The sequence below is a fragment of the Pinus tabuliformis genome, chromosome 4_2 (assembly GCF_031772625.1).
Source record: "Pinus tabuliformis cultivar Carrire ecotype Pingquan chromosome 4_2, CPIR1, whole genome shotgun sequence".
NCBI lineage: Eukaryota > Viridiplantae > Streptophyta > Pinopsida > Pinales > Pinaceae > Pinus > Pinus tabuliformis.
This window is the reverse complement of record NC_142304.1, coordinates 891,944,743-892,073,291: the sequence shown is the minus strand read 5'-3', so window position 1 is coordinate 892,073,291 and position 128,549 is coordinate 891,944,743. Positions and strand designations below refer to the sequence as shown.

The 128,549-nt window shown below is 39.6% G+C and overlaps 1 protein-coding gene across 1 annotated transcript; it reads right to left on the bottom strand.

Moving 5' to 3' along the window:
* Positions 1 to 9,704: 9,704 nt before the first annotated feature.
* On the bottom strand, positions 9,705 to 76,691 carry LOC149172569 (uncharacterized). The gene is made up of 6 exons (XM_089426375.1): positions 76,460 to 76,691; positions 13,482 to 13,560; positions 13,243 to 13,304; positions 11,610 to 13,053; positions 10,169 to 11,163; positions 9,705 to 10,048 (listed from the first exon to the last, which is right to left on the bottom strand). Exons 1-6 carry the CDS (start codon positions 76,689 to 76,691, stop codon positions 9,705 to 9,707), a joined length of 3,156 nt encoding a protein of 1,051 aa, XP_089282501.1.
* Between the last annotated feature and the right edge of the window lie 51,858 nt (positions 76,692 to 128,549).

The following is a 128,549-nucleotide window of genomic DNA, read 5'->3' as shown; positions in this document are numbered from 1 at the left end:
TAACACTGCATTGACGACCAAGAGATTTGGGCAAAGAACAATCACACATTTTGGGGTTGGGTACTTCTTTAATGTGTGGAGAGTGGTGAGTCTCCAAATTTAAATGAATTCTCTCCCTTGGATAAGTCCATGCATTAATTTAGGGTTCACTAGTAGCCCACGAAGGCAAAGTGGTTAATTTATAAATTATTTTTATGGAATGGTTGACTTCTCCTATAGGGCATTATCAGTGGCCATCCATGGCAGAAATTGCACCTCAGAATGAAATGTTTTTAATCTCTCCATTTCGGATTAGAAGCTAGCAAGTGAAATTGAGCATACACAATTAATTTTATCACCAAAGGTTTCTGACGGCGACGAACAACCTTCTCTTTTTATTCTCAATTCTCCTACAGGGTTTTGTCGGTGGCCATCCATGGCAGAAAGTTGTTTTGCAATCAAAATTTTGTATTTGTGATATTTTTTCATTCCTTGCCTGAGTCAGTGTCTATATTCTTATGCTTATTGCTAACGAATGACATTGGTGGATAAAATCTCCTCTTCACATTGAGAAGATGAGCCACCCACATAAAATGAGGTCACATCATTATTATTTTGAGAAGAATCTTCGGCGAAAATCACATAGAAATATTTTTGCCGACGCGTTTCGAACCAACCAGTGTGGTTCATCGTCAGGACAAGTTGAATGAGCAGATCTTGCTATGCATTATAAATAGATCGGGCAGAATGTCCAATGACCAAATTTCCAGATTAGGTAACGGTTAAAATGATAACAGCTAGATTGACCAGGGAACGACTAGTTAGACCATGAAGGGCATAATTTATTTAATTAAGAAAGTTCAATTATTAATTTCTTAATAAATGGACCATTTTTATAATTGCAAATATATGTTGGAATAAGCGAGTTAATATATTATAATTATAAAATAAATCAAGTCATATATTTTAAATAAAATATAAGTTAAGGGACATTTAAAACTTAAATTAAGAAAATAAATGAATAAATTAATTAGTTATCAAAGATGTTTATAAATATTAGTTAGTTGAATAAGTTAAAAATAGAATAATCTAAAAATAGCTATTTCTATTTTAAAATAAAAGCTAGAGGACCTATATTAAAATAAATAGATTAGTATCATATTTGAAGTCAAAGAGTATCCCTATAAAAATATTAGAGAGATTACAATATAGATTATTAAGGGTAAAAAAAAAAGAAAAATAAAGAAAAATAAAACGAAAAAGAAAAGGAAAAAAGAAAATAATAATAATAAATAAAATAAAATAAAAATAAAAATAAAAATAAAAATAAAATAAAATAAATAAAAAATAAAAACTAACAATAATAATAATAAATAAATAAATCAAATCAAATCAAATCAAATCAAATTATTAATATTAGTTTAAAAGTCAAAGGGATTTAAATATTAGAGAAATCAAGAATTCGAAGAAAATAATAATAATAATAATAATAATAATAAAGGGAGAAAGCGACTAGGAGGAGAGGGCTGGGACCCAGCAACTACTGATCTTCCAGACATCCTCTCTATTGATATTGTTCGGCCTTTTTTCAATCTCAAGGGCTTCCCTAAATTTCCGATGATGGAATTGCGACACTCTAACAATCACACTAGCTTCTTCGATGCAAACATGATGATTGGTTTTCTCCACATGCTCTGCTAAAGTGGAAGACTTGGTTCTCATATGCTTGAGGTCAGCTGCGTGCTCACTAATCCTTTGGTTAATGGAGCGACCAGTCTCACCAATATAGGGGGTCCCACAAGAACAAGGAATAATATAAACCCCTTTCATGTCCTTGGGGTCGACAGGGTCCTTCACAGATTTGAGGGACTTACGAATGGTGTTAAGAGGTCTAAAGGTTGCAGGGACATTATGCTTCTTAAGAACCCTCGCAATCCTATCCGTGGTCCCTTGGACATAAGGAACATGAACACCAGGAATCTGATCCTTAGGTTCTTTTCTGGATAACGAATTCTTAGTAGCTTTGAGGAAAGCCTTTTGTCCCAAATGTCTGTTATAACCGTTCTCAACAAAGACATTAATTGCTTTGATAGTAACAAAAATAATAATGACATTAGAAATAAGAATATTGATAGAAGTAAAACTTCTATCATTTATTTATTTGTTTATGTCACTTCTGAAACAAATATATTTCTCTCACAGCGCGCCTTCTCATTTGCTATTTCTCTCTCACACCAAGTCTCCTCGCTTCCTTTCCTTTCCTCGTATTGAATCACTACTCGTCTTTAATTAGGCTTTCAATCTAACTTCCTTTCCTGGTGTATTGCTTGCAAAACCTTGAACTGGAGAAATTTTATACACATGAGATTTATACAAAGAGGTTGCTCTGCATTGGATAAATAATAGGGCTCATCACTGTGAAATAATTGTTAAAATTGTGAAGAAGTCAAAAAAAAAATATATTGGAAATTTTGGATGATTAATTATTATGGTCGCAATAAATCAAATAATATTAGAAAAAAATAATTGCTTAATGTCCTAAGCTTGATAAACTTTGTTAATGGCATGTCTTCCATTCCTCGATAAGCGTTCACTCCCAGCTAAATCAACAAGGTAAAGCACTCCATGAACATGTTGTTGAGTCTTCTCATTTACACCAGCATTCAAAGTGTGAAAACACAATGACTTATTTTTTTTTTGTTGAAATGGTTTTGACATTGTCGGTGTTCTGCCTTCTTTAACTACTTATAACGCCGATGATTTGGATGTGCAAGGTCTTGAAGCCTCACTGTCTCGCGGTGGATAAAAAAATGGAGGTTGTTAAAATAGTAGATTTTGGTTTCGAAAGGGCATTTACAATTCCCATTAAGAAATATACACATGAGATGAGTATTTTAACGGAATTTTCATTTACATTTTCTTTCAGGTTTTGCAGAAATTCAATAATGGTTTCTTCTCGATTGTGTAGAAATTCAAAAATGGTTTGCTTGGAAACATTGAGAGAAATTGATTGAATTAAAACCCTTGGTGGTTGGGTTTACTTCGGGAAGTTATTTGTAGACATTTGATATCTATCTTATCTTTAAATCTGTATATGATTATATTAATCTTACTAGAATAGACCTGTTTATATTACCAATATAAAGTTTATCCATGAATACTAAATTGAATAGATTACACTCCTCTATTTAAATATAGTTTAAGATTAAGAAAATATTTTGTTGAATCAATCATTCTGCTAGTTGTATGGGGATGAAGGGAATACCTATATTTACTTCTATTTTATTTCTACATTTGACACTTTGCATAATATGTCTAGTATGATTCGATGTGTTTCAATATAGACATATAATTTTTTTTTGGCATTCACAGGTGATTAGATTAACAAATTTTTTGGCATTCAGGAACGCTAATATGAATATTCACTCATCAAAGTTTAAATATCTTGTCATTCGATACTTACAGCTACCATTATTAACTAAAGGAACGCTAATGTGAATATTCACTCATCAAAGTTTAAATATCTTGTCATTCGATACTTACAGCTACCATTATTAACTAAAGGAGATTCTTTGATGTTTTATTATTCTAGTCATCTCTCAGCAAAACGATTACAATGGCCACAAAATAGATGGTAAGACGAAGTGTTCTAGCCTATTGACTTTGGGGAAAGAGTGTAGACCATGAGGTCAACAATATACTGGTAAAACTATTGGAAAACATTAATTCCAACCATCGCGTGCATCTAGCCTATTGACTTTGGGGAAAGAGTGTAGATCATGAGGTCAACAATATACTGGTAAAACTATTGGAAAACATTAATTCCAACCATCGCGTGCATTCAATGCGTTGTCTAGTTTCTTCTGGAGAGTTTAGGAAAGGGTTTCGAGAGTTCAGTTAGCTTCCTGAGGAATCCATCACCACCGACATTCGAGAACCTTCATTACCGTGTATAAAATCATTATTTGGCAATGTGAAATCTAAGCTTGTGTGTTTGTGTTCAATTTTGTGTGTGTGTTCTCTGTTATGGTATTAGAGCTCAGATGAGTTGTGAGGAGAAGCGGACTGGTAAATCGTTACATGAGACCGATTGTGGTGTTGAGTGTTTGATTGCAGTGAGCATTGAGCTACCTGGAGCTATGTTAAAAGAAGAGTTGTGTGTTGAGTGTGAAGAGAGCATGAGTATCGTTGTTGTGGGTAAGCATCATAATGAAAAGGTTTTATGGTCTGCCACTGTGTTAGAGAGTCACACAATTGAGAGAGAGAGTGTTGCTGAGTTGTGAGAAAGTGTGATAATGTTAGAGCATGGAGGAGCCTAGAGAGTCGAGGAGAGCCGAGGAAGGGTGTCGAGGAGCGCCGAGGGCTGTAGATGTAAGGCCTCCGAGTTGCGGTGCGACGGGTGCCGGGCGGGCGATCGTGCACGAGGGCGAGGGCGGGCACACGGGCGCGTGGGGAAACGGGAGTGCGACGAGCTGCGACGTTGGTGCGACGATCATATGCGTTAAATGTGACGAAATGCGACGATAAGGAGCGTAGGCAAAAATGGCTAAGTGTTTATAGGCATTGTCAAAAGGAGTAAAGCCGATGTGTCATTATGTATATTGCGGGCGTATGTGGTGAAGCCTTAAGGCTAGACACCCCTTCCATAAACCCACAATGGAGTACGTACAAACATAAAAGCTTGGGCTCATTTGGAGCAACGAATAAACACATAAGCATATTATATGGAGGCATATATAAATATATGTGGGTAATTAAAATAATAAGAATATAATAATAATATATACGTGGGCTTATATGTGTAATGGTGGGGTCGGCCATGAGTGGTGCACCCCCCTTAAAACACATGGAGAAGAGCGTATATATTATGGAGGATGGAGCTTCATTTATCCATCGAACTTCACTTGCTTTCCTTCGCATAAGAACAAGGAAAAAGTGCGAGGACTTGAGATATGCGCATATCTCATGCGCATAAGGGTTAAGGAAGGTCTCGCATGTTTTAGGTTGGGTTATGTGAAAGGTTGTCACGGTGGAGGAGTTTTGTACTCGGTTTTTATGCAGGACTTAAAGGAGGAGGTCTTGTGCCCCGGTTGAGCACCCTCCTACCTTAAGGAGTTAGCATATGTATTGTAAGGCCGTCTTTGCCTTGTTGTAAATATTGCTAAGTGTTGGCCTTGGATTTTGCCAAGCACACTTGTTGATGTAATATTGAAGATTATCATAATATATTATTATCGGGCGAACTTGTTCGGGAGTTGCCCCTCCCTCTATTACTTGTGTGCAATTGTTATGTTCTCGGTTTAATTGCATATTGGTTAATGAACGTGTATGAAGATTTATGCATTATACTTGGTTGGGAAAGATAAATTAAGTATGTTAATGTGGAAAGGCGTAGTCCATGTGCATAAGTATTGTTAAAAAGAAAGTGCACGGTGGTGCCGCACCTCGCCGGGCACGGTTGGAAGACTACCGTAGACCTGGGGGCGTGACAGTAGATGTCGTGAGAAAGTATTGTTGTTGGTGAAAGTATCTCGTTAATTTTGCTAGTTGCAATTTTTTCTTTGTGCCCAAAAAACTGACTGTTACGGGTTATGTGAGCACTAGTCGCTGGTGACCAAGTCATGGCACTCTCATGGTGAGTATTATGTTGTCAAAAATAGAACTACTGCGTCACTGAGGAAGACGTAAGCTTGGGAATTTACTGGGCTTTTGAATAGTCGTGAATGTGTGGTCCTTTGAAGCATGAAGCTGCTCACTGCTATGTGGAGTAAAAGTTGTGTGACCCTTTAAAGTTTCCAACTGCTATGTGGAAGTGTATTGGACTTCCAGAAGTGCCTGTTGTGTGTTGCCTATGACGAACTGAAGTCAGGTTACACATTGAAGACAGGAGGTAAGTGTGTGAAGACCTGGTGTCTTGTTGCTGACTGTGTGAGAGCACTGTGCTGCCTGCTAAGGAGACGCGTGGTGTGAAAGATTGTGCAAGCTATTTGGGTTTCGTTGTTGTGCATTGGGCGATTGATCCAAGTTGAGGGATTCAGCGAATAGGCTGAGGGAGAAATACCTGTGCATTGTTCGATGTTTGGAGCTGCAGAGTTATGGACGAGGTCCAGCATTGTTGAGGAGTCTTCTTTGAGGAGCAGTGTTGTCGATCTGGGTGTGAAGCAGGCAGTGAGTGATACTCGATGCAGCATTCGGGAAAAAGATAGATGGCAGCCCTGAAGTACGTGTTCAGACTGAAGTTGTGGTAGGCGAAGGTCACGACATAAGTGAAGTAGAGCTTGTCGAAGGCAACAAGTGTGAGAGAGTTGGCTAGTACCGGTGGTCCTCGGGTGTTCAAGCAAGTGGAAAAGGGCCGATCAGAGTTGGAGGTCGAAAGCACTATGGAGGTGCTAATGGAAAAGTGAAAGTCCATTTGAAGCTATGTGCTTGTCTGTTAGGTATTGTTGAGGTTGAGCGTGTTTTTGACCACTTAGTTGTGAGTGAGTTGCACGATGTAGTAAGAGTAGAGGTGTTGTGAGAGTGTGGACACTAGTTCGAGTGGCCAATGGCAGTGGTGTGAGCGGTCAACTTTTGTTGTGGCTCGAGGAGGTTGTGTTTGGTGCATCTGTCGGGATCTGAACCCGAGCTTATTGTTGGGAGGCTTAAGCATTGTGTGAAAGCGATAAGTGTAGTGGCACAAGAGCTAAGTGCATGGGTGTTGCTGCTGATTGGATGCCTCTGTGAGGATATCATCCTTGAAGGATTCCACTAATTTGGTTGGTCTCTGCTGATCCACAGTTGGTCTCAAAATTTTATGTGGTGTTGTTGAGTTCTAAGTGGCATTTACTTGTGTTGCAAATCTCTGTTGGCCGACACGAATTTGAGGTCTCTGGTGTGAATCATAGGGTAGAAAGTCATCCGTCTTATTGGAAGACAATGAATGCGATAATATTTGATAGGAATCTTTTCGATGATGTTTTTTCAGAGAGTCCATTTGGAAGTATTTTTGGGCCAGGTAATTTTTTTTATTCCGGTAGTATTTTTTAGTCTAAAGAATTATTTGATAAACATAATGGTTTTATTGTTGAGTAGTCTATTTCACATGATCCTGCAATCACTCAGACAAAAACTTGCTTTTCCCAAAACCCAACTGTTAGAAATTTGATTGGATTTACTTCTAAGATGGCTGCCACATTAGAGGATACAACCATGGATGTTGTTCATAGGTCGCTCATGTTCGAAGATGACTGCATTTTGGTGGCTCCTCATGTAAAGTGGGGAGAGCATGAATTGGATTATCTTGTTTTCATTGTTCGGGATCTTGCCTTGCATTCCAATCTAGAAGAGGTTGTTAATTACATAAGAAAAGAGCACTTGAAGGAGCTCATAAGGGAAGCAAGAAAGGTGAAGATGACACTGCATCAACAAATGAACAAGCATGGACCCTTTAGCAAGAAGGCAAAAATGAAAGATGTGTTATTAAATCGTGTGTTGTAGAAAATCCAAATTATGTTGTAAGCTTAGCTGAGACTTAGACCAACAAGCATGTCAATTAAGAGTATGCTTACAGTGTCTCATGTATTGTGCTATAGTGTATTTTTTGTGTTTTTCATATGGTTGGAATCAAGGGGGAATGTTGGAAAACATTAATTCCAATCACCGTGTGCATTCAATGTGTTGCCTAGTTTTTGTCTAGTTTCTTCTGGTTTCTCTTGGAGAGTTCAAGAAAGGGTTTCAAGAGTTCAGTTAGCTTCCTGAGGAAGCCATCACCACCGGCATTCAAGAACCTTCATCACCATATATAAAATCATTATTTAGCAATATGAAATCTAAGCTTGTGTGTTTGTGTTCAATTTTGTGTCTACGTTCTCTGTTAAAAACAACTCTTACTCCGAGAGCACCACATCATGCAATCGTGGATGTTTGGTATAGTGGCACTGTCATAGGTTTTCTCTACATTGCATCTTCAACCACACGTCAGTGCTTTTGAGGTGCAATCCATGATCATTTTTTACAATCATGGTTAGTTCTCAAATTTTCTCATATCTAAAATTAATTGTTTTAGGGTTGACAAATTTAGTCCATGAAAATGTGTAGGAAAGAGGACTATACACGTTAAAATGCCATGCTTAAAGTAAACATGGGAGGTGAAGCCTTATGAGATAATAAGGTAAGATTATGTTATTATTTAGGTTTGTTTTTAACAAAAACATGTTTGTGTATTTTTTTAATATAAAATTTAAACATAATTAGATTGATAATTAATTAGATAGTTGTGATTTATTTTGGAATACGGATTTTAGGTTAATAAATAAATATATAAAATAATTAATTGTATTTTATAATTACTTATGCTTTAGCTTGTTTATCTATGTTGGATAACAAGTTTATTATCTTGCTATTTTTTTTATCAATTTGTGTTGGAGCTTGAGCACATGTGTGAATCTTAGAAACTTCTTTTACCACAATTTTGGATGTGGGGTACAAGCCTCCAAGATTTACATGCTTTCTAGTTGTTTAACCAAGCTCCAAAAGGTTTAGTTCCTGAAGGCCACAATCTAAGCCACTTTTGGTACCAATTCAACAAACTTGTGGATTTTTACAAGTAGTGAAGAAGTTTTTGACAGAAAAACACTAAGCAAAAAGAACTTTAAAAAGTTATTTAATTGCATTGATAATTATAATATAGATAACATGTTTTATATTTATAATTCTTATTATGATTTGTATATGAAATAAATAAATGTGAATTATCACTAAAAAAAAATCAACAACATTGTGCATATTTCTTCTGTGTTATTATTTCCTGGGCGACTGCTTTAATGGGTTCCCATTACAATCTGCCTTACATTCCCATTACATGTGTTGCAATTACTAATAACAAACAAATAACACAAAGTGCAACGAGCATGTCACAGGTGGTTTTTATTATTTGCTTCGGCAAAGGGTGGTTTTTATTATTTGCTTCGACAGAGGGAGGATGCCGACCTTTGATTTGCTGGGTGAGATGGAAAATGATGTTTTACATATTTTTCCTTCCTCATACTGGAACGTCAAATTTTTACAAAGCTGTCAAATACAGTTCAAAATTTTACAAAACTATCGATATTAAGAAACTGGCCAAGAAAGTGTGAAAACTGTTGATTTTGACGAGTAACTTTGTTTTGAAATTCCAACCTTGATAATAGGTAAAACTATATGAGATATATGAGATAATAAAGTAAGATTATGTTATTATTTAAATTTGTTTTAAGAAAAATATGTTCCCATATTTTTTAATATAAAATTTAAACATAATAAAATAGATAATTAGTTAAATAGTTGTGGTTTATTTTGAAATAAGATTTTTAAGTTAATAAATAAATTATATAAAATAATTAATTGTATTTTATAATTATTTATATTTTAACTTGTTTATTTATGTTGGATAACAAGTTTATTATATTGTTTTTTTCTTTTATTAATTTATATTAGAGCTTGAGCAATATGTGTGAATTTTAGAAACTTCTTTTACCATACTTTTGGATGTGGGGTACAAGCCTCCAAGATTTACATGCTTTCTCATTGTTATTATTTCCTAGGCTACTGTTTTACTGGTTCCTATTACAAAATAACTTACCGTGTTGCCATTACAACATGTGATGCAATTACCAGGCCGGGCGACGAGCATCTCAGACAGAGGGAGGATGCCGACCTTTGATTTGCTAGGTGAGATGGACAATGACATCTTGCATTTCTTTCCCTCCTCATACCGGAATGTCAAACTTCTCGCCTGGTTTAAAGTATGTGAGCATATACACTATCTCCCGCATGCTGGGTCTGTGTGCAGGGTGCTCCTGTACGCAGAGTAGAGCCACCAACAACATATGCATCGCCTCCTCCTTGGGAACGCTGTGGAGCCTGGGATCTATGATCTTCATAACTTCTTCTCTTTTCCAACTGGTTGTCTTCTTCACCCACCCTGTGATGTTCATGCCCTCTTCATATTCCCTTTCATCCACTGATTTCTTGCCACTAAGCAGCTCAAGCAGGACGACTCCGAAGCTGTACACATCGCTTTTTTGGTCCACGTTCAGTGTGTACCCGTACTCTGTGTAAATTCAATGCTTAAAGTTTCGTTGAGTATTAAATGAGATTGAAAGTTGCATAACTGCTATGCACAGTAAAAACTTCAGACGACCCTTTACTAAAATTGGAAACAGCAATTTACCTGGAGCTATGTAGCCAAAGGTACCTGCCACTGAAGACATGCAATCTGAGGCAGCCGAATGACACAAGATCTTGGCGAGTCCGAAATCTGCAACATGGGCTTCAAAGTTCGAGTCAAGAAGAATATTGTTGGATTTCACGTCGCGATGAAGAATAGGCGGACTGGAATCATGGTGAAGATGGCACAAACCCTTAGCAGCTTCCAGTGCGATTTTGTATCTAGTTTGCCAATAGAGATGTCCGCCATTGTTTCCATGAAGCAGCTCCCCCAGGCTTCCATTAGTCATGTATTCATACACCAGAAGATTAGTGTCGTGGTTGGAGATAATGGCCAACAATCTGACTATGTGCCGATGGCGGATTTTTCCCAGTGTCTTGATCTCTGCAGAGAAACCACGATCATTTGAAGAGGCTGTAGTACCCATTAATTTCTTCACCGCAATTTGTTGGCCATCGGGCAAGATACCTCTATACACAACTCCGGCTCCTCCTTTGCCGATGATGTTCTCTTCTTTGATGCATTCCAACACATCACCACTCCCAAAGTTGAGATCGTGGAAGGCGGTCATACTCCAGGACCTGGCGTCGTTTTCTTTCTTGATGGCTGTTGCCTTGGATTTGACTGCCCAAAAAATTAACACTAGAGAGCAGAAGAGTAAAAATACCATAGCTGAGAGACCTGAAAAAAGTCCAACCTCGAGGTGTGCTAACCCACAACGGCCCAATTGCGATCCGCATAAGTAGGGGTTCCCTGCAAACAAGCTTTTATTGAAATGTGAAAACAGGTTGCCCTCGAGAACATGGCCGGAAAAATTGTTATAAGAAAAATCCACATAGGTCAAACTACGCATGTTCTGCAATTCTTTGGGAATGCTTCCGTTCAAGCGATTTCTGGATAGGTTCAGATAGTACAGATTCATTGCGGTGATTTCCAATGGGATGGGACCGTTGAATTTGTTCTGGCTAAGATCAATGTGATGGAGAAAAGTACAGTTGCTAATCTCCCCAGGAATCATACCAGAAAGCATGGAAAATTTTAGGGGCTAATCTTTGCCCAGTGGGCTAATTTTCCATGATTTTTCCAAAAAAATATTCGCCAATTTCCAATTTTTATAAAAGACGATTCGCCCAAATTTTAGAATATAAAATTATTTTACCTAAAAAATCGCCAACATTATATAGAGACTATATATAAATCATTAAAAATTTGAATAATTTTACAAATATATCAATAAACATTTTATAATTTGTATATTAGGATTAGGGAGATTCGCCAATGTTTTTAAACTTCAATAAAATTTTCCATCCTTAAAATTTTCCTGCCAGAAAGCCAATTTTTGCTGAAATCAATCTTCTCGATCTTCCCCAATCGACCAATCTCCTGCGGCACATTGCCTGTTAATTTATTTCCATTTACGAGAAGCTGCCGCAAATCTGATAACTTACTAATCTCCTTAGGAATCTTGCCAGAAAGCCTATTTTTGCTGATATCGATATGTTCAATCTTCTCCAATTGCCCAATCTCTGGCGGAACATTACCTGTTAATTGATTTCCATCGATTAGAAGAAATCCCAAATCAAATAATTTACCAATGGACGAAGGAAGAAAGCCACTAAGACGATTATTGGAAATACTCAGCCACCATAGCCTGGAGGATACATTATTTTTTTTCTCAGGTATACTCCCACTCAGATAATTGTTCTGCAATTGGATTGAAAACAACATGGGTAAGTATAGCAAGCCAGCAGGAATTGAACCATTCAAATAATTTTGCCCCATGAGGATTGTATTCAGGGATTTGCATGCGCCCAGAGACTCAGGAATCGGGCCGGAGAATAAATTGTTTTCTATAATTAACTTCGCGAGCCTTCCACCCTTGCAGAGATTTGGAGGGATGGGACCAGTTAGTTTGTTGCAAGAAACATTCACTTCCAGTAGCTTTCCACTAATGCCGAGTTGCTGAGGGAGGGAACCTGTGAAATTGTTTTTCAAAAGACACAAATTCTCCAAATTTGGCAAGTCTCCAACGAAAGATGGAATCCCGCCATCTAGTCTGTTTACGGACAGAGACAGCGTTCTCAATTCTTTTAGCTCCGAGAATTCCACGGGTATTCCGCCAGAGAGATTATTATAGGTTAGATCCATGACTTTTAATCTCGAAAGATTCCCCAGCTGAGGAGGAATAGGACCAGTGAGGCCACTGGAGATCAAATACATCGTTTCCAGATTTTTCAGACCACCAAGCTGAGAGGGAATTGCACCGCTAAGATCACCACAATGGGACATATCGAGATGTACAAGCTGCTTGCTCAAATTCCCAATCTCGGGAGGAATCTGACCATCAAATGCATTGAATCCCAAATAAAGCTCTTTCAAATTTGCCAGTTTTCCAAGCTCTACTGGCAATCTACCACCTAGATTATTTCTATCCAATCCAAGATATTCTACATTTTTCAGTTTCCCATACTCACCAGGTATGCTGCCCGAAAAGTAATTATCTCCAAGATCAAGATAGCTCAAGTCCAGTAGCAATGGCCCGGAGAAATTGTTGACAGAGACGTCGAGGACCTCTAAGTTCCTCAATTTCGTTAGGTTGGAGGGGAGGCTTCCATTGAGAATGTTTCCGGAGACGTCTAGTGAAAGGAGGGCTCGCAGATTTGTGACCTGAGTGGGGAATGGGCCTGAAATACCCATGGAAGAGAGAGTTAGATTCACCACTTGACCCGTACGGTCACATTGGACGCCACTCCATGAACAATGAGTGGTGTAATTGGAGGGTCTCCAGCTGTCTAATGCATGATGAGGATCAATTATTTCTTCTTTCATTGAAATAAGCACTGCAGCATCTCCATGGAATGAAGAATTGGGGAAAGCAGATGATGGGTCTAGAAACAAGGCAAGGAGGAAAACAGACAAGTGCAACGCAAGTTTTGGGAGTCTCATCTTCTAATGGATGAATGAGCTACTATATTGACAATGCCGTTATTGTCACTGCAACAGAAAACAGGTCCAACAACTAGAATCTAAAATCATGAAATTAAGACAGGGAAAAACCAAGATGGTGTAAACCTAACCAATAGTTTCTGTAATGAAATGAAGAGGCGTGGTAAGAACAAAACGAGAAGGAGATGCTGACCTGCAGTCGAAAGAGAACCATCTGAGAACAGTAAACGTGAGTTCACCGGAGATACCCGAAATCAATGTCCAGATACGCGTATATATATATGTATGTGGTGGGCATAAAACAACAAAGCCGTCGAGGGCTAAGAAAAACACAAGTCAATAATATGAAGCGATTTTTCAACAGAAATACCGTCCATCGCAGGTTTTGGAATTTCGTTTTCTTGCCGTCCTTCCCAGGGTTTCTGAATTGCAAAACACCTTCACAGGTCCTGGAATTTAAAAACGAAAACATGAGCAAAGTTAAATTTGACGATTCTCACATTTTTTTTTATAATTTTAATGAACGATGTTAACCGTCGTAAAGAATTTGTAACTATGTTACGGGCAAATCGTCACTCGCAAATTTTTCCGAGTATTTCTCGCCTTCAAAGTCCATCTCCGAGTATTTCTCGCTTTTCAAAGTCCATCTCCGAGTTTTCCTCTCTTTTCGGCGGAGCGTGACGCGACCATGACCAGTAAGTTTCTAAGACCATTAATTAGAGTATGAAGACAAATAATTACAAGTAAAGACCTGAGTTATTTGTTTTTTCAGGAGAAAAATACGCTATATTTTATATATAAAGATATATAAAAAAGAGAGTATATACATGGATTTTAGTAAAGAGAGTACATATAAATGGATTTTAGTTTTTCTGATTTTTTATTTTTCATATGAACAGATATTTTATCACTATCACTTGTAGTGGCAAGTTGGAACTAAAAACTAAAAAAAACCTACGACTCACATTATGTTAATTAGATCTTTTCAAAAGAAATATCCTAATTATAGTAATAAACACTTCTTCAAAGAAGCATATTATCTATATCATGTCAAAATCTAAAATCAGAGAAATGAGAAAATATGAAAACTCTTAGAGTCGGCCCTATGGTCTTGAATGCATAAGCCATAGTAGATGATTTCAGTTGTTCCCGGTTATAGAGTCGGCCTTATGGTCTTGAATGCATAAGGCGTAGTAGATGATCTCAGTTGTTCTAGTTATAGAGTTGACCCTATGGTCTTGAATGCATAAGGCATAGTAGATGATCTCAATTGTTCCAGTTATACCTCTTTTGGAAAGCATATATGTAGTGTTCTTTCGCTCTCATAAAATGTGTGCATAAGAGATATGAGGAAAAGAGCACTTTAAATAATGAATGTGCTTCATCTAGTATGACATTATTGGAAGCTGAAAACAATTGAGCCCTTTGATCCAATCAATGCAGCCTTTTGAATCCCCAAATATATGTATGTTTTTGATGTTAAGCCATTGAGCCGAGTATAGGAGACCCCAAAGTGCAATGATTTATGTCTGATTATTGGTACCCATGCCACTTTCCCACCAAAAATGAAAAAATTGTCCAGGTTCCCTAACAATGAGGGCTCCGCATCCACAATGAGTATTGTGCATGCGCCATCAAAGAAACCAATCGGAAACTTTTGCCAAACATCCTGTGTAATAATCTGTCTTGGTTTGTAAACATGCTTCATGTGACCTATCTCAGAAAAATATGTCGCGATCGCCAATACAAATTGTCTAATGTCCACCTTCAAAGAGCTTGTTGTTCTTGCAACTCCATATGCCCGAGATGATGTAAAAAGGTAAGGAACATAACTCATGTTGAGTAGTAAACCATAATTTGAAACAAGCCTCCAAGTTGAGATGTGTCCAATGCCCATCAAACTAAAATATATTAAGTACACAATGCCAGATTTCTGCAATGATAGGACAGTTGATAAGGAGATTAGAAACATCCTTTGAATTAAGCATACAAAATAGGCAGATGTCTAGACCATAGTAGCCTCTAAGAGAGAGATTACTCCAGGTGAGCATTTTTTCATGTAGTGCCAGCGATCCAAAGCATTTTAGTTTTAATGGAAACTCCCACTTCCATATCTTATGCAACTAGTTAGGTGCCTCAATAGTTGAAAGTGAATTGGTGATCTGTTTATAAACATCATAGATCGCAATTTGGCTCTGGTGAGTATTATCAACCCCGGTCATCCTGTCTAACTCTTCAATGAGATAAATCCCAGTAGTCTCAACCTGTCTAATGTATAGATCCCATTTTGTAGCCAAAAACAACGAAAGTTCAATGTCTTTTGCCCAAAACCAAGATTGAATATGTAGAGATGAAACCCTATTTGAGACAATATGAGAGAAAAGGAACATCCCTCTATTGTGCAGATGTTGGAGTAGAGGAGTAGATAAGGTATGAGAACCCAGAAGACCTTTTATGAGATCTAAGCCAACCTTTGTCTTGTTGTCATTGCCCACCTCCTAACAAAGATCCGCAAGTGTTGTTTCCTCATCAAACTTCACAAGATGTTCCTCATCATACTTCATTATACTTCACAAGTTATTTATTAATGCATATTTTAAAAAGTTATATTTGATGTGTTTTATGTTTTGGATAGTTTTTTTATAATTTCTATTATAATTTGTTGAAAAGCTGGTGGGGATTTTTTTATGATAGTAAGTTTGAGTTCTAAATTATCCACAATTCAAATGCTCAAAATTCTTGAGATGACTGAATATATATATATATATATATATATATATATATATATATATATAACAACAAAAATTAAGATTTGAGTGAAAAAAAATATGCTAGATTTCCACCAAAAACTTCAAAATATAATATGTGTTTAGACAACATTTTTAAAAACATCTAATTTCTCCTATGTAAACAATAATCATTGTTTATATTATATTAAAAAAATTACTTCTTATAAGTTGTATATTTTAAATTTTCTATGTTTAGGAAGATTTTTGCATAATTTCTACTATAATTTGTCTAAAATTTGGTAGAGATTTCTTCAAATCATAAATTGGAATTGTGAATTCTCCAGAATTCAAATGATCAAAAAATTTCAAGGTATTGAATATATATATATATATATATATATATATATATATATATATATATATATATAATCAAAAACTCCTTTTAAACAACAAAATTAAAATTTCACTGAAAACTAATTGGTACACTCCTACCGAAAACTCCAAAATATAACATGCATTTAAACAACACTTTTAAAAACCTCTCATTTCTCTTATATAAACAATAATCAATATTTATATTATATCTTTTCATTTAAATATATCTTTTAGCTAATAAAAAATTATAATATCACCACAATTATATCATCAAATTTTAATAAAAAAACCAAAATTTATTAGATTGAAATTTTATCATTGTTCATATAGAATTTATATTAAATTGAAGAAAATGATTTTAATAATAATATTATTAAAAATATATATTTAAAAAAAATTAATAAAAATAATTGAATTAATATATATATATATATCTATATATATATATATATATATATATATATATATATATATATATATAAAAGTTGTTTGAGATGAAATTAGTAAATATTTATTTTATAATTTTTTTAAATGTATTTGATTTTAATTTTTCTAAAATATGGTATAATATTAATTTAATTATTTTTTATGAAGAAATAGAAAATATTAATATTTTATTAAAATAATTTTATTTTAAAATAATATAATTTTCAAAAGTTTAATGTTTTAAGTCTAGAAATACTAAATTCTAGTAGGGATAAAATTTCAACGGATTTTATCACTTTAGATGTTTGGTAGATTTGGAGTTAAGATGGATATAGGTTGAATTAATTATTAATTATAATTATAATTATATTTTTAGTGTATTTAAATCTAGTTGAAATGTTAAATAGGACATTACAATATCTCTACCATACTTGATTTGAGAATTTTATGTTTTTTTTTAATGTTTAACAACACATTACATGTTTTTTATGTTTCTATTTTATTTTTTTAACAAGTAATTACATGTTTAAGACAACATCTCTACCATGAACCCTCTTAGCTCAATTATTTTCATTATTGTTTTCGGTAAGGTTAGACACTTTATATTAATTTTCAAGAAAAAAAAATATGTTTGTCTTTCACAAACCACTTAGGAAAACCTCCACCTATAGATGAGTGTTCTTTTGAAGAGTGTTTCACGGTTAAATAAGAACTCTTCCCATAAGATTTTTCATATGCTAATAAAGGTTGATTGCCTCCATAGAGTAGGTTTGGTAACACCAAGTTGAAGTAGTAATTTCCAGGATCAATTGCCTGGTTTCCCTTTCAACATGGTGGTCATGGATAAATCAATGGTCATGACATCCTTCCTCTTCAACCTTAGTGACTTGGAATCACTTCTGCATAATGAGCCACAGCTCATCGAGCCACCATCTAAGCTCAGGGTTGCTAAGAAGATAGAGGATGGGAATCCAAACTCATAGAGGGGGGAGCTCTATTGTTTCTCCCTCATTTTTATCCCACAAATATTCCACACTAAACTATAGAATGAGGGGAGAGAGAGTAGATAAGACAAGAACCATAACAAATAGGATCAACCTAAAGGAAGGATGAGGGAGCGATACAAGAAATAAAAGGGAAAATCAAGTTCTCGAAGAAAAAGACTTTGAGCCAAAAAAAAGGTACGATAATTCAATTGGAAATGGAGGAATAGGAGAAGAAAAAGAGGACTAAGCCAAACGCTCTCAAGTGACCAAGAGATTGGAATGAGAGCCAACAAACTACAAAGAAAGTTTTAAGACTTGGAATAGAGGAAAAACTTGATAAGTAAAATCCAATAATCAATCAAATTAAGTGAAACCAAACCTTTGAATCTCTTGAAGTCCAAGCTTCGAACAAAAAATACTAAATCCAAAATCTCCACTTTTAACCCACATACCCGAATTAAGCCATTAAACCTAAAAATAGGGACATTACTTCATGAGAAAATGCTTTGAATTAGCCACCCAAAGCACTGTGACCACTAGGACCCCAAGAAAAGAGGATCCAATTAAAGCACCTTAAAAAGTAAAGAGTAAGCCGTAAGTAAACCACAAAAAATTAAATAACTCACAAAATATCTTCTATGTCACAACTTCCACCAAATAATAAACCAATTTAAACCATCCTCCCAAGACTTCCTTCACCATTCTAAGTGAATGATAATTCCACCATTTTGCCATCAAAATCCATCATAATTATGCTATTTTGAAAATTGAAAACAACATTCAAATCAAATTATCCTCCCATAATTTCTTTCATACTAAACTCAATTATAAGACAAATCTTTCACATCAGATACTACCTCCATCATTTAATGCCATGGCTCTCTCTCCTATCCATGCAAAGATTCAAATCACAATCCTAAACATTATTTTATCATTAATATTAATATTAATAAAATAAAAATAAAATAATTTTTTTTATTAGTCTTATTATTAAAATAAAAAATTATTACTAAATATTTAGCCCGCGCCTGAAAAACGGGGACAAAGAAGATAATAAATGGTTTTTATAAGAGACTTCGCGAAAACTACCAATGCGGAGACTTTACATCGAATTACAGAGTCCGTGGAATAAAACGCGAAATGGTGTCACTTTAACCGGGCTGTGAAAAAATTAAGTTCATGGTATTTTCACGTTGCGTGGGTCAAAATGTAATTTGAATGGAAATTATAATAAGGTTGTTTAAATGAATTTATAAAATTTATTATAAATATATTCAAAACAGTTTAAGAAAAAGTATTTTTAAGCTATTAATCAAAACTTTAAAATACTTTTAATTATATATAATAAGAAATAGATTGTAATACTCTCATTGATTGTAAATACATGTTAAGTTATTTTTAATTACTTTTAATGTTTAAGCGTAGCGAAAAGCCTAATTGAAATTGAAATTTTGATGATTAAAGTTTTATATTTATTTTTAAGAAAAAGAAAATTAAGGGAATTTTGGAACTCATTGGAAAAAAATTTAGATAATAAAAAAATTACTAGATGGTTAGAAGTTAGTTACCTTTTTCTATGAGATAAAAGATTATGTCAAAAAGAAAAGAGTCACGGAAGGGAGAAGGAATTGAAACTTGTACAGGACATTGTGAGGGTGAGGCAGGACATTGCATATTAGGTGTTTTTGAGCCGGATAGAGAGCTAGTGGAAGCGTAAAGACTCATATAAGTCTATGAGTTCTGGGTTGGACCTTGGGGTCTTTTTGCCTATGAAGTAATCTTATTGGGGTTACACAGAAAGAACATATTAGGTGTTAGGCCGGAATGGTCGTTATTATATATATATAGATATAATAACGACCATTCTGACCTAACACCTAAGATGTTCTTTCTGTGTAACCCACACACACACACATATAAAGTGTACATTAACTCAGAATTGTTACCCCTAAGAAGAGTATCCAAAGAAGTTCCATTATTTACAAAATAATTAACAATATGAACAAGTTTTAACAAAAAAACCCTTGTAATTCTAAGGGGTCGTGTCGTAAAACCCTATGGGATATCAGGGACAGAGGTAACAAAACTATTAAAAAGAAATTGGAGTCATAGTCACTATAAGTCCAGAAAAAAGTCCTTGATGAGGATAGAGGAAAAATTTGTGCACCTGAGAAATAAATCCATGTGTAAGGTTGACATGTTGAGGTGACCAATTCTCCCACCTCAAAGAAAAGATTCAGTAACCCAACAAGAAGCGGAACGAATATTCTACCTGTGTATAACCCTGGATTGAGAGAAGGAGAAAATTAAATACTCTAAAGGTGAGTACCATAAAATAAAAACTCAAGCACAAAAGTAAAATCCTCTAGTTAATACATGATGATAACCTGACGCCAAGCTAGAAAACTGCACTCTAAAAGGGAAACTAGGAAGAATTGTTAGGAAACAAATCCATCTAACCTTACCTGTTCTTTAAAGCATAGTGAAATTGTAAGACAAGAGGGATTTTTACCTGGAAACAAAAGTGGAATCATGTGACCTAAGGGCCTGAGGAACCTTACCCATCTTCATCATCGCTAAACCTACAAATCTAAAACAAAAAGGAGAAACTCAATTCCACAAGAAAACCCTGAAGGAACAAATGAAATACAATGAGAAGACTCATTGTAACTCACCTAAGAGCAAGGATTGAAGAAAACGTGCTCGAAATAGGGTTTGTTGCAGAGGCCTCCCGACAAGTTGTGACATGCAAATGATCCGAGCAAGGGAGAAAACCAAGTAGTTTCTCCTTAATCATCTAAGAGGCAGCAGAGTCGTCAGATTGAAAACCTGCCAGATCAACATCAGGACTTTCTCCATATGAGTGATCATTGGTGTTCGAGAAAATTCAAAAGGTCGTATAAACCTCAAACCTATATCTTTCCCTAATGACATAACGCTTGACATGATGGAGTCATATATCAAATTAATGATACATCAAATCATCCTTCAATATAGAAAATTGAATTCTTAATTTCAGCATATGTATATTGTATATAATTGAAAACCATAAACTAAGGTAATAATTCCAAGACGTAGTGCATAGGTCGTGACCCCATGTATTTTCATAATGATTTAAGTGTTGTTATGTAATAACTCATCTAATATTAGAATGCAATGTTCTTTTATTCAACAACCATGTAAGTGGGGAAATTTCCATGATGTTGGTCATTATCATGTACAGTAAATAAATATAAAAAAATTATGCCACTGATGGATGTTACTGGTGGTAGTAGAGCCACAGTTTCAACATTGTGGCCTATTTGGGAAACTGGAGTAATAAAAAAGTGTGTTAATATGCACATAGGGGAGAAACAAGATGAGGAGGGGAGCTGGAAGTTTACCCCCAATGAGGCCAATCGTGGGATCAAGTCCTATACCATTCACTGAGGTGAACCCTGAAATGTGGGTACAATTGGGTGAAGAACACAAAAACCTGACAACTATGATGTTGGAAACTTTTCAACGTCTAAAGTATGAAATGGATCAATTGAGAACTAATAATGAAAGGTTGATGTGAGACCAAGAATGAATTATGAAGAGTCTCTTAGAAAGGAAGAATCATAAGAATGCTATACCCAGCCATGATAATGGAACCAGGAATTATGAACCTAAATAGAGAAACGATAACATGTCAAAAAGAAGTCATACATAGAGAGTCGAAGGAGATAGGGATGACAACGAGAAGGAATTTGGCAATGTCTCTAACCAAAGGAAACAAAAAAAACAGAAAACTAAATTTCAAGGGCAGTTTCAAAAGATCAAACCCCTGAGATTTGATGGACAGGCGGAGGAAATTGTTGAAGCTTAGATTATCAATATGAAAAAACTTTCAAATATATGAGTATGACAATAACCTTAAGGCTAAGTTGGCCATTTATCAGCTTCAAGGAAATACTACCTTATGGTGGGAAGAAATAAAGATAATGCAAGGAATTGAAGAGAAGGAAGTGACTTGGGACAATTTCCAAAAGCATTTTAAAAACAAATATCTGACAGAACGGTTTTATGATGAAAAGTCAAAAGAGTTTCATGACTTGAAGCTGGGACAGATTAATATGGATGAATTTGTGTCCAAGTTTACATCCTTGTTATGATACATTTTGTATATATGTGAGGAAAAAGCTATATGTCAACGCTTTCTTAGTAGTTTTTCTACATTTATGAAAGAGAGGTTAGAATTTGATAACCCCAGAATAATGGATGAGACAATTCGAAATGCCCATATTTGTTAGTAGCAAATGAGGCAAAAAGGAAAAGGTATTAAGAATTGGCCAAATAAGAAGGGGCATAAAAATTTTCAAAATACCAAAAATATAAAGACTGCTAACTTTAAAGGTGCATACAAAGGTCGGGAAAATAGATATTCTGGGAAATATCAAAAGAAAATCAGATTACAAAATGAGCCCAAACAAGCAGAAGTATCAAGCAAGCAAGAACCCGACGAATCACAAAAACCTCCCTTATAGTGTTGGGGCGATGGGGAACCCCATTATTATAAAAAATGCCCCCATTTGACCATACCAGAGTGTTGACAGTGTTGGACCTGCCAACATGTCAGGGGATCTCCCTGATAAGAAGTCCCAACTAAACCTCAGATCGTTTGGTGTAGGAGTCCTAGCAGTGGGTCGTACAGTATCGCCTTGACCACGGTTGCGAGTAGAGGCAAGCAGGATGTCCTTGTTGGTAGCAAGGCTCTGACCAGCACAGAAAGCCAAGGAAGGTGCATGAAGGGTTCTAACAGACGGAAAGTGGAATAAGTGCACCCTTTGGAAACCTGTGGAAACACGTGGCTTGGAAGGGAGCCCACGAGTAAAGATACATCGCAAGCTAGAAGGCAGGTGAACCAATGATCCAAAGTAATGGTTAAACCAACATCACATCTCAACAAGATTCATACATACATATATAGAAAGATTCCATACATACATGCATAAGCAAACAACTACATATATCATTAGAGTAACCAAGATAACTGAAATACAATAATAACATATGCATGAAACGTTTTGGCTTTATTATATTAAGAAAGTAAAAGTTCCAATCATACATGCAACAATGACCAACCACTAGTTCCAACAATTTAATGTTATAGTCATTTCCGCCTACTCCTCCAAAGAAATGTACTAGCTCTACACTGTGGAGAAGCCAAGGCTCATTATAATACACTCCAAGCTTTCTCTAAGATACACCTATAGGAAGCTTGGCTCCTAAAAGCTTGTACAATGAGTTATGAGGTTCTATAAATAGCAAAGGGTGGGGTGACCCTTGGCATTCCCCTTTGTGACTCTTCACCTACTGTCATGACTCTTCAACTACTACATGACTGTTACATTTGACCATTGACACTTGGTCTTTCACTTTTACAAGATGTTACATTACAATCTGCACATGTACCCATGTGAGACAAAATAGGCTTGAGCAAGCCATGCAAGACACTACTAAGACTCAGAAAACTATGGCAAGACCAACTCTTTGACATCTTCATGATGATCGATGGTGGCGAGCTGATGCCAAGCTTGGTAGTCCATGATGGTGTCCGCGTGCTCAATGGTGACATCTTGCTGAAAGCGAAATGTTGTCGTCGTTGCATCTGGGTACACTAATCTGGAACCTTTGTCCAACTCGTTTGATAACATGTGCATCATAGTCTTGAGTGCAACCAGACCATCAACATACTGATGCATAGTGTCTACTCTAATTTCCAAGTATATGTTGGTGGCTACATGCATCAACTCGTCAAAGTACATGTCTAGCTCCGTTCGGACTTTCTTTGACTTTGCCTCAGTGAGTGAGCCAATATATGGTATCACGTGCATGCACACAATGACATCCATGCTTTTGAACACCCAAGCATGTGAAGCCTGCAAACTGGTGATGAGCTGCAGGAGTTCATCATAGTTCCAGATCGGACTCTGGATGTGTGCCTTGAAATCTACCGCCTTGGGCTTCATCATCTTTTGAAAGTGAAATGGGGCTCCTTTGTAACTCATTGTCCATGTCTGCATGCGGTCAATAGCAGTGTGCAAACTTGACAAGATGTGTGCTCTCCTAGCACAACACTGCTCCCAACCGTTGAGATGGACAATAGCTTTATGCACGGTGCCAAATCTGGAATACAATATTCGCATCACTGTTACGAGGGATGATACTTCATCTAGTATCTCTCTCTTCAACTCTACTCTGGTGGATGATCTAACCTATTCTCCTCCCTGCTTGGCCCCTTGTAACTCCTTGGTCATGCGCTCGTTCTCTGCTATCAAAAATCAAACACTCGAGGTGGTGGCCTCGGCATATGCTCTGGTAGCATCAGCCAATGTTGTTGGATGTTTGCGCATTTCATATATGATCACTAGTTCTTCAAACTGCACAGGAGATGTGTGAACATTCGGACTAGGCACTATACGTGACTACAAAACTCTGTGTTGCGACTTGTTGAAATATATGTTATGCATCTCTGCTTTTGGATTGTCTTCAAGGATCTCTATGTCTCCTAGATCACTTGGGACTTTCTCTACTTCCGGATCTGGTGAATCCGGTGGGGTAACCTCTCGGTTATGAGGCATGAGGTCAATATCCTGTTCGGGCTCTGGCTACACCACATATGTATCCATCTTCTCTAGCATCTGTTTAATCTCTTGAGCTAAGTCCTGCTCCTGCGACTGCTCACCCTGTCTGCTCTGTGCCAGCTGCTCAGATGAGTTTATAACTTGTATGGGCACAGTTTCATCAATCTATGCATGTTGCGACTCCTATTGTGTCTGTCCCTGCTGCATTTCCTTCTCTCTTTTATGTAGCTCCTGTTCTTCCCAGAGTTGTTGCTTCAATGCTTGCAACTCCTTTTCAGTTTCCTCCATCCTCTATTTATCTCTTTTCCTTTGCACGTTCCTCTTGTCGCATTGTCACCCCTTAGCTTCAATCTCCAAAGCTACTTTCATGACGAGTGGATCTGCTTTGAACTTGCGTCTTTGTTCTACCTCTATGCTGTCGGCAACCTTTCTCTTGCCTTTATCATGCGCAGGTCTGTTACACTCTTCTACTGCTAATGATGGTGCTCTCTGAGATGTTGCTTCGTGCTGCTTCGCTAACCATTCCATAACTATTCCAACTGGTTCATTGAGCCTGGAGAAGTTGTGATAGTATCTCCATGGGTCTTCCTCAGGCCAATGACATGCCCCATGGAGTCACAAAAATTTCACTCTCGCACAGTGGTCCTTTACAAAGCAATGCGGGTCATATGGGTTGAAACTTATGGTGTCGAAAGTGAATCTTTTGAACTCTTCCGTCTTGGCATCAGCATGCTTGAGATTCTGTATCTCGTATAACTTGATCCGCAAAGGAAAAGCGGGCCAAGGCACCTTATTCTTCTTGTGTAGTCTACCTGACGACCCTGTCGAGATGTGATACGACACTTCTTGCATGATGATCTTGTCCATGGAAAACTCGTTAAAACATGTGGAGGCTTCTCCGTGTTTTACATATGTATGAAGGTGCCAAGGGGCGAAGCATACCAATCTGCTATGTCAATTAATGACTCAATTGCTTCCTACAACATGCAAGGTGGATCCTTCTCAAATATCAATTTGTACACTGGGGTGACAAAATGGTTTGAAAATTGTGTGATGACTTCGTGGAAGCTACATTTGGAGAACAATCTGCAATAAGTGTGCACAAAGGTTTCCAAAGGTGTCCATGCCCACTTCAAACATGGGAACTGCTGATAGGCATAAATTGCATCTAGAATATAAAATGACATGTATATCTCTGCTTGCTGACCTTTGGGCGGATGTCAGGCTTCTTTTACTTGTTCCTTCAACCTGAGAGCCAACATGTCAGACCAATTACATGGCCTTCCTTCATTTCCTAGTTGGTCCAACACAATCACCCAACTTTGCGGGAAGGTCTCTGTGCTATCTTGGTCGTATAAACAGCATGCAAAGATGACCAAGTACTGATATACCTTTCGCAGTATCTTTGTCTTGTAAAACAGACTAGGTGTTGTCTTGAACTTGGCTGGATCTTTCACCCAACTCTTCAAGATATCTCTGGAGTTTGTGTTGCTGCGTGTGCTGAAGGGATTCTCCATTATGATCACCGGATGTGGCAAGTGATACATCTCCTGATAGTCCTTCGCCCTAAATGTAGCAAGCTCTGTCCCGCTAACATTGCTCAACATCATCATCTTAGGATAAGTGTGTGAGAAAATCCAATGTATCATGTCTGCGCATGGAAATGTGGGATACCTGCATGAAATTCAGTACAAGCCAGATTTGTGGATGTTGACATAGACCGTGTGGTCTTCTAGATCTTCCTCAAATGTGCTTGAGATTGTATCGTTGATGTCCTGCCATTTCATCTTGATATCTCTATCTATGACACTCATCTTGCTATACCTGGAGACGTAGTGGCACTCATGGAAAGAAATTTGTCATTTTAAATCCAAAACAAATTTTAGGACTGACATGCAACATACCTGGGTCACTGTTAGTAAAGATTGCACAATTTTCACCGGGAGGCTAGGAGATTGACTGCCAAAACTGTGCAAAGAATAGTCTGGGTTATCAGGAGGCTGACTGATTGCTAGAACTGCTCAATAAATAGTCCAGCCTGCCTATTGAGGGTTGAAACTGCGCAATACGCAGTTTCATTCAGCAAGGGAATGCATGCCCAAAGATTACATTGCGCAATTTTCTCGGTCAGCAGGACACTGGCTTCCAAAATTGCGCAATGCAAGCCTGGAAGTCATTGCTAGCTAGGTTTGCACAATTTCTGGATGGAGGGAAAAGTCTTCACTTCCAGAAATGTGCATTTCGTTTTTAGGCAAGGCAAAGTCCGGGCCAAGGCAACCTAGACCCGCCAACGGGCAACTGGAAACATGAAAAGGTTTGAATGCATGTCAATACTGAATGTAAGAAAGAGTGAATGATCATGCATGCAAACAGTGAATGCAGGATTCAGAAAATGGGAACACATGCATGTGTGTTAAATGAGTCACTGCAATGACGACCGTCAGTGAAAAACAGTGTCATGCATGCGACAACAGTGAGATGCAAATAAAAATTGAAATGGTGCTTCTACAAGGTAATATACTTTAAAACAACAACAGGCATTCAAAAAAACCAAGAAAACAACATTCATACAAAGAGAAATACGAAAAGTGACAGAAAAGTAGCAAATGACATGAAAAGTAGACATACCCGGAAAAAACTGAGTCGAATGTGTCTAAGACTCCTAGATGTGATGTCGAATGTTAGAGCTCCAAGATCGATGTGAGGAATGAGCTCTGTAGCATTGAATAAATAAGTTTGAGGCTTATGATGTGCATGCCACAAATATGGGAAAAAGCGACACTTGGAGGGAAGTTTCTAAAACGATCTTTGCATGTAACCTCCAACTGCTAAAAATAGATCCCTAAAATTTAGGGATGCTTTTTTCATGTTTCTTTTTGTTATTTAGGGAAAAGCATCCCATGCAGCAAATCAGGATTGCTTAGTTCCAGAGGGAACTAGTTAACCTGAAGGCACATGCAGCGGTCTGCAAGCCTAGGAAAGGGATTTACGGAGTTTCTGCACTGAGCAGGGTCGGTTGTCCCTCAGGCATTGCACAATTTCTGGGGTCAGTGGGTCACTACCTCCCATAATTGTGAAATTTTTGGGTTGAAGCCCAATGTCGGGCTAGATTGTGCAATTTTCTGAGGGAGGGCTGCCTGGTTGGATTGCACAATTCTGGAGCCCAACAAGTAGCCAAACAAGTTTGCGCAATTTCTGGAGGGAAGGCTAGTTCCCCTCTAGAATTGCATAATTTTCTGAGTGAACATCTCCGCCAAAAAATTACCTAAGTCTGAAATGGTAGACTGTGATGGGAGACATGCAAGTTTACCTGCATAGGCTGGAAAGCCACTACAACTCAACTGAAGCCTATGTACTCAAGAGTGCAAGACATGCTGCTAAGGATGGTTGGTAAGGAGGCTCTAAACAGAAGCTAAGGAAAAATTTTGGAAAGTGTTTTAGTCACTACAACACTTTACAACACACTGATATAACTCTAACTCTATGAATGGACCTTGTTTCGTAAAAGTCAAGTCTAACTGCTCCGGAAGTATTGTTCAGTTCTCAGATCATCTTGGTGTCCATACTAGCTTGATTAAAATATGTAGCATCTTCCATGCTCTTGGTCGGTCGGCACACATTCGAAGCCAAGTCAACACAGTTGTTTCGATTGGGATGAGGGCTATATTAGTACACAAACAATATGATAGTCAGAGTTTAAGTTTCATCCCTGGTGTTGCTCCGCTACTAGTAGGCTTGGACAGTGCCCCGACGGAGTCATGTAGGAACACAAGCATCACTCCGCTGCTAGTGAGCCTGGACAATACCCTGGCAGAGTTACTTATATCACCTCTCTGTGCAGGAAGCCTTTCTCTTCTTTCACCTTATTCATTTTTCAGTTTTTCAAAATTTTTTATGTTTTCATTTTTCATCTTTTTCATTTTCATAACTGTGTATAGCACTTATTCATTTCACTGGTGGAAGAGGGATCCCAAATTATTGAGAACAAAAGAGGTTGCTCGTTCATAGAATTATTTTGTATATACCTCTGACATACTTGTTAAGGTGTTCCCCCTCACCTTACTCTACTTGGCCGAGCTGACAAGGGTTAACCTAAAACAACCGACTAGAGTAGGTGATACTAGTTAGCGTGCAAGCATTGTGTTTTCATCAAGGTTCACTTCGAACATCACACATTTTCCACTGTTGTATCATGGATTGAAGATAACAAGTTCTACATATAGAGGTAGGACGATACATAACCAAGTATTGATAATTGCATAAGTCCTCTTGCATTTTACCCTCGCTTTTTTCAAGAGTCATACATGGTTTCATGTGAAACTAACCTACAAATGTAAACAAGCAAACAAATAACTACAGAGTGAAGAGTAGAAGCAAAATGTGAAAGCAAAGTGAGTAAGAAAACAAGAAAGCAAGCAAACAAACAAACAAGAAAGAAAGCAAACATGCATGCATGCAAACAAGGTAAAGCAAACACGCATGCATGCAAACAAGGTAAAGCAAACACTACTCATACTCCTAAGCTAACGATGCATGGGCCTGATCATGTCAAGTGATATGTTATGAAACTACCTCACAAAAAGATAGAAAAGATAGTTGAATGCCTTAGAATTCAGCCTCTTCGAGGGGGCAACCTCCTTTACATTACACAAATGAATAATTCTTGGATGATACAAATGACAAAACCTCATTTCTATATATAGGAGTCTAAGGGGTCACAATATAACCAAGCCAACCTAACAATAATAATATAAAGGCACAAAAATAACAATAGAGGGATTCTATGGGGCACAATAATAACAATATGGGGACAATAGGGGCACAACAATATTAATAAGGGATACAACTACAATAGTAATGGGGCATCACTAATATTATAGGGACCTAACATGCCCCTCTCCAAAAAAGTGTTTCCCTCAATGCTTGAGTAGTTCTAGATGCTTCTGTATAAAATTCTCATCCTCCTATGTGGAATCTTCAGTGGATAAGTTCTTCCACTTGATGAGATACTCTGAAATGGATCGATTTCATAGCTATCGAGTTCTTGTTTCTATGACTGCTTTCGGTTCCAATATGATTTTTCCTTCCTCGTCAAGTTCTGGAAATATTGTTTGAACTGGGAGCTTGTCGCCTATAACCTTATTTAAACATGAAACATGGAAAACTGGGTGCACTCGAGAAGCTGTAGGAAGCTCCAATTTGTATGCCATAGTACCAATCTTTTGTAACACCTTGTACGGACCATAATACTTTGGTGACAATTTATTATCCTTCTTAGCTTGCTTGAGGGACATTTGTTTATATGGTTGTAGCCGTAGGAATACCCAGTCACCTACATCAAAACTTCTTTTGCTGTGATGTTGATCTTCCTATTGTTTCATTCTATTTTGCGCCAACATGAGGTTATCCTTTAAGAGTTGGAGAACTTGTTGTTGATGCTCGATGTGATGTTCCACTACTCGAACCTTAGAATTTTCTCTTAAATATGATGTGATGGATGGTGGCTGATATCCATAAAGTGCCATAAATGGTGTCATTTTTGCTGCAGTATGGAAGGAAGTGTTATACCACCATTCAGCCAGAGGAAACCATTTGACCCATTGTGTCTGTTTATCAGATACAAAGCAACGAAGATATCCTTCCAAACATTTGTTTACTATCTCAGTTTGCCCATCAGATTGAGGATGATAAGATGAGCTATGAGCTAACTGAGTACCAAGACAAGAAAATAGTTCAATCCAAAAATTTCCAGTAAAAATGGGATCTCTATCACTTACAATAATCTTTGGGTTTCCATGTAGCTTTTGAATTGTTTCCATAAATGCCGTAGAAACTGTACTGGCTTTAAATGGAAGTGATAATGCACAAAAGTGTGCATACTTGGCAAGTCTGTCAACTACCACCATGATGACACTATTTCCCTTAGAATTGGGTAAACCTATGATAAAATCCATTGAAACCTCCTCCCAATGTTGGCTTGGAATGGATAAAGGTTGTAATAGACCTGGTGTCTTAATTGTTTCAGCTTTATTTTGTTGGCAAACCAAACATTCCACCACAAACTTTTGAATATCTGATTTAAGGCCATCCCAAAAAAATTCCTTCTTAACCCTGTGGTAAGTTTTTAACAATCCCGAGTGCCCTCCTAAGGGAGAAGCGTGCAATTCCAGAAGAATCTTTTGTTTGAGTTGGGAATTCTTACAGAGGTATAAGCGATCTTTGTACCATAACGAATAATTTTTCCAGCTAAATGTATCAAATGTACTGGAATCTTGTTGTAACTTTCGAATAAGTTCCCACACTTTCTCATCATTCTTCCATTCCTCCCTTGCTTCGTTTATCCAATCTGGTTGGATAATAGAATGGCGCACAATAATGCTTCCACATCCTCATCCTTTCTTGAGAGTGCATCTGCGACAACATTTTGCTTCCTTTTTTTGTAGATGATTTCAAAGTCATAACCAAATATCTTTGTGACCCATTTTTGTTGTTCTTCAGAGGATAATCTTTGTTCTAAAAAGTATTTAAGGCTATCATGATCCATTTTTACCTTGAAGTGTCTTTCCATTAGGTAGGGTCACCATTTCTTAAGTGCATGTAGTATTGCCAACATTTCCTTCTCATAAATAGCTTTGTGTAAATACTTTCCCTTGACTGGACGACTTTCAAAAGTAATGTGTCTTTCATCTTGCATTAAAACAACACAAATTCCATTTCCTGAAGCATCACATTCCACAATAAAGGTTTTTGTGAAGTCTGGTGTAGCTAAGACCGGTGCTTGGCACATTGCCTCTTTAAGATGTTCAAAGGCCTTTGTTGCTTCTGGAGTCCATGAAAATGCATATTTCTTCAACAATGTTGTTAGAGGTGCTTCTATTTTCCCATAATTCTTAACAAACTTGCGATAATACCCTGTCAACCCGAGAAATCCTTGCAAATGCTTTATGGATGTGTGGATTTTCCATTCCTTAATGGCTTTAATTTTGCTAGGGTCTACCTTAACTCCTTCATGATATACAATATGACCCAGATATTCCACCTCTTGTACTCCAAAGGAACATTTGAATCTTTTTTCATATAATTGTTTCTCCTCCAATAGTTGGAGCACCCTGTCAACATGTTCAACATGATCCTTCCAAGACTAGCTGTAGATTAGTATATCATCAAAAAATACTAACACAAATTTTCTAAGGAAGGGTTTGAAAATGGAATTCATCAAACCTTGAAATGTAGAAGGTGCATTGGTAAGGCCAAAGGGCATGACCAAAAACTCATAGTGCCCCTCATGAGTTCTAAATGTTGTTTTCAGAATGTCTTCAGTCTTCATTATGATTTTATGATATCTTGAACGGAGATCTAACTTGGTGAATTAAATTTATCAATGCAATTCATCCAATAATTCATCAGTGACATGAATGGGAAACTTATCTTTAATAGTGAGCTTTTTGAGCTCCATATAATCCGGACACATGCGCCATGATCCATCCTTCTTGTGCACCAATACTACTGGAGCATAGAAAGAACATTGGCTAGGTTTAATTATACCAACCTCAAGCATTTGTGTAACCATACGTTCAATTTCACTCTTTTGGGCATAGGGATATTTGTACAGCCTGATGTTTGGAGGAACACTTCCTGGAATCAAATGAATAGCATGATCCTGATCACGAATAGGTGGGATACCTTTGGGAGTCTCAAATACCTTGGAATGATTGTTCAAGACTTTTTGGAGATCTAGAGAAATAAATGATTTCGATGTGGAAACATCTAGCGAACATAATTCTGCAATTACACCTCGTTGTTCATTTTTTAGAAGCTTTGCCATACTGTTAGAGCTGATTATCTTTCCCGGTTTTACTGCAATACCCCTTAATTCAACTTCCTTTCCTTCCACATAAAATTTCATGAAAAGTTCTTGAAAGTTAAAAGCTATTGTACCCAAGGATTGTAGCCAGTGGACTCCTAGTACAACATCAGCACCTCCCATTGGAATGGAAAGAATTGGGCTATTCAATACATATTCTCCCATGGATAGCTTGATATTATGGCACTTTCCAGAGCAATTTATCGTTTCTCCATTTGCAACCATCACTTGACACTCTGGTGCTAGATATAGGAAGCAATTCAATTCTTTTGTTATTTTACAATGAATAAAATTGTGGGTAATTCCTGAATCAATCAACGCTATTACCTTTTTCTTCTTGATTTGTCCTTCTATCTTGATGGTTTGAGGAGTGGTAATTCCAACCAATGCATTACAAGATATGGTAGGATTCATTTCTTCCTTATCTAGGCTTTATTCCTGGAGTATATCCTCTTCTTTTGACCTTTCTTGTTCCTTTTCTTCTTCCTCTTCACAATATATGTAGAATAATTTCTTCTCAGCACACTTATGACCTTTAGTGTATTTGCTATCACAACTGTAACAAAGCCCTTTTGCTATTTTTTCTTCCAATTTTTGTGGTGTCAACCTTATAGGTTATGGAAGGCTAGGGGCAATGACACTCCCATCTTTATAGTTGTGAGAGGTAGGCTTCCTGGTTGCCATAATTTTTCATTCCATTTTTATTGCTAACCTGAATGCCTTCTCTAATGAATCAGGTTCCCAAAGGCGAACATCATGTTGGATATTAGCCTTTAAAGTCCCTATGAACACATCAATCCTATGCTCCTCTGGAATATTTTTTACCCTTATGTTCAATTTTTGGAACTCCTCAATGTGCTCCATCATTGAACCTTTTTGTTTGAGACTTATCAATTGGCTAAAAAAGGTGTTGCTTTTTGTATCCTCATAGTGTGTTGTCATTTCTTCCGTAAAAATTGTCCAAGTGACAATTTGTTTATGAGAGCAAAGTTATTGATACCATACAAACTGATTTGGTTCCAAATATAAAGTTTCAATACGTACCTTTTGTGTGTTTTGCACATTATTGAGATCGAAAAATTGCTCCATCTGTAGTATCCATGTTGTGGGATCCTTGCCATCAAACTTCCTCATATCGATTTTTGGAATATGGTGGGTCTTCGATCCAACATTAGAGTCTATGAAATCATGATTAACATTTCTTTTATTCTCATCATGAGTTTCCTTTACTACCCTTTCACCATTAGTGACCATTTCTTGTAGAAGCTTATTCAAATTTATCTTCAATTCTTCCATCTTATCATCCATGCCATCCATCTTAGCGTCCATGCCATTCATCTTAGCTTCCATGCCATCCATCTTAGCTTCTACGCCTTTCTTTAAACCATCCATCTTAGCTTCCACACCATACATCTTAGCTTCTACATCTTTCTTTAAACCATCCATCTTAGATTCTGTTACTTTTTGTGCGAGTGACATTTGTTGCACTTGGTCTCGTAATTTTGATATATCATGTTCCATTTCTTCCTCTTCTTCATGAGTCATGCTAGAGCTTTTAGGTTTCTTACTAGGTGTTTGCATTTTCTTTCCTCGGGGCATCAATTACCAATAATAATTCTTTACTATGCCCTTTGAATTCCTTCAAACTAATTTTTCAAACCAAGCTTATGAAAAATTAAAAAAAAACTACACACCTTTTTTCACTTTGTAGGAGCTCGATATTGAATCTGATGTATGTCTGTAATTTTGGATCATCCAGTTCTGAAATTGCGACTTGTGGTAGCTCTCTGTGTCCTCTTTCCAATGCCACCAGTCTTATCGAATTAAGATTCTCCAAGGAAGAGTTATGCACAGTCTCCCACGATGACCTGATTATAGACCTTTCCAAAAGAGCGAACTTGTATGAAGTGCCACGTGTCACTGTTTTGATCTTAGTAGCTGAAAAATATACACAGGAAACTATAGTCCATCCTCTTTCTGTGATCTTTTACGAAATGTCAATCGGATGCTCAAAACAAAAGTTATGACGATTTTCCGCAGGTCACCTGTTTGGAATGAAATTCAGGAGTTTGCAAAAAGACCAACTTCCTCAGATCATATCTCCACAGATATTGCGCGAAAAGCTTTGAAATTCAGACCCGAGGTTCAATGCGATTTCACCTCAAATGGGTTTTTTTTCTCTTCTAAAACGTCGTAGAAAAAAATTATAGCTAAAATGCCACGATGACCTATTTGGAGCTGGGAAACCCTAGAATCCAAAGCTCTGATACTAAATGTTATGAAACCAGCTCAAAAAAAGATATAAAAGATAGTTGAATGCCTTAGAATTCAACCTCTTTGAGGGGGAAACCTCCTTTACATTACACAAATGAATAATTCTTGGATTGTACAAACGACAAAACCTCCTTTCTGTATATAGGAGTCTAAGGGGTGACAGTATAACCAAGCCGACCTAACAATAATAATATAAAGGCACAAAAATAACAATAGAGGGATTCTATGGGGCACAGTAATAACAATATGGGGACAAGAGGGGCACAACAATATTAATAAGGGATACAACTACAATAGTAATGGGGCATCACTAGTATTATAGGGACCTAACATGATATTTCCAATGCAGCCACTGGTGCATTGATCGACCCATGTTGGTGAAGGGAAGGTTCGTGAACAGTGCAGTCACACGAACCAGATATAACAATGAAGACAAACACACTCTGAGTTTGAATGCGTCCACAAATAAGAAGTGAGTGAAAGAACATGACATGAAATCTGTGGACTTACCATGGTGTTGTGCTACACTTCATGCATATGTTAAGCATGCGTATTCTCTTGACTGTGACATGCAAGAAAATGAGAGAAATAAAGACAACTTGCATCTCACAAGTGTGCTTGCTGTGTAGGATTCCTCTAATGCATGAGCGATGGCATCATGTAGTTTGAGTGGAGGAAGTGAAAACTGTGTGGGATTGATCTTCAATGCATACAGATGAGTGATAAGAAGCCTTGGGTATTTTAACAATTTCCTAACCAGAAGTGAAACCAACCTTAGGACAGTGACGGCCTGACATAAACATCAGCTCAAATTGAAGTGACTCGACAGTCTACGGGGTTTCAACTTCGTCAACAGATAGATCATCATAAATAGGAGGCTTGGAAAGATGAACAACAACAGAATCAACATCGTGATCAAGTAAGGGAGTAAATGGATCACGACAACCATGATTAGAAAAATCAATGATTTCATCGACATCCTCATGATCAGATAAATCAAGCATAGGAATGGATGAAAAGAAATAATGTTCACCCTCTGTGTTTTTGGAAAAATCAGATGAAAATCAAGTGGATGGTCAATGAATAATTTATCCTCTCTCCGTATGAATGATGGGTTGAAATCCAGTGTGTTTTGTGAATGATCAACAATGGGTGCATCCATTAGTGGATTTACACAAGGAAATTCAGGGATAACGGAATCACCGAAGATGCCAAGAAAAAGCGGAGGAGATGCAGAAGAAGGGAGATCATCCTTCACCACATGTTGATGTTCAAGTTCCATTCATACTCATCATGAATGACAACACAAGCTGGTTGTGCAACACCAATTTCGTCGATGGCTTGATCCTCGTTCACAATAGGTGTAGAGTCTGGAACGAAAGAACACAAGACAGTGTAATCCGTAGGATTAGCAGAACACGCAGATAGAGGCTATGGTAACAGATGAATGTGACAACCCATGGGATTCGCAACCAAATCTACATGAAAATTGAGAGAAGTGATGCTGGGAGGTTGTGACAGTTGAATAGACGTGTGTGCATGTTCTCCCACATCACTCTGCGGTGGTGAATTTGTTTGATGAGGGAATGGTGGACAATCACTTGTGACAGTGAGTGTGTCAATTTTTTATTCCGCAACTCCATCACCGAAGTATGCTGAGCAAGGTTTGAACTTCAACTTCATCTTGGGATTGACTGATTTGTTAAGACAGTTTTCAAATCTGTCCCAAATATATTGAAACTTCATATGGATTTTCGAAGCTTAAAACAACAATACATGGAAGCGCTACCAAAAATCCATAGGCGATTCTTGCGGAGTCTTCCATTGTTTTAACATTTTTTCATTAAGAGGTTTCAGATAAAAATGATGGAAAGTAGATTCAATGAGATCACAGAACTACGCAAGTGAGTGCACGCTGTTGAATGGCAGGTTGTTGCACCATTGTTGTGGGGATTCATGAAGTGTGTGTGAAAGCAACAAGATGACCTATTCTGCATTGAAATCATCTGCATCATCAAAAAATGTATAGAAGTCTTGTAAGTACTCAGGTTAAGTCACTTTGCCTTCACCATCATACGTGAATTCTAACAAGAGATCAAAAAATTCTCTCGTGATGTCGAGATGTTCAGCATTAGAGAAACATCATGGAGGGATGAGTCTAAAATTATCCATGACAGATATGCAAAGATTCAAAACAAGATGAGAGGACACAACTTGTCATCTTCCCTCCTTCTAGTGCCAGAAATGTTGATGGTGTTGAAACCACCAACATTTCAGGGGTTCTCCCCCGTAAGATGTCCCAACTAGACCTCAGACTGTTTGGTGTAGGAGTCCCAACAATGGGTCATATGGTATCGCCTTGATCGTGGTTGTGTGCAGAGGCAAGCAGGATGTACTTTTTGGTAGCAAGGGTGTGACCAACGTAGCAAGCCAAGGAAGGTGCATGAAGGGTTCTAACACACGGAAAGTGGAATAAGTGTGCCCCTTAGAAACCTGTGGAAACACGCGGCTTGGAAGGGAACACACAAGAAAAGATACATCACAAGATGGAAGGTAGGTGAACACACGATCCAAAGTGATGGTTAAACCAACAACACATCTCAACAAGATTCATACATACATATATAGAAAGAGTCCATACATACATGCATAAGAAAACAACTACATATATCATTAGAGTAACCAATATAACTGAAATACAATAATAACATATGCATGAAATGTGTTGGAACTGTTATATTAAGAAAGTGAAAGTTCCAATCATACATGCAACCATGACCAACCACTAGTTCCAATAGCGGAATGTTATAGTCACTGCCACCTACTCCTTCAAAGAGATGTACTAGCTCTGCACTATGGAGAAGCCAAGGCTCGTTACAATAGAGTCCAAGCTTTCTCTAAGATACACCTATAGGAAGCTTGGCTCCCAAAACACTGTACAATGAGTTATGAGGTTCTATAGATAGAAAAGTGTGGGGTGACCATTGACATTCCCCTTTGTGACTCTTCACCTACTCTCATGACTCTTCAACTACTACATGACTATTACATTCGACCATCGACACCTGGTCTTTCACTTTTACAAGCTGTTACATTACAATCTGAACATGTACCCATGTGAGATGAAATAGGCTTGAGCAAGCCATGTAACACAAGACTAAGACTTGGACAACTGTGGGAAGATCAACTTGTCAACATCTTCATGATGATCGACGATGGCGAACTGATGCCAAGCTTGGTTGTCCGTGATGGTGTCTGCATGCTCAATGGTGACATCCTGTTGAAAGAAAACTCTTGCCTCTGTTGCAACTGGGTACCCTGATATGGTACCTCTGTCCAACTCGTCTGATAACATGTGCATCATAATCTTGAGTGCAGCTGAACCAATAACATACTGATGCATAGTGTCTACATTGATTTCCAAGTTTGCGCTAATGGCTACACGCATCAACTTGTTAAAGTACATGTCCAACTCTGTTCGGACATGGTGCACGGTGTTGAATCGAGAATACAACATTCACATGACTATTTCAAGGGACAATACTTCATCCAATATCGCTCTCTTCAACTCTGCTCTGGTGGATGATGTAACATGTTCTCCTCCCTACTTGGCTGCTTGTAACTCCTTTGCCATGCACTCGTTCTCTGCTATCAAGAATCGAACACTCAACTGGTGGCCTCGAAATATGCTCTGGTAGCATCGACCAATGATGTTGTATGTTTTCGGACATTAGATAGGATCACTCATTCTTCAAATTGCACAGGAGATCTGTGGACATCGGAGTAGGCACTCTGTGCAACTGCACAACTTTGTGTTGTGACTCATCGAAAGATATGTTATGCATCTCTGCTTCCAGATTGTCTTGAAGGATCTCTGTGTCTCCTCGATTACTTCAGACTTGCTCTGCTTCCAGATCTAGTGAAGCCGGTGGGGTGACCTCTCGATTATGAGGCATGAGGTCAATATCCTGTTTGGGCTCTAGTTGCACCACATTCGCATCCATATGCTCTAGCATCTATTCAATCTCTTGAGATAAATCCTGCTCCTACAGCTGCTCACTCTGTCCACTCTGTGCCAGTTTCTCGGATGAGTCTATAACCTGTATGGGCATAGTTTCATCAATCTGTGCATGTTGTGCCTCCTGTAGTGTTTGTCCCTACTGCACTTCCTTCTCTCTTCTGCACATCTCCTGTTCTTCCTGGAGTTGTTGCTTCAACTCTTGCAACTCCTTTTCAGTTTCCTCCATCCTCTGTTTATCTCTTTTCCTTTGTGTGTTTCTCTTGTCACGTTTTCACCTCTTAGCCTCAATCTCCAAAGTTTCTTTCATCACGAGTGGATCTTCTTTGAACTTGCGACTTTGTTCTGCCTTTGCATTGTCGACAACCTTTTTCATGCACAGGTATGTTAGCCTCTATTGTTGCCGATGATAGTGCTCTCGAAGATGTTGCTTCGCTAACCATTCCATAGCTATGCCGACCGATTCATTACGCTTGGAGAAGTTGTGACAGTATCTCCATGGGTCTTCCTCAGGCTAATGACACGCCCCATGGATCCACAAAAAATTCACTCTCACGTAGTGGTCCTTTACAAAGAAATGTGGGTCATACAGGTTGAAACTTCTAGTGGTGAAAGTGAATATTTTTAACTCTTCTGTCTCGGCATTAGCATGCTTGAGATTTTGTATCTCGTATAACCTGATCCGTAAAGGAAGAGTGGAACAAGGCGCCTTCTTCTTCTGGTGAAGTCTAGTTGACAACCATGTCGAGATGCGATATGAAACTTCTTGCATGATGAGCTAGTCCATGGAAAACTTCGGTAAAACATGCAGAGGCTTCTCCGTGTTGTACATCCATATGAACCTGCCAAGGGGTGAGGCATACCGATCTACTATGTCGATCAATGCCTCCATTTTTGCCTACGAAATGCAAGGTGGGTCGTGCTCAAATATCATTTTGTACATCGGCATGAAAAATTGGTCTGACAACTGTGTGATGACTCCGTAGAAGTTGGATTCAGAGAACAATCTGTAATAAGTGTGCACAGAGGTTTCCTAAGGTGTCCATGCCCACTTCAAACCTGTGAACTACTAATGGGCACAGATTGCATCCAAAATATAAGCAGACATTTACATCTCTGCTTGCTGAACTTTGGGTAGATGTCAGGCTTCTGTTACCTATTCCTTCAATCTGAGAGCCAACATGTCAGACTAATTACATGGCCTTCCTTCATTGGCTAGTTGGTCCAACGCAATCACGCAGCTCTACGGGAAGGTCTCTGTGCTCTCTTGGTCGTATAAGTGGCATGCAAGGATGACCAAGTACTAATATGCCTTCTGCAGTATCTTCGTCTTGTAAACCAGACTGGGTGTTGTCCTAAAATTGGACGGCTCTTTCACCCAACTCTTCAAGATATCTCTGGAGTTTGCATTATTGTGTGTGCTGAAGGGTTTCTCCATTGTGATCACCAGTTGTGGCAAGTCATACATTTACTGATAGTCCTTCGCCCTAAAGATATCAATATCTATCTCACTGATACTGCTCAACATCATCGTCTCAGGATCAGTGTGCGAGACAATCCAATGTATCATGTCTATGCATGAAAATGTAGGATACCTGCATGTAATCCGGTACAAGCCAGATTTCTAGATGTTGAGATAGACCCTGCAGTCTTCTAGATCTTCCTCAAATGTGCCTGAGAATGTATTGTTGATGTCCTGCCATTTCATCTTGATGTCTCTGTCTATGACCAACTTAATGTCTTCATAAATGGGCAGGCCCATAGACACTTGTTCAACTATGTCTCGAGCTTCACTTCCAATGGTGTCCTTTGACCCTGCTCTCTTGGAGGCCATTGTACCTGTACTGCTAAGATACAGACGAACACCTGCTATACCTGGAGACATAGTGACACTCATGGCAAGCAATTTATCAATTGAAAGCCAAAACAAATATGAGGACTCACATGCAACATACCTGGGTTACTATCAGTAAATATTGCCCATTTTTCACCGGGAGGCTGGGAGACTGACAGCCAAAACTGCGCAAGGCACAATCTGGGATGTCAGGAGGCTGACTGAATGCTGGAACTCCACAATGCATGGTCCAACCGACCTGCTGAGGGCTGAAACTGTGTAATGCACAGTTTCAGTCAACAAGGGTATGCATGCCCAGAGATTGCATTGCGCAATTTTCTAGGTCAGCAGGGCACTTCCTTTTAAAATTGCGCAATGCAAGACTGGAGGTCAGTGCTGGCCAAATTTGCGTAGTTTCTAGAGGGAGGTCAATGCCTTCACTTCCATAAATGTGCATTTTTTTCCAGGTAAGGCAAGGTCCAGGACAAGGCATCCCAGACCCGCCGATGGGCGACTGAAAACATGAAGAGGTTTGAATGCATGGCAAGACTGAATGTAAGAAAGAGTGAATGATCATGCATGCAAACAGTGAATGCAAGATTCAGAAAATGGGAATGCATGCATGTGTGTGAAACAAGTTGCAACGACGATGATCGTTAGTGCAAAATAGTGTCATGCATGCAACAATAGTGAGATGTAAATAAAAACTGAAACGATGCTTCTACAAGCTAATATACATTAAAATGACAGAAGGCGTTCAACAAAACTAGGAAAACAACATTCATACAAAGCGAAATATGAAAAGTAGATTTACCCGGAAATAGCTGAGTTGAATGTGCTGAAGACTCCTAGATGTGATGTGGGATGTCAGAGCTCCAATATCGATGTGAGGAATGAGCTCTGTAGTGTCGAATAAATAAGTTTGAGGCTTATGACGCGCATGCCACAAATCTAGGAAAATGCAACACTTGGAGGGAAGTTTCTAAAATGATCTTTGCATGTAACCTCCAACTGCTAAAAATAGATCCCTAAAATTTAGGGATGCTTTTTTCATGTTGCTTTTTTCTATTTCGGGAAAAGTAGCCCATGCATGCAAATCAGGATTTCTCAGTCCCAGTGGGAACGAATCAACCTAAAGGCACATGTAGTAGTCTGCAAGTGTGGGAAAGGTATTTGCGTAGTTTTTGGGTTGAGTAGGGCTAGCTCTCCTTCAGGCGTTGCACAATTTCTGGGGTCAGCGGGTCACTACCTGCTAGAATTGGGAAATTTCTGGGTTGAAGCCCAGTCTCGGGCTAGATTGCGCAATTTTTTGAGGGAGGTCTGCCTGGATGGATTACGTAATTTTGGAACCCAGCAGATAGCTCAACAGGATTGAAAAATTTTGGAACCCAGTAGATAGCCCAATAGGATTGCACAATTTATGGAGGGAAGGCTGGTTCCCCTCCAGAATTCTGCAATTTTCTGAGTGAACATCTCAGCGAGAAAATTACCTAAGTCCGGAATGGAAACTTGTAATGGGAGACAAGAAAGTTGACTTGCACACACTAGCATGATCTAGGTGGATGTTGGTGGCCACCCACCTATTCCACTTGGACATCCACAACTGTCTCTTTCAGTTTTTCAGTTTCCTTAGTTGTAGCACAATTTACTATTTTTAGTAGTTTTTCGGGTCCTAAACTTCTAAAGCCGTTTTGAGGCCCTAAACGACGTTTTTTGTGAAAAATGGGAGCAACATGGGGTATTGATTGATTTTTCTCACTCAAAAGTTGTAGTCCTCGAATAGATCTTTCTAACGATGTATTGTGCACGTTAAATGGAGATCGTATGCCAAATTTATGACCTCGGGAAATTGATGTACCAATTTACCCAATCGGGGTCCATAGTTTGGCGTTACATCTCCTAGGGTTAGGTTTTTGGAGGTTTAGGGTTTTCCATTGTTCCTCAACAATAAATAGGCTTTCAAGCCTCATTGTAACATAGTTCAGAGGAATGTAGCCGCCACATCTCTCCATAGAGATAAGCTACCATCGCCCGAGCTAGTTTATTTCCATTTCCGTTTGTAAGTTGTTGGGTAGCAGAAGCCCCGTGCAACGGTCATGGGGCAAAAAGCCTGAAATTTTGGGTAAAGATAGGGTAAAGACTCTGCGGGATGCGTAGAGCGCGAGGTATAATAAGTTGAGTCAAAGAGTAGTCCACCCAAAAATAATGTAAAGAAGTGTAAGTTGAGTCGGCCTGCCCATGGATCGTGGTCCATGGAAATGTATAAATAGAGTGAGGCTCTATGGATAGAAGGTAGCTTTTTGGTATGTAATCTTGGATCTATTATGTAATGGGTTTTTGAGAAGAAAAGTATTGAAGCATCAATAAGTCTGAGTCGAGGGTTTTGGGTAGTAGATAGAGGCTCTGTAACTGTGTGCATAGAGGCCTGGAAGAGTCTGCAACTGTGTGCGTGAAACCCTGCAGCTGAGTGCGCAGGAAAAATCTGGATGTATTAGTGAAGAAAGTGAATAAAGATAAGTTTCTTCTGAAATTCTGTGTTAAATCTGAACTATCGCGGATCTGGTTAATGTATGGTTAATATAACTATTTGATCTATGCGCATATGCTCATGTTATGAATATATGTGAATTTGTATCTATTCTAAGTGCGTGTTGAGCCCCAAACTTGCATCTTCCCTATACACCTTTCTAGCCTTTTTTCCATTTACCTGGACCTCCTAAGCTGTCAAATCATTGCATATTACTTTAAAAAGAGCATATAAAGTGGTTTCCTAACTATGTCTTGTGTCTGCTGTTTGAATTAGATTTTTGCTCATTCAGCTGCGGAATCTTGTCACTTTCCGTAGCCAGTTCAAATTTCCGCAGCCTTTTTGTTAAAGTCTATATTACAGGTGTCTTCAGTCAAATCCAGCCACATGGGCAAGTTGCAAATGACGTGGACGTGGACCGTGTCCTATTGGTTCAGCCGAATCCATCAAAGGTGGTCGTGGTCAAAGATAGTCAAGCGGTGGTCAACCTAAGAGTCCTACGGTGACAGAACTCTGTTTTTCACCACGTGAAGACTTGCGTGGCCATTCCTAAATCTCAGGAGATGTGTTAACACCTGTGGACTGCTCCATGAACCAAATCCAACAACCACCCTCCTTAGATTTAATCTTCACAGCTGCCATAATGCTAGATTTCTGGACGTGGTTATTCACGTGTCTTTTTATCAGCGCAGATTTTAGGAAAGTAGTTATGTCATCCTCTGCTATAAATAAAGCATTCTCATATGCATAGTAGCTAGCTTTTGTAATGTAATTTTGACTGTGAACGAGCCCACTGTGCCGTGACTTTATTTATGTGTTATGACTGCATTTTAATACATGAGAAGACACTGTTTATAAGCTCAATTCGTGGTTGATTGCTGATTGCCGAGGTTGTGCAGAGGGCCCCTGTACACACCAAGGTTTTGTTAATTGTTGTATAGTTTCATGCTTTATTCCTTTACGTTCCTTATACCATAAGCATTTACTTGTATATATTGCACTGCTTATGGTATTCACGTTGATTGTTGTCCATAGTTTTTTATGCTTTCTAATGTTGTTAACTGATCAGTGTCTTTTTTTTTTCAGATTCCAATAGGCAGCCCGGGCATTTGTACATAAATTTTATAATGACTAATGACATGGAATTATTCTTGTCCTTCTGCTGATTTATTTTTCTTAGTTCTAGTTCCAGCACTGTTTTATTTATTTCAGTTTTTCTCATTTACTTTTTTGCAAGATAGATATTAAATTACTCATGTCATTTTCAGTTACCTCCGAAAGCCAGAGCGAGACGAATGGTGAGGGATTGAAGTATGACTGTGTAGTTTGATATTAGTTTACTTTTCTACAAGTTAGTTATTGAATTTCTCATGTCATTTTCAGTTACCTCCGGAAGCCAAAGCGAGACGAATGGTGAGGGATTGAAGTATGAGTGTGTAGTTTAATACTAGTTTCATTTTTTGCAAATTAGATATCAGATTGCTCAATTTGTTTATGATTACCTCCGAGAGCCAGAGCAAGACGAATGGTGAGGGGTCAGAATATGAGTTGATGTAGTTTGATCTTAAATTTACTTTGCTTGCAATTTTTGGATTTTTTTCAGTTCAGTTTCTTTTATATTTAGATAGCAGTAAGGATATTGGGTTTCATGGTCAATAACTCATTGTTTGTTTAATTAGAATAGTGGCATATTTTCATTCTCTTTTAGGAATTAATTTCATCATTGCATATTTAAAACCTTTTTGCAAGCTTGAAGTTTTGGAAATCATTTTAAAGGACATCATTGCCTTGAACACTTATATCCATACTTGTCTTTTAGGATTGTCATCTTACATTAGGGAATCAATGAAGATAAACCCAAAAACAAACTAAAAATAAAAAATGACAAAATAAAGTAAGAAATCGGTTATCTTGCATATATAGTGCACATCACTTCAGCAGTTTACGACTCCCAGATTGACAATTAATATAGCAATTTAGGACACTCTAAATTGACCAAACGGTGCGCGAACTGGTTAATTCTGTTAAATATTTGCTTAAAGACCCTTTTAAGTAGATCTGATCTATAATAAATCATTCAATGATTAGTATTGAGATGTAGCTATGGTTCGGGTCTACGTGGAAGAAGAGTAGCGCGAGGTTGCAGGACGGTGTGCGAGCCCTTCTGACCACATCCAGACATCCCAAGGGTGCAGAAACCTGGTTCCAACACCCTCCCCTGCTACCTCGGTTGAGACCTCAGTCCACACTTCACGGGCTGTCACGCGGAAAGAGTCGTTAGTGCGGACACAACCGACCTTCCTAGAAAGCCTAAGACTCTCTAATGACAAGCAAGACAAATAAGAGCGATCCTTCTCTAAATATGCTTTTACACTATGAGAAATCAAGTGTTTAGATCCTACCTATAATCCAACGCTGTTTTAGTAGTCCAGATTCGTTGATCCGGATGAGCTCCTCCTTCCCTTCGAAACCTGCATTCACCAACAATCAAACGATTAAATAGCACCTGAATATCACATAAAATAAAACATATTTAACATGTAGACCAAGGAGTACATGAAACAACTCATTAATAACAAATTGTTGAGAAGAATGGACTAATTTGTATTAAAAGGTAACAAAAGGAACCATTACAACCTGAGCCTTGGTGTTGTGCAAGCTCCTCCCAGGGTCCACAAGAGTTCTCCCTTACTCTGATCAGCTCACCCACCTCCCAATGGAAACAAGTAAAGATGGTAATCTCTCCTCACAAGCTTCTACAAGGAAGTCCTAATTCCAGCAGCATCTACCCTTAGGAACGTTCAGCTTTCAACCTCCCCTCCCTTTGGCCCAATGCCTGTATTTATAGTGCTCTAGAGGAATTTATTCAGGTCCACCATCAATGGGATAAGTCCCTCTTTGGATGGGATAGCTCCCCTATTGATGGGATAAGTTCCTCTTTGGTAGGGATACATGAACCATCTGGAGGCGCTTCATACACGTCAAACATACTTCTAGAAGACTCTAGAAATGACCACAAGTAACTTTTTTGGAGTGAAACTTGCGCCTTTTGACCTTTACAGGAGTACGCACCCATCCCTTTACATACAGAGCGTACAAGTACGCAGGTATTGTGAACTTGGGTTGCGTACCCGCAGGTGAGGCTAAGAGAAACTGCGTACCAGAGATAATTGACTTTTAAATGACTTTTCTCTCTTTCTTGAAGTTTGACATGGAGAGCAGAGGCATGAGACTTACCAAGGAGGATAGTATGACAATGGATGGAGCCATACTAACTGCAAATAGTCATGGTGACATTTTTTAGTGTAACAGATTGCCCCCTAAAGTGCGAAGCCTGTAGTAGATTAGGGTTTTTATGATCTAGGAAGGGTGAAGTACTTTATCATTTCAAGGAGTATCTTGTGGAGGACCCGGTCAGAACCTGGAAATATTCAACACAAAATACATATATAAGATGATATCATCGCTGAGGTAGGCATTCCCATACTCAGATTGAAAACTTTAACTAACAATCTAACTACTGCCCTGATACAAGAATGATTTCGCAGTACATCACAATCATAGACTTTTGTAGACACAGTATGGACGCAGCCATCTGTTTATGATTAGTCTACTGTTTAATGAATACAAAACTCCTCGCAGCCTGGATGGTGGAAACTAGATCCAGGGTCTTCATTTCTACCTCCCGAATTGGTACGATTCTATCCATGCGAATAAATGAGTTGATGTCGAGCATGGTAGAAACCACTTGATTACCAGTCAATGATGTAAACCGTTAACAAGTGTGAGAGAGACCACCAGTGATGTCAATGGTTCTCAAAGTACCCAGTACAATCCATGAAATGTGAATGAATGAGTTGATGTCGAACATGTCACGGAATCCTTTGATCGAAAGTCAATGATGTAAACTGTCGTCAAAGGCGAGAAACCTGTCATTGATGCATGCAGCCTTCAAGGTACTGACGATTTCTAAGTCATCTTTCTAGATAATGTGCTGATGTCGATAGAAAGCGACTCGTTGCAAGCAAGCCCTCAACACGAAATCATTGTTCAAGTTGAAGAAATGTTGCTGTAAGGACTGACTCAGGGATGGTCAAATGGATGACAAGTATTTTGCATATGAATGGTTTATTTGCAGAGACCTCTTGAACACATAACGACACGACAAATGGTTTGGTGACGATTGACCCAAAGTTAATACCCGGAAACGGTTGAAGACTTTCAAAGTGGTTTGATCAAATTTTAAGGCAAAGGATTTCCCAACCCAGGTGAATGAAAAGTGTCGTGTTCAAGAGCGGTGATAAGGTTCTTCTGTAACAAAGGATGACAAATTGGTTCATTCTTCTCTCCTTTCCCCCACCATTTCTGGCAAGTACCTCTTTATTTTTTACAATCTTGAAGAGGATAACATATGCTTGATTATAAGCTCATCCTTCGGATGAGTCCAACTTAGTTTAGATTCGGACCCTAAGAAGGAGTGGTACGTTCCTGTTTGTAATCGAACAGGTCCTTTACTGTGAAATTTTAACGAGTCCAGTATAGGAGAAACTCGGCGTTTTTCATTTTTAGAGAGTATGAAAAAACTAAAGAAGACTCCAAGGTGAACTTTTTCGTAAATTTGTGTCTCCCAAGCCCGAAAAAGTATAAAATAATACCTGAGAGAACCGCTTGATCTCGCAACCAAGGAGTACTTTCATGATTAGTGTCTCTGACCTGAAAAGTAAAAAGCGATCAAGGACACGTCGTTTTATTTCCGTATCGAGTTTGAAACGACAAAAACCCGGCAATCTTTTCCTGTTTTTACGGTCAGAAAAGAGCTATAAGGGGATCGTCTTTTAATTCCATTTTAACGAGTGTAAAAGAAACGCTTGGCAATCTTTTCATGTTTTAGGAGTCAGAAAAGAGCTTAAAAGATGACTCTGATGTTTTGGTTCATGAAAAATGATGATTTTATTCTAAAGTCCTTTTGTCCTGCACAAAAACGACACATTACTCATACCTGTTTAAGATGGGTAAAAATACATTGGAAAATGTCCTTTCATGGTGAAAAATAAACAAACTTAGTATTCATTCATCCAAAAAACCTATAAAAAGACTTTTTACCATGTCATTTTTACCATTTTACTGTTGAGGTTGAGAAAAGGGCTTTTGACAAGAAAACTTCCCGTGAAATTTGCGGAGAATCCGACTGTCAGAATCGAGCGCCGTCTCTTTCAGGTATTTCACAACATCCTCCTCTTCAATTTCATCTGTTTAGAATTTCATTTCAAGTCTTAGTTTGATTTTTTGGAGGGTTTAGGGTTTTAAAATGCGCTTCTCGGGGGACGCAGGTGCCCCATGGGCGACTTGCGTACCCCCACTTTTTTGTATATGGAAAAAAGGTCAGGGTACGCAGCCCGCCTTCAGACCAGCTGCGTACCGCCCCTCTGTGTTCTAAACGCGAGGTGCGTACCCCGTGAAACGCGGTTTTTTAAACCCCAAACTCCAATTTTAACCAATCAAAAATTGTTTAATGAATTCTAACTATTGTTTTTTGGTGTGTAGGTCACTCACCATGCTGGATTGGCGTGAAAGAGAGCACGAAGACGTTGATTTGGCCGCAATAGGTCATCAACCTTCTATTGATGCGTTAAAGGCATGCGGTCTCTATAAATACTGCGCTATACCTGGCATGAGGGCCCAGGTGCCATTCTTAGAGTGGTTGGTTGAAAGGTGGAATATTCAGGATCAATGTTTTTACATCAGAGAAAACCAGCTCGAGATAGAATCCTCCGACATATACTTTCTCACTGGCTTGCCTAACAGGGGCGAGCAACTCTCTCTATTCGGGACTAGGGCGGGTGGCCAATCCCTTGCTAGTCTCCGGCTAGAGTGGTGTAACAATCAAAACCAGGAGAAGGGGATAGAAATCAAATATATATCCCGACCTGAACTCATGGTAATTGCCTTTACAGTTACCAGACTCTGCGACGCTGCCGCTTTGCACATAGCCACTGGATCCCAAATGCGGATGGCTATAGATTGCTTCCAAGGCACCATTTTCAACTGGTGCGATGCTGTGTTGGCCAATATGAAGGGCCAACTAACCAGGGCAAAGAGAGGACAACTGAAGACCTTTGGATATGGGCCTTTAGTTGTGAGCTTTGCCCTAGAGAGAGTTCCAATGCTGATCCCCCAGCATCTTACAGTTCCAGTTGGGGCTCCTCGGGAGCCTAAGTTGACGAGATGGGTTGCGGTAATGGCCCGGCATCCTAACGAGGGAGCAGCAGTTGTTCGATTTTCTGATGGTTACTTTCACTGGCTGGAGGGCCAGGTCTTTGCGATTCAGGATTTTCCGTATGCCGGAATGGATTTTCGCAATGATCCGGACATGGTTCTTCCACAGGGAGAACAATGGGACGACAGAGGTATTTCATTTTTCACAAGTTTTTAAATTATGTATGTATTTTTTTTTTGTTTTTATATATCGCCTCAAAACTGACAGCACAAATTTTCAAAATGCAGATGTAGGTCCACGGCGTCCGGCCAACCTCCGGGCTTTTGAGAGGAGAGTACCAGCTGTACCAGCACCAGCCCCACAGGATGCGGCTGCAGAGACCTTAGCCGAGCTGGAACAGGATCTAGAGCGTCTGACGGCGGATATACCAGAGACCACTATAGATGACATTCCTATCCGACTTCAGCGCTACGTGGTCGCAGTCCCAGGACCATTCAGGAGGTTCCTGTGTAGGGTAGCGCGCAGTGGTCTCGTATAGAGAGCACCACCAGTGATTGGCTAGTCGCTTTTGTAGACACATATGACATTCTTGGTTTTTTGTACTTATCATTTTTTCCGATCATAAGGTGTTTTTCAACCTATGATCGAAGACGATGTATATTTTTGACACACTCCTATCTATATATATCATTATTACCGGCTTATTTTGTTAAACATGTGTGATGAAATGTTTATAAATTTACATTTATGATTGTTACAAATGTCTATTTAACATTCGAGACGCCATTGCATCTGCTAATGTATTTAAAGACCTTGGAATGTGTTGATATTCAATGTAATCAAATTCACGTTCCAAGAGACGCACCCTCAAAAACAATCTTAATAACACTGGATTTCTAATGGCATAGACTCTATTAAGCTGTAATACAACGAGTTCAGAATCTAACCTCACTATCAAACTCCGAATCCCAAATGAAATAGATTCAGATAATAATTCAATCACTGCACTGTATTCTGCAATGTTGTTTGTTGTTTGATCGAGGCTCACCCCATGCATAGAAACTAACTCGTCAGAGGGCGAATAGATAACCCAAGCTGCGGAAGAGATATTCCGTGTACTACGACAAGCACCATCAGCAAATCCAATGTACATTTGGAGAGGCGTCGACATCTGCAATATCAAGAGTAAAACCAAGATAAGCCAGAATAACGACAAAAACACACTCTTTAAACTAAGCACACAGCCTAAACTAAGCAAACATACCAGTTAAAAAGAAAATTGACCTAACTAGGACTAACTAAATCTCCATACCCACCATTTAAGCATAATACCTCTTTAGGTAAAGTCCATTTCTGGGCTTACCCAAAGAGTCCCCATCAAAATCTACCAGCTCATAGGCCCCTTTTGCCGGCTTTCGCTTGACAATGTAGGGCCCATGCCACATGGGAACGAATTTTCCAGCACCTAATTTATCGTTAGCTTGATCATATAATAGCACTAGGTCTCCTTCCGAAAAATTACGAGGGGTCACGTTACGGTCATACTGAGCTTTCATCCTTTTTGCGTGAGTCTCGATTGCGAAAGCAGCGTCACGTCGAGTCTCATCTAATTTAGCTAAGTACAACAGACTCTTCTCCTCTTCGGAAGTAGCTGGGAGTAATTCGATAGCCATTTGAAGTGATGGGATTTCGCATTCAATGGGCAACACTGCTTCCAAACCATAAACTAGTTGGAAAGGAGTGAACCCTGTTGATGTTTTTACTGAGGTTCGATACGCCCAAAGCACTGAGAATAACATGTTGTGCCAATTCGACTGATGAATACCAATGATTCGTCGGATCATGATAACAAGAAATTTGTTGATGGATTCAACCAAACCATTTGCTTGAGGATAATAAGGAGTAGAACTATCATGGCGTAAACCAAGCTGGCTTGTAAGTTCTGTCATCATAATGTTTCGAAAATGGCACCCGTGGTCAGTGATTATCGCTTGTGGGACACCAAACCTAGCAATAATATGATTGAATACGAAAATCGCTGCTGTTTTGCCGCTTGCCTCGAATGTAGGCATCGCCTCGGCCCATTTAGTAAAATAATCAACCGCAAGGATGATATACGCATGCCCCCCGGCCGAGTGAGGGTTACAAGTAATAAAATCGATACCCCATTTAGCAAAAGGACCAACGGCAATTATAGGGTGGAGAGGAGCAGGTGGTGCGCGCATCTTGCGATCAAACACTTGACAGTTGTGGCATTTTCGGACCGCAATGATACAATCTTTAAACATGGACGGCCAGAAATAGCCAGCACGCAACACCTTCTGAGCTGTGGCATACCCAGACATATGACCGCCACATGCTCCAGAATGACAGTCATTCAAAACCCTTTCTGCCTCTTCATGAGTTAAGCAACGACGAAAAACCAATTCTGCCCCACGACGATAAAGAGTATCTCCGATAATTCTGTATTGTTGGGACTGGAATCGAATTTTCCGGCGTTCCGACTTTGAAGCTTCGGGCCGAAAGGATTGGGTTTGGAGATAGACAATTATATCCCCATACCACGGATCTAAAGTGCTGATAAGAAACAGAGATTTTTCCGCAATGGGTTCCTCTGCCACAGTTTCCGTGTCAGCACGCGGGAAGTCACACATCAATTCCGCAAAAACTAAGGATTTCTTAGACTTGGACTTCTCAAACTCCAAATCGAACTCCTGCAGGATAACAATCCATTTGGAGTACTTGCCCCCTAGCAATTGTTTTGTCAAAATATAGATCATAGGGTTGCAATCCGAAATCACTGTAGTTTTACGGAGAAGAATGTAATGACGAAAACGCTGGACAGCTTGCACAGCTGCCAGGGCCAATTTCTCCACATGCGAATATTTTAGCTCAGTGGGATTTAACGTCCTGCTAAGATAATATATTACATGTTCCGTTCCGAATTCATCTTCCTGAACTAAGACCATTCCAATGGTGGAGTGGGAGGTGGCGAGGTACAAAAAGTAATCCTGGTTGTAGTTGGGAGGATGCAGCAACGGTGCATGGGTCAACGCGTGCTTAAGTGCATCAAAAGATTTCTGAGCTATCTCATCCCAAGAAAATTGAGTGTTTTGTTTCAACAACCGGGTGAAACCCTTTGTAACCTCGGCGTAGTTAGGAATGAATCGACGTAAAAAGTTTGCTTTCCCTTGCAAACTTTGGAGTTGGCGCAAACTCGAAGGAGGAGGCAATTTGATGATAGCTTCAACCTTCGAGGGATCGACGCGGATACCGGCTTTTGAAACGACAAATCCTAGCAATCGACCTACTTCTATGCAGAAGACACATTTGTGTGGGTTCAACCGAATTCGATAATGCCGACACCTCATAAAAATAGCGCGTAAGTGGACAAGGTGATCAGCTCGATGTAAAGAATGAGCAGGCAAATCATCGAGATACGGTTGCACAATGTGCTTGATGTCGTGAAACGCGTAAGACATTGCCCGTTGGAAAGTGGCTCCGGCATTCTTAAGTCCGAAAGGTAATTTGCAATAATCAAACGTACCCCAAGGACAAATGAAAGCCGTTTTTGGTTGATCGGTAGGTAGAATATTGATTTGGTTGTAACCGGAAAAACCGTCCATAAAGGAAAATATTTCACTGCCGGCACAATCATCAATTATTTGATCGATATAGGGTGTAGGATAGTTGTCTTTTGGACAAGCGCGATTTATATCCCTATAGTCGATACATATTCTTATTGTTCCTTGTTTCTTGTTAACCAAAACAATATTCGATACCCAATCCGTTAACGGGATCGGAAAAATGAAACCTGCTTTTAACAGCTTCTCGACTTCTGCTTTAATCGCAGCCGCTTTCCTTGGGTGTATCTGACGCAAACGTTGCCGAACGGGTTTAGCGTCCGGGTAGGTCTTGATTTCATGAGCAACAATGGAGGGATCAATTCCTGGCATTTCCTCATAGGACCAGGCAAACACGTCGCAGAATTCTTGAAATAGGACCTTGTATGTTTGAATTTCGTTATCTGTACACGAGGCACCTATATGAATGTTTTCAATAACTCCGGTTTTGACTGAAATGTCGATGGCAATAGTTTGGGAAATATTTCCCAAATTCAACTCTGAATCAGGATGTTTCATGGGATTCTGAGCGTCCTTGACATATTCAGCTGTAAAAATTGAGGAAAAATCATTTCCAAAGTCATCAGCCTCAGGTAAAAACGAAGATCTTCCCATGGTAGATCATCTACACTTAGGACTTCGCGAAGTTGTTCGTCAAATGACACAACTTCGGGAAATGTTATCCGTTTTGAGGTTGATGTGAAAATTGATTACTCACGGACCACATTCATTTGGTCGAATTGGGTTGAACTAGAGTCGGAAAAAGACTGCACGGCCTCATAAGCAATTTCATATGGACTCAAAGGCATTGCATTACCGAAGGAGTCTATTTCAGATTCAGATGGGACAATCCAAGGATCATCGTAAATAATAGTGTCTGAAGTAATCATATGAATGGATGCGAATGAAGGGTCTGCATTGATCGAAGGAAAGGGAAAAGTTCCCAGTAAACCGGAATCTTTAACCAATCCTACACCAACATCCCTGTAAGGGATAGTCGTTTTACTGACATGCTGGATACTCTCTGAAGAGGCTGGGTTGGATGAAAAGTAAGCCAGCTGGTCTATCGTCACGATCTTACCATTATGTGGAAACTTTATAACTCTGAAGACCGATGACACAACTGCTGTCATTGCATAAGACCAACTGCGACCCAATAGAAGGTTGTAGTCTAGAGGGGCATCAACCACCTCCACATTCAGACTAACGGTTTTTCCTTCAACCCCTATAGGCAAATCCTGTAGAATGCCAAACGGATGGAACCCACGACCATCAAAGGCCTTAAGAATCGTCGGGGATTGGTTCAGTGAAGTAGAACCAAGCGATCTCCAACACTGAATCGACATAATACACGTAGAAGCTCCTTCATCAATTACAGTCCGATGAATAGGCCTGTTTTTGACTATCACTGGAATCTGGAAAGCCATTTGATGAGGGAGACGCGGTGTACTATTTTCTAGATCAAAGATTATCAGGTTCGGGTCCTGAATATCAACAGCTCCTATAGCCGACAAGAGTAATTTTCATTGTGCTGGGCATGATTGCAGCACTTCCAAAGCCGACATTGCTGAGGGTGAAACAGCTAAATCCTCAACAATGTTATAATTCTGAGCTGCTCTCGCATGTGGATTGAAAGCAGACTTTCGAAGTATACCCTTGGTGGGCGGTTTAATTATCAAGTCCGGGTTAGGTTTCTCGATCTGTAGTGGATCGGAACCGGGAGCTGAGGTTGATGGATTAGAATGAGAAGATTCTGCTTCTTTGCCATCAACAGGATTCTTACTACCATAATCTTGCGATCGAGTCGCAATCCGTACATGAGAGATCATCAATATGGGCTCTTCACTGGCACTCGAGGAAGAACCTATCATTTTACTCTCCTGCTTCAGAAATGGATCTTTCAAAACAGCAGGAGTTGGGGAACCCTTAACGATTTTCACAACCTCTGCCCGATGAGGGCAATCTCTTGTGAAATGATCTTCTTCACAGATTAAACAAGGATAGCGAGGTTTGCGCTTTTCGTCGTTAGATTCCGACTTCTCTTTTTTCTCCTTTGGAGCCTTATCTGCTTTATCCTTCTTCTTGCCTTTCTTCTTACCACCGTTTTTTGATTTAGCCGTAGATGACTCTACAGCATGAATATCGGCAGTAATTTCAGGAGAAGATTCTCCTGTCGGGGAGTCCGGTAAGGTTAGTATTGGAGAAGAATTCTTTGAGGATTTCTTCTTACTTTTAGTATTCACCGTACCAATCATGCCATCAGCAGCATGAGACACCGAAGGAGCAGCAACAATTTGATTCGACTTAGGAAGATCTGGGATCTTCTCGTGCAACGTACCCGACTGAGTGTAAACTAAGTCAAGGTACTGGGCTTGAGCAATGACTTGCTCCTCAGTAACTACTCTGGCCTTAGCTACATCTTCAGTAATATTCGGTAATAATGATTTTACAAACCATTCAGCTAAGATTTGGTCCAGGATAAAAACTTTCACTAAACGTCTTCGACGTCTCCATTCATGAATGTGATCGGAAATATAAGTGGAGGTCGATTTTTTTAATGAAGTTAATAGCTCCGTGCCGTTATCGTATCTGACCGGCAACTGAAAATGAGTTAGGAACGAAGTAGCTAACTGGCTAAAATTGTAAAAAGAGGCCCGTGGTAACTCAATGTACCACTTGGCCGCGAGACCAATGTGCGTACGCTGGAAAAGACGTAAGCGGATCGAATCATCCGAGATAGAATTTGAAGCACACCAGAGGTGGTAAGTCATCACGTGATTGGACGGATCCTCTCCAGACTTACCTTCGAACTTGGGTATATCACTGGGCAACTTATTTGGCATTGGCGACCAGAACGAAAGATATTGAATTGGACCGTTCGTTAGGCGCGTCAAGTCTGGTAACTGCTGGTAGTTGTGATAAACGGTAACTGCTGGTTAGGATCTCTAAAACTCTGGGTCACAAGACCAGTCCCAGGAGGAGGATATCCAGGATAACTAGGAACAGGAATCGCATCAGGGATATTATATCCTCCTGGAAAACCAGGATTAACCAGACCGTACTGGGGTTGTTGAGGTTGTTGATAAGTGTACCCAGGATACGGTTGATACTGGTAAACCGGTTGTTGGACAGCAGGACCGAATTGGTACTGTTGGTGGGTAAATTGAGGTTGAGTTGTTACAACAGTACTTAAACCAGGCTGCCCTACAGGCATCTGGACCGTGGTTTGAATCGTAGATCCGGACAACGGTAAAGATGTCTGAGGAGTGGTTGCAGAAATAGTAGAAACCAGAGCTGTCGATACTCCAGAAGTAAGTGCGGTAGATGTTGCGATAGTTGCAGCAGCCGTTTGAGATGGAGTACTAGGTGCAATTGGCGGCTGAGTAACTACCGAAGTTACAGAAGTTTGAACATTTGACTGGACAGGTTGCGGTTGCTGGGGTGAACCAGAAACTACGGGTTGTCCAGTTTGAGGTACCAACTGTATACTTGGCTGCAACACCTGTTGACCTTGCGATGGATCCCACACTATCATTCTGGGGTATTGACCCGTAACAGGTTGAGGATACTGAGATCCATAACCGAATTGAGGATAGGATTGATAACTGAAAGGCATAGTTCCCATACCTTGAACATATGACTGACCTTGAGGTGGTTGATAACTTTGACTCGAGTATTGACCTTGAGGTTGATAACCTTGGGGTAAATACTGATACTGGGGTTGACCTTGACCTTGAGGTTGATACCCTTGAGGTTGATACCCTTGGGGTTGATACCCTTGAGGTAAATATTCATACTGAGGTTGACCCTGGGGTACATATTGAGGCTGGGGTTGACCTTGAGGCATGTATTGTACCACGGGTACATACTGACCTTGAAGCTGCCCCCCAAACACAATTTGTGTACCTTGAGGTTGCCCCCCAGGCGTTAATTGAGGTTGCCCCCCAGGCGGTAATTGACCACCTTGAGGTTGAGAAACAGGAACTGAACCTGACATCATGTAAATGTCCCCTACACCCAACGGTTTGTTACCATTGTTTCCAGCTAATAACCCATGATCAATGGGTTGAGGAGATGCCCCCGCAAAGGTACCAGAAAGTGATTGATACCCGGTGGGAACAGAAGGACCACCATGCAAGAAAGAATCAGGAGATTGAGTAAACACGGACGACTGACCAGACATATTTACAGGAGTATAAATACCTCCAGGTGGAAAAGGAGTACGAGGTGGAGAAAAACCTACCCCTGAGTTGTCTAAATAATTGGTTAATGAAAGGTACCAAGTAGTACTTCTAGGAGGACTGTAAAAGATAGATTCACGCTCCCTGAGATCAATAGTAGGTTGATCTTCAAGGGTAGATACGCCTAATTCTTCCTTTGGAGCAAGTTCTTCAATAGCTATCAAACCAGTAGGAAGATTTTCGGTGATGACTCTTTCTACCCTAGGTGAATCTGGTACACTAGAAGTTGGAGTAACAGGTTCAGATATTTCAGGTTCTTCGCCTATATCACTAGTAGATGAAAAACTACCAGCAAGCTCAGAAACTTCAACTGCTTCAGGATTATAACCTGTCTCTAGACTTTGGTAATCTTGATGGACTACCAACGAAGACTCTCCTTCTTCTGGTGAACCTACTCTACTGCCGCTAGGAGGAGTTACAAGGACCTTTAAACCTTCGTAATGACTTGGGACCTCTTGAGGAGATTCACCCTGAAGTCTACGGGATCTTCTCAACAATTCGGCCACAGAAACAACCTCAGGAGACTTGCCCCGAAGTCTACGGGACTGTCTCGGTAATTCCGCCACAGTTAAAAACTTTTAACTACTGCACACGCAAACAAAGTAAAATCTCAAAACAAACCACCTAAAGTCTCTAAAGAACCAAACAAATTTGAATCATACGCCTAAAGAATCTAGGGCGTCAAACCAAGCACAAACAGTAGCCTTCCAGACCGAAAACGCTAGTTGGAGATGAAACCCAACATCGCCGGATTCAGTACAGAAGTGGCGGGTGGAACAGTTACCCCGGCAACCTGCTTAATGAATAGATCGGCACAAGTTCCTCCACTTTAACCGTCTCGAGTGAAGTGAACCCCCCGGAAAATCCAAGTGAGTCTAGCCGACGTCTGCTCCAGGTACAGTGGGATCTTCCCTCCACCGTCACCTCGGTAGAATCCTAAATATAATGGTCACTAAGGTTACCAACCGCAACAAATGCACCTGGGGGAACAGTCTACACTCAGACAGCACGCAAGGGCAGAGTATCAAGCTCAATCCCCTTGCCGGTTCCTTGACAATAATCCAAGGTTTATCGACAAGTGACCCCTGGGTCCTCGATAATGGTTAATCCGAGGTTTACTGTTTGCAATACGTGCGTGTCTGGCGTCGTTCCCAATGAGGGAGGATTGATCCCCTCACTGGTTCGAACACGAGCTCGTGCTTCTCCTTTAAGAGGAGCTTTCCCAGAGTACAAATGAGACAATTGGATTTATTCTATCACAAGATAAGCTACTTGTTTGGTTTTGTTGTCTTGGAGAGTTAATTACTCTCCTACTCCAAGACACTAGCCTGATCTAAATTGGTGTTTCAGAGCCCTAGTAAATAAAAGTTACTACGTTGATTTTACTTTAAGCGTTAATTTTATGGTTTTTCTTAAAGACAAAAAGGTGATGGAGATGAAACTGGTGGTGTGTAGACTCGACTCGCAACCACTACAAAGATGCACCTAAGATGATTTACACTACTTTTCTTTTTCAATGAATCTCCTAACTAAGAGAGTTGGAAAAATGCAAATTTTATAGAAAACAACTTTCTTAGTAAAGACAATCAAAGAAACAATTCTTTTTATCTTTTCAAAACACACTACTCATGACCACTAATTACTCTACGAAATTTCCTTTTTCTCCCAAAAGTCTACAAATACTACCAAAGCAAACTTTTTCCAAAAGAATTTTTGTGTTTTTTTCTATGTTAATAAAGCATATGAAACTATTTTATCAAATCGAATTTAACAAATCTAAGACAATCAAATCAAATTCATTCAAAAGCAAATCAAAAGCAAATTTACCTAAAAGTAAAAATAATGAGGACAAAAGCCTACAAGGATGATTCCCGGATGTTTTACTTAGTCAAAATGCAACTAAGGATCAGTTCATGCAGAATCATAAACTAACCAAAAAACAAAATCGAAATCTTTTTGTTCTTTTTTCTCAAGAATGGAATTCAAGGCTTTAACAAACAAACTTTTCGATATTCGCAAAGAGAAGACACAAAGGTAGGTCTCTCACTAGGGTGACTTCTATGACAGGCCCGACTCCTAAGAGGACTGATCAAACCAGGGAGATCCAAAGTTTGACAACCCCTAACGCCAAAGTCACTACAGGACCAGTTAAAAATCAAACCCTAAGGCAAAATCCCTATGAATTCCACCAAAACCCTCGACGCTAACGGGACAAGTTCAGGTGAAGATCTTTGATAGTAAACTGATGTATCTGGGCAGTAAAAACAAAATAAAATCAAAATCTAAAAGAGCAAAAAGCAAAAATTGAAATTTTCTCAAAATTGACAGGGGTACGCAGGTCATCTGTTCACACAGGCGCGGGTACGCACTGTGCACAAAGACGCAGTGCGTACAAGTATGCACTGTGTTAAACCAAGAGACTGCGTACTGCTGGCAAGACTAAGAAAAATAAAAAACTAAATTGACTCTAAGATAACCCACCCAAATACACAGCTAGACAACCAAAAATGAGAAAACAAGCAATTTTTCTCAGACCAAAATATCAAACCAAAAAGAACTCAAACACATTCATGGAGTCCCCAGTGGAGTCGCCATTTTGTCACGCGGAAAGAGTCGTTAGTGCGGACACAACCGACCTTCCTAGAAAGCCTAAGACTCTCTAATGACAAACAAGACAAATAAGAGCGATCCTTCTCTAAATATGCTTTTACACTATGAGAAATCAAGTGTTTAGATCCTACCTGTAATCCAACGCTGTTGTAGTAGTCCAGCTTCGTTGATCCGGATGAGCTCCTCCTTCCCTTCGAAACCTGCATTCACCAACAATCAAATGATTAAATAGCACCTGAATATCACATAAAATAAAACATATTTAACATGTAGACCAAGGAGTACATGAAACAACTCATTAATAACAAATTGTTGAGAAGAATGGACTAATTTGTATTAAAAGGTAACAAAAGGAACCATTACAACCTGAGCCTTGGTGTTGTGCAAGCTCCTCCCAGGGTCCACAAGATTTCTCCCTTACTCTGATCAGCTCACCCACCTCCCAATGGAAACAAGTAAAGATGGTAATCTCTCCTCACAAGCTTCTACAAGGAAGTCCTAATTCCAGCAACATCTACCCTTAGGAATGTTCAGCTTTCAACCTCCCCTCCCTTTGGCCCAATGCCTGTATTTATAGTGCTCTAGAGGAAGTTATTCAGGTCCACCATCAATGGGATAAGTCCCTCTTTGGATGGGATAGCTCCCCTATTGATGGGATAAGTTCCTCTTTGGTAGGGATACATGAACCATCTGGAGGCGCTTCATACACGTCAAACATACTTCTAGAAGACTCTAGAAATGACCACAAGTAACTTTTTTGGAGTGAAACTTGCGCCTTTTGACCTTTACAGGAGTACGCACCCATCCCTTTACATACAGAGCGTACAAGTATGCAGGTATTGTGAACTTGGGTTGCGTACCCGCAGGTGAGGCTAAGAGAAACTGCGTACCAGAGATAATTGACTTTTAAACGACTTTTATCTCTTTCTTGAAGTTTGACATGGAGAGCAGAGGCATGAGACTTGCCAAGGAGGATAGTATGAAAATGGATGGAGCCATACTAACTGCAAATAGTCATGGTGACATTTTTTAGTGTAACACGGGCTATTGCCGAAAGGGCTGGTAGTTGTGGGATTTGTTTGGCTAAATAATTCTTCAGAACCTGGGTCAGGTCCATATAAGCCAACAAATGGTTCCGTTGCCAGGATAGGATCTGCCTAAGGGGTGTTTGATGTGGAACGCGGGGACTCTATAGAGAAGGAATTAAAGGATCGAAGGGACTAGGAGTAGTAGCAGTTCAGAGCACATTGACAAGGTTGACAATGACGAGCGCAATCCAGCTATCGGTATTCAAAGGAGCAGGAAGTGAAGATCCAGAACAATTTTGGTTCGTGTTAACATCAATATGGAACACACATAGAATTGCGGATGAGAATATCAGAAAGGCTACCTTAGTTAGTGCGTTGCAGGACCGAGCGCTGACATGGTACATAAAGTACTCAAGCGATCACCCAACTACGAGGACAGCAGAAATCCATAATGAACTAAAGAAAGAGTTTAGCCGGCTGAAGTCAGAAACACAGTCGATCATAAGGTTCAAGGAGATCGCGATGATGCCTAGTGAAACCCCATGGGATTTGGATCAAAGACTAAAAAGTACTATCCGTGAAGCAAACATGACACTAACGGATGCGCAGCACTGCGCTTGGTTTATGGCATTGTTAACACCACATTTGAGGATGACTTTGTCACAACAGAAGATCTCAACCCAGGCTAAAGCATTGGAGACATCGATAAGGTTGCATGAAACTCCGTTACAAGACCCAAGGTTGGGAGTTCAGCAAATCAAAGTGCAGAAACAAAACTTGTGTTTGGAAATGAAGAAGTTAAAACAGGAACATGCACCTCACCTAGAAGTCTAGGAGGAAGTATGGTGTATAAAGTGCAGGAGCCAGGGGCACGATAAAGATCATTGCCCGGTCTTGGCGAATTATGTGGTAGCAGGGGGACCAACACCATTGTGGCTAGAGGCACAGGCAGGGCCAAGTGTGACTACCCCGCTCTGGTGCACAATCTGTCAGGTGGGAGGAAAGCATAACAAAGATAACTATCATCTACTTCCAAAGTTTAACCAGAACCCCCAACAGCTATTTTGAAACTTTTACAGATCGGTGGGCCACGAGGAAAGAGACTGTCGTAGCTATCAATTATTAATGGACCAGTCACCTACCTACAGAATGCAGACTGAGGCGCAAGGTCAGGATCCAGCCGCAACGATCATGCGCGGTGGGTTCCATGGACATCAACGAGGATGGGACGGAATGGGGCCAGGAAAGGGTCACGGGAAGCTAATCTGTTACAACTACGGAGGACTAGGACATTATGCGCGGGATTGTACCAACCCAACTAGAATATCATGCACTTACTGTGAGAAATTCGATCATGAGCTGATAGATTTCCCCACACTGATAGCAAAGATTCATGAAAAAAGGGCAGCGCAACCTACGATGACTCAAAATGTGCAGATGATGAGGTTCGAACCCTGCGACGAAGACCCCCAGGTAAACATGGTACTAAGAAGTGGCATGGCCACAGGAGAGGATAAAAGGAATTTAAGTAAGGAAGACGCAAGGGTTGGCAAGGAGACATATCTGGAAGCTAGGGAGAGCTTCGTGGAGGTCTCTACTCTAGGTAGTAGGGATCAACCTGAGCAGGACAGGGATCCCTCGATGACAACTACCATTTTAGAGACATGCATAAAATTTCTACGCAACAATAGGGCGGTTAGAGGCTTGCAAGAATTAATAAATAGGTGCACAGGGACGTGGGAACCTAGCATGGTATGCACACTAGGAAAACACGCAACATGGATGGGGCAAGAGATGCGATTAACGACACAAATTGGTGACTATGAGATGGATAAGATCATTTTGGATTTGGGCTCGGATGCAAATGTATTGCCTAAACAAACTTGGGAGTGCATGGGTAGGCCTACACTACAATGGTCTCCTATTCAATTGTGGATGGTGAACCAATAGAAGATCTTGCCCATGGGAAGGTTGCAGGGAATTATGGTAGATATAGAAGGCGCGAGCACTAGAACAGACTTTGAAGTAATTGAAATCGTGGATGAAAGTATGCCTTATCTTGCGTTGTTAGGAATAGATTGGGCCACTGACATGAATGGGGTTATTAATTTAAAGAAGCGGACAATGATATTTGAAATGAAGTCACTCCGCGTAGTCGTTCCGCTAGATCCGGCTGAAGGACCGTGTTACATTGAACCCGTGTGCAATGAAAAAGGTGATGACAGATTAGATTGTATCTACAATATTTCTACATAAAGGCAAGAATGGGTCAAGTCAACAGAGGATCGCGAACTGCCGATGTATGATGGGCTGACAATAATAGATGAATTTCTAACCAAATTTGAAATCACGGTACTAAAGCACCAACGGTTTGATGCGTTGAGATGGGCGTTGCGTGTGACACTTGCGCGATGGTGGGGCACACATGAAGGGACTTTCTAAGATTGGCGCGGTTGCAGGCGCATGATGAAGATAAGATTTGGGAAGCCAGGACTACGAATAACGGAGAAATATGATGGACGTGATGACCTGCGCATGCACCTTACCAGTTGGATCAAAGCCTACGGAGAGGAACCTCAACTAGAATGGGTGAACTTGTTTTATCACTCCCTGGACGTCATTCCCAGAAACTGGTATACTGAACTAGAGCTTCGACACGGCACAGGCGAGTGGGATATCTTGCGTGAAGGGTTTTTGTCGACATTCCTTTTTGAAGATCAATGGATGGATACTGTGGACGACACGTTATAGCTGGTGAAGGCTGCCATTTTCAAAATGCCATTGGAACCAGAAGAAACTGTGCAGCCCGACTGGTCGTGACAGCTGAGCCAGGCCCTCGAATGCTACAATGTCCAGGTAGAAGATGATGAGGACGACCCGCGAAACATCAATATTCCGGAATCAAAGGGGAGCTGTGAAGTGCGCAGACCCGAAATCGAAGATCCAGATATCACGGCGCCGTTGAAAATGAAACAAGTAAATATCGGAACAGAAGAAGAGCCGAAGTATGCAACGCTTGGGGACTATTGGGACGACACCACGGTGGAAAAGGTCGTCGAGTTGCTTCAGGAATATCAAGATTTATTCCCAACAAAAATCACGGAGCTAAAAGGGATCCTAGGAGACCTGGGCATGATGAAGATAACATTGAAGCCGAACGCAAAGCCAATTAAGCAGGGACCCTACCAATTGATGAAAATACAAAGCAAAGGTCTGTGAAGAACTGGACAAGATGCTGGCAGTAGGAATCATTGAACCAGTCGAGGAGTCCAACTGGGTAAGTCCTATGGTCGTGCAGGAGAAGAAACAGAAGGGTGAGATTCACATCTATGTGGATCTCAGGAAGCTCAATGATTCCTGTGTTAACGATCCGTTTCCAACACCCTTCACAGATGAGGTATTGGAAAATGTGGGTGTGCAGGAAGCCTACTCCTTCACGGACAGGTTCTCAGTATACCACCAGATCAAGATCACGCCAAAGGACAGGATTAAAACAACGTTCGCCACTAAATGGGGTTGTTTTCAGTATACGTGATGCCCTTTGGACTGAAGAATGCGCCGGCGATATTCTCACACATTGTGGTAGCGGAATTCAAGGAATTTATACACAAGTTCTTAGAGGTCTATCTTGATGACTGGACCATATTCAGACTGGTTAAAAAACACATAGCGAGCTTACGCTTAATGCTGGATACTTGCCGATGACACCAGATTTCGTTAAACCTAAAGAAGTGTACCTTCCTCGTCCCCTTTGGGAACCTGCTTGGCCATGTGGTTTGTAAGCAAGGCCTGATGGTGGATCCGGAAAATATCACTATCATACTCAATATGCAAGTGCCATGAAGTGTCAAACAACTATGTGCCACACTAGGACACACGGGCTACTATCAAAAGTTCATCAAAAGCTACGCCCAGATCACGGCTCCGATGGAACAGTTACTGAAGAAGGATGCTACTTATTACTGGAATGAGGAATGCAACAAAAGTCTGGAAACACTTAAGGAAAATATGGCATCCACCCCTATATTGGTCTTTCCAAAATGGGACATCGAATTTATTGTGCATTTTGATGCGTCGTGTATCGTGTTGGGTGTGGTACTCACTCAAGAAGGAGCGAAGGGAATAGATCACTTGATTGCATTCGCAAGTCACCGATTGTCAAAAGCTGAGAAGAATTACTCCACTATTGAGCGAGAGGGATTGGCAATGGTATACGTACTTCAAAAATACCGCCACTATCTGCTCGGCGGACACTTTAAGATGTATACTAATCACTCTGCACTAAAATACCTAGTGAATAAGCCTGTGTTGGGGGGGCGAATTTGTAGGTGGTTGCTGTTATTCTAGGAATATGATTTCGAGGTCGTCGTAAAGCTGAGACGTCTAAACGGAGGTTCGGATCACCTGTCCCGAATTGAGACTGGCGAAGAGCCCACAAATTTAGAGAAAGGGCTCCTGGATGCACAACTATATGCAGTGCAAGTTGCAGATGGCCACTTTGAGGATATAATCCATTTCTTAACTACAGGAACCACGCCATAGGGATATTCTATTCAGTAGAAGAAGGAATTGGTGATACATGCAACAGACTTTACTGTGATTGCATGGCATCTCTACAAAATTGGCGGGGTGGTGGGAGGACATTTTGTAGGTCACGCTATCGCATAGAAGATTATTTGCCCAGGACTATGGTGGTCAACCCTACATCAGGATTCGAAAGCATATTGTGGGGCCTGCAATGTCTATCAACAGACCGGGAAACCATCGCAGAGAGATGAAATGCCGCTCTAGCCACAGATGATGCTACAGACATACGAGAAGTGGGCAATCGACTTCGTAGTACCTATCGCACCGCAAGGGAAGATGGGCGCATGATATATCATCACCGCGATAGAATAATTGACTCGATGGGCAGAGGCACAGTTGGTTAAGGACTGCACGGCTATGACAACTACGAAGCTTTTGTTCAATAACGTACTGACAAGGTTTGGATGTCCCAAAATTCTCATGAGTGATCAGGGAACGCATTTTCTGAATGAAACGATCAGCACACTCACCGAGGAATTCTAGATATATCACCAATAGAGTATGCCATACCACCCGCAAGTGAATGGGACTGTTGAAGCATTCAAAAAAATCTTGGAGACTGCATTGACCAAAGTCTGTAACGCGCAGCCAAATGACTGGGACTTACGCATCCCTACTGTGCTATGGGCATATTGAACCACGTGCAAGAAGTTGATGAGCCAGACACCTTTTCGGTTAGTCTATCGCAAGGAGGCTGTTATGCCTATGGAATACATTGTGCCTAGTCTACGGATAGCGGCAATAACAGGTATAGCAGACCACGGGGCTTTTGAGGAACGGGTCGCATAGTTTGAGGAACTGGAGGAGGAACAATTTTTGGCTGGATTCCATCAGCAAGTACAGAAACAGCGAGAGAAAGCATGGCATGATCACCATATCAAGGTGCGCACCTTCAAGGAAAATGATCTAGTATTACTATATGACAGCAAGTTCAAGAAATTCCCTGGCAAACTCCGAATGCATTGGTTGGGACCCTATGTCGTCAAAGAAGTTACCGATGGGGGCACGGTTCAGCTTGCCAAACTCAATGGAGACCCCTTCCTAGGAAGAGTGAATGGAAGTCGCCTGAAGCTCTACATGGGTGGGCCGACCGCCTGACTAACCACCCGAGGGATAGTCTCACCGCTCCAACCAGTTGAAAGAGAGTACGAGACGATAAAGCAGTCTGGGGGAAAGAGGCGCGATTGCCAGGATACGCATAAATTTAGCCAATCACAAAGGTCGTGGTTGCGCAGAAAGGAGTGCACTGATGTGTTGCTAAGAGGAGAGGTGACCATTACTATCACTATTCATGACAAGATGTCTACATTATGGAAAAGGGAGCGAGCAACAGGCAATTAAGAGAAGGGGTAGGAGCCAGATATGGAGTGAGCTACCATAGGTTTAACATGAGGATGCCAGAATAGGTGGGAGCCAGTGAATTTGAAATTTGAAATGCTTATAAATCACAAAGGGGCATTCATTGAGCGATCTACACTTCTGGAAAACACAAGCTGGTTACCGATATGGAACTTTTCATTATCTCTGCACAAGGAGTAAGCTTGAGGGTGGTGATCTGGCCGAGGGAAAGGTAGGGCTCTCTGAGGAACATGGTGTTGACAGCTACAGGCGCCATGCAGAGTTCAACATCAACAGTAGGGGATGTACTGGAAAATGGGAGACACGAAGTAGAATTGGTTCAGATGTCGCCGCCTCGCCTGGGGGAAGGCCGACGAACTACAACAGAAAAGAGAAAGGATGGAAAGATGGAGACCACTGGTAGAAATGAAGTTAATAACTTGTCCCTGATGTACCTTGAGGATTGGGATCATGTGGACAAGAGCTAATGTCTTGCAAAATTGCAACACAAGCTACAACAGACAGTGCGAAGAATAGGTACTAAGGTAGGAAGTGGCTGTAGTGGTACAAGGAGGTCCCGTATGCGGCTCCCTTTCTCGAGCTAAAATCCTATGAGGAGGTGTTCTGTGTTAACCGAGCAAAGAAGAATGAGCATTATCAGTCTCAAGAATTGGTAAAAACAACGAAACAGGAGCCGGAAGAAACATTGTAAGAGACAACGAAGGAGTAGCAAGATGATGATTGTCACTCAAAGGGAGGTGAACCACAAAGCCAAGGTAGCGCGTCTCGTCATACTGACGAGTGACTCGAAACGAGTCACGATGATTGTGTTGGGGGACTGTTGGGTAGCGGAAGCCCCACGCAATGGTCATGGGGCACAAAGCCCGAAATTTTGGGTAAAGACAGGGTAAAGACTCCGCGGGATGCGCAGAGCGCGAGTTATAATAAGTTGATTCAAAGGGTAGTCCGCCTAAAAAAATGTAAAGAAATGTAAGCTGAGTCGGCCCGCCCATGGATCGCGGTCCATGGAAATGTATAAATAGAGCGAGGCTCTATGGATAGAAGGTAGCTTTCTGGTATGTAATCTTGGATCTGTTATGTAATGGGTTTTTGAGAAGAAAAGTCTTGAAGTGTCAGTAAGTCCAAGTTGAGGGTTTTGGGTAGTAGATAGAGGCTCTGCAGCTGTGTACACAAAGGCCTAGAAGAGTCTGCAACTATGTGCGCGGACCCCTGCAGCTAAGTGCACAGGACGGATCTAGATGTATTAGTAAAGAAAGTGAATAAAGGTAAGTTTATTCTAAAATTCTGTGTTAAATTTGAACTATCGCGGATTTGGTTAATGTGTGGTTAATATAACTATTTGATTTATGCGTGTATGCTCATGTTATGAATATATGTGAATTTGTATCTATTCTAAGTGCGCGAACTAGTTAATTCTGTTAAATGTTTACTTAAAGACCCTTTTAAGTAGATTTGATCTATAAGAAATAATTCAGTGATTAGTATTGAGAAGTAGCTCTAGTTCAGGTCTACGCGGAAGAAGAGCAGCGTGAGGCTGCAGGACGATGCACGAGCCCTTCTGACCACATCTAGACATCCCAAGGGTGCGGAAACCTGGTTCCAACACCCTCCCCTGCTACCTCGGGTGAGACCTCAGTCTACACTCCACGGGTTGTTGCTGAAAGGGCCGGTAGCTGTGGGATTTGTTTGGCTAAATAATTCTTCCGAACCTGGTTCAGGCCCATAATCCAACATAAGCATATTTCAGTATTTTACATTAATGAAATTAAGTGTTATTTCTGCTGCATCTCTATATTTATGGTTATCTCTGTAATTTGTTGCATTCATGTTTAAATTTGTATCATAGCAAGTCACCGCAAATTAGTTGAAACCTATGTACTCAACAGTGTAAGACATGCTTCTAAGGATGGTTGGTAGGGAGGCTCCAAACTGAAGATAAGTCAAAATTACGGAGGGTGGTTGTAGCCACTACAACACAGAGCAAGCTTCTAACATATAAGAAGATTCTACAATCGATGTGGTTGAAAGGAGCATACCAAGGATCAACACTGATTTCGAAGACCATCAAGTGGATTACTAGCCTACCATGATAGGATTGGAAGGTAAGTTATTTAACCAAACTATATCTATTTTAGTAGATTCTTGAACAAATTTAATTTATATCAGTCCTAAGGTAGTGGAAAAGTGTAATGTAGAGATCCATAAATTTAAAATCCCTGGTTGGTACAATTAGCTGCTAGAGCAAAGAGAAGAGTGACTGCTAAGGTACCAAATTGTCCTATTGAAATAGGAAGGCAACAAATTAGGGTCAATTTAAATGTGTTTCCCATTGTATGACATGCAAATTGAGATGGAATGGTTAGAAGGACATTGGTCCTTGGTGAGTTGTAAATAATTTCCTCATTGAAGATGATACTAGGCAATAAATTCAAGAAGTGGAAAAGCCAATAAAATTACGTCTTATTACAGCCTTACAATTAGGCAAATGTGTTAGAAAGGGTTGTGAGATAGAAGTTGTTTAGGTCCGGTATTATAATACTAAGGATAAAACAACCACATTAGAAAATATATCAGTCATTCAATACTTTGTTTATGTGTTTCTTGAGGACATACTGAGACTTTCCCCTAAAAAAGATATTGACTTCATGATAGAGTTAGTTCTTGGGGTTGTTCTAGTGTCAAAAGCTCCTTACCATATGAGTATACATGAGCTAACAAAACTCAAGATGAAACTACAAGAATTGCTTGACAAAGGGTACATCTTCCCAAGCATGTCACCTTGGGGAGCTCCTATACTCTTTGTAAGGAAAATGATGGCACTTTAATACTTTGCATTGATTATAGGTAGTTAAAAAAGTTGACTATCAAGAATAAGTATTCGCTGCCTAGAATTGATGATTTATTCGATCAAATTAAAGGTGATACATTCTTCTCTAAGATTTATTTACAATCAGGTTACCATGAAATCAGAGTAAGAGAAGAAGACATTTGTAAGTCAACATTTAAAACCTGTTATGGTCATTATGAGTTTGTTGTCTTTCCATTTGTACTTACTAATGCACCAACGACATTCATGAGTTGATGCATGGTATTTTTCACCCATTTTTAGAAAAAATTGTCTTGATATTTATAAAAGATATCCTTGTTTACTAAAGGAATATAGAAGAACATAAAGAACATTTACAGATAGTGTTGCAATTTTTGCGGGAACATCAATTATATGCTAAATTTACCAAATGTGACTTCTATAAAGATCAAATCCAATAATTGGGGCACATCATTTCAACTGAAGGGATAGTTGTCGACACCAAAAAGATCAAAACCATTATGGAATGTCATGTACCCAAAAATGTTTCATATATATGATCTTTCGAGGGTCTAACAAGGTACTATAATTGCTTTATTTAGGGATTTTCCCAAACTACTTATCCTATAATTTCCTTGCAAAAGAAAGAAGATGATTTCAAGTGGACATTTGATTGTCAACGGAGTTTTAAACAGTTGAAATAATTATTAACCACAACCTCAGTGTTAAATATCATTGACCCAGAAAAGGAATTTGTGGTCTGCACGGATGCCTGCCAAAAAGGGATAGGGGGAGTGTTGATGTAAGAAGGGAAGGTGATAGCTTACAAATCTTAGAAACTAAAGGAACATGAGTAGAGATACTCTGCTTATGATTTGGAATTAACTGTCGTAATCCATGCATTGAAAGTATAAAGACATTATCTAATGGGTAAGAAGTTTTTATTGATGAGTCATCATAACAGTCTAACCAATTGTTTTAAGCAACCTAGCCTGAATGCCTATTAAGCAAGATGGAATGCCTTAGAGAATTTGACTTTGACATTAAGCATGTAAAAGGAAAATAAAATTGAGTAGCGGATGCATTACATAGAAGGGTTCACTGTGTGTATGAACTTTACTACAACTATATAGTTTTTTTTTTAAAAATAGATTAAAGAAGTTGCCCAAAAGGATTTGGAATACAAATTTGTATGGAAGAAAACCCATCAGACTAATAACCTTGAAAATAGTCTGAATATAGTATTAACAAGGATCACTTGCTAACTTTTAGAGGAAGAATATATGTCCCCAACCAAATTTCAGTTAGACATTTTATTTTGGATGAATTTCACAGAAGTCCATATGTTGCCTATCCCAGCTATCAAAAAATTATTTTCAGTAATAAAAAATGATTATTTTTGGCTAGGTATGAGAATAGATATTGCAGAATATTTGGCCAAATGTTTAGAATGTCAGCGAGTTAAAGTTGAACACCAACATTGAGCCAATCTTCTTCACCCATTACCCATCCTTGAATGGAAATGGTAATTCATTACACTAGATTTTATAATAGGACTAACCAAATCAAAGAAACACAATGATTCAGTCATGGTCATTATTAGTAGACAAACTAAGTAAAACAACTCATATCATCCAAATGAAATCTACTTATAAGAATGTTCAAATTGTTGATATTTTCATGAAAGAAGTATTATGATTTCATGGCATACCTAAGGTAGTTATTTTAGATAGAGATATAAAGTTTACCTCTGCATTTTGGAAATCTCTCTTTACGGGATTAGGAACCCAGGTATAGCTTAGTATTGCATGCCATCCATAGAAAGATGGGCAAACCAAGCGAGTGAATCAAGTGCTTGAAGACATGCTAAGAATGTATGTTATGCAACAACCAACCAAAGGGGAGGAATATTTACACCTGGTTGAATTTGCGTATAACAATAGCTACCACGAGTCCTTAAAAATGATCCCATTTGAGGTATTATATGGGAGAAGATGTAGGACCTCTACCAATTAGAAAACGTACTTGCAGATAGTATAATGGTAGGACTAGACATGTTATCAGAAAAGGAGAAGACCGTAAAAAGAGTCCGACAGAATCTAAAAGTTGCCCAAGCTAGGCAAAAGCCTTATGCAAAAAAAAAAGAGAACCTATCGAGAATTTAAAGTTGGGGATCACGTATATGTAGAGTTAAACCAAGAAGAGTACTTTAAGATAGAGCAGTTATGCAAAAATTTCCCCTCGATTATGTTTCCCTTTCTAAATACTGGAAAAAATTGGACCAATGGCATACCGATTGGCACTACCTAGTCATATAATAGTTCATAACGCATTTCATGTTTCATATTTGATGAAATATGTATATGACCCTAGGCATATTATTCATTGGCAGGATATTTAGGTAAAATCTAAATTTTTAGTTAAATTATGTAAAAGTATTTTTGATTTGATGATTAGCAAGAACTAATGATAGTTTATGGTTTTGTATTAGGTTGAACCAGATGGAGAGTTATTGGTAGAGCCTCAACATATTCTCGACCGGAGAGAAATAATGTTACGGAGGCGAGCCATCACCCAGGTTAAAGTGCATTGGAGGCACTTTACACTAGAAGAGGCCACCTAGGAAGACGAGAGATTTATGCAGGAAGCTTATCATGGCCTATTCAAAGGGAAAAATAACATCAGGGACAATGCTATGCAAAAGGGGGGGGAAGATATAATACCCTCAGTCATTGTAAATACCTGTTGAGTTACTTTTTTTATTTTTATTATTTAAAGTCTTAATAAATTATAGGTTGAGTGGAAAATCCTAATGGAAATTTTGATGATTAAAGTTTTATTTTTATTTTTTTATTATATAAAGAAAACTAAGGGAATCTTGGAATTCACTAGAAATAACACTAGATAAAATTATTTTCCCAGATAGTTCGAATTCAGTTACCTCTCCCTCCTTTGAGATAAAATATTGTCTCAAAAGGAAAAGAGCCAAGGAAGGTAACAGGAAAAATGTTGGAGGCATCTTGGAATGAAGGAGAAGGAATTGAAACCTGCACAGGAAGATGTGAGGGTGAGGCAAGATGTTTCCTATAAGGTGTTCTTGTGTTAGATAGAGAGCCAGTGGAAGCCTCAAGGCTGATATAAGTCTATGAGTTATGGGTTGGACCTCGGGGTCTTGTTTCCTATGAAATGACCTTGTTGGGTTTACTGAAAATCAGTTGTTCTGGTACTGAGAAACTCGAGGGGAGAATCAAACATAATTTTCATTTTCGTGGTTGGGAGGTGTTGTCTTTCTTGATAATTCCCAGATAAATTAACGCTACAAATGAGTACTTATAGTGAATACATGTGATTGTGATTAATGTATTTGTGAATAATTGTTCTTTTCTAAAAGTAAAAGAATGTTAATGTGAGTGAAGTATCTAAATAAATATCATTTTCTAGAATTAAAAAGAATGTTACTGCGATTAATGTATCAGTGAATATCTATTCTTTTCTAGAAATAAAAAGTTACTGTGATAAATGTATATGGGAATGTTTGCCTAAAAGCCCTCTGTGGTAAATAAGTATTGAAGTCTGTTATACATCGTGAGATTGTAATAAGTCTGTGATGTAATAATTGAGGACACTTGTGAAAAAGGGTAAGATTTCACATGAACACTTATCTGAATGGGAATCATGTAGGTTAATATAGAAGTTAAGACAAAATCAAATTGAATTAGTACATGAATTTAGGTTGGAAAAGAAATAAATTTGATTGTTACATGTTACCTGTAAAATAATAATAAAGAGGATATTGATTTCAATACAAAAATGTGGTAGGAGTGTGTGTTGAGAGTGAGCGAGTCATGCTGTACTCTAGTTAGATAGTGGTTATTGGCACAAGGGTGGTCATGACCCAGGTTATCACCCTGGCTAGGTCGGACTTAACCAACCACCTAGGTGTAGTCATAGACCTGACAAGGTCTTGAAATTAAGCTACTAGTTGTCGAAACTGTAATCTGAAACCCTGGTAAGAATTTTTAACAAAAGATAAATATTAACTCTACACTTATGCAGGTAACATGTTCCAATAATTATTTTTAGAGTATTATAATTATGTGCATCTTCGTGAGAAACCAAACACGACTAAAGAAATATCAAGAACCAAGAATACATAGAAAGTATCATAAACAATTATATCCTAGATCTAACAGTATAATCTTTTCAAACAAATACATCTGAAAGCATCCCATTGCAAATTTCAGCATAAGCATTTGGAGTAAATTAGAAAGGAAAACTCATATCGTTGTAATGCATCTCCATAACAAAAACCCTGAAAACATAAGTTGACTTAAAATAAATACGCATAAAGAACAACTCAGGTGTTAGGTAGGAATGGTCGTTATAATCTCTCTCTCTCTCTCTCTCTCTCTCTCTCTGTACATTAACTTTCTCTCTCTCTCTCTCTATATATATATATACATATAAAGTGTACATTGACTTGAAATCGTTAACCCTAAGAAGGGTATCCAAAGAAGTCCCATTATTTACAAAACAATTAACAATATGAACACGTTTTAACATGAAACCCTTGCGCTTTTGAGGGGCCATGCCGTAAAACCCTGTGCGATCTCAATGATAGATGTAACAAAACTATTAAAAAGAAACTAGTGTCGTAGTCACTACAAGTCCAAAAGCAGGTCCTTGATGAGGACAAAGGAAAAAATTGTGCGCCTGAGAAAGAGATCCTTGTGTAAGGCCGACATGCCAGGGTGACTAATTCTCTCGTCTCAAAGAATAGATAAGGCAACCCAACAAGAAGGGGAACAAAGATTCTACATGTGTATAACCTTCCATAGAGAGAAAGATAAAATTAACCCATGCCAAAGATGAGTACCATAAAATAAAAATGCATGCACAAAAGTAAAATCCTCTAGTTAATACCTGATGATAACCCCTCCGCCAAGCTGGAAAATTGCACTTTGAAAGGGCAACTGAGAAGACTTGTTAGGGAACAAATCCACATAACCCTAACTGGTCATTGAAGCATAGTGAAACTATAATACAAGGGGGATTTTTACCTGGAAATAAAAGTGGAAGCCTGTGACCTAAGGGCCTAAGGAACCTTTCCCATCTTCATCATTGTTGAACCTGTAAATCTAAACGAAAATGGGAAACTCAGTTCCAAAAGAAAACTTTGAAGGAACAAATGCAATACAACAGGCAAAATCAATGTAACTCACCTGAGGGCAGGGCTTGAAGAAAACACACTGTAGAGAGTGTTTGATGTAGAGGACTCCCGACAAGCTGTGACATGCAAATGATCCAAGGAGAAAAGGAGAAAACTAGGTAGTTTCTGCTTAACCATTTGAGAGACAACAAAGCCATCAGATTGAAACCCTACCAGATCAATGACAAGACTTTCTCCAAATGTGTAATTATTGGTGTTTGAGATAATTTGAAAAATCATATAAACCTCAAACCTAGCTCCAGTATCAATGACGCAACACTTGACATGATGGAGTCATATATCAAATTAATGATCCATCAATTCATCCCTCAATATAGAAAATGAAATTCTTAATTTCAGTATATGTATATTGTATATAATTAAAAACCATGGACTAAGGTAATAATTCCAAGACATAGAGGATTGATTGTGACCCCATGTATTCTCATAATGATTTAAGTGTTTGTTGGACACCGAATCCTCTAAGGGTTGGTGTGGAAGCTAAACAACTAAAGGGAGTCCAAGGGACCACTTGGAATATGAAACCAAGGGTCACTTATATGTATTATAAATGCGTATCATTGTGAATAATAAATGCAACTCTATTTTTATCATTTGCATTCTGCCTCTTGCCTCCACCATGTATGTGTTTAACATGGTATCAAAGCGAGCGTTCTCTTGCCCTCCTCAAATTTGAGCCATTTTTTGTGTGGCCTTTTTATATTTGAGCACTCCTCCTTATCGAATTTGTGCCTTTTAGAACTTTTCTAAGAGAAGAGGCACATTACCCCTCTCTCTGCTTGATACTAGTGTAGGTTTTTCAGTCAAAGACAACTCCAACATTTCCTGCTATGCATTTCCTATGTTGTTAGATCTCTACCATTCTTCCTCTTCTATCAGGTGTCAGAACCAACACCCAAAATCAATGTTTTTGTTGTAACTCTGAGTCTACTATCTCCTCTGTCGCTCAGACTTATTCTAAATTTGTCTCTCTATGTCCTATAACTCCTTTGCCAATCCTGCTACTCTGCCTGTCTAATAACTATCCCACCTACTCAGTCAATTCTCCATTTGTATAATTTGTTATTGTTGCATTATAACCGATACACGGTCTCTATTTCCTATGCATTGAATGGTCTCACATGTGTTGGTTAATTCATCCCTCTGCCCAACAAATAAACTATTCTAACAAGTCTGTCGATTCTTGGTCTAGCTCTCTACGCCTCTGCTTTGTTTCTGCAATAGTAACTTCGGTAATTTTGTTGCGGTTACTCTCAGAGACTTTTTTCCTTATCACTCTGCATTCTAGCACCAGCCAACGCATCAAAATTTCACAAAGATGCTTGTTTGAAAAATCCTTGGCATTGATCTCATGCTCCCACTGAAGAAATCCATATAGTGTATAGACAATTAGTCCTGAAATTTCACTCGGAAAATGCCATTCAGAGCGACATTTCACAAGAGGAGGCAAACGACCAGTACCATGAAATCCTTTCTAGGTATGAAGCCTTATCAGATCTAGAGGAACAATCCAGGTAAAATTTTTAGCGCTCCTTTCAATTGCCACACATTTCTGTGTACAGTGTGACAAATTGCATTAACACAAAAAAAAATCAAGATTTAAAAGCATTCAAATTATATTGAGTCACAAAACTGGAGGGAGAGGAGGACTTTGAATCAGAGTGAAAGGTGTGAGTCCAAAACCTTCGCATGATGGGAGAATGAAACCGCCATGAACATATTTGTGCTCCGTGGATAGAAACAGAACTAAGCCGACGCTGAGGACAACTGTAGCGATATAGCCTTTCTAGAGATAGTTTCATTCGAAGAGATAATGGTTTCTTTCGTCTCTACATAGGAGTCCGTGAAATCATATCTACGTTGAATTGCTCGTTCTTGAAAATTGTATGCGTTGAATGTATGTTCATTGTCTTGGTCCTTTGTGTTGAATCCTTGGTAATGATTGTGTATGGTGCAACGTTGAATTGAAGACCATGAAGGTTGTGTGCTTGAAGAATGGTGCATACTGTGTTGAATGATGGAAAGCATTTGATAGAGATGGTTTAGGACCCTCTGAGAGCAAGCACTAAGCCCTAAAGAATCTACATAACCATCTGCAACCCTATCTGCAGCTCCAGCTATACCTTGCCTCCTTCTTCGACGTTCCTCTACGAAACCAACCTCAGTACCACTATTCTTTGCACTGCTTGTCCATGCGATCATCAAGTTTCTGTATCTGAGACCATTTTCATACTCCATATTATTCTACAAGCTTTTCCACCAACCTATCTTCCTCGATGGTCCATTGGCCCTTGATTGCATTGGGCCTCTTCTAAGCCTTGGAAGATTGCTTAACAATGCACCTGCCCTGAACATTTCCTCGTCTTTGGGCCTGGATGCCACAAGTAATGCAAGAGGAAATTCTTGATTTAAGTAATTAGCAGATATGCTAATTAAACTACCCAGAGTGGAGGATGCATAATGCTGCAGATGCTTTTGATTCTGTTCACGCTAGTAATCTAGGATATGAGACTTGAGTGTTGGAGTTAAAATGGCATGGTGATCATTGAAACCTAACTCATTTTGAGTACTAATGTGCCCTACAATGAATACACTGCCCAAATCACTCTTCATGTCCTTCAATGGCTCCTGCATGTTGCTGAATGCTTTTGTTGTTGATTAGAGGCCTTGGATTTCTACAGAATTGTCGATGTTTGGCAAGAGAAAGTCATGCTTGGAATAAAATCCCACCTACTTCTATGAAGTTGGGGTCTTGTTATTGCTGGAAAAGAAGAGCCTATGGGCTGCAGACATGTCTGCTACATGATGGACATTTTGTTAGGACAACAATATCGGGCTTGCTGTGTGGAAATTGAGGCAAAAGACATTGTTAAGTGAGAACATGAGCAGACATCAGTTAAATTAATGCACACCAATGATATAAGGAAGACTGGTTATGCTCGTGACAACCTGAAAAAGGAAGTCTAAGAGATTTCGTGTACTTTGGGTAGAATTTGTGAACAAGAGGATGCTGAATTTGAGCATGGAAATGAGAAGACTATGGATTTGGCTTTCTGTCCATTTTGAAGGTGTGGTGAAAAGAAAGGTGCCTTGATTCCTGTTGAAAAGTTGGCAAATTAATTTTCTAAAACCGTTTTTGTTTCTACAAGTACATTTTTGGTCATTTATTGACTTGATTGTTTGAATAATGGAGAAAATTCATGGAATATTAGAGTTATTAAGAACTCTAATATTATCTATTGATGACAACACAATTAAAATTAGCAAAGCCTCTCTTTCATACTTTCATACTTTTTTGCAAAATGCATAAGACAAAATTGATTTTTTGCAGCTTGAATCGTAGCTACAACAAGAGGAGTTACAGAAGTATAGTCATGATTCTGAACTTGTCTTTGTTCAGGAAAATTCTTTGTTTGAGACACACTCCCATCAACAACCAGAAATTGATCAGATCATTGAGCCCCTTTCAGGAGCAGTTGTAGATGCATATGCATAAATTCAGTCAGCACTTCCCAAGTCGGTCATCAGACCTTGGGAAGAGCTTGTCGATAACAAGCACATAATGGGTATTGGATATGAAAAGAAGGTTTCCTTTCATATTCTAGATTACTCAAAGCCCATCCAGTTTTAGAGTCCTGGATTTCTTCATGACAATTCATATTCAACTGTTCCATATTCTGCTCCTCTTCCACAACAACAACAACAAATAGTGAAATGGCAACATTGTGAAAGAGTTGGCCATATGAAAGATCACTGTTTTGATCTTCATCCATGTAAGCACTCTCGTAAAACCAGTCATTCTTCAAATAGATGCTTCAAAAACATGCCTCCTGCAAGAGCAAAGATTCATCTTGGATGGATCGCTTCTTGGCAATGGTCTTCAATAACCAAGAATATATTTCAGTCATATGTCAGAACTTGTTCTAGAGTATTAAACAATCTTGCAGTTGATTTCTCTCCATCATCTCACCTTGTATCTGACAGGGGGGAAGTGATGGTCATCTACAAGATTCAAAGCCACATCAAGCGAGCCTGAGCCACAACCTGCCATATTAGATTCATAGTTGTAGCTAAAGACAAAGATGCCCCTGAACATGCCTTCAGTTGGTGATGCCTCTTCAAAGAATTGGGGACACCTCATCTAGTAGAAGACTTCAACTTCTTTCCATTTTTGGAAGAGTTCCAAGAATTGCATTAAGCATTCCAGAGTTGGTGGTAATCCTTAAACCATCACAGGTTGAGACCTCCCTTTTAGTTGGAGGTTCTCCCTTTTTATGTGGGGTGAGACCTCCCTTTCAAGGTTGAAGGTTTCCCTCTTCAAAACATTAGGAGCACTTCCTCTAGCGAAGACCTGAACTTCATGCTAGATTTGGAAGATTTCCGGGAACTGCACTAAGCGTTCCAGTGTTCGTGGTCATCCTTAAACCACCCCCTTCAATCAACATTTCAGAGAGCACATTCAACCTAGTGCTTCCATGCATTTTTGCACATTTTGTATTACATCTCTCCTCTTGGACTCATACATACCCCTTCCGATTAAGGGGGGGAATGTTGGACACCTAATCCTCTAAGGCTTGGTGTGGAAGTTGAACAACCAAAGGGAGTCCAAGGGACCACTTGGAATATGAAACCAAGGGTCACTTTTATGTATTATAAATATGTATCATTGTGAATAAGAAATGCAACTCATTGTTTATCATTCGTATTTTGCCTCCTGCCTCCACCATGTATGTGTTTAGCAATGTTATTAGGTAATATCTCATTTAATATTACAATGCAATGTTCTTTTTGTAAAAGCCCCGAAATAACAACACATAATTAATTAGATTAATCAAGTGATTTATAATCACACGCACTTTATCAACTAGTTAACATTAAATTACAAAAATATGAGTGAAAAGAGAGAACTTACCTATGGAATGCTAGTTGAATTTTACTACCCGCAACAAAGTCTTGGGGACGACTCTCCACCCAACCGTAGGCTCAGTTGCACAAAATCTTGCTACAACTGGCCACCACCGAGCCCTCAATCAACGTACTACTGTGAGGGAATCCTTTGTCTCACAACACTATTCTCCCAAGAGAGTGGATGGTGGAATCATGGAATGATGGAATGCCTCTCATCTTCCTCACCATCTATTAAATAGAGAAAACATTGGAAGGGGAACCACATGCACACACTCCATGTGTCTACATGTAACTTTATTGCTTTCTTGTTTTATTTCTTTTCTTTTTACTTTTTGATAGCTTTACTGATTTTTATTGCTTTCTTGTTTTATTTATTTTTATATTTATTTAGAGCTTTAATATTGTTATTTATTATTTATTATTTATTTACTATTACTATTTTTTTATTTATTGTTTATTATTTATTTTCTTGTATTTTAATATTATATTATATTATTTATTATTTATTATTTGTTATTAAGGGACATTACATACTTCCCCACTTTAAGGAACTTCGTCCCGAAGTTAAGTTTAATTATTTACTATTTTTATTATTTATTACTTATTATTTGTTATTTATTATTAAGGGACATTAAATACTTCCCCACTTTAAGGAACTTCGTCCCGAAGTTAAGTTGAATTATTTAATATTTTATTTATTTAGTTATTTATTACTTCATGTTTGCCCTACACCCTCTGCTGAACTAGTATAACCAGCAGGCATCGAAAGTTTCACAACTCCTCGGAAATCTCAAGGAATCTATGTCCTTTTTCCCACTTTTGGAACCAGGCATAAGCCTCCCCGGTTTGTATCCTAGTCCAAGGCTGGCCCCAAAGCTTGCACCTAACTCAGACCTCATCTGCCCCAAGGCAGACATCCGGTATGGTACTCAATGACTCTAGGCATCTCACAAGGCTGGCCCACTCTCTCCACAACTACTAAGGCGCACAACCCCAGGCATCAAAGTCTTCACACCCACACCAGAATTCAGCATCCCAATCCAATAACAGGCACCTAGCCTAGAACATCAGGCACTTGGCCTCCTCAAGATGGTCCCATAGCCCTTCAAGAACTATCCATCAAGAGCTACACAAGACAAAGGAACCACTAGCACATGTAGTGTTGATTGAGTTTGTCCCTAGCCCATATGGTGTTACTTATTCTCCCTCGTGCGTATGGGCTTGCACGAGATCATCAAATAAACCGGCCCTCTCGGCCCATTTGTGGAGTCCTGTGAATCATCACACCTCAACATGCAACCAATGCATTAGCTATACCATCATAGTATCATAGAAAATAATCCACATGCCAAGTCTTGCATGTCATCATGTAACATTCATCATTGTTAATCACAACATTATGAATAATAACGAACTGCATGCTTATGCATGTCATAAATTTGTACGCAACTATCACATGCTTCACCTCATGAAATACCATCATAAGTTATAACATCAACATATTTGCATCAAAGACATATCATGACTTCACATAATAAATGAACCACATGTCAATAAACCTCATATTATAGCATTATAATTCCTATGTCATGTTATGCATATCATAATTATTATAAGGATACATCATCAGTATTATAACAACTATATAAATATGAACCATATGTTCATGATCACCCTCATACCATTGATGAGCCCCAATTTTTGGTAACAATTTGGGCTCATTTGGCCTAATGACCTTGCTCAACCCGTCATCTTTTATCACTTATGCATCATTTCTTAGTATATTCGTGTTATTTGTAGGAAGAAGGGCAGGCATTATTCCTATGTGACTAATACATGATGATTTCAGGTTTTTTGGCATTAAATGGAGCAAAGACCACGCAAATGGGGACAAGGAGACAACAAAGGTGGCATTGCAGGTTTATAGGGAAGTTGTCCACAGTCTTGAATGACCTCCCTCGTGATCTCCACCCCAACTCCGAGCTCCAGCAGCTATCCCCACCGAGCTAAAAGGCAGCCAACAGATTCTACAGGAATAGGAACAACAATTCACTTTCAGTTGGACATCCAAGCTCCACTAATTGAGGAAGCCAGCTTGATCCTCATCATGTATAAATATTGAGGCCGTAGCCTTTGATAGGAGCTTTTTGAACTTTTGAACTACTGTTGCAATTTCTAAGCACGAGCTACAGCTCGGTTTTTGCTTTTTGTAAGCCAGTTTTGGCATGTTGTTAGACTCATGATTATTTAATAAAGGCATGCAGCTTTGGATTCAATTATGAGTTCTTAAGGGAGCTATAGCTCTCAGGTTAGGGCCCAACCTGAGAGCAATAGACCTCCTTTTCCTTGTATTGTTACTCGTCTTTCCTTTCAGCACTTCATTTCTTTGTTTTGACATGCATTTGGAAAACACAGTCTGCTGATTTAATTTCTTTAATGTGATTGAGTAGGATTAGTTTATGGTTAAAGTGCTTTCAGTAGCTTAGATTAGAGTAGGAGGATTAGCATTCATTAGAGCTCCAAGAAAAGGTTGACAGTGCACTCACTGCCATCTCTGTTTAGAGATTGGGGGTGTAGACCGTACCAACCACCAAAAAACGCAGTCTTATACATTCATGCAAGCTGCAACACAATCATTTCAGTCATAGAACCGTCCATGCATTCTGATCTTGAGCAATACTTCTTCGTTCCAACACCATGCACGATTTCTCTCCAAAGTTTACATTGTTGTTCGTTGGTTTAATAACACAGTTAGAATAGGTGGATGAATTCTCGGTTTTATGCAAGACATAGAGGATTTGTTTCATTTACACTGCGCAGCATTATTCTATTATCTTCTTCTTCTTCTCAACCGCGCCTAAGCCACCTGCTTAACCTCTGTTCAGCTCGTTTGCCTTCCAACCCCTCTACTGTTCACGTAGCTCCATCTTTTTGACTTTTCATTGCTTCCACCCTTCTATCCACCAACCAACTGCATGCACTCTCTCTCCATCCCATCTCTCTGTCGCTGAGCCATCACAAGCTCCCTTTTCATCCTACCTATTCACCCATACAGCCCCTCGACTCCTCCATCACCCAAAACTCCAACTGTAGCACATCCTGTAGAAGTTAGCAGACTTCCTGTAGAAATCCCGAGTTTCCTGTAGGATCCCCTGCAGACATCCTGTAGAAGTCTGCAACCTCGGTTTCCAAGCACCTGAACGTTGTGGACTCCTGTGGAATGATGTTAGGGATCCCCTGGAACCTTTCCTAGCCCTCCTGACCTTTTCCAAGCCTTCCTTCCCTTCGAACTACCCCTGCACAGTCAAACCCTAATAAGAAACCAAGTCATAATAACTCCAACCACTTAAGCAAAAATATAAAAACAATGTTCTTTTCAGTAGAAGTAGTTTAAATTCATGCATCTCATATCACTAGAAGTAATGGCATCATTTCTAGAAGTTTGCACTTCCACCATTGCATCATAGAGATTAGACTAGTCAGATTAGGGTTTACTAGGGTTTCCATGTTCTGTTGGCTTTCAGTTCATTATTGCAAAGTAGGTTGATTTCCTTTGAGATAGCCTTTGTCCATCATTTAGAAAGCTTCTTTTAAGAACATATAGAAGTTGGCTTGAGCCCTACCGGACTTGTGCCAGCTGACCAAGTGACAGCTGTGACAAGAGCTAGTACTTGTGCATACAGCACCGTCGCTTCCAAGTTTGTTACGAACTACCGGGTTGATAAAATTAGAGATAGGAAGCTCCAGGAGTTGTAGCATTATTGCTACAATACTGGAGCCCACCATCTTTTTGGCGCCGCTTCCAGGGAAGCGTCAGAGTATTAGTAATTGTTGCTTTTCTTCTATTTTCTTACTCTTGCTTTCTGCCAAGTAGTTTATTTCATTTCCATTCTGCAAAAGTAGCATAGACATTTCCTGCTTTCATAGATTAGCATTTCTCGCTTTCATAGATTAGCATTTCAATTCTGCAATTTCATTTCTGCAAGCGTAGATTAGCCTTTCATTTATGCAAGCATAGATTAGCCTTTCAATTCTGCAAGCGTAGACTAGCATTTCCATTCCTGCAATTTCATTTGAGCAAAGTAGATTAGTTCTTTCCTGCTTTCAATTTAATTCTGCATCTTTATTTCAGTAAGATAGTTAGTTGTAGATCAATCTGTTTCAGTTTTGCAGGTACCAAAGAAAAACAAAAGCATCAAAAAAAAAAAAGTCTTTCCATTTCATGCCTCATAGGAATCGAGATAAAACAGGCAAATTCTTACCCAACACCCCCACCACATCACTGAGTCACCCTTCTCTCTTCTTCGGTGACAGTGATCTAGAAGAACCTATAGGTGAACCTCCTGAGATATACGAAGATCCTATAGCAGAAGAAGAATTAGAGACCATCCCATCTGAAGCTATGGCTGACAATAGAAGAGAAGATGAGAGAATAGAAGGTGCCTTTCCCATCCGAGAGACCAATGGAGAGATGAAAATGAAGAACATTAGCCCCTCCGCTTTACCTCACTTCCATGGACTAACCACTGAAGATCCTGATACCTTCCTGTTTGAGTTTGCTGTCCTTTGTAGAACTTATGACTATACTAAAGATGAGCAGAAGCTGAAAATCTTCCCTTCCACTCTTAAGGATGCAGCATTACGCTGGTTCATGGGCTTACCTAGGAATAGTATCACTACTTGGGCTCAGATGCAGCAAGCTTTCAATACCAAGTACCGGGACTACTGTAGGTCCAAGGAAACCAAGGGAGAGATCTTTCGGATGACCATGGGAAATGATGAGTCCTTAGAGGATTACGAGGAGAGGTTCCAACTTAGCTATAAGCGGGCCAGGTGCACACTTGACCCTGAATCCCTCAAGTTGGTCCCGCTCCGAGGAGTCCCTGAAGACCTCTTAGATACCCTTCACATGTTAGCTGGGGGGGATATTTACCAACTGCCTTATGAGGACATCAAGACTGTGTTTAGAAACCACTCCAGGGCAGCTCGGAAACGAGGTAGAGGAAACCTCCTCTCAACTAGTGTCCCTTTCTCCAAACATGAGTTTGCAAATCAGTTGGAAGATCTTAAGAGTGAGGTGAGACAGACCCTTGCCATGCAGCTGGACACATTCAGGATCCAGCAGAAGAAGGAAGAAGCTGAGAGAGCCTTGGCTATCTTTTGCCCTAGATGTACAAGGAGACACCCTAAGAACGAATGCCCATTGCATTCGGTTGAAGTGTGCTTCGTTTGTGAGGAGGACCATCCCACAAACCAATGTCCAACCTTACCTGGATTTAAAGCCATGTACCAAGGGACAGAAGCTCCCACTGAACCTCTCTATTACCTCAACCAAAGGAGGCCACAAGGACCTAGACCTTACCAGCAGGGGATGCAAGGGGCACCTCAAGCTTATTACAGCCCCAACCAATCGACTCCTATGCCTTCATGGGGTCCCCCTGCTCATCCTTCCTGGTCTATGCCTCCTCCATGGTCTTATCCACCTCAGTACCCTACTCAACCCACTACTCATTCTTATCACTCACATGCCCAGCCACAGCCTCAGTGGAATGCACCTCAGTCGGGGTGGAGGCCCCAGTACAACACTCCTCCCGCCATTTTGCCTCCACCACCAGTTCAACCTCAACCATTACCTCCTGCTCCTCCAAGGCAACCTCAAATACCTTCTCAACCGAACCCGAACCCCAACAATAGACAGGCTCAGTAGGTATACACTGGGGAAACATCATGCCCTACTTATGTTGTGGAGATCCAGGAGATCAATCTTCGATCTGGAAAGACTCTTCCGGATCGCCAACCTCCTCCCCCAGAGGATGAGGAAGATAAACAAGAAAGTGAACCAAAGGCTATTCCACCCTTTCCTGAGAGACTAACAATCACCACACAACCCAACCCAGAGGAGGATGAGCTCCTGGGTGAGCTCAAGCAGTTGTGTGTGAAAATACCACTTCTCCAAGCCATCAAGGATGTACCAATATACAACAAACTGGTTAAGGAAAAGTGCTTCAAACACCCAGGCAGGCGGAAGAGAGATGCTTCAACCATCAATGTCCTAGGACAACTGTCTGACCTTATGTTAGGACAAGTCATCTGCCCAAAGTATCTAGATCTTGGGAGTCCTGTAGTAGATGTCCACATCAATGGCACCATCATACCTCACACCTTGATTGATTTGGGGGCTGCCATTAATGTGATGACCAGGGATACCATGCTCAAACTCAATCTTCATGGTTCCTTGAGGAAGACCTCGACAATACTGCAACTAGCAGATCGCTCCACTATGACTCCCGAAGGGATTGTGGAGGATGTCTTGGTCTCTATCGACTCTTGGGAATACCCTGCAGATTTCTTGGTTCTGCAACCCAAGGCAAAGCTTACTGGATACCCTCTTATTTTGGGAAGGCCTTGGTTAGCCACTGCAGATGCTTACATAAGTTGTCGTGCAGGAAATATGACCATCAAAAATGGTCCTATGTCCAAGCAGCTAGTCCTATACCCTCCTGCCCAACCTTCCTTAGAGCATGACTTACCACTTTGGTTGGAGGAAGGAGAAGAGGATGAAGTGTACTCAGCACCTTTGTGCACCCTAGATACCACTAGAAGAGACCCCCCAACCGAGGATGACTTGATTGAGACCTTGATCCAGAATCCACCTTCCAGTGCACTATCCTTAGAGAAATTGGTGGAGGATGCCCAAGCCAGCACCTTAGTGGATCTTTGTACAACCAATCCTGTCACTCCCAGAGTCAAGAATGTGGAGTTCGGCCCTGAGAGAACGTTAAAGATCAGCTCCTCCCTATCTCCTTCCCAAGAAAAGGAGTTGTGTAGCCTGTTGGCCAGTCACCTAGATGCTTTTGCTTGGAGCTATAAGGAGATGAAAGGAGTCCATCCCTCAGTCTGTACCCATCACATATACATCAAGGAGGATTGTAAACCGGTTAGGCAACCTCAGAGGAGAATGAATCCAGCCCTTAAGGACATTGTCAAGGAAGAATTGCAAAAACTGTTGGATGCCGGACTCATTTACCCCCATCTCAGATAGTGAATGGGTGTCCCCTCTAGTGTTGGTTCCCAAGAAAAATGGGAAGTGGAGAATCTGTGTGGACTACCGAGAACTGAACAAAGCCACCAAGAAAGACCATTTCCCTCTACCTTTCATAGATCAAATGTTGGATGGACTGGCAGGAAAGAAGTTCTTCTCTTTCCTGGATGGGTTTAGCGGGTACAACCAGATCCAAATCAGCCCGGAAGACCAAGATAAGACCACCTTCACTTGTCCTTGGGGTACCTTTGCCTACCGATTTCTTCCCTTTGGGCTATGCAATGCTCCTGCTACCTTCCAGAGAGCTGTCTTGAGCATCTTATCGGAGCTGGTCCATGATGCGGTGGAAATCTATATGGATGACTTCACTCCTTATGGGTCCAACTTCCAGGAAGCATTGTCCAATCTAGGAAAGGTCCTAACCAAATGCATCGAGATGAACCTGTCCCTTAGTCCTGAAAAATGTGAATTCCTGATGACTGAAGGGACCGTGCTAGGCCATACCATTTCTTGCCAAGGGTTATAGGTGGATCCTAACAAAATTGCTCTTATCAAGAAGGTTCCACCTCCTCAAAAGGTAAGGGATGTTCGGAGTTTCTTAGGATTAGCAGGGTATTACAGGAGATTCATTAAATACTTCAGCAAGCTAGCCTCGCCATTGTTTGGCCTGTTGGCAAAAGATGTGGAATTTAAATGGACTGACGATTGTCAGAGGGCTTTGAATGAATTGAAGGACAAGTTGGTGTCAGCCCTGTTATAGACATTTTTGTGCCTGGCATCACTGAGCATGAAATGTCAATAATCAAGGGATCCAAAGTCCCTAAACATGTTGTTCCTACCCCTAGAGGAACAAGGCCAGCAAACCACAACACTTAACAAAAGTTCTCCACCTGAAAACACTCAAAAACAAGGCAATTCTGGATCATGTCAACTACTCCACTGAGCATCTGGGCTGAATGTCAACTACTCCACTATCTACCTGCGTCGAATGTCAACTGCAAAGAAGGCTACCTGCGCTGGGCGAGTTTGGACATGTGGCAAAGTCATTCCTCAAGGTGTCAATGCCCAGGAAGCTTCCAAAATGACACTTGGATCAAGGAATTCGACTGGTGATGAGTAAGAGGTTCCAAATCTCCAAGTGGAAGCAAGAACCTCCAAGTGGACTCAAGAACTGAAGTGGGAGAGGACACTAGTCAGCTTCATGCCAGCCTCAAGCTGACTCATCCTTTCTCCAAAACTCCTATATATAGATCTCTCTCATGAGGTCTAAGGAGGTTGGAATTTAGTATTTGCAAAGAATTGTTGTTGGTTTGTGGCTAGAAATATTGGGTGTGTTATGCTTTGAAGGGAGCTGAAGAAGGAATTCCATTCTGCTGGGAAGGAGATGCTGGGTTGGAGCCCTATGGGTTGTAACTCTTCCTGAACCCTGTTACTTTCAATAAAGCTATCTCGATTCTTTCCTATATGCTGGTGTATTTTGTATGATTGCATTAGTATATTTGATTTACTTCTAATCCTGAATCATTTATGAATATGTATATTTGCCTTTGTATTGTGTTCTTCTCTTGTTGCAAGTAGCTGTTCTCTTGTCACAGGTAGCTGTTCTCTTGTGATCTCGTGGGATTCAAGTAGTTGTTCTCTTGACCAAGCGAGGAGGCAAGTAGCTGTGGACACACAAAGAGAAGAGGATCTAGTTCGAGGGACAACCGGAAGATAACGGTAAGTCTGCCGATCTCCTCTCTTTCATATTTCATAAAGGAAGAAATCATGATAGTTGTATTCGTTTGTTGCTAAGGCGCTGTCACACCTTAGGTGGATAGGATCGTCCTAAATAGGCATTTTTCCCCACAACAAGCCCCAATCTTGAGAGGTCCAAACTGGGCCCTACCTTTCCACATCCACACTGATGCCTCGAACAAAGCCATAGGTGCAACTTTAGGACAAGTTGAACAAAAACTTCCATATGCCATTTACTTTGTTAGCAAAAACTTGTCCAAAGTTGAGCTGAATTACACTGTAACCGAGAAAGAGTTTTTGGTTGTGGTCCATGCACTGAACAAGTTCCGACATTATATCACTGGCTACCAAACATTTGTACATACAGACCATGCTGCAATTAGATATTTAATGAATAAACCAGATGTGAATGCTCGTATTATTAGATGGTTACTTTTGTTGCAGCAGTTTGATTTGACCATTGTTGACAAACCAGGTAAAGAAAATGTTGTTGCTGACTTTTTATCGAGATTGGATTTGTCTGCAGATGAGGATGGAACAGTGGATGACCAGATGCCCGATGAACATCTGTTTGCTATCTCAGCACTCTCTCCATGGTTTGCTGATATAGCAAACTACCTTGGTTCAGCACAGTTCCCTCCGCACCTATCTTCAAGAGAGAAGAGCAGAATCATCAGAAAAAGTGCCTCATTTACTTGGATCGGGGGCAATCTGTTCAAGCTTGGCCCCGATCAGATCTTAAGGCATTGTTTAAGGGAGGAGGAAGTCTTTGATATCCTCCTCACCTGTCATGATGGGCCTTGTGGAGGACATTTTGCAGCAAAGAGGACTGCCTTCAAAATCCTGCAGGCAGGCTACTATTGGCCCACACTTCATCAAGATGTCAGAAGATATATCAGCCAATGTGACCAATGCCAAAGAATGGGGAAACCGACTCAAAGGGATGAGATGCCTCTCCAACCTCAAGTGACTCTTGAGCCATTTGAGAAGTGGGGTATGGACTTTGTGGGTCCAATCAACCCTCCTTCGAGGCAAAGGTCTTACATCATTGTGTGTACTGACTACCTGACAAAGTGGGCAGAGACTAAAGCAGTCAAAGCAGCAACAGAAGAAAAGGTGGCCGAGTTCTTAAGAGAAAACATCTTCTACAAGTTTGGCTACCCAAGAGAGCTGGTCACCGATCAAGGGAGCCAGTTCACATCCAACCTGGTTGAAGACTTACTAGCTCATCACAAGATCAAGCATAGGACTTCCACCCCCTACCACCCTCAAGCAAATGGGCAGGTGGAAGTCACCAATAGAGCATTAGAAGGGATCTTGACTAAGGTGGTGAGCAGCAGCAAAAAGGAATGGGCAGATCGCCTGGTTGAGGCCACATGGGCTTAAAACACTACCTGGAAGACCACCACCGGCTTCACACCTTATGAGCTGGTCTATGGGAAGAAAGCTTTGTTGTCCATTGAATTTGAATGCAACACTTTGAGGATGGCAGCTCAGCTGGACCTAGATCTCAGCCATGCACAACAAGAAAGGTTATTGCAGCTGAATGGACTGGACGAGCATCGGATGCAGGCCCTCCTTCACTCAGAAGTGGTTCAACTTCAGAGAAAGGTGTGGCATGACCAACATCTCCATGACAAGCAATTCCAGCCGGGAGATTGGGCCTTGTTGTATGACTCCAGATACAAAGATTTCAAGGGGAAGCTGAGAACCAGATGGCTAGGACCATATGCAGTGGAAAAATGCCATGACAATGGATCTGTTCTTATTCGAACCATTGATGAGGAAGCCATCCCCATGCTTGTCAATGGGCATCGCTTGAAGATCTACAGGAAGCCTCTCTCAAGACAAGAGTTCATCAAGACTATGGAGAAATCAGTGATGGTCATAAAGAAGGGTTCTACCTCTGCTTTGGGCATACCCTGAAAGATTTAAAAAAAAAAAGGGAAAAAAGAAAAAAATAATAAAGATCCTTGGGTGAAAACCTTTCTGAGGCGCCCAAGGCAGGTGGTAGGGGTGAAAACCTCATCGAGGCGCCCCTATTGTCTTTCAAAAAAAAAAAAAAAAGAGATGTGAAAAAGATCCTTGAGTGAAAACCTCTCTGAGGCGCTTAAGGCAGATGGCAAGGGTGAAAACCTCATCGAGGCGCCCCTGTTATCTTTCGAAAAAAAGGAAAAAAGAAAAAAAAACAATAATAAAAAAGAAAAGACAGCAAGTTCATAATGTAAAATTGCATGCAGGTTGCAGGTGTTCTATGGAGGAGAGGAAGCCTCTCAACTCAAAGCCAAGGATCCTTATCATGCTGTCAGGAGACCTCACCAGCACCTCCTCCAAGAATACTCATTTTCTCCAAGGTATGTGCACAATTTCATCACGGCTTGAGATTTCTACAGGAAGATGCAGCTTTTCTACAGGAAGATGCATATTTTCTACAGGAAGGTGCAGACTTTCTACAGGAAACGCAAACTTTCTATAGGAAGCTCTGTATTTCTACAGGAAACTTCCTGTAGAAGTTCGGGACGGCCCAGAATTCATTCTATGAGGAGATCTAACGACTAAGGATCGGTTTGGACGCATGCAAGCTACAGTTGTCACCCTTGCACACTGTTGTCACCTCGTCCTACCACCCTTGTCGACATGCAACGAAGTTACCTGCACCAGCAAAGCAGATCGTTGAGTTATCAAAGAGAAAGCAATTTTTAAGATAAAAAAAATGCTGAGATGCCATACCATATCCATCCCAGCCATCCACGAGCTCAGGAAGCATGATCGTGAGGCCAAATCCTTTGTCATGCAGCATGCACCCGAGGAGGAAGAACTGTTACAAGACATCCTGCGGGAGTCCTGTAACAGTTAAGCCCGCTAGAGTGTACACCAATCACAGCGCTGGCCATATGCAATGAAAACGCGGGCGCATGCAGCCACAACATCCAATCCATCGTCGGCAGCCTATAAACATGAACCTTCGGACCTGCGCAAATTCATCAGCGGCAACAGAATCCACTCATCATCGTCCAAAAACCGAAAAATCGTGTTGCGGCCACACAGGTAAGTGTCTCGACCCTTTCTTCTGTCAGATTGCATGAATTTTACTTTGAATTGTTTGCAAAGTGTGAAGAGAATGGGTTGAGCGGCTGTATGGCCAGTTGACTGGCCACGTCGACCAGTTAATGGTCTAGTCGGATGTTTGGGTGGCGGCCATGACAAAAAGAAATGGGCAGCACACACGTGAGAGCAATCCCGTCGGGAAAAACGGATTTAGCAGAAGAGACGGCGGCGGATCTGCGGGGGGATGATGCGGCAGTAAGTGAACTCGCAGGCAAATGATGGGACGACATCATCCAACGGTCTGGCGGGGACAGCTCACCCCCGTGCCACAGATTCCGCTGATTCAAATCTAATCGGCTAGATCGCCCCATGCATTTATCATTCACCGTTTGGAGCTCGAGTGATCATCCAGATCCCTCTGTAGTTCGATATGCCGAGCCTTTGGCTATCAGAACGCCTGTGAAGCAACCCCAAGAGCGCAGACCAACTGCAGTCTTTCCCAGAAATCGCGCGCTGCTCCTACAGGAAAGTTGTTTCTACAGGAAGGCGGGTTCCTCACGTCAAAAGGTGGCAGATAAAAAGGTAAACCTAAACTCTCCATGCAATTGGCTTTTGAAGGTGGCAGAATCGTCGTCCACAGTCTGGTCGTAGGAAATTGTTGCAATTATCGTCTGCCGTGCATAAACTGTCGTTCTACAGGATGTCAGGGTAATTAAGTTGTGTTAAGGTCCTCAGAGATAAGCTTCGTGGATTATGTGCATGACAGAAGCGTAATTCTACGCTCTGTCTCAGTAGACCAAATTTCTTCCGCATTCGCCACCTCTAGTTGAAGCAACAATTTTTATCATGCCGGGTGGGTTTATTAGACGGGAACCCACTAATTCAACAAAGTTAAGGGAAAATCTTGAGGTAGTGGAGCTCTTCACACAAGCACAATGGATATCCTTCTGTGACAAATTGCAGGGTTATGACGACGAAGTGGCAGAAGAATTTTTACAAGCTCTGAGGTCGAAGTCCAAAACAGTGGCCACCGTGAACTTCAGGGGCCTAAGCCTCAAGCTCACCCCGCAATATATCAGTCGAATTACTGAACTTCCAATGGGTTTGCCATGGGATAAGGAAGAAAGGAAGTTGAGCCAACAGGCCAAGAAAGAATTCTTTCCCCCAGAGGAGGAATTCTCGGAAGACAAGAATGGGGTGCGTAGAACCAGTTTGATGCCACCATGGAATGAAGTTAGCCTGTAGATCATGAAGTATATAACCTGTGAAGGCCGTTTTAGCATTGTGTACGGGTATCACTTTAGGTTGCTCACTGAATTGAGGCACCAGATTGATCTTCCTGTAGAAAATAAACTGAGCATTCCTTATTTCCTGTTACAGTCTCTAATTGAGTGTGCCACAAAATTGAAAGAAGGCATACCAGACCAGGTAGCCCACCATGGTTTGATCAAACTTCTCGTGGAGGATGCGCTTCATTCATACAAGGTTCCCCTCTCATGGGAAGCATTCAGAAATTTGACAAGAGATGGAGACATAAGGATGTTGACCGAGGAAAGTGGTTCCTCCAGCAGTGAGGAGAAAGAATCAGTGGCCGTGGGAAAGAAAGAAACAGGCCAGAAGACCCCGACCACAGTACAGAAGAAAGAGCAAAAGAAGAGGCATGAGAAAAAGGATGACAAAGAAAAAGATGACACACCCATCTTGACAGCAAGAGAGAAAAGGTTGCAAGGCAGAGTGGACAAGGCTGAGAAGGTCCACATCAGCAAAAGTACCTCATCAGCACCCGCAACCAAACCAAAAAGCAAACCTCATGCAGCAAAGCAAGCCAAGGTGGTGACACCTGTGTCTACAGGAAAGCAGAAACAGGCTTCTACAGGAAGCCTGAAATTAACAGAAAAAGGGTCTTCTACAGGAAGCCCGAAAATTATTGAAAAAGGGTCTTCTACAGGAAGCCCGAAAATTACCAAAACAGGGTCTTCTACAGGAAGCCCGAAATTGGCTAAAACAGGGTCTTCTACAGGAAGCCCTGAAAAAGTGAAACCCAAGGAGAAGAAAGCTGATATTCGTGAAAGGGAGGCAGCAGCTGTGCTGGCCGCCCTCAGCACGCCACCTAAGCCAAAAGAGAAAAGGAAGAGGGAGACCCCTCTATACTTTAAAGCTCGAAGAAGTGTTAGGATAAAGACGGGCAAGCCACAGCCTCCGTCCAGCAGCCCGATTATTATTGAAGATGCCCCTACATCGCCCAAGGAAACGTCCCCCTCGAGGATATCAGTCACCTATGAGAGGGGGAGCCCAAAGAAAACTACGTGGCAAGAAAAGTTAGACCTGTTGACTGAAAAAGCTCGGCTACAGGAGGCTGAAAATGTTCTACAGGAAACTCTGGCCCGGCTACAGGAAACAGAGAAGATGGAAGGAGAAGGACCCTCATCACCACCAAGGGAGGGTGAGGTAGAGCCACCTAAAGAGGCTGAAAAAGAACATATACCAGAGCCCAGCCCTCAGCCTAGTCTGAGTTCATACTACACCTTTTTAGAGGCGGGCAAAATTATACCTCAAAAATTTACTGTGCCACTGTTTTTTGCATTAGAGGAAGAAAGAGTCCGTACACACACGTGGATGAAGATTGCCAAGTCAAAGGGTGTGGCGGACATAGGCCCTTTACAAGAGCAACTCAAGGAGGCCAGGAGTGAATTAGCCATGGCTAAACATGTGGCCAATTGTCAAAGAGTGTACCTACAGGAAGAAAACCAGAAGCTAAGATTGCAGCTACAGGAGCTGAGGGCAGGGACAGGTACATCCTCCAAGGACACCACAGAAGAACAGCAAGGCAAAAAGGAACTGACCACCAGTCTTGGGGAGCCAATGAAACTTCTACAAGAAGCAGAACAACAAGCACAAATTGAAGTGCAAGCTCTAAAAGAACAGCTGCAGCAAAAGGAGGCACAATTGGCCTGCATGGCCAGTTGGGCCATGGAGGCAATACAGTGCAAAAAACCTGCCAAATCCTATGGTTTGTACTTGAAAGACCAATGGCTGCAGTTCCAAATAAATACCTTGGCACAAAGAGGTATTTCTCAGATCCAAGACCCACAGCAATTTTCTGAATTGTGCAGTACTAGTTCGTCAGAAGATAAAGCCAAATTAGCGGAGTTTTACCTCCATAATTTGGCCTTGCCTAATGTAGTTTCCTAGGATCCCAATACTGCCTTGGGTGATATGCAATTAATGGCGTTCGCTTCATGGTTGAACCATGAGGATCAAAGAGCAGCAGAAACAAAATCGGTCATGAACCGAGAATTAAACGAGCCATTGCTCATTCAAGCAGAACCAGAGGATCCAGTTGCACTCATCTCAGGACACCAACACTTGTCTATTGATCCTACAGCTTCATTAAGATATATAGATCGACAGGCCCAAGCCATAGCTCATTTTGAAGACATGGAAAGACTGTTAGGAGAAAATGTTGTCCAAGCATGCACACGCAGATGGAATACATTGGCACACAGTTTGAAAATCCGAGAGTACCATACCCCAACTCGGATGAGGGAAGCTCTGGTAAGGGTAGCCCTTTACAAGAAATCCATGCAAAACCTGGAGGCCAGCTGGATTGGCCTTAAACTCAGCCCACCACTGCTGCTAGGATTGACTGAGGGTAGCACAGAAAAGGATGACAGTGAACAATGGGAAGAGGTGAACAGGAAAGCTGGGTTTCATATCAGCAAGGAGGACACTACCACAGAGGCTTGGGATATAAGGGTAGCAGTAAAAGCATTGAAGGATGAAGAGTTGGGCTAAGTTGCTCAAGGATGAGCAAATATTTTAGCTGGGGGGTGATGATGAGCCCCAATTTTTGGTAACAATTTGGGCTCATTTGGCCTACTGACCTTGCTCAACCCGTCATCTTTTATCACTTATGCATCATTTCTTAGTATATTCGTGTTATTTGTAGGAAGAAGGGCAGGCATTATTCCTATGTGACTAATACATGATGATTTCAGGTTTTTTGGCATTAAATGGAGCAAAGACCACGCAAATGGGGACAAGGAGACAGCAAAGGTGGCATTGCAGGTTTATAGGGAGGTTGTCCACAGTATTGAATGACCTCCCTCGTGATCTCCACCCCAACTCCGAGCTCCAGCAGCTATCCCCACCGAGCTAAAAGGCAGCCAACGGATTCTACAGGAACAGGAACAACAGTTCACTTTCAGTTGGACAGCCAAGCTCCACTAATTGAGGAAGCCAGCTTGATCCTCATCATGTATAAATATTGAGGCCGTAGCCTTTGATAGGAGCTTTTTGAACTTTTGAACTACTGTTGCAATTTCTAAGCACGAGCTACAGCTCAATTTTTGCTTTTTGTAAGCCAGTTTTGGCATGTTGTTAGACTCATGATTATTTAATAAAGGCAGGCAGCTTTGGATTCAATTATGAGTTCTTAAGGGAGCTATAGCTCTCAGGTTAGGGCCCAACCTGAGAGCAATAGACCTCATTTTCCTTGTATTGTTACTCGTCTTTCCTTTCAGCACTTCATTTCTTTGTTTTGACATGCATTTGGAAAACAGAGTCTGCCGATTTAATTTCTTTAATGTGATTGAGTAGGATTAGTTTATGGTTAAAGTGCTTTCAGTAGCTTAGATTAGAGTAGGAGGATTAGCATTCATTACAGCTCCAAGAAAAGGTTGACAGTGCACTCACTGCCATCTCTGTTTAGAGATTGGGGGTGTAGACCGTACCAACCACCAAAAAACGCAATCTTATACGTTCATGCAAGCTGCAACACAATCATTTCAGTCATAGAACCGTCCATGCATTCTGATCTTGAGAAATACTTCTTCGTTCCAACACCATGCACGATTTCTCTCCAAAGTTTACATTGTTGTTCGTTGGTTTAATAACACAGTTAGAATAGGTGGATGAATTCTCGATTTTATGCAAGACATAGAGGATTTGTTTCATTTACACTGCGCAGCATTATTCTATTATCTTCTTCTTCTTCTCAACCGCGCCTAAGCACCTGCTTAACCTGTGTTCAGCTCGGTTGCCTTCCAACCCCTCTACTGTTCACGTAGCTCCATCTTTTTGACTTTTCATTGCTTCCACCCTTCTATCCACCAACCAACTGCATGCACTCTCTCTCCATCCCATCTCTCTGTCCCTGAGCCATCACAAGCTCCCTTTTCATCCTACCTATTCACCCATACAGCCCCTCGACTCCTCCATCACCCAAAACTCCAACTGTAGCACATCCTGTAGAAGTTAGCAGACTTCTTGTAGAAATCCCGAGTTTCCTGTAGGATCCCCTGCAGACATCCTGTAGAAGTCTGCAACCTCGGTTGCCAAGCACCTGAACGTTGTGGACTCCTGTGGAATGATGTTAGGGATCCCTTGGAACCTTTCCTAGCCCTCTTGACCTTTTCCAAGCCTTCCTTCCCTTCGAACTACCCCTGCACAGTCAAACCCTAATAAGAAACCAAGTCATAATAACTCCAACCACTTAAGCAAAAATATAAAAACAATGTTCTTTTCAGTAGAAGTAGTTTAAATTCATGCATCTCATATCACTATAAGTAATGGCATCATTTCTAGAAGTTTGCACTTCCACCATTGCATCATAGAGATTAGACTAGTCAGATTAGGGTTTACTAGGGTTTCCATGTTTTGTTGGCTTTCAGTTCATTATTGCAAAGTAGGTTGATTTCCTTTGAGATAGCCTTTGTCCATCATTTAGAAAGCTTCTTCTGAGAACATATAGAAGTTGGCTTGAGCCCTAGCGGACTTGTGCCAGCTAACCAAGTGACAGCTGCGACAAGAGCTAGTACTTGTGCATACAGCACCGTCGCTTCCAAGTTTGTTACGAACTACCGGGTTGATAAAATTAGAGATAGGAAGCTCCAGGAGTTGTAGCATTATTGCTACAATACTGGAGCCCACCAACCATCATATCATGAAACATGAGAAACATCTCAATACTTATCAAATATAGAATAATACTCTATAAGCATTCTTATCATGATTCATCAGAAAAATGAATTTCATTTACTTTACAAACATTCAACTATGAACTAAGATTATTCAACATCCATCTAGGATCTATGTTATCTCATTAGTGTTATTAGTGTTATGTTTTCATCAAGATACCAATTCGTTTTTCAATAATCATTTCCACTTCTTTCAACTAGGAAGTTGACCATTTACACCATAGGTATAATCATCTAAGTACATCGTTAAATTTCACATGAGCCTCATCATCTTGAGTCTTAATCTCTCATCATATATTCTTCCTTCCCAAAGGAAATTCTGGTGAAATTCATTGTTAAGGTATTACTAGTTATACAATCATTATTTAAATCATCTATCTCAAAATTAAAATCCCTTGATTTTACATCCATTTACCCTTTGGCTTATCGATTCCAATATCGCTATATGCAATTGCATATAAACACTAGGTCATCATGATTTAATTTTATATCGTGCTTAATTTATTTGCATGAGGGTTTGTTGATCAATGTTGACTTATACGCATATCACTTAACAATTATCATAGTGCACTAATTATCCATATAAACACAACTTTTTTACGCTAGTTACCACTAAGCAAATGTAGAAACTAAACATCAATGGATATAGAGTAATCAAAGATCAAGGAAATTGTTTGTTTCAATTCAACCAATATATTATTTTACCTTTTTCTCTTCTTGAGAATTAACATCCTTACATCAAAGTCAACCACATAATTATTAATTATGACTTAAGATCAGAATCACCTTGAGTTTATCAATGATATCCATATGGAATTTTCATTCATTGTATTCTTTTCATTAGCTTTATTTTCTCTTAGTTGTACTAGGGACCACACCATCTCTCCATATTTTTCTCATTTTAACTCATCTTATTATTTCATCATTAGTCATGAATGATTTACTTGTTACCCCGTATTAAACCAAACAGGAAAGTTAAAACCCTTGTAGTCTCTAAAAAGTATCAAACCTCGACACTCATGCAACAACTCATTGTAAGAAGGGGAGACCAACAAAATAAAAAAAGTAACATGGCAATTCAATTCGGGTGCCATTATAACATTCCCAAATCATGGGCATATTTTGTTCTCATAATATCCTACCTTATATCACCGAGTGCATTCAAAGAGTGCATGACATTACAATATCTATAAATATATACACACCCACTCATGAACTAAACAAAAGCCCTAGCAATCCTGCAATGGGTAAAACTTGATGCAATATGGATACCATTACAAATCCTCAACATTGAATACAAAAGTCGATAAGGAAAAGATTAAAAATATTTTCAAACAGTAACGTATGAGCTCTAATTGTCATAATCAAGCAAACCATGAACATGAAAATTTCTCCTCGTGAAGAGCTTGTGCCATCCGTTATTATTTTCAAGTTCTTATTATTAGAATAAATGAAAATATTAAATTTACGTTATCACCACAAAACTGTGAAATCGAACAACGAACAAAAGGAATCCGAGGAGGAGTCCAGCATTTAAGAGCAGTTGGTTGCTATACCAACTGGACAATTGATGACTTACCTTCACGAGATAACAACTATGCACATACACTAAAACAAACCACAACTTCAAAGAAAAATTTGAGCTCCACTATAAAACAACCAAAATTTTGTAGCAACACATTAACCCTAAACTCTAAAATTTAGGGTTCACATTAAAGTTCAAGGAAAATCGAGATTATACAATAAAAAGCCCAATATAATAGTAAAACAATAATCATCTCCACTCAGCAGAATTAGTGTGGTTTCTGTTTCTGTGTGTATTGTGCATGTTTTAAAGTGGAGCATAGAAGCTTCAATTAGGGCGTAGCAACACTTATAGACAGTTAGAGTGCTAGTTTTAGAGTTTCTATCTTCCGAGTGTTGGTGTTTCCTTACTTAGAAGTGTTTTTTTTTGTTCTAGTTTAGGTGCTTTATTCTCTTGAGTTAAGTATTGTTCTTAAGTTAGAAAAATCCCATTGCTGGATTAGTTTTCCATTTTTAAACTAGCTACATGTTTAGAGCAAATTTCCAATTTTAGGAAAAGCGCGTTGCATGGTGATTGATTTATTCTAGGAAATTACTCATACAAACTAGGGCACTATCCTAGCTGAGTAGGATTTTGCAATACTAGCTTGCTGTAATAATGTTCAATTATCTGTAGACTCTACCATTTAGAATTTATAGTCTTGCATAATTGCTAGGAGACGGGTACTTATTATGGGTACACCATATTTGGAATCTTTGTATGCATTTTCTCGTACTACAAGCCTTGATTTGTGTTGGCACAACTAAAGAGTCTATGAATTATATGTTTTTTACCACTATTGTATGAATGAGAATTATGTTGAACATATCCTCTCTTGACAGTTATGAACTGTCAGGAACAAAATTTAGATGGTAAATTAAATGGTAAGTGGCATTAATGATAACTTAGATCAGATTTTCCCTTGTGATTGTATCCTTAAGTTAGAAAAATCAAAACTCGTGAATGGATCGAAACAAATTTTCCAAATATACATTTTAAACATATATCATATCATAGTATCTCTACTTTATTATGAACCCTTAGAGAAAAATCAGAGGCTCAAACGCTATTATGAATTCTAACCAAAAATAACTTATGTTTTCCTTTATTAACTATCCCATTAGTTTGACTAAAAAATATGGCATGATCAAGTAACTTGACAAATACAAATTAAACTGTAAAGTAAGGCATTTCTTCCTATGTTGTTTCTGATAGTTGCTAAATCCACTGAACAGAGCTAGTGTTTCCACCCCATTTGTACATGTCGTCCCTAACTTGAAATTCAAATTTTAGATGATTGACTGGTGCCAAATTCAATGGGTGATTAAGATAGCGGAAAGAAGAGATTTAGCAACGTAATATGGGATGGAGTTTTGCTAGCTAAAAGCCTTAAACATTCAGATCATAAGCAAAGAGAGCCTATATGGAACTCTTAACAACAAAGCGACTTCACAAATTAGGCGAATATGCTTTCATTAATCAGAGATGCTCGTGCATAATTCTGGTGAAAATCAAGAGAAGCTTTTGCCAAGGAACCATAGGGAAAGTTGAACAGAATCACTACTCAAGGCCTTGTCAAATTTAGAAACTACCAAGTTGCTACTACAGATTCAAATACTTGGATAAGAAGACATGAAAGTTCAGATGCCGAAGAACCATGAATAATGGCGCTGATGGTTTGTTCTTCTTCTCGCTTCCTTTCTTATAACTAAAATTTGATCTATTCTCTGACATAAAACACTAATCTGATATGGTTGCCATGCTAAACCATCTTTTCATACCCAAACATTTAAATCACTTACGACTCCCACTTTAAAAATATTGATACATATACGAATGATCTTTTGCAACAATCAAAAACGTTTTTCTAGACCACCAAAGGCTTTAAAAAAAACCTGAAAACTGCTGCACAGTGTCAATTATGCAAACAATAAAATGATCCTTTCTGGTAAACTATTAGAGACAGAAGCCCCGAGGGATAGCTCAAATGGTCGAGTTCCCGTTGCTAAGCACTTTCCCAGTTGGGAGGTCACGGGGTCAAATCTCCTCGATGCCCTCGGGGTTAGGCCTGATATGGCCGACCGGCAGATCCCTTAGGGTGGAACTGCCCCGCTTCTCTACGTGGACGTAGCGGCCACTCAGTGCCCGTGAACCACATTGAAAAAAAAAAAAAAAAAAACTATTAGAGACAGAAAACGTGGAAGCCCACCAGCGTAGTAATTTGGATGAATTTCCCATCCCAATCCCAGTCCAATGAAAATGAAACACTATTTAATTTATTCAGTATTCATTATTTAAATTGCGATTCTTCAATTACCTCGAGTGAAAACTACAATTACTTCAATCATCTAAATATTTGGATTGCATTTATTTAAATTATGTAAATATGAATCCATTAATTCTAACAGAAGCTCTGTTTTGTGTAGAAACCCTTGATCATTCATAATCTTCAAATAAAATCCGCAAACTCGATCCATTGATTATAAAATTTCTCTGCATACATTTTTTTGACTTGTGTATAAAAGTATTTCGAACCTTTGCATCAGAGTTCAATTCCAGCAGAAACCCTTAAGCTTCGACGATTTTCTGTATTTTCGAAGTCATTCTTTAAACACTTAAATTCCTCAGTGTTTTACACTCTAGATTGTCCCTACTCTGCATACACTCACTTTCATTTGCGTCCTACAGACTTTTATACTTACGAATCAGTCGTTTGAATCTCAACTTGTAAGCCCCCGAAATCCCAGTATTTCAAATATTTTAAATCTATGTTCTTTAAGCAATGACTCTTCCTCCTTCATAAAACAATTGCAATCAAATTTTCAAGATATTTAATGTATTTGTATTAATAATCAATTATATTAACTATAATTTTTTTTGTTGTTGTTTCATCTCACTCAAATGAAAACAATCACTGGTGTGCCATGTTATACACAGTGATCACAAAATCATTTGAATGGTTTATTTATTTTAAAATGTGAATCAACGTAACACTGGGCAACTCACACCAAAAAAAGAACACAAATATTATAACTTTTCAATTAAAGGTGGGCTGGTGCTCGAATTTCAGATAGGATGAAATACCACTAACAATTTTTATTTTTTTTTCATTGTTAACAAGATTAATAAGTATTTTTCTTAAATATTTATCTAGAGGTCACCCAGAGTTGAACCACCTCTGATATCATATGTAACAGCCCTGAAATAACAACACATAATTAATTAGATTAATCAAGTGATTTATAATCACAAGCACTTTATCAACTAGTTAACATTAAATTACAAAAATATGAGCGAAAAGAGAGAACTTACCTGTGGAACACTAGTTGAATTTTACTACCTGCAACAAAGTCTTGGGGACGTCTCTCCACCCAACCATAGGCTTAGTTGCACAAAATCTTGCTACCATTGGCCACCCCTGAGCCATCAATCAACATACTACTGCGAGGGAATCCTTTGTCTCACAACACTATTCTCCCAAGAGAATGGATGGAACGCCTCTCATCTTCCTCACCATCTAGCAAACATTGGAAGGGGAACCACATGCACACACTCCATGTGTCTACATGCAACTTTATTGCTTTCTTGTGTTATTTCTTTTGTTTTTACTTTTTGATAGCTTTACTGATTTTTACTGTTTTCTTGTTTTATTTCTTTTTATATTTATTTAAAGCTTCACTATTGTTATTTATTATTTTATTATTATTTACTATTACTATTTTTTTATTTATTGTTTATTATTTATTTTCTTGTATTTTAATATAATAATATATTATTTATTATTAAGGGACATTACATACTTCCCCACTTTAAGGAACTTCCCCCTGAAATTAAGTTGAATAATTTATTATTTTTATTATTTATTATTAAGGGACATTACACTTTTATTCAACAACCATGTAATTAGGGAAATTTCCTTATATTGGTCATTGTAAAGTAAATAAATATTTTATTTATAGAAGTGATGGATGTTACATAGATTGCTGACTTTTCTTTTGACTTTTTAAGTGAAAAAGCATTTTTAGAGTAAAAAATAAGTTTAGGGTCAAAAATAGAAATCTAAAACTAAATTGAATAGAAACATAAATATATAAAATAAAAAAATAGATTGATTTTACTTTACATTTGACTTTTTCCGTATATTAAGTGAAAAAGTAAGTCAGTAGTCAAAAGTCAAACATAAAAATAAAAAATAGAAAATAGATTGATGTAACTTTACTTTTGAATTTTCATATTTCTTTAGTGGAATGCTAATTTCATAGTAAAAAAATAAAAGATATTCAAACTATAAATGATATAAAATAAAGATAAAGTGTTTTTTCAAAATAAAATATTAAAATGAATTTAAGTGATTATTTAATTTAGTGAACTAGGTTCGTATTAATGGTGGAATTTTGACAGGCAAATCGTATCCCGTCCAATTCCACCCCAACCTCATTTTTCGGCGGAGCGTGACGCAAGCATGACCGGTTGGGTTCAACGAGATTAATTACAATATGAAGACAAAAAATTATAATGCGTGGTCTCTTCATCCATATTTGTAAACAAACTATTTTTTCGCGATCAGAGTCAATATTTGAAAGGATACGCCAGCAGGTGTGAATTTGCTCCTATGGTAAACAATATTCTCTATTTATATTATATTATTATTTTATTGGTTTAATTTTTCAATAAAAAAATGTTAGTTTCTATAGAGTTGTGTTTTTAAATTCTTTATTGTATATTATAATTTAAATAATAAATAAATATAATTTTATTTATAATTACATTATCAAATTTTAAGAAAAAGTTAAAATTTTCTGTTATGTGATTGCTACGGTAAGATTTTGCTTAAAAGATAAAATATGGTATATATAATGATTTGGAATTTAAATTAAATTAAATTATAGTAAATGACTTTGAAAAAAATAAATAGTAGTAGTATTAGTAAAAATATATATTAAAAAAATAAACATTAATAAAGATTATTAAGTAAATTTCTTAAAATTTTATGGTAAAATAAATTATTTAAAAAAAAATATTCTTAAACTAAGTTATAAATTTAAATAGATTGACATGAAATGAGTGAATATTTATTTTATATTTTCTCAAATTAATTTGATTTGATTTTTCTTTTAAAATAATATGTTTTTTAATTATTTTTGTTTTAAAAATGAAAAATATCAATATTTTATTACATTTATTTCATTCTAAAATAATATATTTTTTCTCTGATGGGGGTGTTAATGTTGAGGACATGGAAGCCTTGGTGAGAGCGCATGCCGTCCCATCAGAGGTGATCCATTTGTCTCTGACAATGCGATGTTTTAGTGCGTGTAAAGTCTACAAGTGGGTTTGTTTATTAATTGTGGTAGCATGGTGGTCTTGGGTTGCATTGTTGAGCGTCTATATGGAGGTAAGGGTAAACTCTCGGCCTCCCATTGTAAGCATTATCTCTTTCATGGCTTAAAGAGTTCCTTAACATTGAGGTTAATGTTTGGAATTGCAGTGGCAAAAGGCAAATGCAAAATTCTACACAAAGGTGGCAAAAGATTTCGCCTTTTTCCCTGGGAGAATGGCTCAGTGTTTTATGGAAGACAATGGGTAAGGTTGGCGCTATGGAGTCTTTCGTCGCGGTACATTAGGTCATGTTCTTTCACTACATACTTATTTTAGTTTGTTTGCTTTTAAATCGTGTCAAATTTGGTTATGGGGTCTTAGAATTTCTATCTTTAGGTCTGAAAGAATGATGGCAAGTCGCGCCATAAGACAAGGGTCTCTTATTTTTTTGCATGTGGTATTGAGACTGTTAGGTCGCTATAATATTAATGATCCCCCCATTACTATTGTCATTGTATCCCTTATTATTATTGTTGTGCCCCTATTGTTATTATTGTGCCCCATAGAAGCCCACTATTGTTATTTTTGTGCCCTTATATTATTATTTTTATGTCGGTTTTGATTATATTGTGACCCCTTACACTCCTATATATAGAAAGGAGGTTTTGTCGTTTGTATCATCAAAGAATGGTTCATTTGTGTAATGTAAAGGAGGTCTCCCCCTCAAAGAGATTGATTTATAAGTCATTGATCTATCTTTTCTATCTTTTTGTGACCTGGTTTCATAACATTTGGTATCAGAGCTTTGGATTCAAGGGTTTCGTTGCTCCAAAACATGTCATCGTGGCATTTTCATTATAACGTTTTTCCTGCGACAATTCAGATGCTAAAAAAAAACCCATTTGAGAGGAAATCTCGATGATCCTTGGTTCTAAATTTCAGATCTTGTTTCACTATATTGTCAGAGATATGATCCAAGGAAGTTAGGGCTATTGCAGGCTCTCGAATTATATCCCAAACACGTGACCTTGGGAAAATCGTCATAACTTTCTTTCTGAGTATCAGATTGAAATTTCGTAAGAATTTACAGAAAGAGGATGGAATTTAGTTTTTTGTGCATCGTTTTCAGGTCCAAAGGTTGAAACAGTGACACATGGCACTTCGTACAAGTTCGCTCTACTGAAAAAGTGTATAATTAGGTCATCTTGGGAGATTGGGCATAAATCTTTCTTGGAGAATCCAATTTCGATCAGACTGGTGGCGTTGGAAAGAGGACACATAGGGCTACCACAATTCGCAATTTCAAACCTTGGAGATCTGAAATTTCAGAGATACATCAGATACAATATCAAGCTCCTACAAAGTGAAAAAAGGTGTGTAGTTTTTTTAAATTTTGCATAAGTTTGGTTTCAAAAAATAGTTTGAAGGAATTCAAAGGGCATAGTGAAGCATAATTATCATTAATTGATGCCTCGAAGAAAGAAAATGGAAACACATAGTAAGCAACTTGAAAGCTCTAGCATGACTCATGAAGAAGAGGAAGAAATGCAACATGATATATCAAAATTATGAGACTAAGTGCAACAAAATTCACTCTCACAAAAAGTAATGGAAGCTAAGATGGATGGTTTAAAGAAAGGCGTAGAAACTAAGATGAATGAGGTGGAAGCTAATATAAATGACATGGAAGCTAAGATGGATGGCATGGAAGTTAAGATGGATGGTTTAAAGAAAGGCATGGAAGCTAAGATGAATGGTTTAGAAGAAAAACTTAAAGGCAACATCAAAGAATTGAAGACAAATTTGATAAAGTTTCTACAAGAAACGCTTACTAATTGCGAAAGGGTAGTAAATTAAACTCATGATGAGAACAAAATAAATGTTAATCATGATTTCGTAGACTCTAACATTGGATAAAAGACCCACCATGTTCCAAATATTGATATGAGGAAGTTTGATGGCAAGGATCTCGTAACATGGATACTACAGATGTTGCAATATTTTGATCTCCATAACAAAACACACAAAAGGTACACATTGCAACTTTATATTTGGAACCAAATCAGTTTGTATGGTATTAATGGCTTTGCTCTAGTAGAAAATTTCCAATTAGGCAATTTTTATGGATGAAATGATAGCACATTATGAGGATACAAAAAGCAACACTTTTTTTAGCCAATTGATAAATCTCAAACAAAAGGGTTCAATGATGCTGCACATTGAGGACTTCCAAAAAATGAATATAAGGGTAAAAGATATTCCAAAGGAGCATATGATTGATGTGTTCATAGGGACTTTAAAAGATAATATCCAACATGAGGTTAACCTTTGGGAACTTGATTCATTGGAGAAGGCATTCATGTTAGAAAGAAAAATGGAAAGCAAAATTATGGCAAAAAGGAAGCCTACCACTCACATTTATAAATATGGAAGTGTTGTTGCATCAGGAACAAACCCTAGAGAAAGAAGAAATGAATCCGACCATATCTTGTAATGCATTGGACATAATTACCACTCAAACTATCAAGCTAGAAGGACATATCAAGAAGAAAATGGTAATCTAAGTGTTGATTGATTCAAGCAGTACCCTTAATTTCATTCATTGTAAGATAGCCAAGGAATTGAATTGCTTCCTATATCTAGCACCAAAGGGTCAAGTGATGGTTGCAAGTGGAGGAACCATAAATTTCTTTGGAAAGTGCCATAATACCAAGCTATCCATGGGAGAATATGTATTGAATAGCCTAATGCTTTCCATTCCAATGGGTGGTGCTAATGTTGTACTAGGATTCCAATGGCTACAATCCTTGGGTACAATAGCCTTTAATTTTCAAGAAATTTTCATGAAATTTTCTTCAGAAGGAAAGGAAGTTGAATTAAGGGGTATCATAGGGAAACCGAGAAATATAATAAGCTCTAACGGAATGACAAATCTTCTAAAGAAAGAACAATGAGGCATAATTGCACAATTATGTTCACCAGAGGTTCCCACATTGAAATGATCTATTTATCCATATCTCAAAAAAGTATTGGACAATCATTCCAAGGCATTTGAGACTCCCAAAGGCCTCCCACCTATTCATGATCATGATCATGCTATTCGTTTGATTCCAGGAAGTGTTCCTCCAAACATATTTGTTATAGATATTCCTATGCCCAAAAGAGTGAAATTGAATGTACGGTTGCAGAAATTCCAGAGGCTGGTATAATTCAACCTGTTCAAAGTTATTTCTCTTCTCTAGTAGTATTGGTTCACAAGGATGGATCATGGCACATGTGTCCGGATTATAGGGAGCTCAACAAGCTCACTATTAAAGATCAATTTCTCATTCCCGTCATTGATGAATTATTGGATGAATTGCATGGATCAATTTACTTCACCAAGTTGGATCTTCGTTCAGGATATCGTCAAATCAGAATGAAGACTGAAGGCATTCCGAAAACAACATTTTGAACTCATGAGGGTCATTATGAATTTTTGGTCATGCCTTTTGGCCTTACCAATGCACCTTTTACATTTCAAGGTTTGATGAATTCCATTTTCAACCCTTCCTTAGAAAATTTGTGTTATTATTTTTTGATGATATACTAATCTCAACAAGTCTTGGAAGGATCATGTTCAACATGTTGACAGGGTGCTCAAACTATTGGAGGAGAAACAATTATATGCAAAGAGCTACAAATGTATCTTTGGAGTACAAGAGATGGAATATCTGGGTCATATTGGTATCTCATGAAGATGTTAAGGTAGACCATAGCAAAATTAAAACCATTAAGGAATGGGAAATCTCCACATCCATTAAGCATTTGCGAGGATTTCTCGGGTTGTGTTGTAGCTGCTACAACCATCCTCCAAAATTTTTCGTTAACTTGTTTTGGAGCCTCCCTACCAACCTGACACAACACTTTGTCTTGCTTCATCAAGTACACAAGCTTCAGTGTTTTTCATACAAAAAGGCAGCCTATCGAGCACAGCTTGATGCATTCCCCTCACACGCTGTTGACCCAGACTTGGTCTAGCTGTAGGTTGAGAAGATTCCCCAAGAAAATTGCTTATTTCTAGAGGGAAACTAGCCTTCCCTCCATAAATTGCATAATTCTGTCTGGCAGCCCGCCGGGTTTCAGAATTGTGCAATTCTTCCAGCTAACACTCCCAACAAAAATTGCACAAATTTCCCCATCAGAGTTGCTCAGCCTAGAATTTGTGCAAATCTAGGCAGTAGTCAGCTGCTCTGCCCAGAAATTGCACAAACCTCCTAGGCAGTCAGCCCAGCTCCCAGCCAAAAATGCACATTTTTCTCAAGCAGTTGAGCAGTTGCATGCATGAGCAGTCTGGTTGACCAGTTCCACTCGGGACCAAGGAAACTTGACTTGCATGCATGCATGACTTGTTCTTCCCGGAATAGCAAAAGGAAACATGCAAAAGGAATCCCATGATTTAGGGAGCTATTTTTAGCAGCCAGGGGTTACATGAAAAGTTGTTTTAGAAGTTTCCTTCGAAGTGTCGCTTTTCCTAGATTTGTGGCATGCGCGTCATGAGCCCAAACTTATTATTCGACGCATCAAAGCTCATTCTTTCACATAGATCTTGGAGCTATGACATCCCACAGCACATCCAAGACCCTTCGACATATCCAGCTCAATTATTCATGGGTAAGTGGTCTCAACTTCTCTTTTTCAACATTTCTATCGATTTTTTTGTATTTACTTATGTGAGTGTTGTTTGCTTGATTTCTTTGAACACTTGTTGTCGTTTACATGTATACTAGCTTGTCCTAGCTCTATTTTAGTTTTCGTTCCTATCTCACTGCTGTCGCTGCATGAAACCATTTTGCACAAACGTTTGCCCAATCAATGAACTACTTCACCCACATGCATGTTGATCTATTTGCTCAATATTTCATTCATGTTTTGCATGCACTGTCAATCACTTCTGCTATCACTTAGTGTCTCCATGCATTCACTGTCTTATTTTCTTACAGTTTCTCGTTAGAGATTCGGGCCAATGTTGGCCCGGACCTTGCCTTCACTAAGCCTACATTGTGCAATCTGGGGAATGAAGGCTCTGCCTTCATCTCCAGAAATGCACATTTTTCCCAGAACTCGCCTACAGGACTATTTTGCACATTTCTAGAGGACAGTGACTGTTGGCCCAGGAAATTGTGCAATTCAGTCCCTGGGAATGTAGTCCTTCCTAGCTAGAATTGTGCATTGCGTAATCCCAGCAGCCAGCAACCAGTCTGGATTGCACATTGCGTAGATCCAGCAGCCAGTCCTACCTCCTAGACAACCCAGACTACATTTTGAACAGTTCTGGCAGTGAGTCACCTAGCCTCCCAGAATAAATTGCACAATCTTGCTCATTAGTTCCCTAGGTATGTGTTGTGTCATTCCCTGGAATTTGCTTTGTTTTCACTGATAAATTTCTTGCCATGCATGTTTCTTGTCTCCAGATATTTCAGGTGTTTATCTATCTGGATGGCTTCCAAGAGAACAGGATCTCAGGACACTGATGGAAATGCAGCTGGAGCGACAACTGAGCAAGTGTCCTCTAGTCTCCCGAGCTATGAAGATACAAAGTTGTATCTAGGCAAGGACATCAAATTGAAGTGGCAAGAGGTCAACGAAACATTTGTGAGCACTTTTGGGGAACACCTCAAAGATCTTCATGTGTACGTGAACATTCATAAGTCCGACTTATGTTGATTGCATGCAGATATCCTATGTTCCCATGTGCGGACATGATACACTGAATCGTCTCTCACAGTGATCCCGATATGATGACCTTGAGCAGTGTCAGTGGGACGAACCTTGAGACCTTCTTGGAGCAGGATTATGCTGAGATGTATTAGATTTCAAAGCCCATGACTGTCATGGAGACTCCATTCAACTTACCCAACAACAATGCTAACTCTAGAGACATTCTGAAGGATTGGGTAAAGGAGCCAACTCATTTCAGGATGACACCCAACCAGGTCTACAAGACAAAGATACTAAGGAAGGCATACCAATACTTGATCATATTTTCTTGTCGACCATATGGCCAAGCATGCATGGAAACCTTCTCACAGAGTTGGGTGGCTGCACTGGACCAAGTGGCTAAAGAAGGAAAACCATGTAAATGGTTGAGCATACTGCCTCATTAGTTGAAGGAGAAAGTCACGAAGGTTCGTAGTCACTTGAAGGTATGCATGCAGAGATTTACATGTCCGCCTACATCCTAGATGCACTCTGTGCCCGACATGAGTTCTCGGGCTTGGAGTGGGCATGGTCACTAGTGAAGACTACTATGAACACACATTTCAAGTTGTTGTCTGAATGCAGCTTCAAAGGAGTAATCACATGGCTATCCAATCATTTTGTCATCCCTGTGTACAAGATGATATTCGAGCAGGATCCACCCTGAATGTCAAAGGAAGCAATGGAGGCATTGATAGGTATTGCATATTGGTATACCTCACTGTCTGGAACTTTCATCCGAATGTTCAGTGCAGAGAAGCCTCTGCATGTTCTGCCAAAGTTTTCCTTGGATGTACTTGTCATGTAGGAAGTAGCCTATCACATCTCAGCAGGATTGACAGCTAGATTGTATTGGAAGAAGAAGGCACCTTGGCCCACTCTTCCGTTGTGGATTGGGTTATATGAGATCCGAAGTATCAAGTAAGCTGATTTCGAAGCAGAAATGATGAAGAAGTACCTGTTCAACCTTCGAAGCTACAATCTGTATGACCCACATTTCATTGTGAAGGATCACTGCACGAGAGTTTAGTTCAACTGGATCTACATGGAATTTCATTGGGCAGAGGAGGACCCATGGAGATATTGCTACAGTTTCTCCAGACCCAATGAACCGGTCGGATTCACTGTGGAGTGGTTAGTGAAGAAGCATGAAACAACATCATGGAGAGCACCAGCAGTAGTAGAAGTAGCAACAGTGGTAGTAGAGCCAAGCATACCAGTGCATGACAAGGGAAAGAGGAATATTTTCAATTGCATCGAGGAGGAGAAAAGCTGCAAGTTTCGAGAATATCCACTTGTAGAGAAAGAAGTTATGACTGTAGAGGCAAAGAGGAAGCAGTGCGACAAGCAAATCTCACGAAGGTAGAAGGACAAGAAGAGAATGGAAGAAGCAGAGAAGGAGTTGCATGAGCTGAGGGAGAAACTCCAAAAGGAACAAGAGCTACATAAATAGGAGAGGGAAGCATAGAAACAACAGATACAGCAGGGGGCGCAACATGTGCAAACAGATGAAGCAATTCCCATACAAGTAGTTGATTCATCTGAACAGCTGGCATCAGGTGAATAGGGTGAACCATCGTAGGGGCAAGACTTTGCTCATGAGATAGAACAGGCACTTCAACAGTTGGATGCAAACATGGAGCAGTAAGAGTTGGAACAAGACATTGACCTCATGCCTCACCACAAAGAGGTTGACTCAACAAAGTTTTAGTCATCATGATCTGACGAATCATTGGGATTCATCAGTCGAATTAGCATAACATGCTATTTTCAGCGCTTTGGGCGTATCAAACCTTAGTAAAAACATCAACAAGGTTCACTCCTTTCCAACTAGTTTATGGTCTGGAAGCTGTGTTACCCATTGAATGCAAAATCCCATCATTGCAAATGGCCATCGAGTTACTTCCAGCCACTTCCGAAGAGGAAAAACGTTTGTTATACTTGGCTCAATTAGATGAGAATCGACATGATGCTGCATTGGCGATCGAAACTCACGCAAAACGTATGAAAGCTCAATATGATCAAAATGTGACCCCTCGAAATTTTTCGGAAGGAGATCTAGTCTTAGTGTACGATCAAGCTAATGATAAATTAGGCGCTGGAAAATTCGTTCCTATGTGGCATGGTCCCTATGTTGTCAAGCGAAAGCTAGCAAAAGGGGCCTATGAATTGGTAGACTTTGACGGGGACTCTTTAGGTAAACCCAGAAATGGTCTTTACCTGAAGAGGTATTATGCTTAAAGAATGGGTATGGAGATTTTTAGTTAGGATAGTTTTCTTTTTAGCTGGTGTGTTTTAGTTTAAAGAGTGTGCTTAGCTTAGAGAGTGTTTTTCGTCATTATTCCTGCTTATCTTGGTTTTACTCTTGACATTGCAGATGTCGATGCCTCTCCAAACATACATTGGTTTCACTGATGTTGCTTGTCGTAATACACAGAACATTTCTTCCGCAACTTGGGTTATCTATTCACCCTTTGACGAGTTCGTATCTATGCATGGGGTAAGCCTCGGTCAAACAACGAACAACATTTCTGAGTATAGTGCAGTGATTGAGTTATTATATGAATCTATTGCATTTGAGATTCGGAGTTTGATAGTGAGGTTAGATTCTGAACTCGTTGTATTACAGCTTAATAGAGTGTATGCCATTAGAAATCCAGTGTTATTGAGATTATTTTTGAGAGTGCATCTCTTGGAACGTGAATTTAATTATATTGAATATCAGCATATTCCAAGATCTTTAAATACATTAGCAGATGCAATTGCTTCTCGAATGTTAAGTAGACATTTGCAATAATCATACATGTAAATTTAAAAACATTCCATAACATGATTTACAAGATAAGCCGGTAATAGTGATATATATATAGGAGTGTGTCAAAAATACATCGTCCTTGATCATAGGTTGGAAAACACCTTATGATCGGAAAAAATGATGAGTACAAAAAGCAAAAATGTCATATGTGCCTATAATAGACGACCATCCTATCACTGGTGATGATCTCGATAAGAAACCACTGCACGGGTCACTTTGCAAAGGAACCTCCTAAAAGGTCCTGGGACCCCAATCACATAGCGCTGAAGTCGACGAGGAATGTCATCTATGCTGGTCTCCGGAATGTCTCCTGTCAAGCGCTCTAGATGACTCTCCAACAAGGCCAAGGTCTCTGCTGATTCATCCTGTGGGGATGGCACGGTTGCAGCTGGTTGTTTCCTCTCGTAAGGCCGGAGAGCAGCTAGTTGCCGTGGACCCACATCTGCATTTGAAACTTTTACTATCAGTTTTGGGACGATATAAAAAATAAAAAAATTTTAAAATAGGAAAATGTTGAAAATAATTTTACCTGAGTCATCCCATTACTCTCCTGGTATAAGAGCCATGTCTGGGTCACCACGAAAATATACCCCAGCGTAAGGGAAGTCCTGAATAGAAAAAACTTGGTTTTCCAACCATTGGAAATACTCAGGTTTGAATCGAACAACCTTTGTCCCCTCGTTCGGATGACGGGCCATAACTGCAACCCATCGCATCAGTTTGGGCTCTTGAGGAAGCCCAACTCCAATAGTAAGGTGCTGCAGGACCAACATTGGGACCCTCTCTAGACCAAAGCTCACAATCAAAGCCCCATAACCAAAGGTCTTCAGTTGTCTGTTCTTGGCTCTGGTCAATTGGCCTTTTACATTAGCCAACACAGCATCGCACCAGTTGAAGATGGTGCTTCGAAAGCAGTCAACTGCCATCCGCATCTGGGATCCGGTGGCAATATGTAGTGCGGCACTCCCGCAAAGTCTGGTGACAGTAAACGCGATCACCATGAGCTCAGGACGGGATATGGTTTTAATATCTATCCCTTTGTCTCTAGCCTGACTGTTGCAGAACTCTAGCCGGAGGCTATCAACAGACTGGCCACCTGGCCTAGTCCCAAATAGAATCAAGTCTTCACCTCTCTTAGGCAAACCGGTCAAAAAGTATATGTCTTCTGGCTCAATTTCGAGCTGGTGGCCACCAATGAAGAAGCACTGGTCCTGTATGCTCCACCTTTCTACCAGCCACTGTAAGAAATCCACCTGGGCCCTCATGCCAGGTATGGCCCAGAATTTGTACAAGCTGCATGCCTTCAATGCATCAATCGAAGGTTGGTGATTCAACGCAGCAAGATCCACGTCCTCATGCTCCCATTCACGCCAATCTAGCATGATGTACACTCTACATCCAACAAAAAGGCAAATTAGAATGCAAGAAATTAAATTGTTTGGGTCAAATTTGAGAATTTTTGGGTTAGAAACCCTTGTTGCGGGGACCGCACCCTCTGTGTTAGAGACAGTGAGTGGGTCCACACCTTGCCTTCATGGAAGGTGCGAACCCCTGACTTTTCCCCATAGAGAAAAAGTCAGGGTCTGCAGGTTGCCAGTGTTATGCCTGCGGGCCCTCGTGCGCGAGTTTTTAGCCTAAAAACCCTCTAAAAAATGAAATAAAACCCTAAAACAAAAATTGAAACGGTTGAAATTGAAGAGTAGGATGATGTGGATTACCTAGAGAAGACGGCGTTCGATTCCGACGGTTGGATTTTCCGCAATCTTCACGGGAAGTTTCTGAACAAAAGCACTATTTTCTCACCCAAATCTCAAACGGTAAAAATGAATTGACGAAAGCCCTTTTTATAAGTTTTTTGAATAAATGAATTGCAAATTTGTTTATGTTTCACTTTAGAAAGGTAATTTTTGCAGCATTTTTATCCATTTCAAACAGGTATGAGTAATGTTTGCATTTTTGTTCAGGATAACGGATTATTCAGGCGAAATCTATCATTTTCAACGAAAAAACATTTAGAGTCACCTTTAAGCTCTTTTCTGACTCCTAAAACATGAAAATATCGCCGAGTTTTTCTTTTTAAACTTGTTAAAATGGAACTAAAAAGACGGTCCACTTACAGCTCTTTTCTGACCGTAAAAACATGAAAAGATTGCCGGATTTTTGTCGTTTCAAATTCGATATTGGTTATAAAATGACGTGTCGTTGATCGCTTTTTTACTTTTTCGGATCAGAGGCACTAATTAAGAAAAGTACTCCTTGGTCGTAAAGATCAAGCGGTTCTCTCAAGTATTATTTTATACTTTTTTGAGCTTGGGAGACACAAATTTACGAAAAAGGTCAACCCTGGAGTCTTCTTAAGTTTTTTCAGACTCTCTAAAATTGAAAAACACAGAGTTTCTCCTATACTGGACTCGTTAAAATTTCACAGTAAAGGACCTGTTCAATTACAAATAGGAACGAACCACTCCTTCTTAGGGTTCGAATTTAAACTAAGTTGGACTCATCCGAAGGATGAGCTTATAATCAAGCAAATGTTATCCTCCTCAAGCTTGTCAAAAATAAAGAGGTACTTGCCAGAAATGGTGGGGGAAAAGAGGAAAATGAGCCTGTTTGTCACACTTTGTAACCAATCTTGAACACGACACTTTTATTCACTTGGGTTGGGAAATCCTTTGCCTAACAGTTGATCAAACCACATTGAAAGTCTTCAGCCGATTTCTGGGTATTAACTTTGGGTCAATTATCACCAAACCATCTATTGTGTCGTTATGTGTTCAAGAGGTCACTGCCAATAAAGCCATTCATCTACAAAATATCTGTCATCCATCTTGACCATCCCTGAGTCAGTCCTTGCAACTAAATTTCTTAAACTTGATCTATGATTTCGTGTTGTGGGCTAGCCTACGACGGATCGCTTTCTATTGACTTCAGCTCATTATCTAGAAAGATGATCTAGAAATCGTCAGTACCTTGGGATCTGCATGCCTCAATGTCAGGTTTCTCGCCTTTGACGACAGGTTGCATCATTAACCTTCGATCAAAGGACTCCGTGACATGTTCGACATCAACACATTTATTCACATCTCATGGATTGTACTGGGTACTTTGAGAGCGATTGACATCACTGGTGGTTTCTCTCACACTTGTTAACAGTTTGCATCATTGACTGGTAATCAAGTGGTTTCTACCATGTTCGACTTCAACACATTCATTCGCATGGATAGAATCGTACTGTTTCGGGAAGTAGAAATGAAGACCCTGGATCTAGATTCTGTAATCCAGGCTGCGAGGAATTTTGTATTCATGATATGATGGACTATTCATAAATAGATGGCTACGTCCATACTGTGTCCACATGAGTCTATACTTGTGATGTGTTACAAGATCATTCATGTATCAGAGCAGTAGTTAGTTTTCTAAGTCAGTTTTGATCTGAGTATGGGAATGCCTACCTCAACAATGATATGATCTCATATATATATCTTGCATTGAATGTTTTTACAGGTTCCGACCGGGCTCTCCACAAGATGATCCTCGAAATGATAAAGTACTTCACTCTTCCTAAATGATAAATGAAATCCTCATCTACTACAGACTTCGCACTTTAGGGGGCAATCTGTTACACAAAAATATCGTCACCATGATTATTTGCAGTCAGTATGGGTCTATCATCACTTGTACTGTCCTCCTAAGCAAGTCTCAGATCTCAACTCTTCAAGTCAAGCTTTGAAAATGAGAGAAAGACATTAAAAATCAACAAAGCTCTGATTCCGCACTTTCTCTCACTATTGCTTGCGGTCCCGCATCCCCTGTTTACAAAAACTGCGGACCTGCCCGCTCTGTCCCTAAAGGAGTGGGTGCGGACCCCTATGAAAGTCGAAAAGGCGCAAGTTTATTCTAAAAAACTCACTTTGGGTTAATTCTAGATGATTCTAGAAGGAATTTTGACGTGGATTGTTCACACTTAGCTGGTTCATGCATCCCAAAAGAGAAGGAGCTAATCCCTTGATGAGAGGAGTTATCCCTTTGAAGGAGGGCTTTATCCCTTTGAAGGAGGACCTAGTAACTTCCCTCCATTGCGCTATAAATTAAGGCATTGGGCTGGTTGCTAGGGAGGTGAGAAGCTGAACATTTTTTAGGATAAATGCTAGTGGAATTGAGACTTCCTAGTTAAGATTGACAGGAGAGATCACATACCTTTTTGGCTTCATTGGGAAGAGAGTGAAACTTGTCAAAGTAGAGGAGACTTCTTGTTGGACCCTGGGAGGAGCTTGTACATCATCAAGGCACAGGTTGTAAAGTTCTTCTTTGATTTGAATTAATACAATCAGATTCATTTTTCTCAACAAATTGTCTTATGTCGTTTGTTTCATGAATTCCTTGATCTTCATGTTAAATATGCTTTATGATATTGGCTTTTCAGGTGCTATTTAATTTGTTTGCTTGTTTGTGTTTGTAGATTCGCAACAAGGGTGCTCATTTGGATCAAAGGAGCGAGGCTTCCACAAACTTGCATTGGACCTAAGGTAGGCCTAAAACACTTGTTTGCCTTTGTTTATAAATGCATATTTAGAGAAATATAGTTTTTGATTGTCTTGCTTGTCACTAGATATCGTTAGATTCTAGGAAGGTCTATCTTGTCCGCAAGATCGACTCATTCCGTGTGACAATAATAATTGTGGACACTTGTGAAACAGGGTAATATTTCACATGAACACTTATCCGAACAGGAATCATGTAGGTTAATAGAGAAGCTAATACAAAATCACATTGAATTAGTACATGAAGTTAGGTTGGAAAAGAAAGAAATTTGATTGTTACATGTTACCTGTAAAATAATAATAAAGAGGAAATTGATTTCAATACAAAAATTTGGTAAGAGTGTGTGTTGAGAGTGAGCGAGTTGTGCCCTACTCTAGTTAGACAGTGGTTGTTGGCACAAGGGTGGTCATGACCCAGGTTATCACCCTGGCTAGGTCAGACTTAACAAACCACCTAGGTGTAGTCCCAGACCTGACATGGTCTTGAAATTAAGCTACTACTTGTGGAAACTGTAATCTGAAACCCTGGTAAGAATTTGTAACAATAGATAAATATTAACTCTACACTTATGCAGATAACATGTTCCAATAATTATTTTTAGAGTATTATAATTATGTGCATCTTCGTGAGAAACCAAACATGACTAAAGAAATATCAAGAACTAAGAATACATAGAAAGTATCATAAACAATTATATCCTAGATCTAACAGTATAATCTTTTCAAACAAATACATATGAAAGCATCCCATTGCAAATTTTAGCATAAGCATTTGGAGTAAATTAGAAAGGAAAACTCATATCACTATAATGCATCTCCATAACAAAAACCGTGAAAACATAAGTTGACTTAAAATAAATACGCATAAAGAACAACTCAGGTGTTAGGTAGGAATGGTCGTTATAATATATATATATATATAATATAAAGTGTACATTAACTTGAAATTGTTAACCCTAAGAAGGGTATCCAAAGAAGTCCCATTATTTACAAAACAATTAACAATATGAACACGTTTTAACATAAAACCCTTGCGCTTTTGAGGGGCCATGCCGTAAAACCCTGTGGGATCTCAATGATAGATGTAGCAAAACTATTAAAAAGAAACTAGTGTTGTAGTCACTACAAGTCCAAAAGCAGGTCCTTGATGAGGACAAAGGAAAAACTTGTGCACCTGAGAAAGAAATCCTTCTGTAAGGCCGACATGCCAGGGTGACTAATTCTCTCGTCTAAAAAAAAAGATAAGGCAACCCAACAAGAATGGGAGCAAAGGTTCTACATGTGTATAACCTTGCATAGAGAGAAAGAGAAAATTAAACCCATGCCAGAGATGAGTACCATAAAATAAAAATGCATGCACAAAAGTAAAATCCTCCAATTAATACCTGATGATAACCCCACCGCCAATTTGGAAACTTGCACTTTGAAAGGGCAACTGAGGAGACTTGTTAGGAAACAAATCCATATAACCCTAACTGGTCATTGAAGCATAGTGAAACTGTAATACAAGGGGGATTTTTACCTGGAAATAAAAGTGGAAGCCTGCGACCTAAGGGCCTAAGGAACCTTTCCCATCTTCATCATCGTTGAACCTGTAAATCTAAACAAAAATGGGAAACCTAGTTCCAAAAGAAAACTTTGAACGAAAAAATGCAATACAATAGGCAGAATCAATGTAACTCACCTGAGGGCAGGGCTTGAAGAAAACACACTCTAGAGAGTGTTCGATGTAGAGGACTCCCGGCAAGTTGTGACATGCAAATGATCCAAGGAGAAAGGGAGAAAACTAGGTAGTTTCTGCTTAACCATTCGAGAGACAACAGAGCCATCAGATTGAAACCCTACCAGATCAATGACAAGACTTTCTCCAAATGTGTAATTGTTGGTGTTCGAGAAAATTTGAAAAATCATATAAACCTCGAACCTAGCTCCAGTATCAATGACACAACACTTGACATGATGGAGTCATATATCAAATTAATGATCCATCAATTCATCCCTCAATATAGCAAATGAAATTCTTAATTTCAGCATATGTATATTGTATATAATTAAAAACCACGGACTAAGGTAATAATTCCAAGACATAGAGCATTGATCGTGACCCCATGTATTCTCATAATGATTTAAGTGCTTGTTGGACACCTAATCCTCTAAGGGTTAGTGTGGAAGCTGAACAACTAAAGGGAGTCCAAGGGACCACTTGGAATATGAAACCAAGGGTCACTTATATGTATTATAAATACGTATCATTGTGAATAATAAATGCAACTCAATTTTTATCATTTGCATTCTGCCTCCTACCTCCGCCATGTATGTGTTTAACATGGTATCAGAGTAATTGTTCTCTTGCCCTCCTCAAATTTGAGCCATTTTTTGTGTGCCCTTTGTATATTTGAGCACTCCTCCTTATCGAATTTGTGCCTTTTAGAACTTTTCTAAGAGAAAAGGCACATTACCCCTCTCTTTGCCTGATATTGGTGTAGGTTTTTCAGTCAAAGACAACTCCAACATTTCTTGTTATGCATTTCCTATGTTGTTAGATCTCTGCCATTCTTCCTCTTCTATCAGGTGTTAGAACCAACTCCCAAAACCAATGTTTTTGTTGTAACTCTGAGTCTTCCATCTCCTCTGTTGCTCAGACTTATTCTAAATTTGGCTCTCTCTATCTTATAACTCCTTTTCCAATCCTGCTACTCTGCCTGTCTAATAACTATCCCATCTACTAAGTTGATTCTCTATTTGTATAATTTGTTATTGTTGCATTATAACCAATACACAGTCTCTGTTTCCTATGCATTGAATGGTCTCACATGTGTGGTTAATTCATTCCTCTGCCCAACAAATAAATTGTTCTAACAAGTCTGTCAATCCTTCTTCTAGCTCTCTACGCCTCTGCTTTGTTTCTGCAATAGTAACTTCGGTAATTTTGTTGTGGTTACTCTCAGAGACTTTTTCCCTTATCGGTCTGCATTCTAGCACCAGCCAGTGCATCAAAATTTCACAAAGATGCTTGTTTGAAAAATCCTTGGCATTGATCTCATGCTCCCACTGAAGAAATCCATATAGTGTATAGACAATTGGCCCTGAAATTTCACCTGGAAAAGGCCATCCAGAGCGACATTTCATAGGAGAAGGCAAACGACCAATACCTTGAAATCCTTTCCAGGTATGAAGCCTTATAAAATCTAGAGGAACAATCCAAGTATGATTCTTAGTGCTCCTTTTAATTGCCACACATTTCTTTGTACAGTGTGACAAATTGCAGAAACACAAAAAAAAAATTCAAGATTTAAAAGCATTCAAATTATATTGAGTCACAAAACTGGAGGGAGAGGAGGAATTTGAATTAGAGTGAAAGGTGCGAGTCTAGAACCTTCGCCTGATGGGAGAATGAAACCGCCATGAACATATTTGTGCTCTGTGGGCAGAAACAGAACTGAGCCGACACTGAGAACAACTGTAGCGATATAACCTTTCTAGAGATAGTTTCATTCAAAGAGATAATGGTTTCTTTTGTCTCTACATAGGAGTCCGTGAAATCATATCTACGTTGAATTGCTCGTTCTTGAAAATTGTATGCGTTGAATGTATGTTCATTGTCTTGGTCCTCTGTGTTGAATTCTTGGTAATGATTGTGTATGGTGCAACGTTGAATTGAAGACCATGAAGGTTGTGTGCTTGAAGAATGGTGCATACTGCATTGAATGATGGAAAGCATTTGATAGAGTTGGTTTAGGACCCTTTGGGAGCAAGCACCAGGCCCTAAAGAATCTACATAACCATGTGCAACCCTATATGTAGTTCCAGCTATACCTTGCCTCCTGCTTCAATGTTCCTCTGCGAAACCAACCTCAGTGCCACCATTCTTTGCACTGCTTGTCCACGCGACCATCAAGTTTCTGTATCTGAGACCATTTTCATACTCCATATTATTCTACAAGCTTTTCCACCAACCTATCTTCCTCAATGGTCCATTGGCCCTTGATTACATTGGGACTCTTCTGAGCCTTGTGTTATCACTCAGGTTGTCCTTAAAGCTCCAGAAAAGGATACGACCGAGGTAACCACAGACCAACTTTGGACTGCAGTTTCTAGCCTGTCTGCAGTCAGAGAGGGCTCTCTCTTTCAGATTCAGCTTTGTTTAAAGGATGATTTTAGGCTAGGTATGATGCACATGGGTTTAGTATTGTTTTTGGTGGGAAGGTAGACATTTCAGGTAGAGAGGCAAGACATTGTCTGGTAAGTTTTCAAACCATTGGGCGTGGAGTCGAGGAGTGGGACTGCTGGTGTGTTTTCTTGGTCACATGAGAAATAAGGAGCAAGGTAGCTGCTCATGAAACAACACTGAAAGCTTATAAGGATGGGATGAGGGATAAGGAATGAGAGGCAACAAAGAATCTCTCATTAAGCTTAAAAGAGGGAAAGTGAATGAACTCTATCTAGGAGCAGTTAAGAATTCCTAGACAACTGTCAAAGATGAATGGATTAGGGGAAATATGAGCCAAAGGGAATTCATAGTCATGACTGATCCAGAGGAAAACATAAAGAAACAACAGAAAATGAGCATAGAGGGCAGTTAACCAATTCTAGACTATTCTTTCTTTCTGCTATTTAGACAGTATATCAATGAAAAAAACAGAGATAGGAAAACTTATTGAGTCATGTTGCAGCACAAGAATTCCAGATTCACTTCTTGAAACCATTAGACACAGAGCAGACAATCTTTCCTCCAAGCTTTTTAGTAGTCTTTGATTACAGAAAACATGCCAGGTATACAGTGCGAGTCTCTACTGAAAAACTATCAACCAACCAACCCTTAAAACAATACAGAGGGTGGTATATATAGGGAAGATATATCCGAAATTATCTATTACAGCCAACCTAACAGGTCCGACAGAAAATTGATTACTTTAACCTAATCTTATCCAGAAATAAATGCTAGAAAATATCTTTGAGCTGTGCTGGGGGCAGCTGTATCAAAATGAGTTAATATCTGTCCAGGTGGCCCTGTGCTTTTCATTTGTCACAATTGTGCATTGGTCTTAGCACCATTGCTGTTCGGCGGTATTGAATGCTTTTGACTGTGATTTGAGAGCTAGGATGGGCCTACTCCTCTTGATTTGACTTTCTGGGGGGCTCATCAATGTTCAAGTGCCTCGAGCCCCTAAAAAATCTTCGGCGGATACTCTTTGGCTCTCCTTCCTCCTCTGATACTCTTTGGCAATAAATTGATGTTGTTCTGCCGTGCTGTGAGTCTTATTCACAATTTAATGGCCGCTGCTCGGCCTCTGTTTCTTTCAAAACCGTTTTCTGGTCCTTCCGGCAAGCTTCGTGAAGAAAAATGGGTCATTCGGCGCCTTTCGGGCTTGCTGGGGGCCGTAGAATAAAAAGATTCCCTGAAGATTCCCCATTCAGGCCCAAAAAATCTAGCGATGAGCGATTTGCGCTAGGTGCAAATCGCTCATCAAAAACTGCCTCAGAATCGGATTCCGGGGCTCCGAAGTGCGATTTTCGCCTCTGCGCGCAAAAAGGTTGATGATGACGTCAGCATGACGTGACGCTATACAGCGGGTGATGTCAGCAGGATGACGTGGCGAGATGACGTTGGCATAACGTCATCATGTATGGACGATGACATGGCAGGGACCCGTGGCAGTGACGTGGCAGTGATGTGGCAGGAGGCCATGCAGGCAGGTGACTCGACATGGTGACTGGGCAAAGGGGGTGACGCAAGTGGTGACTGGGCAGAGGGTGACGTGGGATGTGACATCACGGGCGGTAAGCAGTTTTGTGGCGCACCGCTTATGGGCAAAGGCGGTCTTGGGGGAGGGGGCTCCGCCACACCCCAGAGCTTGACGCGTGGCGGGAGTACGATGGCAAAACCGCCGAACTCCCGGACGCTAAAGCTCGGGCGTGTTGCATATAGAAAAGCCCGCCCACCGTAGATCTGTGGCGGGCCGGATCTAATGGCTGGCGGTAGATGGGTAGCGACGGCGGGTTAGTGGGTGGGGATATTCGCGGGAATATTCCCTTTTTAATATATCGCGACGGTGGGTTAAAACATAGGGAATGGGGTTTTTATGTGAAAAAACGGCGCGGGTTAATATTTTATGCACAGAACGTAGGAAAAAGGTGCAAAAAATGGGTTTTTGAAGGTTTTAGGGCTAGGGGGGGTTATTAATCTGGCCAGGTGTCAGATTAATCCCTGTTATGACTCGGATGGGTTAAAGACAGCCCCAGATGGACTGTGATTCCCCGGACTTATAGGAAATATGGCTATATTTCCAGGGAGGGGTATTTACATAGGGGAGTTTTATATACCTGATTTTAATAGGGAAAGGGAAAAACTGATAGGGGAGTTACATAATAAAGTTAATAGTTAATATGGAGATGCAAAGAGGGCGCTAAGGTATGAGACCTTAGGCTTTGTTGGGGAAAAGAAGGCTCACAGATGATGAGTGAGCAGTCCTTGAGTAAAGCAGATCCTTACCAAGGCGAATGTCATGGAGATGATGAACCTGAGAGGCTCAAGCAGATCTTGACCTCTTGGGGGATGTTAGTAAGTGACTTGGGGGAAGTGAGAAGAAGGGGAGGTTAGTGAATTCCAGCTTGAGTACCTCCTTTGAATGAAAAACTGCCTAATAACTGTGATAAAAAATGGAATACAACAGTGGCATTTGGACCAGGATACTTTCATGGCATCTTCATTGGCCTGTTCTGGAAATATGGAACACTGCAGCCTGCAAAGTATGACATATTTGGCATGTGAAAATGTCAATCATGAAAAATGAATACCTGCTGCAGCAGGAGGCTAACACCTTGGAAGATTGCTTAGCAATGCACCTGCCCTGAACATTTCCTTGTCTTTGGGCCTGGATGCCACTAGTAATGCAAGAGGAAATTCTTGATTTAAGTAATTAGTAGATATGCTAATTAAACTACCCAGAGTGGAGGATGCATAATGCTGCAAATTCTTTTGATTTTGTTCACGCTGGTAATCCAGGATCTGAGACTTGAGTGCTGGAGTTAAAATGACATGATGATCATGGAAACCCAATTCATTTTGAGTACTAATGTGCCCTACAATGAATACACTGCCCAAATCACTCTTCATGTCCTTCAATGGCTCCTGCATGTTGCTAAATGCTTTTTTTTGTTGATTAGAGGCCTTGGATTCTACAAAATTGTTGATGTTTGGCAAGAGCAGGTCATGCTTGGAATAAAATCCCACCTACTTCTATGAAGTTGGGGTCTTGTTATTGCTAGAAAAGAAGAGCCTATGGGCTGTAAACATGTCTGCTACAAGATGGAAATTCTGTTAGGACAACAATATCGGGCTTGTTGTGTGGAAATTGAGGCAAAAGACATTGTTAAGTGAGAACATGAGCAGACATCAATCAAATGAATGCACGCCAATAATCTAAGGAAGACTGGTTATGCTCGTGACAACCTAAAAAAAGAAGAAGAGATTTCGTGTACTTTGGGTAGAATTTGTGAACAAGAGGATGTTGAATTTGAGCATGGAAATGAGAAGACTCTATGGATTTGGATTTTTTTCCATTTTGAAGGTGTAGTGGAAAAAAAAGGGTGCCTTGATTCTTGTTGAAAAGTTGGCAAATTAATTTTCTAAAACCATTTTTGTTTCTACAAGTACATTTTTGGTCATTTGTTGACTTGATTGTTTGAATAATGGAGAAAATTCATGGAATATTAGAGTTATTAAGCACTCTAATCTTATCTATTGATGACAACAAAATTAAAATTAGCAAAGCCTTTCTTTCAGACATTCAAACTTGTCTGCAAAATGCACAAGACAAAATTGATTTTTTGCAGCTTGAATCACAACTACAACAAGAGGAGTTACAGAAGTATAGTCATGATTCTGAACTTGTCTTTGTTCAGGAAAATTCTTTGTTTGAGACACATTCCCATCAACAACCAGAAATTGATCAGATCATTGAGCCCATTTCAGGAGTAGTTGTAGATGGATATGCATAAATTCAGTCAACACTTCCCAAGTCAGTCATCAGACCTTGGGAAGAGCTTGTCCATAACAAGCACATAATCAGTCTTGGATATGAAAAGGAGGTTTCCTTTCATATTCCAGATTACTCAAAGCCCATCCAGTTTCAGAGTCCTAAATTTCTTCATGACAATTCATCTTTAGTTGTTCTATATTCTACTCCTCTTCGACATCAACAACAATAGATTGTGAAATGGCAACATTGTGAAAGAGTTGTCCATATGAAAGATCACTGTTTTGATCTTCATCCATGTAAGCACTCTCATAAAACTAGTCATTATTCAAATAGATTCTTTAAAAACATGCCTCCTGCAAGAACAAAGAGTCATCTTGGATGGATCGCTTCTTGGCAATGGTCTTCAATAACCAAGAATATATTTCAGTCATATGTCAGAACTTGTTCTAGAGTATTATACAATCTTGCAGTTGATTTCTCTCCATCATCTCACCTTGTATCTGACAGGGGGGAAGTGATGGTCATCTACAAGCTTCAAAGCCACATCAAGCGAGTCTGAGCCACAACCTGCCATATTAGATTCAGAGTTGTATCCAGAGACAAAGATGCCCCTGAGCATGCCTTCAGTTGGTGATGCCTCTTCAAAGAATTGGGGACACTTCCTCTAGTAGAAGACTTCAACTTCTTTCCATTTGGAAGAGTTCCAAGAATTGCATTAAGCATTCTAGAGTTGGTGGTAATCCTTAAACCATCACAGATTAAGACATCCCTTTTAGTTTGAGGTTCTCCTTTTTTATGTTGGGTGAGACCTCACTTTCAAGGTTGAAGGTTTCCCTCTTCAAAACATTAGGAGCACTTCCTCTAGCGAAGACTTGAACTTCATGCTAGATTTGGAAGATTTTCGGGAACTACACTAAGCATTCCAGTGTTCGTGGTCATCCTTAAACCACCCCCTTCAACCAACATTACAGAGAGCACATTCAACCTAGTGCTTCCATGCATTTTTGCACATTTTGTATTACATCTCTCTTCTTGGACTCATACATACCCCTTCAGATTAAGGGGGGGAATGTTGGAAACCTAATCCTCTAAGGGTTGGTGTGGAAGCTGAACAACCAAAGGGAGTCCAAGAGACCACTTGGAATCTGAAACCAAGGGTCACATTTATGTATTATAAATATGTATCATTGTGAATAATAAATGAAACTCAATGTTTATCATTCGTATTTTGCCTCCTGCCTCCACCATGTATGTGTTTAACAATATTATTAGGTAATATCTCATTTACTATTACAATGCAATGTTCTTTTTGTAACAGCCATGAAATAACAACACATAATTAATTAGATTAATCAAGTGATTTATAACCACAAACATTTTATCAACTAGTTAACATTAAATTACAAAAATATGATTGAAAAGAGAGAACTTACCTGTGGAATGCTAGTTGAATTTTACTACCTGCAACAAAGACTCGGGGATGACTCTCCACCCAACCCTAGGCTCAGTTGCACAAAATATTGCTACAACTGGCCACCCCCAAGCCCTCAATAAACATACTACTACCAGGGAATCCTTTGTCTCAGAACACTATTCTCCCAAGAGAATGGATGGTGGAATCATGGAATGATGGAATGCCTCTCATCTTCCTCACCATCTATTAAATAGAGCAAATAGGAAGGGGAACCACATGCACACACTCCATGTGTCTACATGAAACTTTATTGCTTTCTTGTTTTATTTATTTTTATATTTATTTAGAGCTTTAGTATTGTTATTTATTATTTTATTATTATTTATTATTTATTTACTATTACTATTTTTTTATTTATTGTTTATTATTTATTTTCTTGTATTTTATTATTATATTATTTATTATTATTATTATTTATTATTTATTATTAAGGGACATTACATACTTCCCCACTTTAAGGAACTTCGTCCCGAAGTTAAGTTGAATTATTTAATATTTTATTTATTTAGTTATTTATTACTTCATGTTTGCCCTACACCCTCTGCTGAACTAGTATAACGAGCAAGTGTCGAAAGTTTCACAAAACCCAGGAAATCTCAAGGAATCTCTGTCCTTTTTCCCACTTTCGGAACCAGGCATAAGCCTCCCCGGTCTGTATCCTAGTCTAAGGCTGGTCCCAAGGCTTGTGCCTGACTCAGACCTCATCTGCCCCAAGGCAGGCATCCAGTATGGTACTCAATGAATCTAGGCATCTCGCAAGGTTAGCCCACTCCCTCCACAACTACTAAGGCGCACAACCCCAGGCATCAAAGTCCTTATGCCCCCACCAGACTTCAGCATCCCAATCCAATAACAGGCACCTAGCCTAGAACATCAAGCACTTGGCCTCCTCAAGATGGTCCCATAGCCCTTCAAGAACTATCCATCAAGAGCTACACAAGACAAAGGAACCATTGGCATATGTAGTGTTGATTGAGTTTGTCCCCAGCCCATATGGTGTTACTTATTCTCCCTCATGCGTATGGGCTCGCAGAGATCATCGAATAAACCAGCCCTCTCGGCCCATTTGTGGAGTCCTGTGAATCATCACACCTCAACATGCAATCAATGCATTAGCTATACCATCATAGTATCATAGAAAATAATCCACATGCCAAGTCTTGCATGTCATCATGTAACATTCATCATTGTTAATCGCAACATTATGAATAATAACGAACTACATGCTCATGCATGTCATAAATTTGTACGAAACTATCACATGCTTCACCTCATGAAATACCATCATAAGTTATAACATCAACATATTTGCATCAAAGACATATCATGACTTCACATAATAAATGAACCACATGTCAATAAACCTCATATTATAGCATTATAATTCCTATGCCATGTTATGCATATCATAATCATCATAAGGATACATCATCAGTATTGTAACAACTATATAAATATGAACCACATGTTCATGATCACTGTCATACCATCATATCATGAAACATGAGAAACATCTCAATACTTATCAAATATAGAATAATACTCTATAAGCATTCTTATCATGATTCATTAGAAAAATGAATTTCATTTACTTTACAAACATTCAACTATGAACTAAGATTATTCAACATCCATCTAGGATCGATGTTATCTCATTAGTGTTATTAGTGTTATGTTTTCATAAAGATACCAATTAGTTTTTCAATAATCATTTCCACTTCTTTCAACTAGGAAGTTGACCATTTACACCATAGGTATAATCATCTAAGTACATCATTAAATTTCACAAGAGCCTCATCATCTTGAGTCTTAATCTCTCGTCATATATTCTTCCTTCCCCAAGGAAATTCTAGTGAAATTCATTGTTAAGATATTACTAGTTATACAATCATTATTTAAATCATCTATCTCAAAATTAAAATCCCTTGATTTTACATCCATTTACCCTT

Bases quoted from the DNA above. Each gene is read 5' to 3' on its own strand.
- LOC149172569 (XM_089426375.1), bottom strand. From the start codon at position 76,691: ATGGAGTATGAAAATGGTCTCAGATACAGAAACTTGATGATCGCATGG. The intron at 13,305-13,481 runs GTATTTCTGTTG...TTTCGACTGCAG, and splicing joins TCCAAAACCTGCGATGGACG to GTCAGCATCTCCTTCTCGTT. The intron at 10,049-10,168 runs GTAAATTGCTGT...GAATTTACACAG, and splicing joins CTTTGGCTACATAGCTCCAG to AGTACGGGTACACACTGAAC.